General features: G+C 40.1%; 12 protein-coding genes across 13 annotated transcripts; 4 read left to right on the top strand and 8 right to left on the bottom strand.

Moving 5' to 3' along the window:
* The first annotated feature begins 4444 nt into the window (after positions 1–4444).
* On the top strand, positions 4445–13134 carry LOC139453147 (BBSome-interacting protein 1-like). The gene is made up of 2 exons (XM_071234774.1): positions 4445–4530; positions 12592–13134. Exon 2 carries the CDS (start codon positions 12657–12659, stop codon positions 12888–12890), a length of 234 nt encoding a protein of 77 aa, XP_071090875.1. The 5' UTR covers positions 4445–4530; positions 12592–12656; the 3' UTR covers positions 12891–13134.
* A 28878-nt stretch (positions 13135–42012) lies between these two features.
* LOC139451818 (uncharacterized) lies at positions 42013–60917 on the bottom strand. Its single transcript, XM_071233120.1, has 2 exons — positions 60712–60917; positions 42013–42901 (listed from the first exon to the last, which is right to left on the bottom strand). The coding sequence occupies exons 1-2, from the start codon at positions 60915–60917 to the stop codon at positions 42013–42015; spliced, it is 1095 nt and encodes a 364-aa protein (XP_071089221.1).
* On the top strand, positions 46388–47473 carry LOC139452919 (uncharacterized). Its single transcript, XM_071234542.1, has one exon. It carries the CDS (start codon positions 46388–46390, stop codon positions 47471–47473), a length of 1086 nt encoding a protein of 361 aa, XP_071090643.1.
* Positions 60918–67831: 6914 nt separating the features above from the next.
* On the bottom strand, positions 67832–68917 carry LOC139451817 (uncharacterized). Its single transcript, XM_071233119.1, has one exon. The coding sequence runs from the start codon at positions 68915–68917 to the stop codon at positions 67832–67834; it is 1086 nt and encodes a 361-aa protein (XP_071089220.1).
* Positions 68918–75110: 6193 nt separating this feature from the next.
* Positions 75111–76196, bottom strand: LOC139451816 (uncharacterized). The gene has a single exon (XM_071233118.1). It carries the CDS (start codon positions 76194–76196, stop codon positions 75111–75113), a length of 1086 nt encoding a protein of 361 aa, XP_071089219.1.
* A 1818-nt stretch (positions 76197–78014) lies between these two features.
* Positions 78015–78464, top strand: LOC139451815 (uncharacterized). Its single transcript, XM_071233116.1, has one exon. It carries the CDS (start codon positions 78015–78017, stop codon positions 78462–78464), a length of 450 nt encoding a protein of 149 aa, XP_071089217.1.
* A 4252-nt stretch (positions 78465–82716) lies between these two features.
* Positions 82717–83802, bottom strand: LOC139451814 (uncharacterized). The gene has a single exon (XM_071233115.1). The coding sequence runs from the start codon at positions 83800–83802 to the stop codon at positions 82717–82719; it is 1086 nt and encodes a 361-aa protein (XP_071089216.1).
* Positions 83803–88370: 4568 nt separating this feature from the next.
* On the bottom strand, positions 88371–95804 carry LOC139451813 (uncharacterized). Its single transcript, XM_071233114.1, has 2 exons — positions 94801–95804; positions 88371–89469 (listed from the first exon to the last, which is right to left on the bottom strand). Exons 1-2 carry the CDS (start codon positions 95802–95804, stop codon positions 88371–88373), a joined length of 2103 nt encoding a protein of 700 aa, XP_071089215.1.
* A 6431-nt stretch (positions 95805–102235) lies between these two features.
* LOC139451811 (uncharacterized) lies at positions 102236–103333 on the bottom strand. The gene has a single exon (XM_071233113.1). The coding sequence runs from the start codon at positions 103331–103333 to the stop codon at positions 102236–102238; it is 1098 nt and encodes a 365-aa protein (XP_071089214.1).
* A 2773-nt stretch (positions 103334–106106) lies between these two features.
* Positions 106107–107192, top strand: LOC139451810 (uncharacterized). Its single transcript, XM_071233112.1, has one exon. It carries the CDS (start codon positions 106107–106109, stop codon positions 107190–107192), a length of 1086 nt encoding a protein of 361 aa, XP_071089213.1.
* Positions 107193–115110: 7918 nt separating this feature from the next.
* LOC139451809 (uncharacterized) lies at positions 115111–116151 on the bottom strand. The gene has a single exon (XM_071233111.1). The coding sequence runs from the start codon at positions 116149–116151 to the stop codon at positions 115111–115113; it is 1041 nt and encodes a 346-aa protein (XP_071089212.1).
* Positions 116152–128837: 12686 nt separating this feature from the next.
* Positions 128838–142518, bottom strand: LOC139452565 (PRELI domain-containing protein 1, mitochondrial-like). Of its 2 annotated transcripts, none has more exons than XM_071234089.1 (4): positions 142441–142518; positions 141389–141498; positions 138347–138563; positions 128838–131921 (listed from the first exon to the last, which is right to left on the bottom strand). In XM_071234089.1, exons 2-4 carry the CDS (start codon positions 141478–141480, stop codon positions 131592–131594), a joined length of 639 nt encoding a protein of 212 aa, XP_071090190.1. In that variant the 5' UTR covers positions 141481–141498; positions 142441–142518; the 3' UTR covers positions 128838–131591. The 2 variants fall into 2 exon arrangements, with proteins under 2 accessions (XP_071090190.1, XP_071090189.1); XM_071234088.1 differs by having other exon boundaries at positions 142414–142514.
* Positions 142519–144179: the final 1661 nt, after the last annotated feature.

Raw genomic sequence — 144179 nt, 5'->3', positions numbered from 1 at the left:
CAGAACTCCCTGGTCTAATAAATCACGATGGCGCCATACAGAACACCCTGGTCTAATAAATCCCAATGGCTCCATACAGAACACCGTGGTGTAACAAATCACGATTGCGCCATACAGAACACCCTGGTCTAATAAATCCCAATGGCTCCATACAGAACACCGTGGTGTAACAAATCACGATGGCTCCATACAGAAAACCCTGGTCTGATAAATCACGATGGCGCCATTCAGAACTCCCTGGTCTAATAAATCACGATGGCGCCATACAGAACAGCCTGGTCTAATAAATCACGATGGCGCCATACAGAACACCCTGGTCTAATAAATCCCAATGGCTCCATACAGAACACCGTGGTGTAACAAATCACGATGGCTCCATACAGAAAACCCTGGTCTGATAAATCACGATGGCGCCATACAGAACACCCTGGTCTAATAAATCACGATGGCGCCATTCAGAACAGCCTGGTCTAAGCAATCACGATGGCTCCATACAGAACACCGTGGTCTAAGCAATCATGATGGCGAATGCTTTGGATGTAGAAATGAGCATATTATGAAGACAACTGGAAGGTGTCCACACTTACTTCAAGGCCCTAAATGTCCAGCAGTGTAATGTAAACAATGTCGGACAACCTGTGTACTTCCGTGATTTCCTGGATATCACGGCTGCATCAATTTGTTCCTGGTCAAATTTGGTCTTAGAATTGTGAAGCTTTATGATCAACAAAAGGGTGATATGATTATGTTGTGAAGGGTTTGCTTTTTGTTTTGTATTGATGAAAACCTGTTGGTTGGAGCTGCTCGTCACACACTGTAGCTAGACAGGACACAGCTTCGCCTGGAGCAGCAGCTGCACGCGACGGTTTTCACAGCTGCAATCCTCATCTATCACAGGTCCCGTTCCACAGACGGATCCTACTCTAAGCTCTGGGACCCTCGTAACCCCCATATTTTAACATACACTTACTAATTGTAGCGATACAATCGCTTTGTGAATACAAATTATTATTACTTTGACAATGCCACTTCGTCATTAATTAATTGATTAATCAATTTGGGGCATTTGTGGTGAGAGAGCCAAGTCCTCAGCTCATGGGGATTTTACGTGCGCATCGACCATAAAATGTGAATTTGGACATGAAAACATCGTCACTGCATATAAACATTCCTATCTTCCTCCAAATGACTTTAGTGATGCAGGTGTTGGTCGCTGAAAGTCTGATCTGTGCCAACAACATGAAAAGTCACACATTGATGTACTTGACCCGATGATGAAACACATACAGCTTTGTTGAATAAATAAGATGAACAGCCGATTTGCATATAGATATGATTTGAATTGTCAACAGAACACGATCTCAGTTATAAAATGATATTAGTGACTTCCCATTGTACACGACTAGACTAGACTAACATCTACTACAACCGGTTGATTTGTTAAATATGAATTCTATAATTCAAAACAATTACGTCCGTGTATCGTCAATATATTATAATATACATTTCACAGTAAGCCTAGTTCTTCAATTCCAGGCAACATGTACATAACTGCATGCAGATTTGAGGCGACACAAGTTGTTTTAGAAATATAAGAAGGTATTTAACAGGAAGAGCGTATGTATAGGTATTAATACGTAGCTTAGAGTTAAAAACGCTAGATAAGGTTGACTAATTCAAATTGTATTCGTTTTCTATCTTTTGCTCATTGAATATAAAACACTTTTTAAATTACTCCTGCCGAAATAATGTCCGAAAATACTCTTTTTACACACATAAAGTTAAGTGACTTTATTGTGTCTCTTGTCTCTTACAATTCTACATGTATTCGTACTTGAATGTGGTATTATGATGAATAATGATGTTGTCACAGCTGATATAAGAACTTGGGTAAACACACACATGGAGAGACACCTTAATCAGTATCACCACAAAGTTGATAACAATATGAAGCGCATTACTCCCACCAAGCTGATAATTTTAAATGCATATTCACTCACTGAAACAAAACGATGAATGACTAACAGTTTTAACAAAGGAGTATTAGGCTTAGAATGTTCAGTTCTGTGGCACAAACAACACAAATATAACGTGTATAACGCTCAAGCGAATTGTATAATGTTTGTATGTTGTTTACCGCTGCACACAGCGATATTCCAACTGTATGCCGGCCGTCTGTAAATATTCGAGTCTGGACCAGACAATCCAGTGATCGATCCACGTAACTTGGATACGATGAAATGCATCAACCAAGTTAGCGAGCCTGACCACCGGATCCCGTTAGTCGCTTCTTACGACAAGCATAGTCACTAATTGTATAATGATTAAGGTTCACTGTGTGTGTAAAATTTAAGTGTTAGTTTATGATAATTAATAAAGCAGGTTTGATTGTCCTGGCGCTTGGTATTACATACGGTGTAAACTAGAAGACTACATATAGTTATTTCACTCTTGTGACAAATCGAAACTTTCGCAATCTCCCGTTAACAGTTTTGAGAAAAATCCTTGAAGTCGTTTTATGCTTCAGTTATCACCACGTCCCTTATGCTCAACAATTCATGTTTCATGGTGTGGGAGCACGGTGTACACTAATCATATGTAACCGAGTGGAGGCATCATGTATCAGACGATAACAAGCTTCAACTACACTGGAGCTTTAGGAAGTTTTCTAATGGACAACCTTAGATACATTGAAGCTATGATATCATGTACGCAAACACGGGTAGCCTAACTACGAAAGGTGTACAGTACATCCTTAACAGGTTGCTTGTACTCAGTACACTTCTCGAAACAGTTAAAGAATCTATAACGTCTCCTCCTCCGAAGAAGGCAAGTTTGTTCTACCAGCGGACAAGGCGATGGCTTTGGTTTCCTGTGATCCCAAAAGAATCTTACTGGTGGACTACCTTGTTATGTGTTTTGCTGTTTCCCATTGTAACCAAGGACCCGGCTGGGTGGTAAGTACAGATAATACACCGTCGCCGTTGTGTGGGATTTTGCACCACTCATGGCGTAGCGGCACTGAAAGTTTACAATTTCTGAAGAATTTACCAAATAACTGTACATAATGACTCTAGTTTGAACTCTCTAATTCTTCTACGATAATCTTTCCATGCATATATGCAATACATGTACTACGAATACATAAATAAATCTCTCAAAAATGTAGAAAATGTTGCTCAGTAGTATTTCGAGTTTGCTTTGTTTACAGTTTCAAACAAGCAGTTTCCTGAGCCCAGCGTTCGTTGAATTTGTCATTTGATTCTAAAATGTATGCAAACTCAGGAAGTATGTATGCAACTGACAGCGAACTATTAGTGATGTAAATCGGCATCTAATAACAGGGTTACGCGAAACGGGATTTAGTCAACACTATTTGAGTATCCTTTATGGTGACAAAAACGCAAATAAAGGGTTTGACATAATCCGTATAGAGCCGCTAAAAGGAGGAAACTGATATGTGGTGCGTATTTTGAAAGTGACTTCGTAGGGCTTGTTATCTTTGACACCATGTTTTAATAAAATTCGGAAAGAGTGATGTAATATTAGTGGCGACACGCCCCGCATGGAAATAGCTACCACAGCTACAATAGTGCACACATCAAAACAGTACACTATTGTACATAGACCATACTATTTCATCCGCATGTAACAGCTGCCCAGATCCTGTGGTGTCCTAGCTCTCATCGTGCCTATAAGTCATTATGCCTACAGCCTCCAGACAACGTGTTCCTCCTGACCTCGGGAGTTGAGTCGGATGTCGGTTGTCGGCACAATGAGCGGTAATAATGAAGGAGAAGTACTTGTCGACTGAACGGTTGTGGCCTAGCTGTTCCAGGGGGATGAAACACCCTATTCTGGTAGTTGCTTATCTGCTACATACTAGGTTATATACAATCCTTCGATGATGTAGCTCCAATAATGCTCATTGTGGATCGAACAAGTTGAAACGAACAGAAGTAGATCTATATTCTGAGTTGGTACATTTGGTACAATCACCATGAGATTGTTCAAAGAGGAAGTGTAATAGGAAAATAACAAAGCCAACAACTTGAAGCATTGAGTTTCAGTATTTTAGGCGAAAATACAATGGATTATTGTATATTCATTTGTCCATAAAAATTGTAAATGTCCATACATTAAAGTTCACAGTTTAATATTCCATTACCCATATGTGTTTGACACTAAAGCTAGATCTACACCCGTCACCCAAAATCTGTCACGGAAAACTGTGTTCGCCAATAAGGCTTCACCTATTTCATATTATTTCCTAATGTTACTAGATAAATACTGATATTTTGAAAAATAACAGGTTCCAATACAACTGGAGTGGAAACAACTACGATGCATATACTATATTCCATGAAAGTTCAACGTTACCCTCGAATGCGGGAGATATCAGAGAGTGATCTCCCCTACATTGCTCTCCTGTCAAAAGAGGTAGTTTCAAACGTCGATCTGTTTTGTATTTGTTTTGTTTCCAGGCAAGGCATGCCTATGTAACAAGGTTTGGAATATGTGAAGAGTGAAGTAAGTATCTTTTATCAGGAAATGAAGGGATATACATTTGTAGACTCCTTCTGGTGACATTGTCAATTGGGCAATAGATCTAATCAGCCTTGTAGGTCGCCTCGTCGTTGTGGAAGTGCGTCTGGATAAAATTGTAAACTGGCTCGGCCATGTCATGTATTTCTTACACTAAGCAGTCTCTGTGATGGTGGTTGTAACAACTCGTAACAATGTTTCTTGAAATAACACGAACCTGGAAGGTGCCAGAAAGCATTTCGGACCCCGTAGTATTTGGCCCCCCATCCATAGGCCTACCTCTACGCGTCAGCTGTTGTTACCAATGATCTGATCCACCAGGAATTAGTTCTGTCGTGAACAAATATTGCCAGTGTAAATATATCTTGGAAATCATTTCCTGGTAAAATATATTCCATGGGAGTAGTCCCATTGAAGGAACAATTTCACTTTAGGAACAGATACTCCAGATACTCCAAGACATATAATATCGTAATGGGCACTAATCTCTGGCTTCTTCTCGGCTTTCTGACACTGGCTGCTGGGGCAGTGAGTCGATTTGCTCGCTAACAGAACTGAGTGTGACAAAAGATTGGGCTACCTTCTGCAAGGACAGCTGCATCTGGAGGCAATATTTGTTTCATGCATCTTTGAACACTGATTGGTTACCCGTGATCTATGACGATATCGACAAAAGGCGCATATTAATTAATTTCTACAGCCTAAACAAACAGATTAAAAGAGCGACAGAAGCTCATCGGATGTCGTTATTTGGAAATACCCCTGATTGTTATAGTTTGATAATAATCATTATTAAGTGAAAGCATTTTGGGAATTTGGATTGCGTGGATAATATGATTACTACTCCCTTGTTGTCATCCATATTTTCTAGTATAACCCTACACTTGTGTATTTGTCGTCATTCACTTGATGCACAGTAAATGAATTTATTACAGGTATAATTAGTGGTAGCACCACTCAGATTACCTGACAAAGGTTCCCATTTGGCATTTATTGTGTCTGGGGTAATTATTCAAACTAAATCCAGGTTTGAAGTGATTTGAAATGTGTGTTATGTAATATATGCTCGTGGCAGCCCAGCAAGAGATCAATGAACTTTTTTGTAAATCAACGGATCATTCCTAGCCATCAAAGGATCAACAGAAAATATGTTTATTGATTAATCACTGTTATCTTGTACTGTGGATATGTCAAAAGTAAGTGTTTACATGTCTAGGTTTACTAAAACAAAGGGAATACACTCAATGAAGTGCCGATGTCAAAACAACATACTTTGTTCAAGGGGTTAACCGATAATACGTTGATTGATTGCTCATTGTTATCTTACTCAATGGATTCTTTTAATGAACCGTGGACATTATGAAAATAGTTGTCACGTGGGCTTTCTCAGCTGACCTTTGAGACTTGACTCCTATGTGAAACAAGTGAAACACCTGAAACAAACTAAGTGATCAGTTGAGAAACGAACACAGGTTATAATATCCCGAAACGATATATATATATTTTAAAATATTTGATTGTTACAGAGATATGTGACATCAAATAAGTTTCTTTGTACAGATGCAGACTAGTGGGATATTGTTCCTGTATGAGGATATTCACGAATTCATTCCTCGAATGTGGAAGCAACCTAAAAGTATATATATAACTTATGATATTTGCAGTTTGTTTTCATTCATTTGATGTAGCATTGAATAGAATCATTCTTGTTCCTCTACTTCTTGGGGGCACGGGTGGCCCAGTCGTCTAAGGCGCCATGATTCGCTGAACGGAGTTGCGCCCCTTGGGCATGCCAGAAACCTATGATTTTGGGTTCGAATCCCGGTTTGCACCGATTATGTTTCTAGGTTTGTCAGCACCATACCCATGCTCATGGGTTTCACCAAAGTGGTAAAGGTCCGAGACCTACATCATTTCAGGCTTTCCTCCCACATTAAGCTGACATGCCATGATATAACTGGAATAATGTTAAAAGTGGTGTTAAAGCCAACGCACTCACTCCTCGAGGTCTTGGTTGGGAAGTTATTCAATGTGTGACAGATGTTGTTTTCGCAAGCCTTTTCCTTTGTAGGTGTGTTTTATGTTTCAGTCAATGTGTAAAATGTTATTCACTCAGGAAATTTATAAAATGTCTAAATATTTCAGTCTATTTACAAATTTACTGAAAAATCTGTCGATTTATTTAACAGACTGACTAAAAATTATTAAGACAGTCAATAGACAATATATTTATTATGCTAGGATTAGAAGCCAAACAATATAGAAATGTACTTTTAATCCTAACATTTTCAGTCACTTGGACATGTTATAAACGGGAACATAAAAACTCATTATCATAATAATACAGATGGACATATTTTCAGTCCATTTGTTAATAACTGAATATTTAAACGTTAAATAAATTTCTTAAGTGAAAATTTTGCACATTTTGACTGTAAAAATATAAACACGATAAAATAAGCAATGCTCAGGTGAAATATTTACTTTGTGTTTTTAGTCAAAATAGTGTAAGCAAAAATCGCACAATTACCAAGCAAGTGACTTATCAAAACTTCGTCACCATGCTACCCACTAAGATACCTACATTTCCTTATTATTTCCAAAACTGTATTTCATTCTGTTGATCGATGTGAGCATACACCCTTATACTATCAATAAAAGTGGAATTGCTTACGAGTGGCGCAGCACAGGTCGCGAACTTGTCTAGGTTTCTGCTATATCATCCGGGCGAAAAAACAAAAACAACAAAGGCAACAATCATCCAGTCCCGGGGAATTGCTTTAGATCAGTGCCCCTTTTACTAAAACAGCTGCTACTGCCTGGCGAAAACAGCAGCTTATCTTCTTTTTACCTTGGTACTGAAATAAATGAAATTAAACTTACATCATGTACATGGTCACTTGAAAACACAAATAACTGTGAAATGTTAAAACCAAGTTTACATTGGAAATTAGCCTCTACATCAATTTACTTGCCGACTCTAATTGGGAGGGGCAACTAATCATATTGCGAAAACATCACATGCTTTGAAGTTTTAAGTACCTTTACTCAAACTAACACAATGTCAAGCTGAAACTGTATCATAGAAGAGGTGATTGCTACATGAACTTTGATGTGAGTTTACGATCAGAAGAAAGAGTACCGGACACATCGGGGACATCAACATTTTGGCTTCAGCTATAGGCTTAGATAACCAAGATCACTGTGACAGGTAACTATGAGGAAATCTTCCACATCACAACAGGACAAGATATTCAACGTGTGGCAGGGATTTAAAGATGGTGACCTCTCCCTGGCACAGTTGCTAACACAGAGCCCTGTGGTTCATGGAGCAGTCTTGTGATATGCTATTAAACATTGTAGAGGAAGGATTGAAGATGACAATATTTGTGGACAAATAAAAGACTATACAATAATTGTGAATAACTGTGGAAGACAATGACAATGTAAATAAGGCATATATATATACTCCTACTTAAATCGTTTTTTTCCTTATAGTAATAGAGGTACAGTTTTCCTCCCGACAATTAGTAGCCGTTTTCGCCCGAGAAATCGGTGACGTTTTGCTGAGGTGCTGTTTTTAACCTGCACCTGTATCATGATGGACATAGAATTTGATCAGATATATAGTACTTAGACCCCTGTAGTGTACATGTATTTGGCCACTAACACATAATACTGATGTCAAGTTACACTTGCATTAGCATCGAGTACCCCATTTTCAGACAGACATATTGACAGTGAGTTGTAACAAGAGGTGTGATGTCATCAAAGCAGTCGACTAGAAGGTACACATATTGGCATGTCAACACTGGGTTCCTGTAAAGTAATATACATTAGTCCATCCTCTTTCAGAGTTTAGGTGCCCGTGTGATAATGAAGAGGAAGAGTGAAATAGTGTGAACATGGTGTACACTGTAATTCGACAAAAATTCATATTTTGTCAGTAGGTTTCAAAGTTTCAATGGGTTTTTGAAAAATAGGTTGATTAGGCTCAAAATGAAAGTCATGATCCACCGCCTCATGTGTATAGTTTGCTCCATTTATCTGGAAATTCACCTTCCTCATCTTGTCAGTCTTTGCGTGTGACCAAAGTTCTAAATAAATAGTAAATGGATTCATTTTTCTGGTCATCTCAAAGCCCATCTCTGTGTTAGGATGCTCAGGGTTTTACCTTGACATACAAAAGTGGGGGTCCCCTCCCCAAAGTTAGTTTTTGAGGGTCCGAGCTGTAGAAAACGAAATGGTGTAGTGTACGGTACATTTTCATAATTACTATAGAGCCTGGAATGAATTAATTATCCAGTGGACCATCGTCATGGTTCATGGATTGAATGACAGACACCCATAACTGCTCTTGATGCTTTGAAGGTACAATGGATATTATTGTGCACAGTGCATCCATGCTCAACATCTGTGCGTACTGGATGCACATTTGAGCATTGCCTAAAACCCTGAATGCTACTGTTTCAATAACACCTGTGATGTGCTTGATTAGAAAATTTACCTGTGCACTTGAATATGAAACATAAATTTATATGTATTTTTATACTCGACAATACTAAAAACACTACCTAGTAGTAGGGGAGGGATTTTTGTTTTTATAGCCAAATTAATTTGGTTGGCATTTACCCCTGAATTATCAGCCATTTGTAATATTTCATTTTGAGGATATTTTATATGCAATATTTTTATGTTTTCATGATAACTTGATTGTGCGTTTCATACCACATTGTTAATTGTCAAGTTAATCATGTAAATGCCAACCAAATTAATTTGGTTATAAAAACAAAAAGCCCTCTCCCTACTATTAGGTAGTGGTTTTACTGTGGTTGAGTATAAACATGGATAAAGTATACTTGTGCATGTATGTCTGTCAGGGGAGGTCTGGTGCTTTTTGTCATCTTTAAAAAAGTGCTGACATCACAAAGGCAAAATGACAAAAATATACTGATAAATGCCCCAGTTCACATAGCTTCTCATGATCTTTACAAAATGATGGAAGCAGAGTATCTGAGTTACACTAAACTGGAAAGGAAAGGAAGAAAAAACTGAGTGTCTGAAGTCTCTTGCAATGTCTAATTCCCTGTACTACAAACACAAGAATGTGTTTCACTCAACATGCTCAAGGAGGATAAACCTCTGCTGCATCTGATCTGAGTTATACAGCCTTTTCCCCAGATAAGCATTAATGTCCTCGGTCCTCCCACCATGATGAGCAAAGGTAATCTAGATGTACAACACACCAGTTCTACAATGCTAATGTCTGCACGACAGACAGACTGATGATAAAGATTTATCATCCACAGTAGAACCCTGTTTATCCAGATGGTTCCATATAAGAGGGAGGTTGTGATAAGATAATGCTTGCTACAAGATATGACTAGTATCTAAGTGGTTAGACAGTCTGTGTGGGCCATGTTCAGTAAAGGTTGGAGTTGATATGTACTTGATACCCACCTACTATTATTTGCTACACTTATTAAACCAGATTTGTTTTCCAGGACACAAGCTTGGGACGGAGACCTCCCATGTGTGTGACAGGCAGTTGTCAGTGAGGCTGTAACTACATTTCTGATTGTGTGCACATCAAATCCTCTGCCTATTACCTTCTGCTCACCCATGATAAGTCCCAGAGTGCAGCCTCTAGTAAGACATGACAAGTGTCTTATGCAGCTATTTTTTATTTTTTAAGTTATGTGAACTTGTTAACTTTATCTACGGATCAAACTTTCTGTGGGATAAATACCCGGGACCTTTTCTTACAGATGACACCAGGCTAGCAAGTAGCACTACATTTGGGTTGCAGAGTCTGTTATGAATAATGTATTGATATGCAAATAAGTGGCTGTTTACAGACATGTACAGTTATGACGTTCAATAATAGTCACAACGTAGTTGATGCAAGTAGTATTTACCCTGACTTCCCGACAAGGACAATGTTGTATATTCAGGAGAAACAAATATTTTAAATTGGAAATTGTTAAATTTCATTTCTCAAAAGAAAATCCAAGATCTCCCAAAGTCATCTAAATCCTAATGCTTGACTGAAGACTATTGGCATGAGTGGTTTAATGTCTGTTTAGTCTCATATTGATAACTGTTAGGGGTGACTGTTGGGGCTACTTGCGATAGTATTGTTGAACAACAACAAACTGTCATTGAGTTGTCCAGTTCTTTTTATAAAAACAAAAGTTTATCAACATGCTGCTATTTCAAGGCAGAACCATGTGCAGTAACAACTCGAACATTAATTGTGACTATTAAAATGATAGATTGTTAGACTGTTGCAGTCTGTGCCAAAAACATTAGTCTACCAGCCCCAACATGGCTCTAATCATCATGTTCAGGACAGTTTAATGTTATCATATGGACTATTATTTCATGAGTTTACTGGACCGAACAGAGTTTGACCAGTTCGGGTTCGAGATGGCTATTGACAATTTAAAATACTTGTCTATATAGTAATTTTATAGGACAAACAATTGCAATACATAGTTTGATTTATCATTTCACCCTAATAAATGTGTTCTTCTATTCCATGGTAAGTTAATAGATACAACTTGTACAACTATCTGTTCAAGCATTGTTATTAAGCTGCTTTAATATTAACTCTTGTGTAAATTAATCTTCAGGAAAGAAATATGATTCTCCTGTGGCTATTGTCTTAATGAGGTACTCCACTCACAAGTGGCTGTCCAACACAGGGGAGATAATCCTTGGTCAGGTGTCATAATTGGTGAACTCACATCATCTATTCATTGAAATTTAGTAAAATGGGGGCTCTGTCATTTTCGTGGATTACCCAAAATTACAATTTGAATCAAATCATGTATATTTAACTCATGTGTCTTTATGTGTACAATTTCTTGAAAATATTTTATGTACTTATAGTTTCCTGTTGTCAATGTGTTGAGGTGAAATTCATATAACATGTTTTATCTTCAATTAAACATATCTGACTTGTTTATTCAAGGTCAGCTACATTATTGACCATGTGGAGCAGGTTTCTTGTTTGAGACTGGTTCCCTCATTTCTACCAAGAGACAACAGTTCTGGTTCAGTGGGAGCATATTTTAGTTTCCTTTTTTTTATTTTGATATGCAGTGGAATCTGTCCAATTCGGACTCGGTTCAGACCAGTAATAAAGTCTGGTTTACGGCGAGGTCAGGATTACACAGAGTACAAAAAGTGTGACTGATGACGAAACAAAATGCAACTATCGTTGATCTTTATTTACTGCTGCTGCTCGTAGTCTTGGTTCCTCAATTAATGTAACAATGTTAGCAAGTTCGACACGCCTTTTCTTTGCCAGTTGCTCAGCCATTGCGATTGATGATGACAAGCTGTGTTTAACGTTATTTATTGTCACGCTCATGACTCGAGATACTCTAATTAAACCGAGTTTCTCATTAACAAGTGAGTAAATTCTGTTTAACCAAGCGGACAACAAAGTGTTCAGATCAGTAGGACTACTTGCCGAATTAGCAATGTTGTTTCAGCTGACAATGACTGAGCTTACTTCAAAGTGAGAGAACATGCAGTCTGGTCTGGTCCAGTCCGATTTAGACAGCTTCTTTTCAATAGTAAATTGGTTGTTGGGACTGTAATTTTAGTCCAAAGTCTGAAGTGGAAAAAGTCCAAATCAAAAAGTTGTAGGTCAGTTTCATTAATGATAATTTATTTATCTTAGTGAGAGGCCTGAAGGAAAAGTCTGATTTTCACCGAAATCCAAATTTGGACAATCAGATTTGGTCAGATTCCAGTGTATTTGATTTATTTGTTTGCGTCAAACATGTATCAGTTGAAAATTGATTGATCATCTCTTGTTTTCTTAAGATTGGTTTGTCTGTGTCCAAAAGTATTGTTCATACAGCATTTACAGATGAAGATTTTATTGTCCAAGGCTGTCGAGTAATTACATAATACTTACAAACATGGTTAATAGTTTATCCCACCCCAGGGTAGAACAAATCTAGGAAGTAGCATATCTTGTAGAGCACTTGTAGATCTTGTTTCACGGAACACTGTATGTTTGTGTTTCAGGTTTAGTTTCAACGTGCACTATAGTTGTCCCAAGGAGGTCTACACTGGAATAAAGACATAAAACAATGCCTGAGACTCCCCCAGGGGTGAAGGAGGTCCTACCCAAACAGGGCCTCTTGTATCAGGAAGACATGCCCACAGTGGTGCTGTGTAAACCAAAGTTGCTTCCTCTCAAGTCTGTCACTCTTGAGAAGATGGAGAAGATGCAGAAGGAGGCCCAGGACCTGGTGAAACAGCAAGACAAGGAGGCTGCGGTGATAGCCCAGATGGGGGGAGGGGGCTTCAGTGAGAGGTTCTAGTTGGGGAAGGGGCATCAGTAAGAGGTTCCAGATGGGGGAGGGGCATCAGTGAGAGGTTCTAGATTGGGGAGGGGCATCAGTGAGAAGTTCATGATGCGGGAGGGGCATCAGTGAGAGGTTCAAGTTGGGGGAGGCATCAGTGAAAGGTTCTAGGAGAGGGAGGGGCATCAATGAGAAGCTCTAGATGGGGACGGTCATCAGCAAAAGGTTCTAGATGGGGGAGGGGCATCAGTGAAAGGTTCTAGTTGGGGGGAGGCATCAGTGAGAGGTTCTAGATGGGGGAGGGGCATCAGTGAAAGGTTCTAGTTGGGGGAGGCATCAGTGAGAGGTTCTAGATGGGGGAGTGGCATCAGTGAGAGGTTCTAGGAGGGGCATCAGTGAGAGGTTCTAGATGGGGGAGGGGCTTCAGTGAGAGGTTCTAGGTGGGGGAGGGGCATCAATGAGAGGTTCTAGTTGGGGGAGTGGCATCAGTGAGAGGTTCTAGGAGGGGGAGGGGCATCAGTGAGAGGTTCTAGATGGGGGAGGGGCATCAGTGAGAGGTTCTAGATGGGAGAGGGGCATCAGTGAGAGGTTCTAGATGGGGGAGGGGCATCAGTGAGAGGTTCTAGGAGGGGGAGTGGCATCAGTGAGAGGTTGTAGGAGGGGGAGGGGCATCAGTGAGAGGTTCTAGATGGGGGAGGGGCAGCAGTGAGAGGTTCTAGATGGGGGAGGGGCAGCAGTGAGAGGTTCTATGAGAGGTTCTAGATGGGAGAGTGGCATCAGTGAGAGGTTCTAGATGGGGGAGGGGCATCAGTGAGAGGTTCTATGAGAGGTTCTAGATGGGAGAGTAGCATCAGTGAGAGGTTCTAGATGGGAGAGTGGCATCAGTGAGAGGTTCTAGATGGGAGAGTGGCATCAGTGAGAGGTTCTAGTTGTGTGGAGGGGATTAGTTGAGTGAGACAATCAAGTTGAAGGGGGTTTAGTGAGTGGTTCTTGATGGGGATTGGGAGTGTCTAGATGGGGATTAAGGGAGGGGGAGAACATTATAGAAAGGCAAGATCAGCTTCAACTGTGAATTCTGTCATGAGTAGGGAATGATTCTAATGATACTAGTTTCCAGCCTTTGCAAGAATTCCTTCAGAAAAACAATCTTTTGCAAAGGCAGCATTACCTGATATGTGATGGAGTTGTACAGGATGTACAGGACAGATTGTGTTATGCATGTTGTACATCTCAGAGCATGGAACACTGTCGTGTCTACTTGTACTGCATAATAGGAGTTCTGATAACTGTTCAAACTTAATAGAGTTGTTAAAGAAAACTAGTTTCACCTGGGACTAGAACAGTGTAGTACACTGTGACGTTTTTAATGCAGATTATATGTTATATATCAAAAGGCATTATTGAAAAATAGAGAATGCCCACTTGCCAGTCTTACTACTTCTAGGATGTAGAGGGAAGTGATGATGCTTGTACACCTTGGAGCACCTGTTGGAACCTGGTGCCTGGCACATCCACTCAACTCAAGGTGGCACACATTTCATGGAATGTGAAGAATCAGTTTGTCATGTCCAGGTCTTGTTACTTGCGACCTCATTCAGATCAGATGTGCATTGAAGAGGAAGAACACTTTACTGCTCATATTATATTTCACAATGTGTAAAGTTTGTGTGGCACAATGGATGAGTTAGACAAAAGTATAGCCATCAGCTGAATTCATAATTTATTATTATTTCAGATCCCTCGGCTCTCTTGGAACTGAAGTTGTTAAAAATCAATTCAACTAATGAAGTGGTGTACAGCCTCAAAATAAAATATACATGTTGAATCAAGCTTTACACCATTTTCTCAGCAGTGTAGGGGTACCAGACAGGAAGAGAAAATGTTGTGTGTGATACAGATGTGATAGATGCATCCTTTTTATGAATACTAGTAGGTTATCATTGTCACAGTCATGTCATTATCCTTAGTATTCACAGCCCAGAGACTGACCAGGAATTATCAGAGGAAATATTGCTCTACATTGTATCACACATCAACCCGATAATAATATCCATTAGGAAAAGTGGTAATTGTTCAATGCATAGCCACAGATTACCGGAGATAGTCTTAATGGTAACACACATTTTTGGAATTCCCTGTGACCATTGCAACTCCGTCCACATGTCCAGTCTATATTGATATGTCTTCAGTAGTCACTCATTAAACATATTTAGCAAGTAGTCTGTTGTCTGTTGTTGGTATCCATTGTGTCTCATCCAATACCAGGGTAGACAGGTAGCCAAGCAGTTGGGACCTTTTGGCTGTAGAGTCTGGGTTTGTTTCCCTGACATGGATGCCATATGTAAGGGTCCGTTGTTGATGTGCCCTGTCAGTGAGAGGTAGCTGGATTATTTTTTATAGCGGAGAACTCACTTCACTCAAACAATATAAAGAGCTAAAAACCGATTCTGCACTGGTATGGTGAATAGTTACCTCCCTTTTGCCATGAGCATGTATGGGAGGCTCAGAAAGTGTGTGGCACAGCTACTTCGTAAGCCAGCAAGGCGTTGACACGTCAAAACAACTGCAAGGAAGCTTTGCAAGGTAAGGTAACGTACTACAGCGCATGTCATAAAAACTCCAGCGGGATGTTTTTAAATGTTTACGTAGCTATGCATGGACTACTCAGAATTGTTATACATATTCTGTGTAGCCATGCAAACACTACGCAGAACTACTGTTGATTATCTGCGGACCTCCTTTAGGGTGCCCCCTGGAGTCGGACCAAACGTGTTGGATCACCTGTTATATCCCTTAGCGTTTTTACATGGCCTAGGATTTTTTATATTAGCTGCTGAATGTTTTTCGCTCTTCATATTTTAATCTTATTCATAATACCACCAAATTCCCCATTAAATCTTAGACATGAAACTTTAAAAGGACTTGAAATAATAAGTACAACAGATATTACTGGAACAAATAATAATTTACTTAAAGATTATACATTCACGTGTGAGTCAGTGTCCATGCTGCTTTTCCAAGTCATTGATTGTATTGTTTACATGTCCAAAGAATTATTTTGTGTGTCATGTTGCAGGTTTAGATTTGACACCGAATACGTGCTCATCCGATTTTGGTATGTTGGTTTGTTTGTTTGTTGTGTGTTGTTTAGCGCCGCACTCAGAAATATTCCAGCTTTATGACGGCGGTGTTTAAATAATCGCGTCTGGACCAGACAATGACATCATGAGCATCGATCTACCTAATTGGTATGACAAGCTTTAACCAAGCCTGACCACCCGACCCCCTTAGTCGCCCTTACGATAGGCGTGGGTTTCCGAAGACCTATTCTAACTGTATAAAGACCTTAGTTCTAACCCAGATCTTACGGGGGATATCGTTATGTGGAACTTTGATGAATATCGATCACAGTGTTCACGAAATATTACAAATAAAAAGACTCGAAGTAAAATTTATGCTATTTTAATAATAATATATTTTGAATAAAATCCCGAAATAAACAAAATTTTGTAGGGATGGCCAGGCCATGGGTTGTTGAAGACTTATTCTAACCCGGATACTGGTTGTTATTTGTTTTCTTTCAAACAGAAAGAGAGCAGTAAAATGTCTTCACCTAAAAGTCACATATATGACCTTCCAGAGCGCCATGAATCCGTGACTTCGCTCCTTGAACAATTAGAAGTCGTCCAGTATTAGCAAAGATTAGAGCGGGTGAAGGATGAATTAGTCAATATAACTAGTACGTATTCTGGTTTGTTTATGACTGTTTTGTAAAATATTAAATAATAATTTTTTTATGATTCCTTCAATTTAAACTGTCTTCGGAGATTGAATTCAATACCGGTATACTTGTGAAATCGAGTTGACTTAATGTCCACTAAAGCCGGTGTTCTTGTCAGCTGATGCTGTCGATGCCAAAACACGCACCGAGTATTCCAGGGGCTCCTTTGTTCCACCAGGAATAGACGGGAATTGTTAAGTAACAATTCTATTAAAGTGTATGGTTGTTATCAGGTTCGTTATATGTACCTATCTACCGCATATATATATGTAGCATTGTGAATGCAGGAAAATATCGACCTATATATTTTAGCTGTTGTTCTTGTATTTGTGATGCCATTGATCGATGTTAATGTAAACGATTTGTGTAACAATGCTACTACAAGACATTAGAAATCATCAGAGAAATGCGCTGAAAATTCTAAGGAACAGACGAATAAGTTGTTTTGTTTGTTTGTTGTTTAACGACGCACTCATCAATATCCCAGCTATATGACGGCGGTCAGTGAATAATCGAGTCTGGACCAGACAATCCACAGATTGGCATTGTGAACATCGATCCACTCAGTTGGGATATGATGGTCGCATTTTACGGCAAGCATGGGTTGCTGAAGACCTATTCTACTCTTCACGGGCCAGACGAATAAGGGGAAGTGACTGTCTACGAAATCCCGATATATCAATCAACTTCCAATCATCTGTCGAAGACACCCCAAGTAACTTGGAGTTGCCATGTTTAATTCATTACTATATGTCTACTATATTTGGAAGTATTTAGTAATATTGTTTTTCAGAGGAAAGGGCATACACACAAGTGAATAATTTTGTTTAAGTGTGTGAGTGCACGCAATGCTTGAAGCACGCCAACTGGGAGAAAAACATGAAGGAAACGATGTTGACAAGAGTGTGATATCTACATTCAATCCTAATCCTGAAAGATGCGTCGATGGTTCATATCTCCCTATTTAAAAACCAAGTACAGTGATACTGCAATAGTAAAACTAAAGGCTGTTCAGTCAACACAACAAATATCGTAAAAAAGACAAGGCAAAACTTCTACAGTACCGACACCTCTTATTGCAGTCGGTGAACATGCAGGTTCCTGTCGGTAGTGAAGACCAGTAGGTTCTCGCCGCCGGCGTCATTGTGTATGAACACGTCTCCAGCCCTCAGTGCAAGTCCGTTAACGCTTGTCTTTGGCAGTCGTAAGGTCTTATGTCGCTGGCGGTACATGACTGGGGAGGTATGCAGCCCAACAAGCCGTCAGGTACAACGTCAACGTACAACCCAACGAAACTGTAACAGTCTGCAAGAAATATGCATGTGATGTGCTAAACAACAACAAACGCTGGTGACAACACTATTGGTCCCAACTATCTAATCTCTGCACATAGACTTGGTACGAAATCAGGAAAATCACCAAAACCAATGATCATAAAGTTTATGGTACCAGAAGATAAAGTGTGGGCACTAGATGTCCGTCCAAATCTTAAAGAAAACCGATTTAGTATATCCAACGACCTAACGAAATAGCGAGATAAGCTACAGGATCTAAAAGAACAGAACAAGTTTGGCTGTTATAAGTATGGCAAACTGGTCATTGTTGACAGACGCGCATCTCAGTCCGTCAGTAGCCAAGGTAACACCAAAACGAGGGTTAATCTTATCAAGAAAAGGACAAACAACCGCTTTGGGAATAGGTCAATATTTAATTGACAATAAATTGTTAATGTGTTAAACAATGTAAAAATACCTCCCGAACTAAAATGTACAACATGAAACAATAATTAAAAACTAATGAGCCCTGGGAGGCAGGGTGGGAGTCTTACTTTCTCGCCTGCAGGGAGAAGACTGAGCGTCATGGGTGAGGCGCTGCGCCCTCACGGTAGCAGAAGCACGTGCGGATCGTGATCCGAGCAGAGGATCGGCTGCGTTGTGCTTACCGAGTCAAACCTAAATAAAGCTTCATTATTTACTACTTAACTCTTATCAAGAAAAAGACAAACAACCGCTTTGGGAATAGGTCAATATTTAATTGACAATAAATTGTTTATGTTTTAAAACAATGTAAAAATACCTCCAAATCCCCAAAACGGTTGTCATACCCTAGTCTATATTGCTTTTATTGTTTGTTTTTTACTTTAAGCTAGCTGCTACAACTAAAGCTTGTGCGAATTTACCATGCAAGTCCTTTTCAATTGTGATGTAACGCTCAAACGCGTTTGACTTCCAGTCACCGTGTAATTTAATCAGCACTTGTGGCATGCCGATATCAGTTTTCACTGATGCTATTCACCAGGCTGCGGACTTCATGAAGAAAAAGAAGAAAACTTATCCTGTAAAATTAGATCAACCATGATTTGACTCAGAATGTGATTTCAGTCGATCAGAAACGCTGAGGCTACTGAAATGTTTTAGAAGATCAAAGAATAGTGAATCACCACATTTATATATTACTCAACGCAATAAATATAACAACCTAATAAGGAGCAAAAAGAGACAATATAATACATCTGTCAGAGACATTTTACTAGGTAACATAAATATGCGATTCAACGATAGTCGTATTAAAATTAACATCAATATTAATTGATAATGAATAACATTGACTATAGCCCACGAGGATATTGGAAAGGTGTAGGAGAAATAAAAAAATTAGCCTTCGCGGCTAAGGTATCTAAAGATGTAGCCAAGGATTGGTTAAAGAAACAAGCATGTGGCAAATATACTTACCGGCACCGCGTTATATACCGAGGAAGAAGTTTGATATATTTACAACGAATGAAGTTCATCAGGCTGACCTCTTGTTTCTTCCCCACGATAAGGTAAAACGCAAAACGTATAAATACACTTTAACCGTAGTGGATGTGGCTAGTCGATACAAAGAGGCTGAGCCATTAACCTCGAAAGATTCAACAGAAGTAGCTAATGCACTGAGCCGCATATATAAACGCGGACCACTAAAATGGCCTAAGCTATTTCAAGTAGATCCCGGTCGCGAGTTTATGGGATCGATAACTAAACTGTTAACAAAGCACGATGTCGAAATCAGGCGTAGTGAAAGAGAGGCCCACCGTAGTCAAGCTATCCTCGAAAGATTTAACCGGACATTAGAAGAACGTTTGTTTGGCTATCAGTATGGGATCGAAATGAAATCCGAGCGATTGAGATCAACCGAATGGGTGACACGTTTATCAGCTGTTGTATCAGCGCTGAATAATGAAGTAACGAGATTAATAGGGAAGAAACCATCCGATGCGATTAAAATGAAATCCGTGACTTCCGAATCTTCATTGCCGAGGAGAGGCAAAGAACAAAAACTTCCGGATAGAGTAAGGGTAAGATATTTATACCAGCCCGGTGAACTCGAAGGAGGCCTACGTCGCGCAACCGATCCGATTTGGTCTCTTAAGACATATAACATTAGTCGATTGGTTATGAAAGAAGGAGAGCCTATTCTTTATTATCTTAAAGATGGACCGGGCAGGGCATTTGTACGAGAAGAGTTGTTCATAGTTCCCAACGGTACGGTTTTACCGCCCTAAATAACCATAAGCATAGGTAGTTACACCATCCTTATCAATCCATCTCTTTGTATCTAAGGGGGATAATGATGTCTTGTTCATTCTTAATCCATATATCCTATGATTGTAACTTCTTAAAGAGTTCATCTCGTGTTTGAACGTTCTACTGTTGAATAATGCTTCTTTATACTGTTTGTGTTTGATATGCTTTTTTACAACATGCTTCTTAACACCCTTAGCTTTTCTTATCTCTCCATTATCGGACTTCCTTATAGGATATACATCTTAGGTCTTAATCCGACATACTCCTCTATAGGAGTCCCAGCAGATTCATCCTTCATCTTACCTAATACCTTTTTATTTACTACGCTGTGCAGTGGATTATCTTTTGGGTAATCGCTCGTGTCGTACATATCTATTTTTTCTGCCATATCTTTATACACATCCTCGGTTTGTATTTCCATCAACAAAGAATCTGTGTCGGTATATAACACCTCGCATCTATCGCCGTATTGCTTCTTAAGTTCGTTGTAATAAAAGTCATACATTATTTTTTTTGACAAGTCGAGAATACTCTTACCGACGTACACCGGTCTGTTGAATTTTATATTACTCTTCTGCATATGCAACGCGGCTAAGTCGTTATCGAATATCTTGCTTCTGTTAAAAGCAGGACTGGCTATAAGTTTCCTGAGTCTTTCTTCCTCATTAGATCTGACTAATTTAACATCAACACGCTTCCTTAGATTCTCCATAGTTTTACCAAATACTGAGTTATTCATGAGCTTATATAGATTCTTTTCGAAATCGCTGGTGGCTAGCTTTCTTAAATCTGTGTTCAGCCTTATATAGGGCTCCATCCAAGGACTTTGATCGAACTTTAGAAATCTATGTAGTTTCTTAAGTTTCATACCTAACGATACATATAACTGGAGATTTCTGTAGTGAACTATATATTTTGTCTTATCCATCAAATTTGGTACGAGTTTTTCTACGTTAGCTAACCTTGTATTACCCATCAAGGAGTGTTGACATTCCCACATCCAATCTTTATTAACCATTAATCTTTCGGGAGCTAGCGGATAACTGTTATGGTCTTTATGTAACGAATTTGGATATTCCAAGTCAACTTCTAGTATGTACCCTTTATCAGAATCTGAGGGGATGTTATTCACTTCGATATCATCGACCCACTCAAAACCACCCGTGGGTAAAGGTTGACTCATAGCCCATCCGTACAAATTGTTGGCGTCGAGATATAATATGTGCGTGTCCGGTTTACTTGGATCATATCCTTCCACTGATTTATTATTAGTCTTAGAATACCTTTTCGCTACAATCGATATACCACTTCTTAATCCTTTCTCAATAAACATGTGCATATCATAATCTGTGAGTAGTTTTAGTTCTACACCGGTCTTCTTCATCCCACGATAGTCCGGGACTGGAATAGTACCATGCCGGGTCCAAGCCGTATTGTTTTAAACATGTCTTTCTAAATATCTCGAATATATCAGCGAGTAACAGTACATCGGTTTTTAAGTACAGATCATGATAATCGCCTAAATTCTTACAACCTTATTTATCCCACACCGTCAGAGCGTGTTCATAATCAGCATCGGTTATTTTAGATTATGTTAAGTTACTATAGAATGATTCAAGGGGTGGTAGTTTAGTTTCGTCGAATCTAGACCAATCATTCATATATTCGTAAGGATATTCACCTTTTCTCAGCAACAAATGACGAGTTATCTTATCGGTATATTGATTTGTTATTGCAAAGTCATCGGGATTGTTCGCATTAGCTAAATTGTCCAGGGAAGATAACAGAAACTGTACGGAGTCTATGAATCTAAGCCCATTACTTTGCTTTATTCTGGCTTTCCCATCCTTGTCGTATAATGTATAGTTTTAGTCAACGATATGTATTTTTCCATATTATTAGGAATGCACGTTAAACCGCCGTTGGTTTATGAGATAGCTTGCATGATGAGATGTGAATCGTATCCCCTAAGGTTATGAAACACAACGGGGATGGGTATTGTTTGAGAATTCATTTTTAGTTTCAAGTTACACTCGTTATGCGCGGCCCCCGATAATTACCCGTGACGTGGCAATGATCTCTTACGGAATCCCCATTCAGGGGTTTATTACAAACATGACAACTCGTTGACTTCTTATAGGCCCTCCAATTATCCCTCATCATACACATGGGTTTCTTATACGATAATTTTTCCCTGATTATTCTCTCTTCATTTTGTAGATATTCTAGGAACTTTCCCGCTGCATCGGGACCTCTGTAAATCACGGGCGTGTTTGTTTTCCCATCATACCTTACAACTATATATCCAAACCCACAAGGAATATGTTCTTGAGTTTTGAACGTAAAACTACTACCTTGATTATTGCGTTCAGTATTTTCTACAGGTTTGATAAGCGCTTCGAAGTTGGTGTAAATTACATACGGTATTGGCATTTGATTACAATAATGTTCAAATTTTAATATATATTTTTCCCTCTTTAGGCATAACGATCCTGATAGCGGTCTGTCCAACACCTCTACAGTCTTCTTTATGTGCTTCTAATAGATCTTGTCTGCTGTACCCATGCAGGCATCTTTCGCAGAAATATTTCTTTCTAGCTTGTTTTGTTTGATCGTATAATAGCCTGTTTAAACTCTTTATCCACGTATAATGATATTTTCCATCTTTTTCGATCAGAAATGAATTGATTCTGGGGATATGTTCTGGAGCGGAGCTTATCCTGTGTACAACAATTCCTTTAGAATGTCCGAAAACATTTATAGCTAAAATATTTTGCTTTTCCACCTTATCAATTTGTGATATTAGTGTAGGTTCGTCTATACCATCGAAGTTGAGTCCATCGTTTTGGGGATAGCTAGAAGGTCTATCCGGATTTTTGTCTACGGGGAACAATGCACATCTTATCATCATTCTTAAACACTCATCGGATTTCTTTTTTACATTAATTATGGCTTTTTTCTTCTTATAATACAGGGGTAAATCTATATAAGATGCACCTTTGAAGGGCATATAATTTGCTATATCTAAATATAAACTATCGATTTTATCAACACCCCAACCAGAACCTCTATTAGTCCAGCGTTTTAAAGTTTCCTGTATCCTCTGAAATGTTGTATCTAATGATGCGTTTATAGTATCGGACTCGGTTATAACTTCTTGATTGCTTCGGAAATATGGTTCGGTATATTCGGTGCTATTGTCTGCGCTACTTTACTCAATAACATTTTAATCGTCAGCTGGTATTTTATACTATGTAAATCATCTAACTCCTCGTTAATTTTGCTGGATATGATGGGCTTAACATCCTTAACATCCATGTTGGAATTAATATCCATCTTCCAACCTCTTAGATATTTACCAACGCCGGCGGATGTGGGTACAAATATTAATTCTTGTTGTTTTTTATCAACATCGTCAACTGATTTTTTATCATTATCTAGTAAAGCTATCAATTCAGCTCTTCTCATTCGAGAATAACCTCTCAGCCCACTGTTTTTTGCTTGAGCTTTGAGTTCTCTAACAGTCTGGGGTTTGTTGTATTCCAAACCGAGTAAATCGATCAATTCAGCTGTTCTCATTCAAGAATATCCACTTAGACAACGTTGTTTTGCCATAGCCTTCAACTCTCTGACAAAAACCATTGTGACCATGGTATATACAAAATGATTTATTTGTCTAAATGGATATTTTTCATATATAAATACGTATTCTCCCCAACCTATTCCTCTCATTGATGTAATCTCTCTTCCTAGCGTAAATAATATGCTTCCTGACCTTATCAGCACCATGACTCTTACATAAACTGTAACTACATTTGACTCCAATCCCACATACAGAACAAAAGTAATTTTTAAACCCCTTTCTTATGTTATAAGCGTGGGCGCCACAGTAAATACCAACGGATGGCTTCTGACATTTCCCCATGAGTGTATATTTACATAGATTCATGGTTATACACATCGTATCATTTGTCTAAAAGGTAAATCTCCACATCTCCACTGGTTATTTATTGATTAGCTGTCACTCTGACTAGATGCGTAGTTATTGTGTAGCTATAAATAGCCACAGAAGTCAACGCTATTTATTGATTAGCTGTCACTCTAGGTCATGGTTTATGCGTAGTTATTGTATAGCCGAAAATTGCAACAACTGATAACCCGATTATTATGACCTCGCGGTTCTTTTGTGCCTCTGACGGTGTATAAAACTGACTCATTGTTGGTCTCGGCATTGGGTCAAGTTTCTTTCCATAAACAAGGAAGTATTCGTGCATGGCAGATTCGACATCCTTAAACGTTTGAATTGAATGTCCTTTCTTACGTAGTTCTTCATGAATAAAATCTAATCTCTCCATTCTCTGCAGCGCCCATTGTGACTGAGCTTTTTCGAGTTGTTCTAAAGCTTTATTATGTCTTTTCTGCTCCGAACCTCTCATACTAGAAAATAAAAAATTACTCCCCGAAAAAGCTAGAGCATTAACAATAGCTCCACCGACCATCATCGCAATTGATGCCATATTATGTGAATATAAAATATTCAAATGTTTAATTACTTCATTATGTCTAACGGGATAAGCTCTTGTTTGATGAGCATATCCTTTGTAGCCATAGCCAATCCTATATGAAGAACGGACATACTGATATCATAACCATTAAAATCTAGCTTGGGAGGTGTGGCTTTAGTAATCATTTTAGCCATACGGGCATAGCCAATGGCCAAGCCGGTGACCACCGCTGAATGATGCGTTGCGTTTACCAACATTTTACCGTCTGTAACTGGAGAAGTCATGCTTCTTATAGCATTATATGGGGGCTAACCTCAAATTGAACTTGTTGTTGTGGCATCGGGGGTGACGTTTTCTCTTCTCCGGTCTTATAAAACAACCATACAGCCACTATAGCAGCAACTCCTACTAGTGCCCATGTTTTAATCGGATCAATATTTGAATTATTGTTTAGTTTCGCTTTGCGAGCAAGTCCTCCCATCCTGCCTGCAAAGATTTTGTTTTTGTTTTTCCTAGTAACTCTGGGTTGTTTTTGTGTTTGTGGTTGTGGTGCATTCACAATCTGTGGTTCCTCATTCACTATCTGTTGTGCAGTTGGAGTTATTATTTCCTCGTTCACAATCTGTGTCACCTGTTGAGTCTCCATTATTATTAAGTGGGTACTTATGTTTAAATTGACAATACCTAGCCGTTATTAAAGCTGTGGTGAGTGGAGCTAAGACAATTCCATATCTATGACAAAACTCACAGCTCACTGAGCTTATAGCGTGTTCGATGAATGGGTCTTTCTCGAGAGATTCACATGAATACATGCGATGTTCTGCCGGGATAGGGAGAAACGTACTAGCTACGACTGTGTATAGTTGTAATATAGCCGACCCTATCGTTTTAGTCATGGTAGCACCCAGTCTAGACTCGTAACGCGCGTACAGTTTTTTAATTTCTTTGTCGGTTATGTTATCAATTTTTTCGATGGTATAATTTTCCCCAAAAAATGGGAACATTTTCCACCGGCTACCAAAGCCGTGAGTTTTTCTCTATGTTTATCTAAAGATTTATCTGTCATAGGTTCTTCTGCATCAGATTCTTTGAGCATTTGTTCGATGAGTTCGTGGCATTCCATAATGTAATACCTAAGGAGATATTTAAGTCTAACATAATATAATATGGCATATCCAATACATCCCGTAATAATGAACTGTTGCGAAAGAATGAGGATTTCAAACCACATTATGTCATGTTAACCGCTAATGTTCAATTTATCGTATTTTTTCGCTATATTTGCTATAATTTTGCCACATTTTGCTACAATTTTGCTTAGCAGTTGCTATATTTGCTATAATTTTGCCACATTTTGCTATAATTTTGCTATAATTTTGCCACATTTTGCTACATTTTTGCTACATTTTGCAACATTTTTGCCACATTTTGTTAAGCGATTGCATAAGCAGCTGGTTGATCGTTTTTTAATAGAGTTTACAGTGCTTCGTTGCAGCTAACAGTTTTCTTACTTTATCTCGGTCGAGCTTGGTATAAATAACATCATTTTCGCGTAAACATTCCTTGAATGAATCTCGATCTTTGCAATGAAACAGTGCTACCCATTTGGTCTGCTCTCTGAGATCTTTCAGGACAGAGTTGTATTTCTGAGTAAGTACCCAAACGCTACGCTGAGTATGCCGACCGGAGAATGCTAAATACGAAAGCATATCTTTCTTTTTTGTTAGTTCTTTACTCGTGCTGCAGTCGTCTATTACGAAAAAGGGATGATTCTCCTTTGTATTTTTCGTGACATACTCGTAAACAGTCTTGTAAACGATCGCCCGGATCGACTCTGTGTACCCCGTTGTCATTCATTACCCAATCTCTCGATAGGTATGTTTTATTAACGCTTATAGTTGGGCACAGAATAATAACATGATCAAAAACGTCCCGATAGTGACTTTCTAAAATATCTAGAATAAAAGCTGTTTTTCCACAACCTGTTTGCCCGCATATGATAGCGCAGTGCAGTTCTTTAGGTAAAAGATTATTAATAGATTGCTTGCACAAATCATCCATTCTGTATATTAAGTTGCGCATCCATAATCACGTACAAATATATGTTTAATTTACCAGCTAATTCCTGAAGCTTTGTTATCTGTATAGTGACACCCCCGCTAGCATTTTCTATTCTCCTCCTACTGCCATGTAGTTGGTCATCGTCCATTGTTCGAATGTCGAGCCATAGTGTGTACTTCGTGGTGAGGTATTCACCCATTGATACACCCCCTAGAGACAGATCTTTCACGACCGCGTTAAGTTCTGGGCTTCGTTTTATAGAAGGGAGTTTTTTAATCTTATCCCACTGTTGATACGCTAGCACTCCTTGGGTATATAGTTGATTAGGAACGCCCTCGATAGTCAATTCTACTTTTGTAACCTTGGGATTGTAGAACTTCTCGGTATTTCTTTAAAATGCACCGGAGGGGTCCTCGAACAACATTAAAATACCCTTCAACGATCTCGTGGGGACGTTTTGATTGATATTCCACGTCGTATCTTTTTTGTTCCTGGTGATCTTTCGATGTCGAAGCACGCGATCATACAAAATGTCTAAACTTCTTGTATACTGGTTACGAATTTGTCTGGCTAATTCGGGATCTCTTATCATATCATACTCCAGTGAGATATTGTCAATGGAATAGCTAGCATCTTCAGCAGCTCTGATTACTCTACCGTAGTCATTAAAAGTGAGTTCGTATTCTAACCTATCGCCTAGGGATGCTTGATAAAAGGGCATGTGGGAATCTAGTAATTCAAAGTCTAGGGGAATATAGAATCTGTTACCTAATGCGTCGGCACCTGCCTGATCTTTTACGACAGTACCATCACCACTAGAAGCATCTACACGCAGTCTCAATGTGTTCCGATTACAAATACCTTGGTACTGTAAGTTTTCCCGCTCTTTATCCGTTCTATAGAGATCCATGTAACAATAGTATACATCGCTATCGTCGATACTCAAAACCTCATTACCGCTAATTTTAATCGCGATTTTCTTAACGATACCATGACCTATATTCTGAACGGGCTCCCTGTTAACGTCGGCAGAAGTCAAAATAATCGTAAATGCTAGTCGCACAGTTCCCAGAACTAACACATTGTGTGCGTCGTGATTAGGAAAGTGAACCAGAAGCATTTGATTCTGATCGATGGTACTAGGATTATTAGTTATAGTTACAGATTGACGAATTGCTTTGACCCCCTAATGGATCTTCAAGTCTACGTTGTGGGTTTAACTTGCGTCCGTATTGCGAAGACATTGTTATATTGAAATTATATAACCATATGTTTATTATAAAAATGGATGATTTTAATCTAGATGATTTTGATAACCCTAGTACAATCGAAGAGGGTACTGATGAAACCAGCTTTATGAATCTTAACGATGAACTTTTACAATCAACCGTCAATGATTATTACGATACCTTTAAAGATGTTAGTCCTATTGTTCGTGACTATTCAAAGTTTGAGATAGATAGTAAAGGAATATTGCGACTGCGTGGTGAACCCGGTATTGATCTTATGCATTCTCGTACTTGTAAGCCCCTAGCTTTGTCTACGATAGTCAGTAAACACGGCATCAGCACTGTTCGTGATAAATTAGGTTTTGTGGACTACTCTCGGGGAGCAAAACTTTCCGAAAAGACTACTAAGGTTCTTCGAACTGTGCGTACTGAACTCGGTAACATAGATAATTTGGAAGAAAGCTCGAAGGTGGCCTCGGACGGACTCGGAGAAATCTTGGATACCTAATACGATAATTCCATGTATTTGGAGTTCGGTATTAGGGAATTACGAGGTCTTGACAAGCCAATGCAAACAATGCGGGGAGAACTCATCAATAACATAGCCAAGCTATCCGAAATCGACAAGCATATAGCTTATGACAAAACAAAACTTGAACAGGCGGGCGATGATCTCAGTAGACACCGCGTAGCGGAAAGATTGCGTTACTTAGAAGTGGAAAGATCGGCCCGCCTCAGAGCGGCTTCCAGTAATAGAAAGGCACTTCGTTTACAAATCAGTAGAATTCGAGAAACTATCAATCAAGTCCTCAACGATGACACTACACAGGCCGATAAATTTAAAACATTGTTCAGAGAACAGGAATAACAATTGCCAGTATTTTAACCGCGTTGGGATTTATTATATCGACTTTGACTCTCGCGTTAACCGGTGGCAGTACAGGTGGTAGCGGATCACCGCCTACTGATAGGGATGGTATAAAAGAGTGGATAAAAAAGCATTTAAAAGCATTAGGTTCAGCACTGGGAAAGCTCCCTGAGAAAGCCGCGGCTGCACTTCCCGGTTTAATAGGGAGTATTGTTTCCTGGCTCTTGAATTTATTAGCTAAGACCACCACTTGGCTTAGTCAAAACTTGTGGGCATGGATCGTACCAATTGCGCGGCTGTTGTACGTATCCGCTAAAGACTATTTAACCAAATCATAAGTAAACCAGCCGCGACTTCACCTAATACAAGTGCCGTTTTTCATCGATATGTTGTTGATTTTTAGCCGCAATATGCGGTGGCACTTGTGGTTGTGCGTCAGTAGGAGCGATAGTAGATAACTGTGGCTTGACTATTCCCGTTTCGCCTGTGTTTGTTTGCGTTATTAAATCGACATTAATATCTGAATTTATACCTGGTTTTTGTTGATCGGTAGCAATAACGATTTTATTATTATAGCCTATCACTTGACCGATCTTAAGTTCCATATTACTCAGAGACATGTATAGTCCGGGTGCATAAACGCAGTCCACTTTGGATTGAGCGTACTGTAATACATCTTGATAACGCTTTATAGACGATGGTATGTCAATTAATGGCGAATTAATGGCGTCCTCCACGTTTGCGACAAACTGTTTTTGCGCATCGAGCGCCGTCCCAGAACCGATAATGGACGTTCGTGTTTGCAACTGTGCACTGAGAATTGCCCATACATAAGTTATTATTGATTCATAAACTCTTACAACTCCTGGGTTAGTAAAATTATTTTCCGTTTTATCATTAAGAAATTCATTCCAAGCGTTTGCTGTATCGTTCATTTGTATAAATTTTGTAACAATATAAGCCAAACCACCCTTAAAACTCATAAGAGAACCTCTCCAATCGTTACTCGAAAGTTCCCAGCCATGATAAAGATTATGCATTCTTACAAAAAGATTGTTTTTCTGTAACAACTTAAATGGATCGAATGGTTGATGAGTTTTTTTAACTAAATCATCGCTTCTTTAACAGTTCTTTGTCCGCTGTACGGAACACCTAGACCATGGTTAATTCCTTTTATACGCCAATCTTTACTCTTAGAAATATTAAATTCCTGACAAATAAGCTCATACGCGAACCTATTGTACGGATTATTTGATGCATTCCATGCTCGATCCTGAGGTAATGGAGCACTAATTTCTTTAAGTATACGTCTAATCTGATAGTATACGTGAAATGATATAACAGACTTATTTAGTTCAAATCCTGGGGAATAAAGAGATAAGCCACATCCCGTTGTGGCACACCATATGGCAAAGTTTAACTGATTCTGCCAAAATTGCATCGGATTGTGAAACCAATCGTGCACCATTTTATCGCTAGTTGCCGTGACTCTGTATTTTTCAAAGATATCAGGGAATTTAACGATAAAATCATAACCAGAGGCAGTTACTATAATCAATTGATTAGTAATGTATCTCGATTCCATATTTAAGTTATGATATAGTATCATTGTATATTTAATATGTATGTTACACTCCCGGGAATAACAAATGGTCAGTCTATTCAACTGCTTCACACCTTCGATAACTCGGATGGTCAACTCGAAGTTGCCCTATGCGATGTAACGTATTACCCGTGATGGACCAATATAAATGCTGCAAGAGGTAAGAGACCCAGTACCGATGGCAAGTTATACAAGATAATGTATACAAGTGGAAAGAAGTTACATTCACGGGTATTCTAGAAGATTTAAGTGATGTCAACGTTAGTAGACTACATAAAAACACTTTGTACAATATTATTCTCAACGGCGATAATAAATGGACTATGGTCGAAGCAAACATCGAGTGGCTACTAAATATCGTCATTACCCCACCTTATGTGATGACGGGTAAGGCACATAATTTAACTAAGATAATAAATAGCATCATACTCGCGGCTTATATACCGTTAAAACGAAAAAGTGTGTTAGTCACCCCCCTACCAGAAGACCCAGGTCATATGTTATATAGTCGTCCGGCCGTAAAAAATGTTAGTTTAAATTTGGTTACTGAATTTAATGATATTAAAGTTAACTTGAGTGCAATACCTAATATTTCTACGCTTATTATTGAAGTCTTGTTCGGAGATGCACCTGAAGATGCCTTCAAAATATTACCAGGTCTATCGATTAAATGGCTCAAGAAACACGAGCGTCGACGTTGCATTATTATTCATATTGGAGCATCACCCGTTGCAACCCTCGAGGGGGTTCAAATTAATAAAAGTGGTAGTATTTCTCTTACTAACATATTCTTGCCGTATAATATTAATTTGATAAGGTTCATGTATACTCTCAAAACATTTAAGCAAGACCAATTAAAGACTATTGTATGACCGTAATATACACTATGAGTTTATATCCGGCGCTTGATGAGGCATTTGAAAAGATCGATACTGTTGATGGATTTCGATTACATCAAATAAGCGACATAAAACATCGAATAGAGGAGGATAGGGAGTTGAGACTTGGATTGTATAAAAAGTAACGCAGAGCCGTGAATGCTCTGGACGGAGTTGACACAGTTCTTGTAGCAGCTGGCATGGGACTCGGTGTAGCAGGTGTTGGTTTATTATCAACTATAATCGCTGCGCCTATCGTGCTCGGTATGGAAATAGCCGCTGGAGTCTCGGGACTGGCAGGAATAATGATAAAATTCATTTCTCGTAGGTTGCAAAAGAAAGCATTGAAACACGATACTATTCGGATACTCGCCGAAGCAAAGTTGAACAGCATTGAGGATCATATTTCGACAGCAATGGCTGATTGTAAGATATCCGAGGAGGAGTTTCGTTTAGTGTTGTCAGAACTCACCAAATACAACGTACTGAAGCAGGAGATTCGATCAAAATCTCGTAAGACCAGTGGTATTAGCGAAGACGAGAAATAAAAGTTCATAGAACAGGGGAGGCAACAAGCGCGTCAATTATTCCGTGCCAAAACCAAAGAACTGGTTGGAGATTAAAAATAGATTGCTTACTATCATTAGATCACATTTAAACAAATGTTTACATAAGTATATAATAATGGAGAATTACAAACCAACAAAGGAAGAACTCGAAAAAGCTATTGAAACATTTATGCTCAGGGACAAAACTTTCAAATGGAGAGAATTACCACAAGGTATATATTTTATTTGTGATGTTAAACCAACCAAATACGGTCATCAATTGTTTCTTTCCAATTATCAAGAAGAATAAGTAGTATGGTCTCCTAGTAAAATGAACGAAGAACCTAGTAAAAAGGTTGAATATCACTTCGTTAAAAATGGTATACGTATTAGTTAAAATAATAGAGAATACTTTCATTACAATTTAGTTTAATCGTCGTTTTGGCATATATAATGCCACCTGTAGTAAGTATATAAATCCGGCTCCAGTCGTTGCGGCAAAACCCCTATTACATATAAAAATTTATATCATTGACTCCAGGTGGTGGTCAATTTAACTTAATCTCATGACGATCGTTGATTCGCATAGTCATTTTGGCATAAAAAAATCCCCCTGTAGTATAGGTATAGGTATATAAATCCGGCTCCAGTGGAAGTGAGCCAGAACCATCATTACCTATACTACTTTGCTAAAGAAATATACAACCAAGTCGTCAAAAAAGGACAATGTAAATATATCCGAATGGTTTTCGTATTTCAAGAACGTATTTGAAGAATGTGACGCTAATTTGCCAGAACAGACTGAAAACTCTGATACTGACTATAATGCTGATGATACGGCCTCCTGTGTTCTGGATTCTGCGATCACTCAAGAAGAGATACAAGAACCAATCTATAAGCTAAAAAATTCTAAATATCCATGGGAAAATAACCGTATCTAAAAAAAATTCAAATCCTCCTCCGATATATTGTTGCCATACATGGAAATGTTGTTTAATGTCATTTTTTAATCATCCTATTTCCCTGAATCATGGAGTACAGGTATCATAGTCCCTTTGTATAAGACAGGTGATAAATCTGATCCTAATAATTATAGAGGTATTTCCCTTCTTTAAGTAAACTTTATACATCAGTTCTTAATGCAAGATTAGTATTTTGGGCAAATTCGTACGACCAAATTAGCGAGTCGCAAGCAGAATTTCGAAAAGGATATAGCACAATAGATAATATTTTCATTTTACAAACTTATTCAACACTACCTTTCAAAAAAGCGTGGTAAGTTTTATGCGCTTTTTGTGGACCTCAAAAAAGCTTTCGACTTTGTTAACAGATCTAAATTATGCATGTATGGTTTATATTAAAATACAGGGGAGTTTCACCCAATATGTTATATGCACTTGAATCTATCTATGGTTGTGTGAAGGGATGTGTTAAATCAAACAACACCTCATCGGAAAATTTTGATTTCCCTTCGGGCCTCAGGCAAGGCTACGTGTTAAGCCCCTTCTTATTTTCTATTTTTATAAATGAGCTTGCTGAACAAATATAATCTTCATGTGCGCCAGGGGTGCAACTGCATCCTGATATCATACAGGTATTTTTGCTGTTATTTGCATGACAATGATATCGTCCTTTTTGCTGATACTGTCTATGGGCTACAAAAACGAATAAATGTTTTAAGTTGTTTTTGTGTTAAATACCACCTGTCTGTTAACTCTGTTAAAATCGTTGATTTTAAAAATGGTGGAAATTTATCAAGAGTCAAAAAGTTGTATTTCAACGAGCACCAGCTTCAATGTGTTTCATGTTACATATACTTGGGATTATTATTCTCTAGATCCCCACTGTGGTCTGCTCATGTTAATGGTGCATCAACTCAGGTAAAAAAGGTTCTGTGTTGAATTATTATATCATTATATATGTTAAATCCATTACCTCATGATCTATTTTTTAAAATCTTTGATTCCAAAATCAGCCCAATTCTATTGTATGGCTCTGAAGTTTCGGGTGTTCATAATTACGAAGAAATAGAAGTTGTACAAATGTTTGCCTGTAAGAGATTTTTATGTATTAAGCAGTCATCCACAAATCACGTTGTTAGAGGAGAATGCGGAAGATACCCAATGTACATATTTGCATTGGAACGTGTTGTTAAGTATTGGTGGAAAATAATTAATATGCCTGAATCACGTTAAGAAATGTTATAACTTATTATTGTTAGACTGTAGTAATGGTAAAACTAACTGGGCATCAAAAGTAAAACACATACTATTCTCTAATGGTTTTGGTAACATATGGGACCGACAATTTATAAGAAATATCTCCAGCTTTCTGTCGGAATTTATATTCCGTCTAAAATTATCTTATGAACAAAATTGGCACGCAGCTGTTTCATCAAGCTCAAAATCAACTCTTTACAGTTTATTCAGAACAAATTTCGTCTTAGAAACATATTTAAAAGAATTATAAATTTTTAAATATAGGCGTGCCCTTGCGCAATTTAGATGCTGTTCCCGCCAGCTGCAAATTGATGCTGGTAGGTATAAAAAAGAGTTAAAATCTGAAAGGTTGTGTCTGGCTTGCAATCAAAATCAAATTGAAGATGAATTTCATTTTATAATAATTTGTGATCGATATGTACATTTAAGACGAAAATATACACCCAAAAAGTTTTACCTGTACGCCTCCATACATACGTTTTATATTTTAATGGCATCAAATAATGTAATAATCATTCAAAATCTATCCGTATTCATTTACAAAGCAATGAAACCATGTCTTGTGTAAATACCTAAAATTTGGTATTATAATGTTTCACTCTCACTGTATACTCTGTAATGTATAATGGGCCTGTGGCCTACAATACATAATGAATAAAGACTTTATACATACAACGTCTTAGTGACGACGCAGGTTTGAAGTTTCGTCTTCATAGACCCTGGGGATTGGCGTGGTCTCGATCTTGACTCTGTACCCCAGCTTCGCCGCGAACATCAGGGAACCTTCCACCCAGCTACAGCACAACTCCAGTATATTCTTATTCCGACGATACATATATTTGTCATAATACATGAACGCCCTATGCCATATGGCCTGATGAGGCCCGAACGTGTTACAGTAGCTTAAAGCTCTTGGCAACAAGCGGCTGTCTCTTGTACTTCAAGTCATCTATTTCTTCGTTGTATTGTGCCTGAGAGTTTTGAGCTTTACTGTGTGTTCTGAAATATAAATTGCAAATAATTATATTCAATAGCCATTCCCCAAATACCCCAAACATTAGTTGAACTCCGTCGTCCTTATTGTGATTGTATGGAACATTCAGAAGAGTGGGTTATTATGTAAGTGTGACTCTATTGGCACTTTACAAAGTCAAATCCCCGAGCTGCTCGATCAGGGACATAGCCCGTTTATGTGGGTATCCGTGGCATGAAAACTAGGGGGGTATTCCATTTACAACCGTTGGACTTTGGTTTTGAATCAGGAAGATTTTCAACTTAACCTACTGCCCGAAAAGCAATCTAAGAAACGTCTGTGCAACGTTAGCACTCCCATCTGTCGAAAGCCACCAGGCACATGTCAATCAGAATAAATAGTCATGGTGACGTCGCAGTGATATTTGCGAAACTTCCACAGAAATGTTCCGAATGTATCTACCGTCTGTAAATCCGATACCTTCGGTCAAACGCTTTGTTTGCTACCGGCAAAGTTGAATATCGGTGCGTCTGAAATTCATTCAGAACGTCCTTAAAATGTTTCTAGAAATCAAAGAAATATTCTCGAGGATTATTTACCGATCAGAAAACCAGTAATTAAGAATATGAACATCCCAAAAGATTTCCGTTTATGTAGTTATATAAGTAGTTATATTAGTAGTTATATTAGTAGTTATATTAGTAGTTATATTATATTAGTAGTTATATCTGTAGTTATATTAGTAGTTACATCAGTAGTTATATCAGTAGTTATATCAGTAGTAATATTAGTAGTTATATTAGTAGTTATATTAGTAGTTATATTATATTAGTAGTTATATTAGTAGTTATATTAGTAGTTATATTAGTTGTTATATTAGTAGTTATATCAGTAGTTATATCAGTAGTTATATCAGTAGTTATATTAGTAGTTATATCAGTAGTAATATTAGTAGTTATATCAGTAGTTATATCAGTAGTTATATTAGTAGTTATATCAGTAGTTATGTTAGTAGTTATATCAGTAGTTATATCAGTAGTTATATCAGTAGTTATATTAGTAGTTATATCAGTAGTTATGTTAGTAGTTATATTATATTAGTAGTTATATTAGTAGTTATATTAGTAGTTATATTAGTTGTTATATTAGTAGTTATATCAGTAGTTATATCAGTAGTTATATCAGTAGTAATATTAGTAGTTATATTAGTAGTTATATTAGTAGTTATATTATATTAGTAGTTATATTAGTTGTTATATTAGTAGTTATATCAGTAGTTATATCAGTAGTAATATCAGTAGTTATATTAGTAGTTATATCAGTAGTAATATTAGTAGTTATATCAGTAGTTATATCAGTAGTTATATTAGTAGTTATATCAGTAGTTATGTTAGTAGTTATATCAGTAGTTATATCAGTAGTTATATAAGTAGTTATATTAGTAGTTATATCAGTAGTTATATTAGTAGTTATATCAGTAGTTATATCTGTAGTTATATCAGTAATTATATAAATAGTTATAATAGTAGTTATATTAGTAGTTATATCAGTAGTTATATCAGTAGTAATATTAGTAGTTATATCAGTAGTTATATCAGTAGTTATATCAGTAGTTATATCAGTAGTTATATTAGTAGTTATATCAGTAGTTATATTAGTAGTTATATCAGTAGTTATATCTGTAGTTATATCAGTAATTATATAAATAGTTATAATAGTAGTTATATTAGTAGTTATATTATATCTGTACTTATATTAGTAGTTATATTAGTAGTTTTATTAGTAGTTATATTAGTAGTTATATTATATTAGTAGTTATATTAGTAGTTATATTAGTAGTTATATCAGTAGTTATATCAGTAGTTATATTAGTAGTTATATCAGTAGTTATATTAGTAGTTAACTTAGTACTTATGTTAGTAGTTATATTATCAGTAGTTATATTAGTAGTTATATCAGTAGTTATATTAGTAGTTATATCAGTAGTTGTATTAGTAGTTATATCAGTAGTTATATTAGTAGTTATATCAGTAGTTATATTAGTAGTTGTATCAGTAGTTATAATAGTAGTTATATCAGAAGTTATATTAGTATTTATATTAGTATTTATATTATTAGTTATATTATTAGTTATATCAGTAGTTATTTTAGTAGTTATATTAGTAGTTATATCAGTAGTTATATCAGTAGTTATATTAGTAGTTATATCAGTAGTTATATCAGTAGTTATATCAGTAGTTATGTCAGTAGTGATATTAGTAGTTATATCAGTAGTTATATCAGTAGTTATATTAGTTTGTAGGGTTGAAATGATCACCCTACTCCCTTGACCTAGGAGATCCGTCATATGGCTCATATGCACATAGTGTATCTAAAATTCTAATTCGTCTTATCAATGATTGAATTATTGATAAAATAAAACGTGGAAGCTATTTTAAAAGAGCGCATTATAAAGTCGCAGCTGTGAAATAACCTGAAGACTGAAACACGAGAAGAGAGTGAAAGTATATTTCATTCTGGTGTTGTGTTAACATTCCGCAATGTTTAGAGTGTTTAGTAGTGCACGTCAGCAGTGAGCGACGAAACATTCCTGCAGTCAAACCTGTGTAATCTGTCAAGTAGGACATAGTGTTGACCAGTTGACACCTAGGCCTGGATTCAGGCTAATACCTCACCGCCTTGTACATGTTACGTTTCGCTTGAGTTATGAATTATGTGGCAAAGAACGAAAATTAGGGAAAACAAACAACTCAAGTGTTATCAATATAAAAACATATTTCTTATTTTTCCAAAATGGTCAGATGTAAATCACGAAATACATTTCAGCATTCAAATACATATCCAAATATATAAACACAAATGACAAGTCAAGTCAAAATATAAATCTATAGACCAGATCAACACCGTCAAAGCTATATCTCGTTAGATGCACAACCTGCTAAAATTAATATTGAATCCACTTATCCTTAAAAATAGCCAACATGTAGGCGTGAGTTTCTCTTTGTATGTAGGAACCAGCCTCGGGGCAGTCCTAGCCAGCTTCAATGCAAGTCATTAAAACACTCAAATATATGGAGTATTATAAGAGAAATTCTCGCGATCTCGACCTTTGGAAACGAGCTAAATGTGCCAAAAACACGAGAATGCACGAGAACGCGGGATTTGACAAAAATCTCGCGTTCTCGCGATCTAGCATTCTCGCGTTTTCCGAATGGTACCTCTAAATAAAGCCTATTCATACAATAACCGTGCGTATGAATACATCGATTGCCTCCATATCGATGCATTCAAAAACTGGACATATATGCTGCATGCGTTTGATATCGGAACATTTTGGGATGTTTTTGACGTCTTAGACGTTGACCCTGACTGGCTTGATGATGACAACGGGTAAATCGTTTGCATAAAGGATAACTTTTATAAAACGTATAGGGGCATGTTCGGTAAATTTCTCATTGAAACAAACGATAATAAAATTAAAATGAAACTTTAGAAAAGTTTAAAAGTAGTCTTCATTCATGACTGTACATTGTTAACAGCCCTCATTTTGTGATCGACATTCATGTCCGTAAATCTCCAGGAGGGGATTTGAAAGTCAACTTGAACGCCAGTGGTGTAACTCCTGCGTTGGACACAAAAATAAAAAATAAAAAATTCAAGCCATGTTGTATGGGGTGAATGCGGTAGGTATCCATTATTTACATATACCCATAAAGTACCGTAAAATACTGGAGCCGCATAATTAATTTAACCGATTGACGCTAAATTACTAAAAGGCTATCAAATGTTGTTACTAGGTGCTAACAACGGTAATGTAAAAAAGGTATCTAGGATAAAGCATAATTTATTTTCTTATGGCTTTGGATATCAATCGTTTGGTAATATGAAACATATTCACTTCGGATTGCATATTATGACCTAAACCCACCCTATGAGCAAAATTGGCTTGACGACCCTTATATGTAAAACCTTCCAATATTTCAAAATTTAGGTGCTGTTTAGCAAGGGTCAGATGCAGTTTGCACCAACTAAGAATAGAAACAGGGAGATACAAGCAAGAGCCATAAAATGAAAGATTGTCTTTCTTCCCTGACTTCACACTCATTTCTTTGAACGGTTATTGTGATTTTGTCAGAATAAAAGTATTCTAATCTTGAGCTTGAGTGATAGTTGCTATATTGATAACTGCCTGTAACGTCTCTTGGGAGTGTTCTGAGAACGCTGACCCATGTACCGTATGTACATGTAACTACGCATTCCAAACGGCACCCGCTGTAAAGGTTCTTAACGCCGTGGTAGAATGGAGACGTGTTTTGAAATTAAAATAAGCGTTATCGATTCTACAACGAGACGACCTCAATTTCAATTGATCTCATAAATGATGAGAGATGTGTGATGACATGACATATTGATTGCCATCATGAAGTTGCCCACGAGCGCTGAGAGATGCTTTTGACGATGTGGTGTCGTTTTCGCAGTGTCGTGCAAGGATCACTCCCAGCCAGTTAGATGCCGCGTTTCCTTGGTGTCGTCCTAGCTATGACTAGTTGTGTCATATTAAGTGACTTTCGGGGCACATCTCCCCAGCCACTAATGACGCCGCTGTGAATGGCGTGCTCCCGTCTCCGAACGCGTCAACAACTGCAGATCTTCCAATTAAACCCAAGGTTCATAGAAACATTCAACAAAACTATCTGAAGTTTAAGAATATCTTCAACATTATCTGCTCTACAAAATATAGCCCTCCCCGGCCGCGTCATACCAAAAGACGTTAAAATATGGTACTTGTTGTTACCCTATCTGGCGCTCGGCATTAAGGGGCTAAAACAAGGATTGGTCGGCTCGGAGTCAGTATACTGTGTCTGAGTGGGTTATTCATGTTCAACTGCGGCATGGTATCTCAGTGCGCTAGCACTATAAATCGGCATCAGTCCGGACTAGTACAAGCAGCCACACACACAATACATATATGTGCAATAATCTTGGACGCGACGTTAAACCCAAATTCACCTCACCTGACGAGATACATTTACAGTAGATATGACAGTAGTCAAACATGATTTTGTAGGTGTTGTTTATTTCGTATGAATGTAGGCCATCGGCCCAAATTGACAGCATACACTTTTTGCAACTGTGCAAAGTAAAAACGTGATGTTGGGAACAAATTTAAGAAAAACAGAACATAGTTTGGTTATATCCTAAGATTATTGGCATAATAAATGTACATCACAAGGTTTATTATGATATTTACACTAAACGTAGATATTAACGAATTACATTTAAACAGCGTTGGATGAATAACGAATAAGTTAGAAACAGATCTATCTCGTAACGTATTGTAATCAGAACAAATCAATATAAAATGGTATTCATCCTCCACAACATTAGTATTGCAGTACAGGCAAACCCTTTCACGTCTTGGATTAGTATGATACCGCCCCGTTGCAAATGCGGAGATTATGGGAACTGTAACGAAAATGGGACAAAATTATTCTACATTCTGCAATGGTAATTTATTTCAAACATAGTTCAACATTAAGAAGTGGTTTGAAGGAGGAATACATTTGTGTTTTGGAATTGTTTGACAATGAGAAATGTCAGTCCTGTTGAAAAGAGCATTTAAGACTCAGGACAAATTCTGAAATAACCGATTCTTCTAGTTAATCATTCGGAGCTTCCCATACATAGCCAATTCAAAGCGATATAACAAAGACTTATGTTTGGAAGCCCAGTTAATCTTACCATGGCTTGCCCTTTGAATTAACATATTGTTTTTTCTAGGGTATCTGGTATCTGGCATTGCTAATAATTTAAACCAGTATATTATTATACGTTCAGCTGCTAATATCTAAAGGGCGAAGCGACCACATAAGGACAACATAATTTGGAGTAGTTTTCTTTTCGCCCAAAAAACCCTTACATGCGATTATCTGTACAGATTCCAAATGTTTTAATTTGCCTACACAACCTCGGCGAACACCAATGTTACATTCAAACAAGTCTGAATAAAGGTTATTATGTTATTATATTTTACACATGAGCGGACTTTAGAAGAAATAGCCTTGATACAGTTTGACATTTTGGATGAAACACACCGTCTCTCTAGTACATTCCACAATTTTGTTCCATTGACTAAATCGAATGCTTTGGAAAAATCGATGAACAAAACATTCATTTTACCTCGCCTTTTTTAAAAATAAAAACTGTTCAATAACAGATTGTAGTGTAAATATATTATCAGCCGTAGAGTATCCACTACGAAAACCTGCTTGCCAATTCACGATTTTTTTCATATAGATCAGCCCAAAACGTTAAACGAGAATTCAGAATTAAAAGATATATCTTACTAAATACGATTTATATGGCAATTTTCCAATAGTTATTGGGAGAATTTACTTCCCCGTTCTTATTAAGTGACCTGACCACATATCTGGAAAATATTCTTCATGAAAAAAATTGTTAAAAAGAATTTCTAAACAATGCTGCTATTACTTTATCATTTCCTGCTGGTTTTGTTACATTTCAGACCCGTCAAGACCCGTCATCATCATCATCATCATCATCATCATCCCTATCAATATCACATGAAGTAACATCGGTTGCAACATCTGTAGACAACATACCACTCAATTATTCATGCCATTGTTCAACAGATATAATAGATCGTGAGGATGACTTTGTAATGACACAATGTAGACAATAAGGAACAAAATGTGAACTTTACTTTCAAATTTCAATACAGACATACACACAAAACATTATACATACCACACTCAGTCCACGTCAGCCACGTTTGACGGGCATCGTTAAGTCATTGTAGGTATTCACATAATCCCAAACATTTAACAATTGAGTTAAAGCAAAAAGAGAACCGGATATATATTAACAGAAAATGATTGTACGTGGTGTTCAAACAGCCATATTAAACAGATACACAACAACAGAAAGAAACACGACGTTAACAGCTACTGTTGCTGAGGAAGCGGAGGAAGGTCTAAGGTCCTTCTTGAAGTTCCCTTGGTGACAGACCTTGTCAATGGTCTGTTTGTGACTTGCCCCACAGTTGTCTGGAAGAAGACCACACTCCAACTCCGTTCTCAAACCAATGACGGCTTCCGAACAAGACTTGTGGTTCTTTTTGCTCCAGGCTTCCAGATCACAGCTGACGTGCTCCAGACGGACGTCACAGAATCTGTTGAAGAACTGGTCTTCTTTGAGGTTCTGTTGTTCTGCCGTCATCATCAACTCCATGGTCTTCTGGTTCATTGTCTGCTGGCACGACACAACAGCGTCCGTGGGCTCGGCGAAACAGTCGATACCGGTGAGGTACACGTCAATGTGTCTGCATAGAACACTTACTCCTGTCTCCAGAGACTCAATGTCAAGGCCGATGGCGCGGAGAACTAAAGGGGATTCAGGACAGTCGTCTCGCTTCTGTTTCATGCATGCCACGAGAGAGTCTTTGTTTTTACAGAAAGTGTCGGCCTGATCCGCTGTGGTCCCGATGACAGCGCCGCGGCCCATGGTGGAGTTGGAGAGGAAGAGGGTGGGGTCAAGGTTGGCGTCAACATAACACTGTTGAAACTCGTCAGGGAGTGTACGGCGACATGGGTGTGCGCACATCTCGTCTAGCGATCCCAAGAGAGAACGGAACTGTCTGTCAATGAGTGGTCTCTGATCCTGTTGTGTTTGAGTTGGTGCACACATCGTAGAGTTGATCAATGTCCTCATGAACTCCACACCGCACTGAAGCAATGCCTCCTGCTTGCTACACGCATCCCTTTTCATCGTGTCAGGACTGTCGGGAGCCTGTCCGTTTGTTCCATTGGTTACAACCCACAAGAAATTATCGAAATTCAGTTGAATGTTTTGAACACAGGTATTGATATTCTGAACAAAGTTACTCTGGCACGGAGACATGCCTTGTTGGCCTTGAGACGTGACGAGCGTGACCGTCGCCATAGAAACACAGCATAGCGTAACCATTCGGAAATACATATTTCTGTCTGAAAGCAAGAGTTACTGCAGCAATCGCAAATAGTCACTCCGGCCGGGGAAGTGGTCAATCGTACAGTGAAGAAGTGGAAGTTGGACTGGGTGGTCAAGGCGTTTGTATATATAGGGGAGGTTTGATGATAATTAATGATGATGTCTTTCCAGTCAAACACAAGCCAATGAAGACATCCGTTACATGTTGCTATGTGACGTCACATAGTCCGACAGGTTCTGAGATGATGGACGGCGACCAGGTGATGGAGTTATTTGTGGTGTACAGTAACTGTACTAATTTCCTCAATGTTGAACAGAAACATAATTATCACACATACCTCATCGCACAGGCACGCATACACTTTCTACGTCTATCTTAGGAATGGTATGCATGTCCATGTCTGTTGTACCACAATAAAATCATTGTTTATGATTGATCTTTATTATAAACGATCTTCCTCAACATTAAACTGGGACATGTGGTAATTTTCACAATCAAGATGGATGTATTTAGGGTATTCTCAGTATTGTGGGGCGGTGGGGTAGCCTAGTAGTTAGAGCGTTCGCGCGTCACGCACAATGTGTGAAGCCTATGTCTGGTGTCCCCGCCGCGATATTGCGGGGATATTGATGTAACCGGCGTAAAACAATACTCACTCACACACTCAGTATTGCCATAGCAAAAAGCAACGTTGCACAACTTTTCCAACAAAGGTACAACTGTTCTAATATTTCTTTAGGGTATAACTTGTATCTTTATATTCCAATAATGCAGACGACTTTGTATTATTTAACACGATGACAAACACCGACACACACACCATGGTTGGGGTTGGTTGATCTTTGGCGTTGGTGGTTTATATTTGGTCTCCCAGGAATTAGGGAGGCGACTCAGAATTAAGACAGATATTAAAATCTATAAACATATTCCGAATGAGTACCCACATGTTTTTTCGAACAAAGTGTTAAATCGGGTTATGGGTACTTTTGAGACATCGGCAGTTGCATCAATCGCCGCACACCCTGCCTGGATCCTTCTGGGATATGTGCATGTTTAGGAAATACGCTTACCTTACTTAAACTACTGAATTATCAACAAGAAACAGGACCTAACTAAAAGTTACCCGTTTCGTTGCTTTTTTATACATACATTAGGCATGTTTGACTCTGGCGGACATGTCGAACCATGCATGGTATGGACGACTGCTCAGGTGCACTGAGAATGAAGGTACAAGTCCTTCACCTTCTGACGTCACATGCCCGGGGTGAGCCTGTGGGCACGACACATGTGTCACCATGTCTATATACTTATATAAGCCCACGCGGGTGAGGCTGAAGTAAACACGTCAATGGGAATGTTGATCTGAGTAATCAAGTCTGACGATCGTTGATCATGAGATTTGATGAATGTGGTATAAGAGATACCATGACGTGTCACGTGATCATTTAACAGGAAGACATTTTAGTGTCGTTCTGTTCCTTTGATGAACATCGGTTGTTCGAAAGTGTAAACTTTCAAAATTATTTATATCATTAAATGTTATAAATAAGTAATGTGTGTATTAATAACATATTTGGAGCACGCTTTCGGCACAAATAAGAATCAAATTAAGCATGACCAGTTGTCATGTCACTGACAAATGCAAACTGCATAAAGAAATGTTATGTTAAAATATGCATACGATCAGTTACTCAAGTAACATTGCTGATATGTATACATCTATAAATACATAAACTCAAGACAACATACACGTCTCTACATATCTTAGATTGTACACTCATGTACACACACACACACACACACACACACACACACACACACACACACACACACACACACACACACACACACACACACACACACACACACACACGTGTGACGTGTCTGTATATCTTGGACTTTATGTACATGATCAACATCTACATACACTGAAGTACGCACATTGAAGAAAGGGTGTAAAACAGGCCTACTTAAATAAAGCTTGGGATACATGAGGGTCACGTCGCCTGAGTTCACCTCACTGAAATATCTCCTACTGGTACAGAAACAATGCCCGGTTGACATGAGACAAAGGTCATCTGTCACACATCTCGCCGTGACTGCCGAATAAGGGCGAGAAGATCGGTCACTCATCGTGTATGTTTATTTATTGGTGTCACAAGAAAGAGATGGGATGATATATGAATCCCTTGCCTGCAACACGTTTCAATATTAATCTGAATATGATTGAGAGTAAATTCGGGAATCAATGATATATTTGTGTGTTCAGTCATGTTTCGAAGATGTCGAGATGGTTGCTTTAACAAGCTAAGTGGCGGTAGTGCATGAAACAAATTAACTGTGGTCAGATGAGGAAGACATTTCTAGAGAACATGTCATTCATTCGTTTCAGGGCAAATCCACGGGACCTAAATTACATTGCTGTCCGTAACAGCAGTTTACAGCCCAAACCCAAGATTGCGTCGTTGTTTTTAGTATTGTCCAACATGTTTTAAATAAAAATGACATGTTATTGGTTACTGATTCTTTTGCTGTCTTGTGTTGACAAGAATGTACATGATATCAAGACATAAAGCTTGTACACATGCTCTAGACACAAAAAGCTAAAATACTGCCTCCTGCCAATGTGACATTTAAACTCACGCACTTCAGGGCAAATGACAATTTTGATTGCAGTCTTATTTGTCATAATCTGTTTCTAAAGTGTTTCTAAACGGGTGTTTATATTGTTTCTAAGTTCCATTTCCGAACAGGTAACACTTTAAAGAAATATGTGTTAGTTACAAATATATATTTTCGGTCGTTTATATTAATATGCACGTTGCAATAAAGTTTGTTTCTTATAAATTGACACAGCTGCGGTTCTGCTGTTTCTCCTACTCGTTGCATTGGTGCATATTCTTTTCATTGGTGACATTTATTCTGTCATTATACGATTATGATTAAAGCGTAATGATTTAGTAGATCAAACAATGATTGGCCGGTGTTTTAATATCTCATTATCTCCGGGGCAGTCGCGGCCAACCCAGTGTGACGTAACAATCAGGGAAATTCACACGGCCCTTTACAATCTCACATTCAGTTGAGGAAGTGATTGTGATAAATTCAGTAACTCATATGTTACCTTTATCAATAGAATGTCAGCATCCATTGTGACATAATCTGTCTCCTGCCCCTTGATTGGAGGAAGAGTCACACCCTCGTAATAACAAATATTCGAGTTCAAGTATATATAGTACCCTGGTCATTATCAACCATCACTTGTCTTTCACATTTCTCAATCAGTTAATCAACATGTTTGGAAGAACATTGTCCTGTTGTCTTGCCACCGTGCTTGTTTCCATGGCAACGGGTCAAGGTCAACAAGGGATGTCCCCGTGTCAAAATAACTTTGTTCAAAACCTCAACACCTGTGTTCAAAATAGTCAGATGGCCTTCAATAACTTTTTATACTTGTTGACAAACGGAACAAACGGACAAGCGCCCGACAGTCCCGACGCGTTCAGACAAGATGCTTGTAGCAAGCAGGAGGCGTTGCTTCAGTGCGGTGTTGAGTTCATGAGGACATTGATCAACTCTACGATGTGTGCCCCGAGCCAAACACAACAGGATCAGAGACCCCTCATCGACAGACAGTTCCGTTCCCTCTTCGGATCTCTGGACGCAATGTGCGCACACCCATGTCGCCGTACACTCACGGAGGATCTACGTCAGTGTTATGTTGACGCCAACCTTGACCCCACCCTCTTCCTCTCCAACTCCACCATGGGCCGCGGTGCCATCATCGGGACCACAGCGGATCAGGCTGACACTTTCTGTAAGAACAAAGACTCTCTCGTGACATGCATGAAACAGAAGAGAGACGACTGTCCTGAATCTCCCATGATTCTCCGCGCCATCGGCCTTGACATTGAATCTATGGACAAAGGTGTTGGAGTTTTGTGCGTTCACCCTGACGTGTACCTCAACGGCATCGACTGTTTTGCGGAACCCACAGACGTTGTTGTGTCGTGCCAGCAGACGATGAACCAGAAGACCATGGAGTTGATGATGACGGCAGAACAACAGAACCTCAAAGAGGACCAGTTCTTCAACAGATTCTGTGACGTCCGTCTGGAGCACGTCAGCTGTGATCTGGAAGCCTGGAGCAAAAAGAACCACAAGTCTTGTGCGGATGCCGTCATTGGTTTGAGGACGGAGTTGGAGTGTGGTCTTCTTCCAGACAACTGTGGTACAACTCATAAACAGACCATTGACAAGGTCTGTCACCATGAAAACTTTAAGAAGGACACAAGACCTTTTAATTGCGCTCCCACAGTTTCAGCAACAGTAAGAACAATGTCAAGTTTGACACTACTCCTTCTGTTCCATTTTCTGTGACTCAAAGCTTCACCCAAATGTAAATATTCATTGTACATTTGCATTATATTTATTTATCTTACGCATTTAGCTGTTTTTAGCGTCTTTTTGTTGTACAAGATGAGAAATTTAATAAATTAGGCTTAACATTCGTCAATATTTGCCATCTATGGAGTTTACACACAGTAAACAGGAGAAACCCGGAGGTCAAAGTAGGCGCGTATATCAATATATCAATAATTGACATGTTTGTGCAAAACATAGCAGTGAGTAACCACCTCCCCATCTCCTGTCAGTTAAGATATCAGTTTTTGGCCAATGTTATGTTGGGTATTTCAACAACAGAAGATGGAAATAAGATTACTATGACCGGATACCCATGGAATGATGCAGGGTAACAAATCTTGTACTGACAATAGTCTAACGCTGATCATGTTCAAGTAATTTTTCAGCAATGTATGAACTGGTAAATGAAAATGTAAGTGCTGCTGCTGTGAAATTATCGGAGTTGTTCCATTTTGCTTGATCGCATTTTGAAAGACCGAAAAAACAAAAAAATAATAATTGCAATTTTGATAAAAACAGCCTATATGGTTGGACAACGAAGGCACAGAATTAAGAGGGGTGAGCATCCGAGTAATATCAGAACTATTCACGAGTTTCATAAAATTGGTATTTTACGGGAGCGACTTTAGTATTTTATTTACAGAATCTACAGCATAATCCATTTGAGTTTAACATATTAATAGTTCAAACAGGTCAAACGATTATACTTATTAATTTCATATTTTACCCCGGCCCACCTTTTGAAAAGAGGGGTCCCTTTCCCTAAAGCTATCTTAGTACTAAAGTTTATCCATAACTGCCATATACATAGACGCGCGAGAGTCGTTGCGTTACGATCGCAATGGGGCCTTTCACCACGAAGTTTACAATCACGTCACAATACCCCATGACGTAATTTGTGGAATTTTGTTGGAAGATAACTGGCGAAACTCTGAGGTCATCAAGTGCGCATAAGCCCCTCTCAGTGATCTATCATCTCGACACGCAATTTCGTTTAAGATGCCCAGAGATGTTGAGAGTTTTTCAAAATTTGTACGTGAATGTAATATGTGTAATATAGATGTATGATTATTAAACGAGTGATCTCTTCACGGGCAAGTAATACAAAATCTTACATCATTCTCCTCCAAAGTCAAGGAATAACCAAACTCTGAACGTTTACATTGAAGTCAAATACATTTAAGGAAGAAATGTAGGGAAAAGAATTGTTTTTAACAAAGATGCTATTGAGAACGTCAACTTGGCTATTACTTCGAGAGATTGTAAGACATTTTCGAAGTCGTTACTGCAGAGTAAACGTAGTGAAATGGCTATTTCACCTTGAACATGAACAACATATTTTAAGGACTTGCAATGTACTGATATCCATGGCTGTGTTTAACAGACAGAATTGTGTCCGAGAGTTCTCCAAATGACCTGCATGTGCTTGTGTCTGTACACATCATCCGTAGTATCATCATAAAGTCCACAACAAATACAGTAGACTTGTGAGAGGGAGGCAGATTGTCAACAGCATGATCCTTTTCCATCCAGGTCACTGTCGTGGCTTTTGTAGCAATGCGCATGGTTCCATGAAGGTTAAATAAGGACAGAGGAACGGGTGTCAGCTCATATTGCAGAATATCCATGATATCAATGTCTCTTGATTGTTTCAACACTTTTTAGTTTGCTGAATATCTGTCGATCAATGTTCACTTTCTGCTTTTTTTTGCTACAACAGGCTTGTTCAGACTTGAGAAAGTATGAACTTTGGGCCTTTTCATCTCAGCAAAGAAATCTGTCTGTGAGGAATGAAGTCTTGATGGGAGGAATCTGTCCATTCCTTCAACACCTTCACCTCTGATGTTGCACAAATGGAAAGACATGTCTCCAGGTACCACAGTCGAAGTAGCAATATTCACAAGCGGACAGGTTCCACAGTAAATGAATTGACCATTTTTTTCATTCACTGTTCTGATAGCCTCTTGAATGGCAGCTTCATCTATATCCATCCCCGATAAGCTTCCTTCGTTGTGAATAACGGACTTGTGGTGTTCTTGGCTACAACCGCCTCTTCCTTTGCTCTGATGCTGATGCTGTGATGTTGACTGATCACTCGTGAAACCGATTCACTTGGATATGTCTGAGAGGGTGCTTTGATCCAGCCATCTTTCCAGTCATGTTTGGGCACTACAGTATTTTAGCAGCTTTGAAATCTTTGTTGATAGTCCTAAATCTTACACTCTTTCTATCCTGCAGAATTGCACCAAATGAACCTTGGTTCTGAGAATGGGTTTGATATAACACCATATTTTCAACATCATGATGTATCCAGTCAAGAGATTCTGTGGCTCGATTGTAGTTGTTTCCAGCACCAGGTGGCACGTTCCCTTCAACCATATTGGCTAGTACAAAGATATCTTGAGACATTTGGATTTTCGCCCATTTAGTGTTGATTCTTTGGATCTCATCATAGCTGATCCCCAAACCATGCTTGTTGGCATGCAGGACGACCTCCTTGGATTGAGATTGACATTTCCCTTAAGAAGCCATGCACATGATATCTTTTACATTTTTCGTAGTGAACTTTCTCAAGTGCAGGTGAAGTTGGCTTGGTGGCCAGCAGGCAGTGGAGAAAAGCATACATCTCAATTGGAATCATGTCCTCACAATTCTTCTCTGATATGTCGTAGGGATATAGAGGCTGGTGATTAATGCCATCATTTGTCTTCCCTAGTGACCGAAGGATTAGTGCTGAATGATGCAATGCCAACTCTTGGACACTGCCTTGAGATAAAATATCTTGTTTGATCTGATTTTCCCTTAAGGTTGACTGTAGACGTGTAGACTTTATGACGTCTTGCAGTTGCAGTGACTTACTGAAGATGTTTGCACAAAGCAAGAGAACTGACCCATTTTCCTTTAATTTCAATTTGAGTTTATGCTTTGTGAAAGAGGTTGTAGCATCTCCAAGCAAGTATTTCCAAAGCAATCCTTTGTACCATTCCAACAGCTGGTACATGTCTAGTACCCTGCCTGCATGAAGTTCTGGTAATATAACATCCATTAGCTGCTCGAGGGCTAACTAAAAAGGACCCTCTGAGGACTTGCTTCCTTTCCCACAAACCAACTATCGACTGTGAAATCCTTTGTGGTACCAAGCTTCCAGACTGATCAGTTTTGAGAAATCTCTAACATGAACATGATCCCTCTTTTCCCTTGCTCTACACTCTAATGTGTGGCAGAATCCAAACGTAGAAACACATATCAGTTTGCAATCTGTATTATTTGATACTGTCCACAAAACAAGCAAATATATTTCCATTCAAAAGAAACTCTTCTCTCTCTGGTTTGGGCAATCACTCACTTTTATTTGACAGCCTGGACTTTAACCATTGTAGATGTGTGCTGCTTGTGAATGTTGAGAAGAAACTCTTGTGCCACAAAATGTCATTTTCAACTTTACCTTGAAAAGATGGTTGTTCTGTGTCCTTTTTGAGTATTTCCAGGATACGATATATTATCCCCAAATTTGCAACGTTCTTGCATGGCAGTTAAAAATGAAGATTTGTCTTCCTGCATAGGTTATCTCAAACATTCTGTGGTATTCTTCTGCAACAAAAGACAGTTTTTCAGAATAAGAGATGAGGTTTTACAGTAAGTTTGGTAGGGCTTGAATCCATCTAAAATACGAGGAAATCACAACTCATAAAACAGCTTTGAGTAAATATGTTTTTAAACATAGGTCTAAATCTAGCAGAATAATTAAACTCAGTCAAAATGTAATAAAACACGTTAAGTTTGGATAATAACTAAAACATTTAAATAAGAAATACTATTTCTAAAAATTCCATTACCCAAAAATATATCAAGGGCAATTTGACAGGAATCAATATATTTTAGTAACAAACATGTCATATACAATTTATTCATACTTTTTATTATAAATCAATATTTATCTATAAAACATTTTGAAATTAAAAATGTATTTTACTTGTTTTGTTATGAAATAATGACCCTAATTTGTTATATGAAGAAAACTTTTGATGTCACACCTTACTGTAAGTAGTTGATGGTAAATAGTATGTGCTTACATGGCAGTGTTACTGAAAGGGGCCTGTACAGGTGTATAAAACAGGTCATAAGTACAGGTGAATAAAGAAAGCTATACATGATGATATGAATAGCACACATTACTTGATGACCATTTGATAAAAACAAATTAATAAAGAATGAACGGATTTGAATAAGATTTTTCCCAAACGTAGCATTTTGAACACCTAGTACATCCTAAAGGGGCCCAGCTATGTTTATCCGTTGCCAGTTCGTTACTTTTTATGACTCAAATTTTACATTGAGATAACGTGTAAAACTGCCAAAAACAGGTGCAATATATGTTCTTTCTGTCATTTATGTTGCAAGATGTGCATGAACAACCACATTCTTTCATATGTGAAACTATTCAGTAAGACATAGGTCTACTGGGACTGAAGGGGTCGTTGTCGACACAGGTACTACAGAAACGTACCCTAACCAAAATCAAGATACAGCAGCGTACCCTAGGGTGAGTCCATTCCGCCGCAGGGCTGCAAGGCCGCAAGGCGAAATGCGCGTAATCGGTTCTTTAGGCATTCGTCACGTCCTGTATGCCAAACAGCGGTTACATTCAACATAGCACATAACACTACGCGTTTAACAGGCAGAACTTATCTTATGAAGTTGAATGCCTTTGACAAGGCTTTTATTTCACGCAAGGGTGGGGGGCTGTTGGCAAGAGGTCGTGCAGAAGTAGCACGCATGCACTCGTAATCATGCGAACATGAACCGGTTTCGGTTTCGGGTTGAGGAATATGGACTCGTCTGCCGTTTAGAGTACCAGGTACGTTTCTGTATTCTAATTTTGGCTAGGGTACATTTCTGTATACAGAAACGTGATTCGGGTACATTTCTGTAGTACCTGTGCCAACAACGATCCCTTTAGCTCTACCGGAACAGTGACCAAACTTCACCAAAGAGATTTGCTGAAGTAATGATATTTCACCAGTGTGGTCTAATCTCATTGAATATGATGATTATGGCTGAGAAATGTACATGTCATCAGTTTTCTTGTGTTGTGACCATCGTTGACCTCTGTTTTAAACAGGACAAACTGAACAAGCTGTCCTTGGACTTGTCAACACAACAGCTAAGGTCAATTCACCAAGGGGAGATTACTCTTATCGACAACGTTGACTGACAACTTATTTTATTTATAACTACTGAATGAGGGCTTCTGATACCAAACTTGTGGAAGGCATAAGAGTTTATTGCACTCTTTTAAAATCATACATCCCATTATTCCTGTATACATTATGGTTGTAGAAGCTAATTACACAAGCAAACTTTTTCTAACTGATGGGGTGAGGTTTTTTTCATATATCCGAGTCTGGCTGCTAGACTACAATCCGGAAACTGGACAAAGTAATGAAGTTGATATTAATGTATATACCTTTCGCTGTTATCATGATTGTTTGCACTGTGTTCAATGTAATAATACCGATATGCTATCAGTTGAGATACAGACGATGAAATTAGAAAATCTTAAATCTGGCAAATCATCCGTAAGTGATGGCTTACCTCCTGAGTTTCTTAAGCATTCAATAAACTTTATTCCATATCTAAACATATGATGTAATACAGTCTTTGAACAATGTCATTTTCCCGTGGAATATTGGTTGTATTATACCCAATCTCATTAAAATCAGATCTTAGTTCCCGCTGCCGCTAAACAAAGATCTGAGGACATCCCATTACGGGGCACGTCAGAACGACCTTTCGCGAACTTTGACCGACCACTGAAATGACAAACATCAGCCAATTAGAAGGCAGTTTTCTCGAGCTTTACGGTACTTGTTTCAACCTGGCGACTTCCATTTCAGACTACACTTGAAAAATATGTTGACACAGTTCTCAATTAAAATTTTGAACACTGAACAAACGAACATTCCGGAATGTCTAATATATGGTTGAGATTGTGTGACAGTACTTCCCATGCAACGTCTCCTCCGTTCAAATGTGTATCCCACGGAAGCGAGAGATAAACGATAATTTTGACGGAATCAGTCGTACGGCCGTAACTGTCGTTCGGAATACCCCGTGTTAACGTTTTCGAGGTTGCTTGATGAGAAAACACATTCCGACTGTCATTTTCATGATCTGGTAAGCGACGCTTTGATTGGTTGGATGAAAGGTCGTTCTGACATGACCCGTAATGGTATGTCCTCAGATCTTTGTTTAGCGTTAGCGAGAACTAACATCTGATTTTAATGAGATCATTGTATTATACGCATATACAAATCTGGTGACCTCACTCTTCCAAATATGTATGGGGCTTCTAAAAGGTATGAGAAAAATATTCACATCCATTATTGAAGAAAGATCGATAAACGAGTTGTTATCTGAATCGCTAGCAGGCTGTCAACAGACTCAACAGTACACAATGGATTGGTGCTACATGACTTCTGTCATGCATATATACTTGCGAAAACCTAAACATCGTTATTATGCTGCCTTCACAGATGTTGATAATGCTTTTGACAATGCCAATAGAAAAAAAACTCTTATATACTCTGTTTCAAAAGGGCCTTCGCGGAAAGACGTTTAATTTAATTCAAAACATTCTTGAAAATGTTCGGACTAGTGTGAAATTAGAAAACTTCAGAACAGATATTTCTTCTAGTGGCGTTCTGCAGGGGTGTATGTTAAGTCCGTTACTGTTTGTCCTCTTCATAAATCAATCACACACAGAAATAGAGGCAAGTGAAACTCATTGAATACTTTTATGTGAAGTTATTGAAACATTATGCTTCTGTTATTTGAAGATGATGTTGTCTTAGTTGCAGACTCTGTGGTAGATTTACAAAGAAAACTGGATATATGCTCAGACGATATTGTAAAAATAGGGTATGAAAGTCAACATGGACATATCAAATATTGTCGTTTTACGAAATGGCGGGTACTTAAAGAAAGTTGAGAAATAGTTTTATAATGAAAAAGTAATAACAGTTACTTCACACTAAAAGTATTTAGGAATTATATTGGCATCGAAGTTAAGTTGGTCAAAGAGGTGTCAAACTCTGGCTATACAGACAAGAAAAACATGTTTCCCTATCTTCAAATTATTGAAGCATTATCCGAATATATCTTTAGAAACGGCTGTTGTTTGATTTAAAAATTGCACCGATTTTGTATTTCGGTAGTGAAGTTTGGTGATACACTTTTAGAGAGTCTATTGAAAAGGTTCAAAGCATATATTTTAAAACATTTATTAAAGTAAGCAAATATTGTTACACACATTCCGTTCTTTGAGAAGTGGGCAGGCATTATTTATGTGCGCACTATTTTACTAAAGGTATACGCTATTGCTGTAGAATATTTCGTATGCACCCAAAAAGGTATCCACTTGCTTGTTACACAATGCTTAAAACGCATGATGATAACGATGGTATAAATTGGGTTTCCCATGTTACAGCTTTGCGATATGACACAGTCTGTTTGTATGTTTAAACAACGATGTATAGATATTGAAATGCAAAACTTGGTATCAGATTATTGGTAGTTCATCATTTCTGTCTCATTTTAATTCCTATAAGTACGTGCTTGTTCCAGAAATGTATCTTACATAACCTTGGATGGGAATAGATTTGGCACATAGTCTAAGCAAATTTTTCATTCTTTCCTATAATCTAAACAATGCGTTAAAGTAAAGTTGATGTAGACCTAAATATATTATATGTCAGATCGAAGATGAGTACCATTTATTCTGGTTTGCCCTCACTATACAGAACGTAGAAATACGTTTATCCGAAATTATTACAACTATCCTTTCCGCAAAAAAACTTAATGTCCTCAACGAAAATAAACATATGGGAAGGTATTACCTTGTACTTAAAAGAAACTAACATAAATAGTAATGTGTGCTTTATTATTATTATTGTTGATAAAACATTATCCACTCACTGTAAATTCCTTTTATATATATTGTAAGCTTGACCATGTGAAATAAAAGAGAAGCAACTTTTAAAAACAGTTTGTTGTACACAGGCACCAATGATCAGAGTTTCGAAGCCCAGATTCTCCCTGATTATAGTTTGTAAACGTATCATTTCTAAGACCTGCATGGCTTAATTTTTTTTACAGAAATGTTTTGAAGACTGTATGTCGAGCACACCCCTCGGCCACATTGATGAAGCCAGATCTCAGGCCAGAAAAAATGTCATTGGTATTCACAATAGGGTTTCATCTTAGATTCAGGATTCTGCCTTTATCAAAGGGAAATAATCCCATAGGCAATTACCTCTAATTGTTTGTGAGTAAGAGCATATCCTGTCTACTGGAAACTGTCCTGCGCAAAAAAAATGGGAGCGGGTTTAGCGAATTGTAGTGTGTCATGGTATGTAAGCCAATACTGAACCATGTTTGTGACAGGTGTGTCCAGTATTTTTGTATTGATGAACATACACTCTTAGCGGGGTTTTGGGGTCATTTGAATTACTTCCTCGGTTTAAACAAGATATGGTTATACTTACCTTCGAATGACAACACGGTCCGTGCTAAGAATCGTTGTCCGCCGAAACTGAACTGATTATGACACTAACATTGGACAAATGAGTTGAAGAAAGATGTTGAACCTTTTATTCATTCATGCGCTGTGTAAACTGAAGATGACACAATTATACCAACCCCTTTTGTAAAGAATTGTATATATATTTAGGAGATAAACATACTGTGTTTTCAATGTAGAGCTAGGTTACCTGTAGATTTAACCCCGCTAAATTGAATTTGGAACCGAACGCGCAGCGTGAGGTTTCAAATGTTTAATTTAGCGCGGTTAAATCTACAGGTAACCTAGCTCTACATTGAAAACACAGTATGTTTATCTCCATTCTACCATGACTAAATAAAATGCGAACTCTTTGGTGTTAGCAAATATACTGAGTGAAGCGGCCTGGGTTGAGTCTAGTGTTCTTAGTGGGTTATCGATCTGAATGACGGAATCACCGAACAAAATATGGTGCTGTATATACTCAAGCAGTTTGTTTACACGGTAATACTTCACTCGAACATATGACAGGCATTGAAAGCATATAAGCACGGCAACTTGGTAAGCTAATATGAGGTGGGCATCCCTAAAGAAAACAAAGCAAGCTTTGCGAGGCTTTTGCTCTACAGCGCGCGTCCACCATTATGACGTCATATCGCTCATTGTGACGCAAAAAATATGACGTCACAGTCGTATATAGAAGAGCGCCAAAATTCCAAGCTCTCTGTTGTCTCCAAAACGTAAACACATTCCCTTTGTTGATTTCTGTCGTGTTTTTCTGCATGAAATATATTGCCACACATCCTTTTAATAGTGTAGTAACCGCATCTGTGCAATTTGTAACCTGTTATTGTAGATATAATTATTTAAATATGCCTACCGACAATTACTGAAAATAGTACTATTCTATGAATATTAGCTTCCGCGGTAATGCGGCCGTCAAACCAGCTGTTTCAATCAGAGGGGGTTTATTGTGATTTAATAGCCTCTGATTGACCAATCAGAATCGAGTGAATTCCAAATTCATGGTAGAATTGTGAATAACCATCACACTATGCATTAGACAGAGACTGTCTATAAACTATAACTCTTATCTCAAACCCTTTCATTCTACCATCTTATCGGCCGGATCGGTGGGGTAGCTGTTATGTTGAAGCATTGTTTCGTCATAAATCCCCACTTGAATAATGTCTGTTATTTGCAAATCATGACCTCCGCCCTGGAACACTGCTACAACCTGCGTAAGACAATACTCCCTCACTCACTCGATACAGATCTTAATACTCACTTTATTCACAACTGTATTTAAAGCGGTTCCTGTGACTTCATGTTTACACTGACAGCCAAACAACAACCAGCTGTATTGTGGAATAAAATAGTTCCTCAAAAAAGAGGTGACGTATGTATGCCCAACTTGCTTTACATCTGTTGTAGTTTGTTTGCAAAACATACATAGGGGATATTATATTCGTGTTCATGCTATACTATGTTTACGACACGAGTGTCTATATTCCGGAATTTAGGCACGAGTGTCGTAAACATAGTATGACATGAACATGAATATAATGTTCTATTTATTACCGAAGATGATGTCTACCTACAGAGACGTATTTTTAGTGTTTATCTAGAAAGCCCCAGTTACACTATCAAAAACTTTGATAAAAAAATGGTCAAAGAAACTTTTGATCAAGTTTCCTTGGTCCAAGATGGACTGTTTACACTCATCAAAACTTTTGACAGGCCGTCAAAGTTTTGGTGGGAATTATCTTGCCCAGGTAAATGCTACTGACGAAGAATTGTTTGCTGTTGTCATATGTATTTTGTTTATTGCCATGTTGAGGATGCGGCGTCATGATAGGCGAAGGCTTATTTGGTCCCGAGGATGGCTGCTCGTTGTTGAAACAAATCAATTGATTCTTCCAACATCTCGTCAGTCCAAAATAGTTGACTCATTTTGACTTGACACTATTCACTTCCGGTTTAAAAGGGGTAAATGTTCCTTGCAGTCTGATTGGCTAAATTAAATCAAAGTCATCAAACTTTGATCAAAGTTGTACGAGAAATAGGATCGTCCCGATCTGAAAAAAGCCCCGAAATAGAAAAAGCCCCGTCAAAAACTTTGTTAGAGTTTTTGACGGCATGTTACACTTTAAAAAACTTGGTCAAAATGGACTTTGACCAAGTTTTTCATCAAAGTTTTTGATAGTGTAACGGGGGCTAAGGTTAGCAAGTCGCAACAGCAGCGGAACCACAATATGTCTCATGACGTCAACAGCTATGACTTCGTTTCTAGTGTGACGTCATTCCGACCTCACGTAACAATAGGATTCGGATGACGTCAACAATGCCGTCCGGATGACGGAAACACTACACTGTTGTCTCGTGACGTTTTATAATAAAATTCTCGTTGTGTTCATTGAATTTCTGCATTCTGATCAGCTGAATTGGTCACATGTTATTGCTTTCATTTAGGAGATCAACATACAGTGTTTTCAATGAAGAGCTAGGTTACCTGTACATTTAACCGCGCTAAATTGAATTTGGAACCGAACGCGCAGCGAGTTTTCAAATGTTAAATTGAAGAGTTCTGAGTGTAGAACATTGTTAAAAAATGTCACGGTTTATAGTTTGGGATCACTTACAGATCTGTTCGTGTGTATGTTCATATATAAGTTTTTTTGTATCTGAATAAAACCCTAGTTTTTACACTTTGTTCTCAATACTTGAAATACATTAATAGAGCGTATATATTGTTTAACAATCCTTATGGGCTGTTCATAACACCTGGGTGAAGGTGATCCAACACTTTTTACAAGAAGGTATACATTTGTAATGTTAAGTTGACACGATATACGACTTTTCCATTCAACGAGAGTTAGGTCACAAGACCGCGAAATTGAGGTTCGTAAGAGACTGTATTCTTGAAATGACCCGTACACTGACGGATACTTCCACATTCCCGGGGGATCCCCTCGGAATTCCCTAGCACGAATACAGAAGCGTTGTCGCTGATCATTTAGACCCTTTAATTTTAAGGATGAAGCCAATTTCTGGTGTCCCCCGCCGTGATATTGCTGGAATTTTGATAAAAGCGGCGTAAAGCCTTACTCACTCAAATTTAATTTTGAACTCAGCGGTTTAGAATACATCCAAAAATGTCAGAGAGCTTGACTGCATGATCGTTTACGAATATCCTCACTACGACCCATCCCAGTGAATAAATCGAAGAAATGAACATCCAAACTATCGTTGTATCGACTCGTTCCGTGCACGTGTCTGGGCTGACAGTGACAGAATACAGCAATTTATGAATTTACTTAAGTATTAATTTGACACACCTATATAAACACCTATCAATGATCAGCCAATTGAACAATGATGATTAACACATGTAACCGCCACAGATCCTTCGAAATTCTCTCCCTTTTTCATCTAATGGTGATATTATTTGAGTTTATTATCTACGAGGGCAAACATATCGGGGTTCATATAAGGATCGACTGTATATTATTTTCGGTTCATTTTGGTATGAATCGAAAACCCGTAAAAGTTTGCACATTAGTTTTTCGAGTCATATCTCAATGAACCGAACAAAATACACAGTCAATGCTTATAATTACATTCGACAACGAAAACATGTTTTATCTACAATAGTTTAACCAAAAACAGTTGTATATATCAAAGCAGGCAAACATGACGATATTGATAAACATTCCAGGTGTAGGAATACATACTGTAGCGTGACATGAATCAGGTGATTGTTTAATTTATGCTCATAACTTGACACGCCTACAAAGTCAGTAGCCAATCAACGGAGAGTATGAAAAAAACAAAGTTCATAGGACCTGTCAATCAAGGACAGAGGCGAGAAGAACTGCATCAAACTGTAACAAACCGGAACAAATATGTTCGGGAGAAGGCGGCGGTTCCAAATGACATGGTCAGTTACCGCAAGATTCAAACATTAGTTCCCTGAGAACGGGAAAATGCAAGTTACAAATGAAATCCGAAGACATGAAAGTTGTGGAACCGAGGCGAGCGGGAAAAAGAGCAGAGCGAGCCTGCACGTTTGCTGTTTCATTCCTTCTCGGCCTTCGGTCTCAAAGGGTTGTTTGGACAATTAATATGCATGATTTTTGCTTAATGTTCTGTGCATGACGAATGAATGAAAAAAGAACATGAAAGAACAAACATGACACTGTCCCCATTGTGGCTGAAAGTATGGTGCCACTGTTAAACGGTCTCATGTCCTTCTTAAAGTTTTCATGGTAACAGACCTTGTCAATGGTCTGTTTATGCGTTGTACCACAGTTCTCTCAAAAACAGTAAAAGAAAAAACTTGATCCTTCAGTAAAGACGGATGACAAAAATGACATGATAGCCATATATAAGTGTTAATAAATATATTTCATAAAACATTTTACTCAATAATCATTATATTTAAACACATGAAGTCTATGAGTAAATTATGGATTTGCTTTCTAAAAGCAAAGGATTCATCTTAAGTCACCATGATGTCAGTGAAATGGGATCACGTTTGGAATTATCCAAATTAGAAATGTACCAATTGTAGTTGAACTCCACACCGCACTGAAGCAACGCCTCCTGCTTGCCACAAGCATCTTGTCTGAACGCGTCGGGACTGTCGGGCGCTTGTCCGTTTGTCCCGTTTGTCAACAAGTATAAAAAGTTATTAAAGTCCATCTGACTATTTTGAACACATGTGTTGAGGTTTTGAACAAAGTTATTTTGACACGGGGACATCCCTTGTTGACCTTGACCCGTTGTCATGGAAACAAGCACCATGGCAACACAACAAGACAAGGTTCTTCCAAACATGTTGATGTACTTACTGGAAGAGGAATGTGTAAAACAACTGATGGCTCTGATCAACAGAGACTATTTATCATAAGCGGGCCAAAGGTGTGACTCTTCCACCAACCGGAGAACACTACGCTAATGAAGTCAAAGATTTTATGTGCTGTCGATAACATTTCGCAATCACTTCCTCAACTGCATGTGAGACTGTGACGCGTCGTGTGAACTTCCCTGATTGTTACGTGTACCCCGGGGGTACTCCGGCCTAAGCCTTGTGTTGTTGTTACCCGTCATATGTTTTAAACACCCTTAATTGATGGACCATTATACAATCCGATCATTGAAGGAGTTACCAAATATCAACAGATTATATTGATGTGTATGCTGCAGGCTGTTATACCTATTTGTCGTGATGCAGTTTCCTACAGTATGTATACTTTAACATCTACAATCTGCACATATTCAAAGTAGAAGGACAATTTGGGTTGACAGGAACTATGGAAACATAACAGTAAAGGTTAAGGTCACAGACTCGCAGGCTGTGATCATGCTTCTTGTCAACAACACTGACAGAAAGAGTTTGTAAAGTTTTCTAACTAAGTTACTGACCCATCAGACACTAACATGTTAGTAGATTTTACTGATCAGTAGCCTATGGTCACTAACTAAAAAAGGTTAAGTTGTAATCAGATGTACTTTCATCATCAGCTGCCTGTATGAGAGAAATACTATTTGGCATACAGCAATAACACATTGATGAATTCAAAGATTTCAGATGGAATTCGCACCTGCAACCTCTAGATTTGTATTTTTCTCACACTACGCCCTGTTCTACGGAGACTGTTTTCGTCACTAGTTGTAATTTTACTAGTCACTATAAGCTTAGTTTGCTTGTACATTTTTATTGTTAATATTGTTACCAAGTCCTTATGGTGTATATGTTATGCAAGTGTCTGTGAATCAGATTTGCACATCTAATTTCAATATATATATTATTATACATCACATTCATATTTGACTCATAGCCTGATGACGTACACTTTTTTAACATATTTACATTCTAAACATGTTTAAGCGTGAATAAATGGTACATGTTTATGATTATGGGGATGCTGTGTTTAGGTGGCGTTTATATGCTATAAGGAGATAACTCATTTCATGTGTTTAGACCCTAAACATGTTCAGATAGAACACACCAAATGTGCATTCCGTTTAGGATAGAAACACAAAAATAACAGTGTTTTCATTTTTAAGGTATTATACTTATTGAATAAGTGATATTACCAATCTTCAGCATCTTCCTGAAATCTACCAGGATAGTAAATTCGCTGTTTACTAACCTTCTGGCCGCTGTTACTAATTATTAGTTCCAACTTCTCGTATCCCCATACTTTTTCACCTGAGTTGCCTGAGTTAACTAATCAGACTTGACACCTATCTGAAAAACATGAAACTAACTAACTATTGAAAATAAAAGTGCTTTCATAAACTAGCTTATGCACCCTCGATGACCCCTGACGCCACAGGGCATTGTTTCGACGGTGTGACTGGCAACAAAATACTACAAATTACGTCACAGGTTACTGTGACGTGTTTGATAAGTTTGTGGTACTGTATTCTAAAGGTAGGCCAAACAGAAAAGTGACGTGACGAGATGAGAAAGTACGCGAGTCATAATATATTATATTTATATTGTTTTAAATAATAGGTATCTGTAAAGATACGTGATATCGTCTTTGCGTGGCTGTAGATGTCTGGGCTAGTGTTCATTTCTGCTGACACTCACGGATATATTCCTCGAACAAAGACCATACTCACTCACTCACTGCTTGTGATTGCGATTGAGATAGGCCTCGTTATGGGGATAGTGATGGGGCTTGTGATGGGGATTGTGATGGGGATTGTGACGGGGATTATGATGGGCCTTGTTATGGGGATTGTGATGGAGATTGTGATGGGGCTTGTGATGGGCCTTGTTATGGGGATTGTGATGGGGCTTGTGATGGAAGATTGTGATGGGCCTTGTTATGGGGCTTGTGATGGGCCTTGTTATGGGGATCGTGATGGAGATTGTGATGGGGATTGGGATGGGCCTTGTGATGAGGATTGTGATTGGAATTGAGTTACGGATTGTGGTGGGGCTTGTGATGGGGATTATGATGGGGATTATGATGGGGCTTGTGATAGGCCTTGTTATTGGGATTTTGATGAGAGATTGTGATGGGGATTATGGGTTTGGGATTATGATGGGGCTTGTGATAGGCCTTGTTATAGGGATTGTTATGGGGATTGTGATAGGGCTTGTGATAGGCCTTGTTATGGGGATTGTGATGAGAGATTGTGATAGGGATTATGATGGGGATTATGATGGGGCTTGTGATGAGCCTTGATATGGGGATTGTGATGGGGCTTGTGATGGGCCTCGTGATGGGCCTTGTTATGGGGATTGTGATGGGGGTTGTGATGAGAGATTGTGATGGGGATTATGTTTGGCCTTGTGATGAGGATTGTGCTGAGAATTGAGCTGCGGATTGTGGTGGGGCTTGTGATGGAGATTGTGATGGTTGAGTACAAAACAGGCATTGATTAGTGAACGAATCAGCTGTTATGTTTTGACTGGACAGAATTATCATTAGCACCACTTTCTTGCTAATGGGAATTATATATGCCTGGTAGCTGCATTGTATTAAGCTTAAATGTAGTCATATAACTGAAATACAGTTCAACACTCACTCTCCCACTCACTCACCCACTCACTCACTCAATGTGAGCATTTGACAGAAATACTAGTGCAACCAAAACAGTAAATATGTCATGTTGAAAGGTAATGCCTGCGCCATGACGACGCAAAAACGGTAGAAAAACAGTGCCGATGATCTCGTCGCGGTAGCGCTGTCCAATGACATTGGGATTGTGATGGGGCTTGTGATGGGGATTGTGATGGGGCTTGTGATGGGCCTTGTGATGGGGCTTGTGATGGGGATTGTGATGTGCCTTGTGATGGGGCTTGTGATGGGGGTTGTGATGGGGCTTGTGATGGGGCTTGTGATGTGCCTTGTCATGGGGATTGTGATGGGCCTTGTAATGGGGCTTGTGATGGAGATTGTGATGGGCCTTGTTATGGGCCTTGTGATGGGGCTTGTGATGGGGATTGTGATGTGCCTTGTTATGGGGATTTTGATGGAGCTTGTGATGGGAGATTGTGATGGGGCTTGTGATGGGGCTTGTGATAGGGATTGTGATGGCCTTGTGATGGTGATTGTGTTGGGCCTTGTTATTGGGATTGTAATGGGACTTGTGATGGGAGATTGTGATGGGCCTTGTTATGGGGATTATGATGGGCCTTGTTATGGGGATTGTGATGGAGATTGTGATGGGGCTTGTGATGGGCCTTGTTATTGGGATTGTGATGGGGCTTGTGATGGAAGATTGTGATGGGCCTTGTTATGGGGATTATGATGGGCCTTGTTATGGGGATTGTGATGGAGATTGTTATGGGGCTTGTGATGGGCCTTGTTATTGGGATTGTGATGGGGCTTGTGATGGAAGATTGTGATAGGCCTTGTTATGGGGATTGTGATGGGCCTTGTTACGGGGATTGTGATGGAGATTGTGATGGGGATTGAGATGGGCCTTGTGATGAGGATTGTGATTGGAATTGAGTTACGGATTGTGGTGGGGCTTGTGATGGGGATTATGATGGGGATTATGATGGGGCTTGTGATAGGCCTTGTTATGGGGATTTTGATGAGAGATTGTGATTGGGATTATGATGGGGATTATGATGGGGCTTGTGATAGGCCTTGTTATAGGGATTGTTATGGGGATTGTGATGGGGCTTGTGATAGGCCTTGTTATGGGGATTTTGATGAGAGATTGTGATAGGGATTATGATGGGGATTATGATGGGGCTTGTGATGGGCCTTGATATGGGGATTGTGATGGGGCTTGTTATGAGAGATTGTGATGGGGATTATGATTGGCCTTGTGATGAGGATTGTGCTGGGAATTGAGTTGCGGATTGTGGTGGGGCTTGTGATGGAGATTGTGATGGTTGAGTACAAAACAGGCATTGATTAGTGAACGAATCAGCTGTTATGTTTTGACTGGACAGAATTATCATTAGCACCACTTTCTTGCTAATGGGAATTATATATGCCTGGTAGCTGCATTGTATTAAGCTTAAATGTAGTCATATAACTGAAATACAGTTCAACACTCACTCTCCCACTCACTCACCCACTCACTCACTCAATGTGAGCATTTGACAGAAATACTAGTGCAACCAAAACAGTAAATATGTCATGTTGAAAGGTAATGCCTGCGCCATGACGACGCAAAAACGGTAGAAAAACAGTGCCGATGATCTCGTCGCGGTAGCGCTGTTCATTGAGATTTCCCTCTACCACTATCAAACGGGTCCTCTGTTTTGCTGTAATCCCACCCCATACCATAACCCTGCCGCCCCCGAACGGATCTTCTTCCATGACACAACCATTGACGTAACGTTCACCTCGACTTCGGTACACTCGATTTCGTCCATCGCTGTGGCTGAGGTGAAAACGAGACTCGTCAGTGAATAGAACTTGTCCCCACTGCATGGCCGTTCAGCGTAGAAGCTGTCTGCACCAGAGTAGACGTGCTGCTTAACGGTGGTTTCCTGTCAAAATGGAACGTCAGGCGGGTCTTCTGGCGACAATCCCTGCACATCTGAGGCGAAGACGTACGGTTTGTGAAGATATTCGTCGAAGGCCAGGGGTGTTTCTTGCAGTAACTGTTGCTGGCAGAATCGATTTCGTAGGTGTGTTGTTCGAATCCAGTTGTCTTTTCGAATATTGGTTACGCTTGGCCTGCCACTCCGAGGATGGTCTCTGACTGCATTCGTCTGTTGCCAACGTTGCCATAAACACCAAATGGTGTTTCTGTGGACGTTAAATTGTCTTGCAACATCACGTCGGCTCGATCCTGCGATGCTAAACAATGCATATGGATTCCTGTTAACGCACATGTTTTTATACCCATTCTTGGGTAGTGAAATGCATGGGGCTTGCATAAAAGTCAACTTTTGCATGGAATGCATGCTTTTCTGTAGCAGTTGCGTTTGTGTGACTTGATTCCATACATGTACTACAATATTGAAAACCGAACTTTACTTGTTTGAAAAATACACTAAAATATTGGTGTCACAGGAACTTTTGTTGTTGAGTATAGTTTGCCAAGTTCGTGAATGCTCCTGGTGTAAATATATTGCGTGTGATCAAATCAAACTGCAGGGCAAAAGTACCTATACATGCATATGGTAAACGTTACTGAAAGTCGATTCTTGTCATTTTTTATATCACTATTTTTTACATCGAAGGGTGTAGTGCTAGATCTATACACAACTGTATTTAAAGTGGTTCCTGTGACTTCATGTTTACACTGACAGCCAAACAACAACCAGCTGTATTGTGGAATAAAATAGTTCCTCAAAAAGAGAGGAGACGTATGTATGCCCAACTTGCTTTATATCTGTTTGTTACATTTTTACATAGTTTGTTTACTACAAATATATATAGAGTATATTATATTCGTGTTCACGACATACTATGCGTACGACACGAGTGTCTAAATTCCGGAATTTAGACCCGAGTGTCGTAAACATAGTATGACATGAACACGAATATAATGTTCTAATTATTACCGAAGATTATGTCTACATACAGAAACGCATTTTAGTGTTTACTTATAAGGAGAGCGAGTCGCAACAGCGGCGGAACCACAATTTGTTGAATGACGTCAACAGCTATGACTTCGTTTCTAGTTTGACGTCACGTCACGATAAGATTCGAATGACGTCAACAATGCCGCCCGGATAACGGAAACACTACACTGTTGTCTCGTGACGTTTTAGAATTAAATTTTTGTTGTGTTCATTGAAATGCCTTCATTCTGATCAGCTGAATTGGTCACGTGTTATTCATTTCCCAATGAATGTAAAATATTAAGCCACGCCCACCGAAGCGGACTAGAATTTTTTGTAAGAATTCGCTACCCGGAAAACCCGTAAAAATACACAGTCAATCCTTTTATGACCTCTCGTAGGTAATAAATTCAAATTATAACACCATTAGATGAAAAAAGTATGTTAGGAACTACCTCAGTAAATCAGTCGCAATGATAGCGCGTCGTAATACATTTACATCACGTACAAGACGTCAAAATGGCAGACATGATAATCGTGAAGGAAGAGATTTCCGAAGAATCTGTGGCGGTTACATGTGTCAATCATCATTGTTCAATTGGCCGATCATTGAAAGGTGATTATAAAGGTATGTCAAATTGATATTAAAGTAAATGCATGGATTGCTGTAGACTGTCACTGTCAGCCCAGACAGGGATCAAGTCGATACTACGATAGTTTGGATGTTCATTTCTTCGATTTATTCACTGGGATGGGTCGTAGTGAGGATATTCGTAAACGATCATGCAGTCAAGCTCTCTGACATTTTTGGATGTATTCTAAACCGCTGAGTTCAAACTTAAATTTCAGTGAGTATGGTTTTCCGCCGCTTTTAGCAATATTCCAGCAATATCACGGCGGGGGACACCAGAAATGGGCTTCATCCTTAAAATTAAAGGGTCTAAATGATCAGCGACAACGCTTCTGTATTCGTGCTAGGGTTCCCCCGGGAATGTGGAAGTATCCGTCAGTGTACGGGTCATTTCAAGAATACAGTCTCTTACAAACCTCACCTCACCAGGTGTTCTGAACAGCCCATAAGGATTGTTAAACAATATATACGCTCTATTAATGTATTTCAAGTATTAAGAACAAAGTGTAAAAAGTAGGGTTTTATTCAGATACAAAAAACTTATATATGAATATACACACGAACAGATCTGTAAGTGATCACAAACTATGAACCATGACATTATTTAACAATGTTCTACACTCAGTGAAATGAAGAAAGAACATGAAAGAACAAACATGACACTGTCCCCATTGTGGCTGAAAGTATGGTGCCACTGTTAAAAGGTCTCATGTCCTTCTTATAGTTTTCATGGTGACAGACCTTGTCAATGGTCTGTTTATGAGTTGTACCACAGTTGTCTGGAAGAAGACCACACTCCAACTCCGTCCTCAAACCAATGACGGCATCCGCACAAGACTTGTGGTTCTTTTTGCTCCAGGCTTCCAGATCACAGCTGACGTGCTCCAGACGGACGTCACAGAATCTGTTGAAGAACTGATCCTCTTGGAGGTTCTGTTGTTCTGCCGTCATCATCAACTCCATGGTCTTCTGGTTCATTGTCTGCTGGCACGACACAACAGCGTCTGTGGGTTCCGCAAAACAGTCGATGCCGTTGAGGTACACGTCAGGGTGAGCGCACAGTACTCCAACACCTTTGTCCATAGATTCAATGTCAAGGCCGATGGCGCGGAGAATCATTGGAGATTCAGGACAGTCGTCTCTCTTCTGTTTCATGCATGTCACGAGAGAGTCTTTGTTCTTACAGAAAATGTCAGCCTGATCCGCTGTGGTCCCGATGATGGCACCGCGGCCCATGGTGGAGTTGGAGAGGAAGAGGGTGGGGTCAAGGTTGGCGTCAACATAACACTGACGTAGATCCTCGGTGAGAGTTCGGCGACATGGGTGTGCGCACATCTCATCCAGAGATCCGAAGAGGGAACGGAACTGTCTGTCGATGAGGGGTCTCTGATCCTGTTGTGTTTGGCTCGGGGCACACATCGTAGAGTTGATCAATGTCCTCATGAACTCCACACCGCACTGAAGCAACGCCTCCTGCTTGCCACAAGCATCTTGTCTGAACGCGTCGGGACTGTCGGGCGCTTGTCCATTTGTCCCGTTTGTCAACAAGTATAAAAAGTTATTAAAGTCCATCTGACTATTTTGAACACATGTGTTGAGGTTTTGAACAAAGTTATTTTGACACGGGGACATCCCTTGTTGACCTTGACCCGTTGTCATGGAAACAAGCACCATGGCAACACAACAAGACAAGGTTCTTCCAAACATGTTGATGTACTTACTGGAAGAGGAATGTGTAAAACAACTGATGGCTCTGATCAACAGAGACTATTTATCATAAGCGGGCCAAAGGTGTGACTCTTCCACCAATCGGAGAACACTACGCTAATGAAGTCAAAGATTTTATGTGCTGTCGATAACATTTCGCAATCACTTCCTCAACTGCATGTGAGACTGTGACGCGTCGTGTGAACTTCCCTGATTGTTACGTGTACCCCGGGGGTACTCCGGCCTAAGCCTTGTGTTGTTGTTACCCGTCATATGTTTTAAACACCCTTAATTGATGGACCATTATACAATCCGATCATTGAAGGAGTTACCAAATATCAACAGATTATATTGATGTGTATGCTGCAGGCTGTTATACCTATTTGTCGTGATGCAGTTTCCTACAGTATGTATACTTTAACATCTACAATCTGCACATATTCAAAGTAGAAGGACAATTTGGGTTGACAGGAACTATGGAAACATAACAGTAAAGGTTAAGGTCACAGACTCGCGGGCTGTGATCATGCTTCTTGTCAACAACACTGACAGAAAGAGTTTGTAAAGTTTTCTAACTAAGTTACTGACCCATCAGACACTAACATGTTAGTAGATTTTACTGATCAGTAGCCTATGGTCACTAACTAAAAAAGGTTAAGTTGTAATCAGATGTACTTTCATCATCAGCTGCCTGTATGAGAGAAATACTATTTGGCATACAGCAATAACACATTGATGAATTCAAAGATTTCAGATGGAATTCGCACCTGCAACCTCTAGATTTGTATTTTTCTCACACTACGCCCTGTTCTACGGAGACTGTTTTCGTCACTAGTTGTAATTTTACTAGTCACTATAAGCTTAGTTTGCTTGTACATTTTTATTGTTAATATTGTTACCAAGTCCTTATGGTGTATATGTTATGCAAGTGTCTGTGAATCAGATTTGCACATCTAATTTCAATATATATATTATTATACATCACATTCATATTTGACTCATAGCCTGATGACGTACACTTTTTTAACATATTTACATTCTAAACATGTTTAAGCGTGAATAAATGGTACATGTTTATGATTATGGGGATGCTGTGTTTAGGTGGCGTTTATATGCTATAAGGCGATAACTCATTTCATGTGTTTAGACCCTAAACATGTTCAGATAGAACACACCAAATGTGCATTCCGTTTAGGATAGAAACACAAAAATAACAGTGTTTTCATTTTTAAGGTATTATACTTATTGAATAAGTGATATTACCAATCTTCAGCATCTTCCTGAAATCTACCAGGATAGTAAATTCGCTGTTTACTAACCTTCTGGCCGCTGTTACTAATTATTAGTTCCAACTTCTCGTATCCCCATACTTTTCACGTGAGTTGCCTCAGTTAACTAATCAGACTTGACACCTATCTGAAAAACATGAAACCAACTAACTATTGAAAATAAAAGTGCTTTCATAAACTAGCTTATGCACCCTCGATGACCCCTGACGCCACAGGGCATTGTTTCGACGGTGTGACTGGCAACAAAATACTACGAATTACGTCACAGGTTACTGTGACGTGTTTGAAAAGTTTGTAGTACTGTATTCTAAAGGTAGACCAAACAGAAAAGTGACGTGACGAGATGAGAAAGTACGCGAGTCATAATATAGTATATTTATATTGTTTTAAATAATAGGTATCTGTAAAGATACTTGATATCGTCTTTGCGTGGCTGTAGATGTATAGGCTAGTGTTCATTTCTGCTGACACTCACGGATATATTCCTCGAACAAAGACCATACTCACTCACTCACTGCTTGTGATTGCGATTGAGATAGGCCTCGTTATGGGGATAGTGATGGGGCTTGTGATGGGGAATGTGATGGGGCTTGTGATGGGCCTCGTTATGGGGCTTGTGATGGGGATTGTGATGTGCCTTGTTATGGGGCTTGTTATGGGCCTTGTGATGGGGCTTGTGGTGGGGATTGTGATGTGCCTTGTTATCGGGCTTGTGATGGGGCTTGTGATGGGGATTGTGATGGGGATTGTGATGGGGATCGTGATGGGCCTTGTTATGGGGATTGTGATGGAGCTTGTGATGGGAGATTGTGATGGAGCTTGTGATGGGGCTTGTGATGGGGATTGTGATGGGGCTTGTGATGGGGATTGTAATGGGGATCGTGATGGGCCTTGTTATGGGGATTGTGATGGAGCTTGTGATGGGAGATTGTGATGGGGCTTGTGATGGGGATTGTGATGGGGCCTTGTGATGGTGATTGTGATGGGCCTTGTTATTGGGATTGTGATGGGGCTTGTGATGGGGATTGTGATGGGGCTTGTGATGGGCCTTGTGATGGGGCTTGTGATGGGGATTGTGATGTGCCTTGTGATGGGGCTTGTGATGGGGGTTGTGATGGGGCTTGTGATGGGGCTTGTGATGTGCCTTGTCATGGGGATTGTGATGTGCCTTGTAATGGGGCTTGTGATGGAGATTGTGATGGGCCTTGTTATGGGCCTTTTGATGGGGCTTGTGATGGGGATTGTGATGGGCCTTGTAATGGGGATTTTGATGGAGCTTGTGATGGGAGATTGTGATGGGGCTTGTGATGGGGCTTGTGATAGGGATTGTGATGGCCTTGTGATGGTGATTGTGATGGGCCTTGTTATTGGGATTGTAATGGGACTTGTGATGGGAGATTGTGATGGGCCTTGTTATGGGGATTATGATGGGCCTTGTTATGGGGATTGTGATGGAGATTGTGATGGGGCTTGTGATGGGCCTTGTTATTGGGATTGTGATGGGGCTTGTGATGGAAGATTGTGATGGGCCTTGTTATGGGGATTGTGATGGGCCTTGTTACGGGGATTGTGATGGAGATTGTGATGGGGATTGAGATGGGCCTTGTGATGAGGATTGTGATTGGAATTGAGTTACGGATTGTGGTGGGGCTTGTGATGGGGATTATGATGGGGATTATGATGGGGCTTGTGATAGGCCTTGTTATGGGGATTTTGATGAGAGATTGTGATTGGGATTATGATGGGGATTATGATGGGGCTTGTGATAGGCCTTGTTATAGGGATTGTTATGGGGATTGTGATAGGGCTTGTGATAGGCCTTGTTATGGGGATTTTGATGAGAGATTGTGATAGGGATTATGATGGGGATTATGATGGGGCTTGTGATGGGCCTTGATATGGGGATTGTGATGGGGCTTGTTATGAGAGATTGTGATGGGGATTATGATTGGCCTTGTGATGAGGATTGTGATGGGAATTGAGTTGCGGATTGTGGTGGGGCTTGTGATGGAGATTGTGATGGTTGAGTACAAAACAGGCATTGATTAGTGAACGAATCAGCTGTTATGTTTTGACTGGACAGAATTATCATTAGCACCACTTTCTTGCTAATGGGAATTATATATGCCTGGTAGCTGCATTGTATTAAGCTTAAATGTAGTCATATAACTGAAATACAGTTCAACACTCACTCTCCCACTCACTCACCCACTCACTCACTCAATGTGAGCATTTGACAGAAATACTAGTGCAACCAAAACAGTAAATATGTCATGTTGAAAGGTAATGCCTGCGCCATGACGACGCAAAAACGGTAGAAAAACAGTGCCGATGATCTCGTCGCGGTAGCGCTGTTCATTGAGATTTCCCTCTACCACTATCAAACGGGTCCTCTGTTTTGCTGTAATCCCACCCCATACCATAACGCTGCCGCCCCCGAACGGATCTTCTTCCATGACACAACCATTGACGTAACGTTCACCTCGACTTCGGTACACTCGATTTCGTCCATCGCTGTGGCTGAGGTGAAAACGAGACTCGTCAGTGAATAGAACTTGTCCCCACTGCATGGCCGTTCAGCGTAGAAGCTGTCTGCACCAGAGTAGACGTGCTGCTTAACGGTGGTTTCCTGTCAAAATGGGACGTCAGGCGGGTCTTCTGGCGACAATCCCTGCACATCTGAGGCGAAGACGTACGGTTTGTGCAGATATTCGTCGAAGGCCAGGGGTGCTTCTTGCAGTAACTGTTGCTGGCAGAATCGATTTCGTAGGTGTGTTGTTCGAATCCAGTTGTCTTATCGAATATTGGTTACGCTTGGCCTGCCACTCCGAGGATGGTCTCTGACTGCATTCGTCTGTTGCCAACGTTGCCATAAACACCAAATGGTGATTCTGTGGACGTTAAATTGTCTTGCAACATCACGTTGGCTCGATCCTGCGATGCTAAACAATGCATATGGATTCCTGTTAACGCACATGTTTTTATACCCATTCTTGGGTAGTGAAATGCATGGGGCTTGCATAAAAGTCAACTTTTGCATGGAATGCATGCTTTTCTGTAGCAGTTGCGTTTGTGTGACTTGATTCCATACATGTACTACAATATTGAAAACCGAACTTTACTTGTTTGAAAAATACACTAAAATATTGGTGTCACAGGAACTTTTGTTGTTGAGTATAGTTTGCCAAGTTCGTGAATGCTCCTGGTGTAAATATATTGCGTGTGATCAAATCAAACTGCAGGGCAAAAGTACCTATACATGCATATGGTAAACGTTACTGAAAGTCGATTCTTGTCATTTTTTATATCACTATTTTTTACATCGAAGGGTGTAGTGCTAGATCTATACACAACTGTATTTAAAGTGGTTCCTGTGACTTCATGTTTACACTGACAGCCAAACAACAACCAGCTGTATTGTGGAATAAAATAGTTCCTCAAAAAGAGAGGAGACGTATGTATGCCCAACTTGCTTTATATCTGTTTGTTACATTTTTACATAGTTTGTTCACTACAAATATATATAGAGTATATTATATTCGTGTTCACGACATACTATGCGTACGACACGAGTGTCTAAATTCCGGAATTTAGACCCGAGTGTCGTAAACATAGTATGACATGAACACGAATATAATGTTCTAATTATTACCGAAGATTATGTCTACATACAGAAACGCATTTTAGTGTTTACTTATAAGGAGAGCAAGTCGCAACAGCGGCGGAACCACAATTTGTCGAATGACGTCAACAGCTATGACTTCGTTTCTAGTGTGACGTCACGTCACGATAAGATTCGAATGACGTCAACAATGCCGCCCGGATAACGGAAACACTACACTGTTGTCTTGTGACGTTTTAGAATTAAATTTTTGTTGTGTTCATTGAAATGCCTTCATTCTGATCAGCTGAATTGGTCACGTGTTATTCATTTCCCAATGAATGTAAAATATTAAGCCACGCCCACCGAAGCGGACTAGAATTTTTTGTAAGAATTCGCTACCCGGAAAACCCGTAAAAATACACAGTCAATCCTTTTATGACCTCTCGTAGGTAATAAATTCAAATTATAACACCATTAGATGAAAAAAGTATGTTAGGAACTACCTCAGTAAATCAGTCGCAATGATAGCGCGTCGTAATACATTTACATCACGTACAAGTCGTCAAAATGGCAGACATGATAATCGTGAAGGAAGAGATTTCCGAAGAATCTGTGGCGGTTACATGTGTCAATCATCATTGTTCAATTGGCCGATCATTGAAAGGTGATTATAAAGGTATGTCAAATTGATATTAAAGTAAATGCATGGATTGCTGTAGACTTTCACTGTCAGCCCAGACAGGGATCGAGTCGATACTACGATAGTTTGGATGTTCATTTCTTCGATTTATTCACTGGGATGGGTCGCAGTGAGGATATTCGTAAACGATCATGCAGTCAAGCTCTCTGACATTTTTGGATGTATTCTAAACCGCTGAGTTCAAACTTAAATTTGAGTGAGTATGGTTTTCCGACGCTTTTAGCAATATTCCAGCAATATCACGGCGGGGGACTCCAGAAATGGTCTTCATCCTTAAAATTAAAGGGTCTAAATGATCAGCGACAACGCTTCTGTATTCGTGCTAGGGTTCCCCCGGGAATGTGGAAGTATCCGTCAGTGTACGGGTCATTTCAAGAATACAGTCTCTTACGAACCTCACCTCACCAGGTGTTCTGAACAGCCCATAAGGATTGTTAAACAATATATACGCTCTATTAATGTATTTCAAGTATAAAGAACAAAGTGTAAAAAGTAGGGTTTTATTCAGATACAAAAAACTTATATATGAATATACACACGAACAGATCTGTAAGTGATCACAAACTATGAACCATGACATTATTTAACAATGTTCTACACTCAGTGAAATGAAGAAAGAACATGAAAGAACAAACATGACACTGTCCCCATTGTGGCTGAAAGTATGGTGCCACTGTTAAAAGGTCTCATGTCCTTCTTATAGTTTTCATGGTGACAGACCTTGTCAATGGTCTGTTTATGAGTTGTACCACAGTTGTCTGGAAGAAGACCACACTCCAACTCCGTTCTCAAACCAATGACGGCATCCGCACAAGACTTGTGGTTCTTTTTGCTCCAGGCTTCCAGATCACAGCTGACGTGCTCCAGACGGACGTCACAGAATCTGTTGAAGAACTGGTCCTCTTGGAGGTTCTGTTGTTCTGCCGTCATCATCAACTCCATGGTCTTCTGGTTCATTGTCTGCTGGCACGACACAACAGCGTCTGTGGGTTCCGCAAAACAGTCGATGCCGTTGAGGTACACGTCAGGGTGAGCGCACAGAACTCCAACACCTTTGTCCATAGATTCAATGTCAAGGCCGATGGCGCGGAGAATCATTGGAGATTCAGGACAGTCGTCTCTCTTCTGTTTCATGCATGTCACGAGAGAGTCTTTGTTCTTACAGAAAATGTCAGCCTGATCCGCTGTGGTCCCGATGATGGCACCGCGGCCCATGGTGGAGTTGGAGAGGAAGAGGGTGGGGTCAAGGTTGGCGTCAACATAACACTGACGTAGATCCTCGGTGAGAGTTCGGCGACATGGGTGTGCGCACATCTCATCCAGAGATCCGAAGAGGGAACGGAACTGTCTGTCGATGAGGGGTCTCTGATCCTGTTGTGTTTGGCTCGGGGCACACATCGTAGAGTTGATCAATGTCCTCATGAACTCCACACCGCACTGAAGCAACGCCTCCTGCTTGCCACAAGCATCTTGTCTGAACGCGTCGGGACTGTCGGGCGCTTGTCCATTTGTCCCGTTTGTCAACAAGTATAAAAAGTTATTGAAGACCATCTGACTATTTTGAACACATGTGTTGAGGTTTTGAACAAAGTTATTTTGACACGGGGACATCCCTTGTTGACCTTGACCCGTTGTCATGGAAACAAGCACCATGGCAACACAACAAGACAAGGTTCTTCCAAACATGTTGATGTACTTACTGGAAGAGGAATGTGTAAAACAACTGATGGCTCTGATCAACAGAGACTATTTATCATAAGCGGGCCAAAGGTGTGACTCTTCCACCAATCGGAGAACACTACGCTAATGAAGTCAAAGATTTTATGTGCTGTCGATAACATTTCGCAATCACTTCCTCAACTGCATGTGAGACTGTGACGCGTCGTGTGAACTTCCCTGATTGTTACGTGTACCCCGGGGGTACTCCGGCCTAAGCCTTGTGTTGTTGTTACCCGTCATATGTTTTATACACCCTTAATTGATGGACCATTATTCAATCCGATCATTGAAGGAGTTACAAAATATCAACAGATTATATTGATGTGTATGCTGCAGGCTGTTATACCTATTTGTCGTGATGCAGTGTCCTACAGTATGTATACTTTAACATCTACAATCTGCACATATTCAAAGTAGAAGGACAATTTGGGTTGACAGGAACTATGGAAACATAACAGTAAAGGTTAAGGTCACAGACTCGCGGGCTGTGATCATGCTTCTTGTCAACAACACTGACAGAAAGAGTTTGTAAAGTTTTCTAACTAAGTTACTGACCCATCAGACACTAACATGTTAGTAGATTTTACTGATCAGTAGCCTATGGTCACTAACTAAAAAAGGTTAAGTTGTAATCAGATGTACTTTCATCATCAGCTGCCTGTATGAGAGAAATACTATTTGGCATACAGCAATAACACATTGATGAATTCAAAGATTTCATATGGAATTCGCACCTGCAACCTCTAGATTTGTATTTTTCTCACACTACGCCCTGTTCTACGGAGACTGTTTTCGTCACTAGTTGTAATTTTACTAGTCACTATAAGCTTAGTTTGCTTGTACATTTTTATTGTTAATATTGTTACCAAGTCCTTATGGTGTATATGTTATGCAAGTGTCTGTGAATCAGATTTGCACATCTAATTTCAATATATATATTATTATACATCACATTCATATTTGACTCATAGCCTGATGACGTACACTTTTTTAACATATTTACATTCTAAACATGTTTAAACGTGAATAAATGGTACATGTTTATGATTATGGGGATGCTGTGTTTAGGTGGCGTTTATATGCTATAAGGCGATAACTCATTTCATGTGTTTAGACCCTAAACATGTTCAGATAGAACACACCAAATGTGCATTCCGTTTAGGATAGAAACACAAAAATAACAGTGTTTTCATTTTTAAGGCATTATACTTATTGAATAAGTGATATTACCAATCTTCAGCATCTTCCTGAAATCTACCAGGATAGTAAATTCGCTGTTTACTAACCTTCTGGCCGCTGTTACTAATTATTAGTTCCAACTTCTCGTATCCCCATACTTTTCACGTGAGTTGCCTCAGTTAACTAATCAGACTTGACACCTATCTGAAAAACATGAAACTAACTAACTATTGAAAATAAAAGTGCTTTCATAAACTAGCTTATGCACCCTCGATGACCCCTGACGCCACAGGGCATTGTTTCGACGGTGTGACTGGCAACAAAATACTACGAATTACGTCACAGGTTACTGTGACGTGTTTGATAAGTTTGTGGTACTGTATTCTAAAGGTAGGCCAAACAGAAAAGTGACGTGACGAGATGAGAAAGTACGCGAGTCATAATATATTATATTTATATTGTTTTTAATAATAGGTATCTGTAAAGATACTTGATATCGTCTTTGCGTGGCTGTAGATGTCTGGGCTAGTGTTCATTTCTGCTGACACTCACGGATATATTCCTCGAACAAAGACCATACTCACTCACTCACTGCTTGTGATTGCGATGGAGATAGGCCTCGTTATGGGGATAGTGATGGGGCTTGTGATGGGGATTGTGATGGGGCTTGTGATCAGGATTGTGATGTGCCTTGTTATGGGGATTGTGATGGGCCTTGTGATGGGGCTTGTGATGGGCCTTGTTATGGGGCTTGTGATGGGGATTGTGATGTGCCTTGTTATGGGGCTTGTAATGGGGGTTGTGATGGGGCTTGTGATGGGGATTGTGATGTGCCTTGTTATGGGGATTGTGATGGGGCTTGTGATCAGGATTGTGATGGGCCTTGTTATGGGGCTTGTGATGGGCCTTGTGATGGGGCTTGTGATGGGGATTGTGATGGGCCTTGTTATGTGGCTTGTGATGGGGGTTGTGATGTGCCTTGTAATGGGTATTGTGATGGGGCTTGTGATGGGCCTTGTTATGGGGCTTGTGATGGGTTACTGTGGGTTACTGTGACGTGTTTGATAAGTTTGTGGTACTGTATTCTAAAGGTAGGCCAAACAGAAAAGTGACGTGACGAGATGAGAAAGTACGCGAGTCATAATATATTATATTTATATTGTTTTAAATAATAGGTATCTGTAAAGATACGTGATATCGTCTTTGCGTGGCTGTAGATGTCTGGGCTAGTGTTCATTTCTGCTGACACTCACGGATATATTCCTCGAACAAAGACTGTGATTGCGATTGAGATGGGCCTTGTTATGGGGATAGTGATGGGGCTTGTGATGAAGATTGTGATGGGGCTTGTGATGGGGATTGTGATGGCGATTGTGATGGGCCTTGTTATGGGGCTTGTTATGGGCCTTGTTATGGGGCTTGTGATCGGGATTGTGATGGGCCTTGTTATGGGCCTTGTTATGGGGATTGTGATGGGCCTTGTTATGGGGATTGTGATGGAGCTTGTGATGGGAGATTGTGATGGGGCTTGTGATGGGGATTGTGATGGTGATTGTGATGAGCCTTGTGATGGGGCTTGTGATGGGGCTTGTGATGGGCCTTTTGATGGGGCTTGTGATGGGGATCGTGATGGGCCTTGTTATGGGGATTGTGATGGAGCTTGTGATTGGAGATTGTGATGGGGCTTGTGATGGGGATTGTGATGGGGATTGTGATGGCCTTGTGATGGTGATTGTGATGGGCCTTGTTATTGGGATTGTGATGGGGCTTGTGATGGGAGATTGTGATGGGCCTTGTTATGGGGATTGTGATGGAGATTGTGATAGGGCTTGTGATGGGAGATTGTGATGGGCCTTGTTATTGGGATTGTGATGGTGCTTGTGATGGGAGATTGTGATGGTGCTTGTGATGGGAGATTGTGATGGGCCTTGTTATGGGGATTGTGATGGAGATTGTGATGGGGATTGAGATGGGCCTTGCGATGAGGATTGTGATGGGAATTGAGTTACGGATTGTGGTGGGGATTGTGATGGGGATTATGATGGGGATTATGATGGGGCTTGTGATAGGCCTTGTTATGGGGATTTTTATGGGGATTGTGATGGGGCTTGTGATGGGCCTTGTTATGGGGATTTTGATGAGAGATTGTGATAGGGATTATGATGGGGATTATGATGGGGCTTGTGATGGGCCTTGATATGGGGACTGTGATGGGGCTTGTGATGGGCCTCGTGATGGGCCTTGTTATGGGGATTGTGATGGGGGTTGTGATGAGAGATTGTGATGGGGATTATGATGGAGATTGTGATGGGGATTATGATTGGCCTTGTGATGAGGATTGTGATTGGCCTTGTGGTGGGAGATTGTGATGGCCTTGTGATGGGGATTGTGATAGGGGTTGTGATGAGAGATTGTGATTGGGATTATGATGGAGATTGTGATTGGGATTATGATTGGCCTTGTGATGAGGATTGTGATTGGCCTTGTGATTGGAGATTGTGATGGCCTTGTGATGGGGATTGTGATGGGCCTTGTTATGGGGATTGTGATGAGAGATTGTGATGGGGATTATGATTGGCCTTGTGATTAGGATTGTGATGGGAATTGAGTTGCGGATTGTGGTGGGGCTTGTGATGGAGATTGTGATGGTTGAGTACAAAACAGGCATAGATTAGTGAACGAATCAGCTGTTATGTTTTGACTGGACAGAATTATCATTAGCACCACTTTCTTGCTAATGGGAATTATATATGCCTGGTAGCTGCATTGTATTAAGCTTAAATGTAGTCATATAACTGAAATACAGTTCAACACTCACTCACTCACTCACACACCCACTCACTCACTCAATGTGAGCATTTGACAGAAATACTAGTGCAACCAAAACAGTAAATATGTCATGTTGAAAGGTAATGCCTGCGCCATGACGACGCAAAAACGGTAGAAAAACAGTGCCGATGATCTCGTCGCGGTAGCGCTGTTCATTGAGATTTCCCTCTACCACTATCAAACGGGTCCTCTGTTTTGCTGTAATCCCACCCCATACCATAACGCTGCCGCCCCCGAACGGATCTTCTTCCATGACACAACCATTGACGTAACGTTCACCTCGACTTCGGTACACTCGATTTCGTCCATCGCTGTGGCTGAGGTGAAAACGAGACTCAGTGAATAGAACTTGTCCCCACTGCATGGCCGTTCAGCGTAGAAGCTGTCTGCACCAGAGTAGACGTGATGCTTAACGTTGGTTTCCTGTCAAAATGGGACGTCAGGCGGGTCTTCTGGCGACAATCCCTGCACATCTGAGGCGAAGACGTACGGTTTGTGAAGATATTCGTCGAAGGCCAGGGGTGCTTCTTGCAGTAACTGTTGCTGGCAGAATCGATTTCGTAGGTGTGTTGTTCGAATCCAGTTGTCTTCTCGAATATTGGTTACGCTTGGCCTGCCACTCCGAGGATGGTCTCTGACTGAATTCGTCTGTTGCCAACGTTGCCATAAACACCAAATGGTGTTTCTGTGGACGTTAAATTGTCTTGCAACATCACGTCGGCTCGATCCTGCGATGCTAAACAATGCATATGGATTCCTGTTAACGCACATGTTTTTATACCCATTCTTGGGTAGTGAAATGCATGGGGCTTGCATAAAAGTCAACTTTTGCATGGAATGCATGCTTTTCTGTAGCAGTTGCGTTTGTGTGACTTGATTCCATACATGTACTACAATATTGAAAACCGAACTTTACTTGTTTGAAAAATACACTAAAATATTGGTGTCACAGGAACTTTTGTTGTTGAGTATAGTTTGCCAAGTTCGTGAATGCTCCTGGTGTAAATATATTGCGTGTGATCAAATAAAACTGCAGGGCAAAAGTACCTATACATGCATATGGTAAACGTTACTGAAAGTCGATTCTTGTCATTTTTTATATCACTATTTTTTACATCGAAGGGTGTAGTGCTAGATCTATACACAACTGTATTTAAAGTGGTTCCTGTGACTTCATGTTTACACTGACAGCCAAACAACAACCAGCTGTATTGTGGAATAAAATAGTTCCTCAAAAAGAGAGGAGACGTATGTATGCCCAACTTGCTTTATATCTGTTTGTTACATTTTTACATAGTTTGTTCACTACAAATATATATAGAGTATATTATATTCGTGTTCATGCCATACTATGCGTACGACACGAGTGTCTAAATTCCGGAATTTAGACCCGAGTGTCGTAAACATAGTATGACATGAACTCGAATATAATATTCTAATTATTACCGAAGATTATGTCTACATACAGAAACGCATTTTAGTGTTTACTTATAAGGACAGCAAGTCGCAACAGCGGCGGAACCACAATTTGTCGAATGACGTCAACAGCTATGACTTCGTTTCTAGTGTGACGTCACGTCACGATAAGATTCGAATGACGTCAACAATGCCGCCCGGATGACGGAAACACTACACTGTAGTCTCGTGACGTTTTAGAATTAAATTTTTGTTGTGTTCATTGAAATGCCTTCATTCTGATCAGCTGAATTGGTCACGTGTTATTCATTTCCCAATGAATGTAAAATATTAAGCCACGCCCACCGAAGCGGACTAGAATTTTTTGTAAGAATTCGCTACCCGGAAAACCCGTAAAAATACACAGTCAATCCTTTTATGACCTTTCGTAGGTAATAAATTCAAATTATAACACCATTAGATGAAAAAAGTATGTTAGGAACTACCTCAGTAAATCAGTCGCAATGATAGCGCGTTGTAATACATTTACATCACGTACAAGACGTCAAAATGGCAGACATGATAATCGTGAAGGAAGAGATTTCCGAAGAATCTGTGGCGGTTACATGTGTCAATCATCATTGTTCAATTGGCCGATCATTGAAAGGTGATTATAAAGGTATGTCAAATTGATATTAAAGTAAATGCATGGATTGCTGTAGACTGTCACTGTCAGCCCCAGACAGGGATCGAGTCGATACTACGATAGTTTGGATGTTCATTTCTTCGATTTATTCACTGGGATGGGTCGCAGTGAGGATATTCGTAAACGATCATGCAGTCAAGCTCTCTGACATTTTTGGATGTATTCTAAACCGGTGAGTTCACCCAGGTGTTCTGAACAGCCCATAAGGATTGTTAAACAATATATACGCTCTATTAATGTATTTCAAGTATTGAGAACAAAGTGTAAAAAGTAGGGTTTTATTCAGATACAAAAAACTTATATATGAATATACACACGTACAGATCTGTAAGTGATCACAAACTATGAGCCATGACATTCTTTAACAATGTTCTACACTCAGTGAAATGAAGAAAGAACATGAAAGAACAAACATGACACTGTCCCCATTGTGGCTGAAAGTATGGTGCCACTGTTAAACGGTCTCATGTCCGTTTTATAGTTTTCATGGTGACAGACCTTGTCAATGGTCTGTTTATGAGTTGTACCACAGTTGTCTGGAAGAAGACCACACTCCAACTCCGTCCTCAAACCAATGACGGCATCCGCACAAGACTTGTGGTTCTTTTTGCTCCAGGCTACCAGATCACAGCTGACGTGCTCCAGACGGACGTCACAGAATCTGTTGAAGAACTGGTCCTCTTGGAGGTTCTGTTGTTCTGCCGTCATCATCAACTCCATGGTCTTCTGGTTCATTATCTGCTGGCACGACACAACAGCGTCTGTGGGTTCCGCAAAACAGTCGATGCCGTTGAGGTACACGTCAGGGTGAGCGCACAGTACTCCAACACCTTTGTCCATAGATTCAATGTCAAGGCCGATGGCGCGGAGAATCATGGGAGATTCAGGACAGTCGTCTCTCTTCTGTTTCATGCATGTCACGAGAGAGTCTTTGTTCTTACAGAAAATGTCAGCCTGATCCGCTGTGGTCCCGATGATGGCACCGCGGCCCATGGTGGAGTTGGAGAGGAAGAGGGTGGGGTCAAGGTTGGCGTCAACATAACACTGACGTAGATCCTCGGTGAGAGTTCGGCGACATGGGTGTGCGCACATTGCGTCCAGAGATCCGAAGAGGGAACGGAACTGTCTGTCGACGAGGGGTCTCTGATCCTGTTGTGTTTGGCTCGGGGCACACATCGTAGAGTTGATCAATGTCCTCATGAACTCCACACCGCACTGAAGCAACGCCTCCTGCTTGCCACAAGCATCTTGTCTGAACGCGTCGGGACTGTCGGGCGCTTGTCCGTTTGTCCCGTTTGTCAACAAGTATAAAAAGTTATTAAAGTCCATCTGACTATTTTGAACACATGTGTTGAGGTTTTGAACAAAGTTATTTTGACACGGGGACATCCCTTGTTGATCTTGACCCGTTGTCATGGAAACAAGCACCATGGCAACACAACAAGACAAGGTTCTTCCAAACATGTTGATGTACTTACTGGAAGAGGAATGTGAAAAACAACTGATGGCTCTGATCAACAGAGACTATTTATCATAAGCGGGCCAAAGGTGTGACTCTTCCACCAATCGGAGAACACTACGCTAATGAAGTCAAAGATTTTATGTGCTGTCGATAACATTTCGCAATCACTTCCTCAACTGCATGTGAGACTGTGACGCGTCGTGTGAACTTCCCTGATTGTTACGTGTACCCCGGGGGTACTCCGGCCTAAGCCTTGTGTTGTTGTTACCCGTCATATGTTTTATACACCCTTAATTGATGGACCATTATTCAATCCGATCATTGAAGGAGTTACAAAATATCAACAGATTATATTGATGTGTATGCTGCAGGCTGTTATACCTATTTGTCGTGATGCAGTGTCCTACAGTATGTATACTTTAACATCTACAATCTGCACATATTCAAAGTAGAAGGACAATTTGGGTTGACAGGAACTATGGAAACATAACAGTAAAGGTTAAGGTCACAGACTCGCGGGCTGTGATCATGCTTCTTGTCAACAACACTGACAGAAAGAGTTTGTAAAGTTTTCTAACTAAGTTACTGACCCATCAGACACTAACATGTTAGTAGATTTTACTGATCAGTTTGTATTTTGTTACCATGTAGCATATGGTCACTAACTAAAAAAGGTTAAGTTGTAATCAGATGTACTTTCATCGTCAGCTGCCTGTATGAGAGAAATATTATTTGGCATACAGCAATAACACATTGATGAATTCAAAGATTTTTAAACTTTCGATGGAATTCGCACCTGCAACCTCTAGATTTGTATTTTCTCACGCTACGCCGTTCTACGGAGACTGTTTTCGTCACTAGTTGTAATTTTACTAGTCACTATAAGCTTGGTTTGCTTGTACATTTTTATTGTTAATATTGTTACCAAGTCCTTATGGTATATATGTTATGCAAGTGTCTGTGAATCAGATTTGCACATCTAATTTCAATATATATATTATTATACATCACATTCATATTTGACTTATAGCCTGATGACGTAAACTTTTTTAAAATATTTACATTCTAAACATGTTTAAGCGTGATTAAAATGGTACATGTTTATGATTATGGGGATGCTGTGTTTAGGTGGCGTTTATATGCTATAAGGCGATAACTCATTTCATGTGTTTAGACCCTAAACATGTTCAGATAGAACACACCAAATGTGCATTCCGTTTAGGATAGAAACACAAAAATAACAGTGTTTTCATTTTTAAGGCATTATACTTATTGAAAAACTGATATTACCAATCTTCAGCATCTTCCTGAAATCTACCAGGATAGTAAATTCGCTGTTTACTAACCTTCTGGCCGCTGTTACTAATTCTTAGTTCCAACTTCTCGTATCCCCATACTTTTCACGTGAGTTGCCTCAGTTAACTAATCAGACTTGACACCTATCTGAAAAACATGAAACTAACTAACTATTGAAAATAAAAGTGCTTTCATAAACTAGCTTATGCACCCTCGATGACCCCTGACGCCACAGGGCATTGTTTCGACGGTGTGACTGGCAACAAAATACTACAAATTACGTCACAGGTTACTGTGACGTGTTTGATAAGTTTGTGGTACTGTATTCTAAAGGTAGGCCAAACAGAAAAGTGACGTGACCAGATGAGAAAGTACGTGAGTCATAATATATTATATTTATATTGTTTTAAATGATAGGTATCTGTAAAGATACGTGATATCGTCTTTGCGTGGCTGTAGATGTCTGGGCTAGTGTTCATTTCTGCTGACACTCACGGATATATTCCTCGAACAAAGACCATACTCACTCACTCACTGCTTGTGATTGGGATTGAGTTTGGCCTTATTATGGAGATTGTGACGGGGCTTGTGATGGGGATTGTGATGTGCCTTGTTATGAGGATTGTGATGGGAGATTGTGATGGGTCTTGTGATTGGGATTGAGATTGGGATTGAGATTGACCTTGTTATAGGGATTGTGATGGGGATTGTGATGGGAATTGTGATGGAGGTTGTGATGGGCCTTGTGATGGGGATTGTGATGGGGCTTGTAATGGGTGATTGTGATGGGGCTTGTGATTGGGAATGAGATGGGCCTTGTTATGGGGATTGTGATGGGAGATTGTGATGGGCCTTGTTTTGGGGACTGTGATGGGCCTTGTAATTGGGATTGTGATGGGGCTTGTGATTGGAGATTGTGATGGGCCTTGTGATTGGGATTGTGATGGGCCTTGTTATGGGGATTGTGATGGGGATTGTGATGAGAGATTGTGATGGGCCTTGTTATTGTGATTGTGATGGGGCTTGTGATGGGAGATTGTGACGGGCCTTGTTACGGGGCTTGTGATGGGCCTTGTGATTGGGATTGTGATGGGCCTTGTTATGGGGATTGTGATGGAGATTGTGATGGGGATTATGTTTGGCCTTGTGATGAGGATTGTGATGGGAATTGAGTTGCGGATTGTGGTGGGGCTTCTGATGGAGATTGTGATGGTTGAGTACAAAACAGGCATAGATTAGTGAACGAATCAGCTGTTATGTTTTGACTGGACAGAATTATCATTAGCACCACTTTTTTGCTAATGGGAATTATATATGCCTGGTAGCTGCATTGTATTAAGCTTAAATGTAGTCATATAACTGAAATACAGTTCAACACTCACTCTCTCACTCACGCACCCTCTCACTCACTCAATGTGAGCATTTGACAGAAATACTAGTGCAACCAAAACAGTAAATATGTCATGTTGAAAGGTAATGCCTGCGCCATGACGACGCAAAAACGGTAGAAAAACAGTGCCGATGATCTCGTCGCGGTAGCGCTGTCCAATGACATTTCCCTCTACCACTATCAAACGGGTCCTCTGTTTTGCTGTAATCCCACCCCATACCATAACGCTGCCGCCCCCGAACGGATCTTCTTCCATGACACAATCATTGACGTAACGTTCACCTCGACGTCGGTACCCTCGAATCCGTCCATCGCTGTGGCTGGGGTGAAAACGAGACTCGTCAGTGAATAGAACTTGTCCACACTGCATGGCCGTTCAGTGTAGAAGTTCGTGAATGCTCCTGGTGTAAATATATTGCGTGTGATCAAATAAAACTGGAGGGCAAAAGAACCTATACATGCATATGGTAAACGTTACTGAAAGTCGATTCTTGTAATTTTTATATCACTATTTTTTTACATCGAAGGGTGTAGTGCTAGATCTATACACAACTGTATTTAAAGTGGTTCCTGTGACTTCATGTTTACACTGACAGCCAAACAACAACCAGCTGTATTGTGGAATAAAATAGTTCCTCAAAAAGAGAGGAGACGTATGTATGCCCAACTTGCTTTATATCTGTTTGTTACATTTTTACATAGTTTGTTTACTACAAATATATATAGAGTATATTATATTCGTGTTCATGCCATACTATGCGTACGACACGAGTGTCTAAATTCCGGAATTTAGACCCGAGTGTCGTAAACATAGTATGACATGAACACGAATATAATGTTCTAATTATTACCGAAGATTATGTCTACATACAGAAACGCATTTTAGTGTTTACTTATAAGGAGAGCGAGTCGCAACAGCGGCGGAACCACAATTTGTCGAATGACGTCAACAGCTATGACTTCGTTTCTAGTGTGACGTCACGTCACGATAAGATTCGAATGACGTCAACAATGCCGCCCGGATAACGGAAACACTACACAGTTGTCTCGTGACGTTTTAGAATTAAATTTTTGTTGTGTTCATTGAAATGCCTTCATTCTGATCAGCTGAATTGGTCACGTGTTATTCATTTCCCAATGAATGTAAAATATTAAGCCACGCCCACCGAAGCGGACTAGAATTTTTTGTTAGAATTCGCTACCCGGAAAACCCGTAAAAATACACAGTCAATCCTTTTATGACCTCTCGTAGGTAATAAATTCAAATTATAACACCATTAGATGAAAAAAGTATGTTAGGAACTACCTCAGTAAATCAGTCGCAATGATAGCGCGTCTTAATACATTTACATCACGTACAAGACGTCAAAATGGCAGACATGATAATCGTGAAGGAAGAGATTTCCGAAGAATCTGTGGCGGTTACATGTGTCAATCATCATTGTTCAATTGGCCGATCATTGAAAGTTGATTATAAAGGTATGTCAAATTGATATTAAAGTAAATGCATGGATTGCTGTAGACTGTCACTGTCAGCCCCAGACAGGGATCGAGTCGATACTACGATAGTTTGGATGTTCATTTCTTCGATTTATTCACTGGGATGGGTCGTAGTGAGGATATTCGTAAACGATCATGCAGTCAAGCTCTCTGACATTTTGTGATGTATTCTAAACCGCTGAGTTCACCCAGGTGTTCTGAACAGCCCATAAGGATTGTTAAACAATATATACGCTCTATTAATGTATTTCAAGTATTGAGAACAAAGTGTAAAAAGTAGGGTTTTATTCAGATACAAAAAACTTGTATATGAATATACACACGAACAGATCTGTAAGTGATCACAAACTATGAACCATGACATTCTTTAACAATGTTCTACACTCAGTGAAATGAAGAAAGAACATGAAAGAACAAACATGACACTGTCCCCATTGTGGCTGAAAGTATGGTGCCACTGTTAAACGGTCTCATGTCCTTCTTATAGTTTTCATGGTGACAGACCTTGTCAATGGTCTGTTTATGAGTTGTACCACAGTTGTCTGGAAGAAGACCACACTCCAACTCCGTCCTCAAACCAATGACGGCATCCGCACAAGACTTGTGGTTCTTTTTGCTCCAGGCTTCCAGATCACAGCTGACGTGCTCCAGACGGACGTCACAGAATCTGTTGAAGAACTGGTCCTCTTGGAGGTTCTGTTGTTCTGCCGTCATCATCAACTCCATGGTCTTCTGGTTCATTATCTGCTGGCACGACACAACAGCGTCTGTGGGTTCCGCAAAACAGTCGATGCCGTTGAGGTATACGTCAGGGTGAGCGCACAGTACTCCAACACCTTTGTCCATAGATTCAATGTCAAGGCCGATGGCGCGGAGAATCATGGGAGATTCAGGACAGTCGTCTCTCTTCTGTTTCATGCATGTCACGAGAGAGTCTTTGTTCTTACAGAAAATGTCAGCCTGATCCGCTGTGGTTCCGATGATGGCACCGCGGCCCATGGTGGAGTTGGAGAGGAAGAGGGTGGGGTCAAGGTTGGCGTCAACATAACACTGACGTAGATCCTCGGTGAGAGTTCGGCGACATGGGTGTGCGCACATTGCGTCCAGAGATCCGAAGAGGGAACGGAACTGTCTGTCGACGAGGGGTCTCTGATCCTGTTGTGTTTGGCTCGGGGCACACATCGTAGAGTTGATCAATGTCCTCATGAACTCCACACCGCACTGAAGCAACGCCTCCTGCTTGCTACAAGCATCTTGTCTGAACGTGTCCGGACTGTCGGGCGCTTGTCCATTTGTCCCGTTTGTCAACAAGTATAAAAAGTTATTAAAGTCCATCTGACTATTTTGAACACATGTGTTGAGGTTTTGAACAAAGTTATTTTGACACGGGGACATCCCTTGTTGATCTTGACCCGTTGTCATGGAAACAAGCACCATGGCAACACAACAAGACAAGGTTCTTCCAAACATGTTGATGTGCTTACTGGAAGAGGAATGTGTAAAACAACTGATGGCTCTGATCAACAGAGACTATTTATCATAAGCGGGCCAAAGGTGTGACTCTTCCACCAATCGGAGAACACTACGCTAATGAAGTCAAAGATTTTATGTGCTGTCGATAACATTTCGCAATCACTTCCTCAACTGCATGTGAGACTGTGACGCGTCGTGTGAACTTCCCTGATTGTTACGTGTACCCCGGGGGTACTCCGGCCTAAGCCTTGTGTTGTTGTTACCCGTCATATGTTTTATACACCCTTAATTGATGGACCATTATACAATCCGATCATTGAAGGAGTTACCAAATATCAACAGATTATATTGATGTGTATGCTGCAGGCTGTTATACCTATTTGTCGTGATGCAGTGTCCTACAGTATACTTTAACATCTACAATCTGCACATATTCAAAGTAGAAGGACAATTTGGGTTGACAGGAACTATGGAAACATAACAGTAAAGGTTAAGGTCACAGACTCGCGGGCTGTGATCATGCTTCTTGTCAACAACACTGACAGAAAGAGTTTGTAAAGTTTTCTAACTAAGTTACTGACCCATCAGACACTAACATATTAGTACATTTTACTGATCTGAAAGGTTAAGTTGTAATCAGATGTACTTTCATCGTCAGCTGCCTGTATGAGAGAAATATTATTTGGCATACAGCAATAACACATTGGTGAACTGAAAGAATTTTAAACTTTCGATGGAATTCGCACCTGCAACCTCTAGATTTGTATTTTCTCACGCTATGCCCTGTTCTACGGAGACTGTTTTCGTCACTAGTTGTAATTTTACTAGTCACTATTAGCTTAGTTTGCTTGTACATTTTTATTGTTAATATTGTTACCAAGTCCTTATGGTATATATGTTATGCAAGTGCCTGTGAATCAGATTTGCACATCTAATTTCAATATATATATTATTATACATCACATTCATATTTGACTTATAGCCTGATGACGTACACTTTTTTAACATATTTACATTCTAAACATGTATAAGCGTGATTAAATGGTACATGTTTGGATTATGGGGATGCTGTGTTTAGGTGGCGTTTATATGCTATAAGGCGATAACTCATTTCATGTGTTTAGACCCTAAACATGTTCAGATAGAACACACCAAATGTGCATTCCGTTTAGGATAGAAACACAAAAATAACAGTGTTTTCATTTTTAAGGTATTATACTTATTGAATAAGTGATATTACCAATCTTCAGCATCTTCCTGAAATCTACCAGGATAGTAAATTCGCTGTTTACTAACCTTCTGGCCGCTGTTACTAATTATTAGTTCCAACTTCTCGTATCCCCATACTTTTTCACCTGAGTTGCCTGAGTTAACTAATCAGACTTGACACCTATCTGAAAAACATGAAACTAACTAACTATTGAAAATAAAAGTGCTTTCATAAACTAGCTTATGCACCCTCGATGACCCCTGACGCCACAGGGCATTGTTTCGACGGTGTGACTGGCAACAAAATACTACAAATTACGTCACAGGTTACTGTGACGTGTTTGATAAGTTTGTGGTACTGTATTCTAAAGGTAGGCCAAACAGAAAAGTGACGTGACCAGATGAGAAAGTACGCGAGTCATAATATATTATTTTTATATTGTTTTAAATAATAGGTATCTGTAAAGATACGTGATATCAGCTTTGCGTGGCTGTAGATGTCTAGGCTAGTGTTCATTTCTGCTGACACTCACGGATATATTCCTCGAACAAAGACCATACTCACTCACTCACTGCTTGTGATTGGGATTGAGTTTGGCCTTGTTATGGAGATTGTGACGGGGCTTGTGATGGGGCTTGTGATGGGGATTGTGACGGGGATTGTTATGGGGATTGTGATGGGAGATTGTGATGGGGCTTGTGATTGGGATTGAGATTGGGATTGAGATTGGCCTTGTTATAGGGATTGTGATGGGGATTGTGATGGAGATTGTGATGGGCCTTGTTAGGGGGATTGAGATGGGCCTTGTTATGGGGATTGTGATGGGGCTTGTAATGGGGATTGTGATGGGGATTGTGATGAGAGATTGTGATGGGCCTTGTTATTGTGATTGCGATGGGGCTTGTGATGGGAGATTGTGATGGGCCTTGTTATGGGGATTGTGATGGGGCTTGTTATGGGGATTATGATTGGCCTTGTTATGGGGATTGTGATGGGGATTGTGATGGGAGATTGTGATGGCCTTGTAATGGGGATTGTGATAGGCCTTGTTATCGGGATTGTGATGGGGCTTGTTATGGGAATTGTGATGGAGATTGTGATGGGGATTGAGATGGGCCTTGCTATGAGGATTGTGATGGGAATTGAGTTACTGATTGTGTTTGGGATTGTGATGGGGATTATGATGGGGATTATGATGGGGCTTGTGATAGGCCTTGTTATGGGGATTGTGATGGGGATTGTTATGGGGATTGTAATGGGGCTTTTGATGGGAGATTGTGGTTGGGCTTGTGATTGGGATTGAGATTGGCCTTGTTATAGGGATTGTGATGAGGCTTGTGATGGAGATTGTGATGGGCCTTGTTATGGGGATTGTGATGGGGCTTGTGATGGGTGATTGTGATAGGGCTTGTGATTGGGATTGAGATGGGCCTTATTATGGGGATTGTGATCGGGATTGTGATGGAGATTGTGATGGGCCTTGTTATGGGGATTGTGATGGAGATTGTGATGGGGATTGAGATGGTCCTTGCTATGAGGATTGTGATAGGAATTGAGTTACAGATTGTGTTTGGGGTTGTAATGGGGATTATGATGGGAATTGTGATAAGCCTTGTTATGGGGAATGTGATGGGGATTGTTATGGGTCTTGTGATGGGCCTTGTTATTGGGATTGTGATGGGGCTTGTGATGGGAGATTGTGATTGGGCTTATGATTGGGATTGAGATTAGCCTTGTTATAGGGTTGTAATGGGGATTGTGATGGGGCTTGTGATGGAGATTGTGATGGGCCTTGTTATGGGGATTGTGATTGTGATTGTGATGGGAGATTGTGATGGGGCTTGTGATTGGGATTGAAATGGGCCTTGTTATGGGGATTGTGATGGGGATTGTGATGGAGATTGTGATGGGCTTTGTAATTGGGATTGTGATGGGGTTGTGATGGAGATTGTGATGGACCTTGTTATTGGGATTGTGATGGGCCTTGTTATGGGGATTGTGATGGGGATTGTGATGGAGATTGTGATGGGGATTATGATTGGCCTTGTGATGAGGATTGTGCTGGGAATTGAGTTGCGGATTGTGGTGGGGCTTCTGATGGAGATTGTGATGGTTGAGTACAAAACAGGCATAGATTAGTGAACGAATCAGCTGTTATGTTTTGACTGGACAGAATTATCATTAGCACCACTTTCTTGCTAATGGGAATTATATATGCCTGGTAGCTGCATTGTATTAAGCTTAAATGTAGTCATATAACTGAAATACAGTTCAACACTCACTCACTCACTCACTCACTCACCCTCTCACTCACTCAATGTGAGCATTTGGCAGAAATACTATTTTTACATCGAAGGGTGTAGTGCTAGATCTATACACAACTGTATTTAAAGTGGTTCCTGTGACTTCATGTTTACACTGACAGCCAAACAACAACCAGCTGTATTGTGGAATAAAATAGTTCCTCAAAAAGAGAGGAGACGTATGTATGCCCAACTTGCTTTATATCTGTTTGTTACATTTTTACATAGTTTGTTCACTACAAATATATATAGAGTATATTATATTCGTGTTCATGCCATACTATGCGTACGACACGAGTGTCTAAATTCCGGAATTTAGACCCGAGTGTCGTAAACATAGTATGACATGAACTCGAATATAATGTTCTAATTATTACCGAAGATTATGTCTACATACAGAAACGCATTTTAGTGTTTACTTATAAGGAGAGCGAGTCGCAACAGCGGCGGAACCACAATTTGTCGAATGACGTCAACAGCTATGACTTCGTTTCTAGTGTGACGTCACGTCACGATAAGATTCGAATGACGTCAACAATGCCGCCCGGATAACGGAAACACTACACAGTTGTCTCGTGACGTTTTAGAATTAAATTTTTGTTGTGTTCATTGAAATGCCTTCATTCTGATCAGCTGAATTGGTCACGTGTTATTCATTTCCCAATGAATGTAAAATATTAAGCCACGCCCACCGAAGCGGACTAGAATTTTTTGTAAGAATTCGCTACCCGGAAAACCCGTAAAAATACACAGTCAATCCTTTTATGACCTCTCGTAGGTAATAAATTCAAATTATAACACCATTAGATGAAAAAAGTATGTTAGGAACTACCTCAGTAAATCAGTCGCAATGATAGCGCGTCTTAATACATTTACATCACGTACAAGACGTCAAAATGGCAGACATGATAATCGTGAAGGAAGAGATTTCCGAAGAATCTGTGGCGGTTACATGTGTCAATCATCATTGTTCAATTGGCCGATCATTGAAAGTTGATTATAAAGGTATGTCAAATTGATATTAAAGTAAATGCATGGATTGCTGTAGACTGTCACTGTCAGCCCCAGACAGGGATCGAGTCGATACTACGATAGTTTGGATGTTCATTTCTTCGATTTATTCACTGGGATGGGTCGTAGTGAGGATATTCGTAAACGATCATGCAGTTAAGCTCTCTGACATTTTTGGATGTATTCTAAACCGCTGAGTTCAAAATTAAATTTGAGTGAGTATGGTTTTCCGCCGCTTTTAGCAATATTCCAGCAATATTACGGCGGGGGACACCAGAAATGGGCTTCATCCTTAAAATTAAAGGGTCTAAATAATCAGCGATAACGCTTCTGTATTCGTGCTAGGGAATTCCCAGGGGTTCCCCCGGGAATGTGGAAGTATCCGTCAGTGTACGGGTCATTTCAAGAATACAGTCTCTTACGAACCTCAATTTCGCGGTCTTGTGACCTAACTCTCGTTGAATGGAAAAGTCGTATATCGTGTCAACTTAACATTACAAATGTATACCTTCTTGTAAAAAGTGTTCGCATCACCTTCACCCAGGTGTTCTGAACAGCCCATAAGGATTGTTAAACAATATATACGCTCTATTAATGTATTTCAAGTATTGAGAACAAAGTGTAAAAGTAGGGTTTTATTCAGATACAAAAAACTTATATATGAATATACACACGTACAGATCTGTAAGTGATCACAAACTATGAACCATGACATTCTTTAACAATGTTCTACACTCAGTGAAATGAAGAAAGAACATGAAAGAACAAACATGACACTGTCCCCATTGTGGCTGAAAGTATGGTGCCACTGTTAAACGGTCTCATGTCCTTCTTATAGTTTTCATGGTGACAGACCTTGTCAATGGTCTGTTTATGAGTTGTACCACAGTTGTCTGGAAGAAGACCACACTCCAACTCCGTCCTCAAACCAATGACGGCATCCGCACAAGACTTGTGGTTCTTTTTGCTCCAGGCTTCCAGATCACAGCTGACGTGCTCCAGACGGACATCACAGAATCTGTTGAAGAACTGGTCCTCTTTGAGGTTCTGTTGTTCTGCCGTCATCATCAACTCCATGGTCTTCTGGTTCATTGTCTGCTGGCACGACACAACAGCGTCTGTGGGTTCCGCAAAACAGTCGATGCCGTTGAGGTACACGTCAGGGTGAGCGCACAGTACTCCAACACCTTTGTCCATAGATTCAATGTCAAGGCCGATGGCGCGGAGAATCATGGGAGATTCAGGACAGTCGTCTCTCTTCTGTTTCATGCATGTCACGAGAGAGTCTTTGTTTTTACAGAAAATGTCAGCCTGATCCGCTGTGGTCCCGATGATGGCACCGCGGCCCATGGTAGAGTTGGAGAGGAAGAGGGTGGGGTCAAGGTTGGCGTCAACATAACACTGACGTAGATCCTCGGTGAGAGTTCGGCGACATGGGTGTGCGCACATCGCGTCCAGAGATCCGAAGAGGGAACGGAACTGTCTGTCGATGAGGGGTCTCTGATCCTGTTGTGTTTGGCTCGGGGCACACATCGTAGAGTTGATCAATGTCCTCATGAACTCCACACCGCACTGAAGCAACGCCTCCTGCTTGCTACAAGCATCTTGTCTGAACGTGTCCGGACTGTCGGGCGCTTGTCCATTTGTCCCGTTTGTCAACAAGTATAAAAAGTTATTAAAGTCCATCTGACTATTTTGAACACATGTGTTGAGGTTTTGAACAAAGTTATTTTGACACGGGGACATCCCTTGTTGACCTTGACCCGTTGTCATGGAAACAAGCACCATGGCAACACAACAAGACAAGGTTCTTCCAAACATGTTGATGTACTTACTGGAAGAGGAATGTGAAAAACAACTGATGGCTCTGATCAACAGAGACTATTTATCATAAGCGGGCCGAAGGTGTGACTCTTCCACCAATCGGAGAACACTACGCTAATGAAGTCAAAGATTTTATGTGCTGTCGATAACATTTCGCAATCACTTCCTCAACTGCATGTGAGACTGTGACGCGTCGTGTGAACTTCCCTGATTGTTACGTGTACCCCGGGGGTACTCCGGCCTAAGCCTTGTGTTGTTGTTACCCGTCATATGTTTTATACACCCTTAATTGATGGACCATTATTCAATCCGATCATTGAAGGAGTTACAAAATATCAAAAGATTATATTGATGTATATGCTGCAGGCTGTTATACCTATTTGTCGTGATGCAGTGTCCTACAGTATACTTTAACATCTACAATCTGCAGATATTCAAAGTAGAAGGACAATTTGGGTTGACAGGAATTATGGAAGTTAACTAAGTTACTGACCCATCAGACACTAACATGTTAGTAGATTTTACTGATCAGTTTGTATTTTGTTACCATGTAGCCTATGGTCACTAACTAAAAAAGGTTAAGTAGTAATCAGGTGTACTTTCATCGTCAGCTGCCTGTATGAGAGAAATATTATTTGGCATACAGCAATAACACATTGGTGAACTGAAAGAATTTTAAACTTTCGATGGAATTCGCACCTGCAACCTCTAGATTTGTATTTTCTCACGCTACGCCCTGTTCTACGGAGACTGTTTTCGTCACTAGTTGTAATTTTACTAGTCACTATTAGCTTAGTTTGCTTGTACATTTTAATAGTTAATATTGTTACCAAGTCCTTATGGTATATATGTTACGCAAGTGCCTGTGAATCACATCTGATTTCAATATATATATATATATTTGACTTATAGCCTGATGACGTACACTTTATTAAACATATTTACGTTCTAAACATGTTTAAGGGTGATTAAATGGTATATGTTTGGATTATGGGGATGCTGTGTTTAGGTGGCGTTTATATGCTATATGCTATATATGCTATGCTATAAGGCGATAACTCATTTCATGTGTTTAGACCCTAAACATCAGATAGAACACACCAAATGTTAATTCTATTTAGGACAGAAACACAATAATAACAGTGTTAACATTTTTAAGGCGTTATACTAATTAAATAAGTGATGGTGAGAACTAACTGCAGCCCCTAATGTATATGTGTGTATTCCCCTGTGCGCTGACTATTATGCTGTTATTAAATCACATGTATGACTGATTAGTTGCTACTGGTAAAGGTACTTTTTGTTTCTTCTGATGATTAGATGCCATAATGAAGATGTGTGTGATGTGGGTGTGACATGTGTACATAGGTATATCTCATTCCTTACACAATGTGTTGTAGTTCTTTACACTATGGTCAGGAAGATTGAAGTATGACATAAACCTAATCTAGGTGTTTCAATTAGTTTTTTATTTAACCGAGGGGCTCAGCAACATTGGTGTTCCCATCATAAGGCAACCACACCCAATTTAAAATGTACAAATGCATTGATCAAATGATAAGTCGGTAATGCGTTGATTATCACTGTTATCAGCACAGTGGATTTGTCGAAAGTAATTGTTTTTATATGCAGTTTTACTAGAGCAGACAGGGTACGCCCATTTCCTGGCGTGAAGTGCATATGCAGTGTTCAAATTTTTGGCAAATGATACATTAATTGACTGACTGTTGTTATATAATTCGATTTTTGTAAAGAAAGGTGGACATCAAGAAAATAGTTTGTCATTTTTCAATTCAATTCTTTTACTCTCAAATCAACACCGACGTTGGTACATATATTTATAGCGATCACAAAAAGTAACATGTTCGCATTTGCCGTTTCGTTTGACATTTAGTTCTTAAGTACGATGTACAATTGCAAAAATTTACACGGTTTTATAACATTGAAACATCTCCAGTACACAAGCGTTTCTTGTATGTATACACGTTCGGCCACTAATAATACATGTTGTTGGATGGAAAGTATCTAGAGCTTACGAAGGCGTTACATTTGAATCGAAAGTGGAATTAGTCAGCAAAAGTTGACAAACCACAGATAGGACAAGTCCTTTCTGCATGTGGTATACCACTCCAATAGCCAACCTCTACAGGTAGATAGTGATCAGCGGTTTGCAATGCTAAAAATGGATATAATAAGGAACTGAAAGCAAAAGGTATTCCTCACAAGAGGGTATGTTTTCGAAACTTTATAGTATATATCTTTTAAATTATATCGCTGTACCAGGATTTAATAGATTGATTTATAAGTATTTTTTCTACTGTAGAGATATAAGCCTTATCTTTTGTAACTTGGTGCATAGTTATTCACATATGATAAGACACAGTAGTCAAGAATTTTGTCAAGAAAATATCGCCCAATTATAATGAATATAATTAACATCAGAGTACACTTTTACAGACGTGTAGGTGGCTTTGAACAACTCAGTTGGGTTATCATTGCATTCTAGTTTCTAACAGAAATCACTTTTCATTATTGTTATGCTCAGATGACATCTCCCAAGTTCACCATACATCATATATTTTGTTGTTGAGGTAATGGATTGTCTTCTATTAATTTCACATCTTCTCGTATCCCCATACTTGTCACGTGAGTTGCCTCAGTTAACTAATCAAACTTGACACCTATCTGAAAAACATGAAACTAACTAACTATTGAAAATAAAAGTGCTTTCATAAACAAGCTTATGCACCCTCGATGTCCCCTGACGTCACAGGGCATTGTTTCGCCGGTGTGGCAAATACTACAAATTACGTCACAGGTTACTGTGACGTGTTTGAAAAGTTTGTGGTACTGTATTCTAAAGGTAGGCCAAACTGACAAGTGACGTGACCAGATGAGAAAGTACGCGCGTCATAATATATTATATTTATATTGTTTTAAATAATAGGTATTTGTAAAGATACGTGATATCGTCTTTGCGTGGATGTAAATGTATGGGCTAGTGTTCATTTCTGCTGACACTCACGGATATATTCCTCGAACAAAACATGTACGTAATATTTTACATGTAACATTTATCGGTTTTAATAACGATGTTTGCATTTCAGTCATTCGCTCTAGCATTGCACACAATCATTCTCATTTCCACTATCTCTGGGAATTTCCTGTGGTCGACATTTATACTCTACATCATTGTTTTCACAGGTCTTTCAGTTTGTAGTGTATGATAAGCAATGCTCACGTGAATTGATTAGTATGTGTTAAACAAGTGTATACAAAAATCGCAGAATGCCCAGCAAATGGCTTATTAAAACGGCAACATTACCAATGCCATCCGTTAAGATGTACACATTTCGTACTTATATCCAAAACAATATTTAATGTATGTTGATCAGCAAAGCAATTTATGTCACCTCGATGGAATAGGGACTGAATACCACAGATTGTACCATTACAGTTAGCATAGGATATTGTACATAACAAGCCAAATATTTATATATTTAGTAATCGGTTTAATAGTGGAAAGGCGAGCATTTTAAGAAAGCTTTGTGATTTCTTTTCAAACAAAAAATCTGTTTAACTCTACCTTTATATGTGTACGTTCTTTCATTTTCTGTCATGTTATTAAATTATGTTGTCCTTCATATGCCGTTACACGCGGCCTGAAACGCAATAAGGTTTTGTTCTGTTCTGTTCTGTTCTGTTCTGTTCTGTTCTGTTCTGTTGCAGCATGTTTATGACATCGGGTGCGCGCCACTCATCACAAAAAATCTAGTCACGATTGATAAAACATTGATCACAAGAAATTACGTCATCTTTTATACTTGAGACAATGAGAAGACACATTGAGACAACGGCTTAAATAATGTAGAAAGTAATGCAATGTTGAAAAACGAACAAAAAAATATATGAAAATTCTTGTGTTCTCTTGCCTCACAGTATTCGCAATAATTACTTTAGTTATTACAAATCTTTCGTGAAAAAAGGTTGCCGAATACAGCTCTGTTTGTTTTAAATGCCCAAACTGTAAGAACAAACACTGTGACAAAGAGTGAGTAAGGTTGGCACTCTTCGTTAATTCACATAATAATTGGTTCAGGTAGTTCCTCATTGTATGTTCAATTAAAGGTGCGAGGAACTATATGAGCATAGGGCTGAAGGCCACCCCAAGGGCAGGCACGGAGATCAGGAGATGACAATAATGGAAGTTGACACGCCCATAAACAATCTTAGATTCAGTGCAGGAAGTAACTATACCTATAGCCTCCATCACGCTAAAACTCTGTACCATCATAGGTGAAGGTGTCACACCCTCTGTACAATAGATTCCAGATTCAAGTATAAATAGTAACTTGAAGTTTTGCCAGCCATCCACTTCCCTCCAGTGAATGAACATATCTCAACATGGTTTGGAGAATTGTGTCATGATGTACTGCAATGGCTCTTGTTTCCATGACAACGCTCAATATCACGAGCAAGTATTAATCACTATTAAATAGTGATGATACAAGGTGTTCGCGAAAAGGTGAGCGTATGTTGCCCCACCTGTGGCATCCGTCACAAACACATGCAAAGGCAAGTCAATTGCTCACCTGAAAAAAATACGGGTACATATATACCAGTCAAATTGGGGGATTTTGTTTCTTATGTTCCAGAGTGACTTCAGCCGTTTTGGGAAATATTCCATTTATTTTCTTGGCGTGTCAACTAACGGGAGAAATTAATGAAGCGATGCAGGCCTAACACATCAGACGTCCATCGCTTTAATTGGTTAAACCCACGACACTGAGAATAAAGTCAAGTGAATTCTACTAACTTAATTAGTAACAGCGGTCAGAATGTTAGTAGAGAGCAAATTTCTGTCCTGCTTGGAAGACTGCACGCGGCAGCCAATTGCTGTTTGTCGTATTGTGTAACTAAACTTAAACCATGGCTTCTTTGTCTTCGAACGGGCATTAACTGACTGAATTGTCAGTTAAACACCACTTGGCAATGACGGAACTTCTTATCATACAACTTGATGACAGAACAATTTCCAGGAACCGATAGAAAAGAAATTTCTCTTATCCTGATCAGTGGTATGAGTGGTGCTCATGAGTCAGTCAACAAGGGCTATGAATGTTTAGGTGAATGACAAATATGCTCAGATTGGTTCTGTATGAATTGTACACTTGCCCCGGGACACCCGAGTGGCCACAAAGCGAGGTGCACGTGCAAAGATTCGGGGAACAAATTTCACGTGCGTCACGCATGCCCTACTCACACAGTGTTCTGACAGATGAGTGTAGAATTCCTAAGCGGGTGAGTGGATATTGTTTTACGCCGCCTTTAGCACTATCACGGGAATGGGCTTCACACATTGTGGGGAATCGATGTGGATCGATGTAGGTCTTCGGCAGCATGACGAGCGAACGTTTTTACTACTAGGCTACCCCACCGCCTTATATTGTTCTTGAATATTACGTTTGTTTGTTTGTTGTTAACGCCGCACTTAGCAATATTCCGACTATATGACGGCGGTCTGTCAATAATCAAGACTGGACCATACAATCCAGTGATTGACATCATGAGCATCGATCCGCGCAATTGGTATACGATGACATGGATCAACTGATTCAGCGAGCCTGACCGCCTGATCCCGTAAGTCGCCTCTTTCGACAAGTACAGTCGCATTTTAAGGCAAGCATGGGTTGCTGAAGACCTATTCTAACACGGGTGTTCACGGGTGTGATTACGTTTTTAAATAAGGTTATCAAAACCATGTCTTTTGGAACATTTAGATGCTAGGGTTCACTGAATGTTAACCGTGGTTTAGATACTTAGGACCTTTTCGGCGCTCCAAGCCTAGGGGTTAAACTGACCATGTCAACGGTAAAACATCGGATCCGAACGGTTCAGCTTTAAAATTATTGCCACTGTAAATTATCATATGTTATCTTTCACAAGTATTGTTTATGCATTGTTATTTGCTCGTTTTTTGCAAATAGTATTTAAACAGCTGTCAACAGAGAGCGCAAAATGACCAAGAAACGAGCATTTACAAAAGTGTAGTGAAACTTACTACAAGTTTAGTAAATACACCATTGCCTTAGTAAATTTCTTTGAAAGATGGATAGTAATCTCCACTAACTGATTAATAAATTGTACTAGTCTAAGATTGGCCGCCTATAGCTTGCCTGAGACGACTTGACTTGACTTGACGATCCCACGCCTGTGGACTATCAAATGTCGTTTAAAGAAAGAAAGTAAAGTTAACTATTATAAAATATTGCTTTACTTGAAAAATCGCATATACCGATACATATCAATACATTGCCTGGCGGCAAGTATTCAAAACAATGGGAATACATGAGAAGGTGGGAAATATATATGTTATATAAAACAACTAAATGCGTCAGATAAATAATTACAGTCCAAGCATACAATTTCTAGATGTGTATGAAGTTTAAAGAGTAAGTGAGAACAGAGCGTAACATAAAACATGACATTGTCCCAATTGAAAATGTTGTGGCACTGTTAAAAGGTCTCATGTCCTTCTTAAAGTTTTCATGGTGACAGACTTGGTCAATTGTCTGTTTGTGTGTAGCACCACAGTTGTCTGGAAGAAGACCACACTCCAACTCCGTCCTCAATCCAATGACGGCATCCGCACAAGACTTGTGGTTCTTTTTGCTCCAGGCTTCCAGATCACAGCTGACGTGCTCCAGACGGACATCACAGAATCTGTTGAAGAACTGGTCCTCTTTGAGGTTCTGTTGTTCTGCCGTCATCATCAACTCCATGGTCTTCTGGTTCATTGTCTGCTGGCACGACACAACAGCGTCTGTGGGTTCCGCAAAACAGTCGATGCCGTTGAGGTACACGTCAGGGTGAGCGCACAGAACTCCAACACCTTTGTCCATAGATTCAATGTCAAGGCCGATGGCGCGGAGAATCATGGGAGATTCAGGACAGTCGTCTCTCTTCTGTTTCATGCATGTCACGAGAGAGTCTTTGTTCTTACAGAAAATGTCAGCCTGATCCGCTGTGGTCCCGATGATGGCGCCGCGGCCCATGGTGGAGTTGGACAGGAAGAGGGTGGGGTCAAGGTTGGCGTCAACATAACACTGACGTAGATCCTCGGTGAGAGTTCGGCGACATGGGTGTGCGCACATCGCGTCCAGAGATCCGAAGAGGGAACGGAACTGTCTGTCGATGAGGGGTCTCTGATCCTGTTGTGTTTGGCTCGGGGCACACATCGTAGAGTTGATCAATGTCCTCATGAACTCAACACCGCACAGAAGCAACGCCTCCTGCTTGCTACAAGCATCTTGTCTGAACGTGTCCGGACTGTCGGGCGCTTGTCCGTTTGTCCCGTTTGTCAACAAGTATAAGAAGTTATTGAAGACCATCTGACTATTTTGAACACATGTGTTGAGGTTTTGAACAAAGTTATTTTGACACGGGGTCATTCCTTGTTGACTTTGAGCCGTTGCCATGGAAACAAGCACCATGGCAATACAACCTGACATTGTCTTCCCAAACATGTTGATGTACTGGTTGAGGAATGTGTAAAACAACTGATTGTTGACAGTCTTCTGTGTACTATTTATACTTGAATCATTGTTATTTCGAGGTCATGACTCTTCCTCCAATCAGAACGGGGTATGACATCACTTAAATTATGCGTCCTTGATTCACTTCCTCAACTGAATCTGAGATTGTGAAGCGTCGTGTGATCTTCCCTCGATGTTACGTCATACATTGGTGGCCGCGACTGCCCAGGGGTCCTCCGGTCGGTGTGGTTACACGTCACATGTTTTACACACCCTTAATTGATTGACCATTATACCACCCGAATATTCAAAGACTTGGTTAAATCAACAGATTATATTGATGTGTATGCCGCAGGCTGTTATACTTATTTGTCGTGATGCAGTGTCCTCAAGTATATTTTTACATCTACAATCTGCACATATTCAAAGTAGAAGGACAGTGGGTTGACAGGAACTATGGAAACATAACAGTAAAGGTTAAGGTCACAGACTCGCAGGCTGTGATCATGCTTCTTGTCAACAGGTCCTAGTTAAGTGTGTAACACATTAACCTGTGGAGAGAAATTGTCTTGATGCATTTTCGTACTGTACATATTAAGATGTGTATTTGGGAACTGACCTTGAAGCAGCGGAACAGTAGTGATGCCAGGTTGAAATTGAATTAAAACATAAGAATAAAATTGTTCATCCAGTATGCTGACTTCATTTCTATATACATTTACTGTAATACTCTGTACTTGTCTCGATAAGTACACATAACTGCTCCTTGTATGATGCCGGCTTCAGTGGAACGCATTGCATACAGCGTTGGAGTTCACACAATATTAATGTTTTATCTCTTGCAAACCATTTGTATCAGTGGGTGTGTTACCAAAAACATTTGCTTCTACAGGGATACCTAATTACATACACAACAGATGCCATAATGGTATAAACAATATACGATGTACTTAGTTATGAACAAATCTACATTGTGTTTACTGTTGTTGAAACTTGAGTTGAAGTGAACTTTTCATTTAGTTGTATTCATACAAGGAAACTCCATACTTATCAACTTTATCCAAACAAGTCATAAAGAGAAGGCCTGCATACACACAATACTATGTGTCCGTCGCAATTACCATTGAAGAAATGTACTTCAATCTCAATGAATTTGTATGTTAATTTGTATAAATGCAGACAATGGAATCTGCCGACACCGGACCTTGTTGGGACGACCGCAACACTGAGGAAAGTGTGTTCAGATTCTAAACATAAATCTCAGCATGTTCCTTGTCCCTCTAGTGGCCCACAAATGTTTTTTTCGTGAATATTCTAAGAATTGTGTTTCAATATATGAATATTAAAATAGAAAAATATGTTCGAAGTATTTAGATCGTCTTGAATTTCAACGAACTTATCTGGTATAGTGTCTCTATAAAATAGATGCATTTCATCAGGACAACGTGAAGACTAAGGGCTAAATTGAGTGAGTAAGTTTGGCTTAACGCCGTATTCCAGTTAAATCACCGTGTGTCAGATTAATGTGGGAGGAAAACCCGAAGTGACATAAGTCTCACTTTGGTGAAACCCACGAGCAGGGGTATGGTGCTGACAAACCAGGAAACATAATGGGGGCGAACCGGGATTCCTACTTGAATCATAGGTTAGTGGCGTGCCCAAGGGACGCAACCCTGCAGATCGAATTGCTGTGCCTTAACACTTCAGTTCAAATAAGTACATTTTTGAAAATCATTGACTCTCGCATGCTGCTGTATTTATAAAAGCAAACTTACCTATTCACTATTCAGATGATATTGAAGTAGTTGATGTGAATATACGTTTGTGAATGTAAGGATATTATTGAAATGTGTTTGTGTGAACAATGATGGTCAACATATCTCTCCTGACTAACTAGTGAACAACTTTGAGTCCAACAAACATTGCGATTGTTAAACACCATTCTAAACATGTATGGGCTTTAAACACGTAGAATAGGTGATTTTGTGGGTATGTAGTGCGGTACTGTACCAGGCAAACCACTGATTGATATCATGAGCATCGGCGTACGTAATGCGGATGCGACGACATACATTAACCACACATTGATCGCACGATCCGTTTTCCGACTCTTACGACAAGCATGGGTTGGTGAAGAGAAATTCTAACACGTATCTTTAAGTTGGGAGGTACCATTACCTGTTTAGATTAGATGTTTCTAAAAGGGTGTTTATATTGTTTCTAGGTTTCATTTCCGAACAGGTAACACTTTAAAGAAATATGTTTTAGTTACAAATATATATTTTCGAACGTTTATATTAATATACACGTTGAAATAAAGTTTGTTTCTTATAAATTGACACAACTGCGGTTCTGCTGTTTCTCCTGTTTGGTGCATATTCTTTTTGTTGGTGACTTTGAGTCTGTCATTATACGTTTATCATTAAAGCGTAATGATTTAGTAGATCAAACAATGATTGGCCGGTGTTATAATATCTCATTATCTCCGGGGCAGTCGCGGCCAACCCAGTGTGACGTAACAATCAGGGAAGTTCACACGGCCCTTTACAATCTCACATTCAGTTGAGGAAGTGATTGTGATAAATTCAGTAACTAATATGGTACCTTCATCAACAGAATGTCAGCATCCATTGTGACATAATCTGTCTCCTGCCCCTTGATTGGAGGAAAAGTCACACCCCCGTAATAACAAATATTCGAGTTCAAGTATATAAAGTACCCTGGACTTCACTTGTTTTTCACATTTCTCAATCGGTACATCAGCATGTTTGGAAAAACATTGTCTTGTTGTGTTGCCATGGTTCTTGTTTCCATGACAATGGCTCAAAGTCAACAAGGGATGACCCCGTGTCAAAATAACTTTGTTCAAAACCTCAACACCTGTGTTCAAAATAGTCAGATGAACTTTAATAACTTCTTATACTTATTGTCAAACGGAACAAACGGACAAGCGCCCGACAGTCCCGACGCGTTCAGACAAGATGCTTGTAGCAAGCAGGAGGCGTTGCTTCAGTGCGGTGTGGAGTTCATGAGGACATTGATCAACTCTACGATGTGTGCCCCGAGCCAAACACAACAGGATCAGAGACCCCTCATCGACAGACAGTTCCGTTCTCTCTTCGGATCTCTGGATGAGATGTGCGCACACCCATGTCGACGAACACTCACCGAGGATCTACGTCAGTGTTATGTTGACGCCAACCTTGACCCCACCCTCTTCCTGTCCAACTCCACCATGGGCCGCGGTGCCATCATCGGCACAACAGTGGATCAGGCTGACATTTTCTGTAAGAACAAAGACTCTCTCGTGACATGCATGAAACAGAAGAGAGACGACTGTCCTGAATCTCCCATGATTCTCCGCGCCATCGGCCTTGACATTGAATCTATGGACAAAGGTGTTGGAGTTCTGTGCGCTCACCCTGACGTGTACCTCAACGGCATCGACTGTTTTGCGGAACCCACAGACGCTGTTGTGTCGTGCCAGCAGATAATGAACCAGAAGACCATGGAGTTGATGATGACGGCAGAACAACAGAACCTCAAAGAGGACCAGTTCTTCAACAGATTCTGTGACGTCCGCCTGGAGCACGTCAGCTGTGATCTGGAAGCCTGGAGCAAAAAGAACCACAAGTCTTGTGCGGATGCCGTCATTGGTTTGAGGACGGAGTTGGAGTGTGGTCTTCTTCCAGACAACTGTGGTTCAACGCATAAACAGACCATTGACAAGGTCTGTCACCATGAAAACTTTAAGAAGGACACAAGACCTTTTAACAGTGGCACCACAGCTTCAGCTACAATTGGTACATTTCTAATTTGGATAATTCCAAATGTGATCCCTTTTCACTGACATCATGGTGACTTGAGATGAATCCTTTGCTTTTAGAAAGCAAATCCATAATTTACTCATAGACTTCATGTGTTTAAATATAATGATTATTTAGTAAATTGTTTTATGAAATATATTTTTTAACACTTATAATGGCTATCATGTCATTTTTGTCATCCGTCTTTACTGTTTTTGAGAGACTATCATACAAACGATTATGGACTCTAGTTTTGTATAAGCAAGCAAGGTTAAAGTGTAGTATTGTAAGTTAAATGACCTGAATTTTGAAAACAAGATGAACGAATGACAAACCGACAAAAGACAACAGAGGTGGATAAAGAAACACAGATATTCATTTCAACATGTTTTGAAGAACTAATGTTTTTTTATGTTTCAAGTGGAGTTTAGCCTATTTGTACTGTTCTGGGCAAACAAAAGTGGCAAGCTGTTACTTGGAGCCGTAAGATCGACCTTTTGGGAAACAATACCGAGTTTTGTTGCGTTCGCATCCCTATTCGTTCAGATTAGTATCCTAGGGGTTTTCCATGACAGTGCTCGTGGGTCTCATACATATTGTAACGTCCACGACAAGGGTCATTTCGGGAATTCCCCCCGCATTAATCTGGTACGTCACGATAGAACTTGAGTACAGGTGAAGTCGACGTTAAACCCAACACACTCACTATCTGCAATCCCTCCTTGGTATGCCTTGATAATAGTACCTGGGGATAGCCTTGCACAGAACAGATTCGCTCACTCCATCCACGACTCACGCGTCGTACCTGATGATGCATGTGCACGGGTAAGCGGCTCCGTCTGAAACCGCGTATGGTCTACTTAAGAAATAAACGACGAGTGGAAATTGTTTATCGTACAATGTAGTGGTTTATCTCCCCTGCAGTGTTTTATTTCGTATATGAGACATCAGCATTATGTATAGTCTATTCAAGGATGTTAAACTATGCACAAGGTTTGAAACTGTTTACCCGTATTTAAATAATGATGTCTCCCTGAATAAAATTGGATCTCGGCGATGTCGGAGTTTCACGTTTCAAGTTTCACGTCGATTATCTGTACCTATTTGTCCCTATACCGAATGTCATATCTCGCCCACTTTGGGATGCGATCATTCGGCCATTGCATTTATCTACGTTGCTCAGCTACATCTAAGGGAAACAACACAGTAGACACTTCCCTCTCAAAACAACTTCGTTCAATTTAAAACGTCAAGTTGCGAGCGAATGTTCGAATCTCCAGAAAGTACGTCATGATAGAACAGTGAAATAAACCACGCTTCGTTTTTCATTGTTCTTTGCGATCTACCTCGTACATACCTCATAGCTCTACATGTGATATATATATTCCTGTTTGTTGTGTACAAACACGATTGTCCAATGTTTCATGAGGCCTTTTGAGGACGGAAGAAGTTGCATGTGGATATAAAGTCCATGTCCTAAACTAATTGATTGAGTGAGTGAGTTAGTGAGTATGGTTTAACGCCGCTTTCAGGTTATCCCAATCCTGATCAGGGACGTTTACTCTTAAACCCTGGAGGGGATATTCGACATGACTCATGGTTACAGAAATACAACGAGGTATCGAGTGGTGGTGGTGACTGATGGATAACGAATAGGAGGGACCAGGTGTAACATGAAAATCAACAAGACAGTCCCGACAGGGTGGGTAATCTTAAATAAACGTTTGATCAACAATGGGTCATGCCCCCTCAATTGGTCAAACATTTGTTTATAGGGCGTGGCATGGGAGTGGTGGCAGCTTCCGGACAGTCGCCTCTCATCTGTTTCCTACATGTCAAGGCAGTGTTCTTCTACTTACATTAACAGTTGGAATAGTCAATCTCCCAATGACAACTCGAGGGAGCCTTGTCCACACCTCTTGCAGCGCATCGCCCAGTTCGAACATTTTGTGTCCACAGAGACCTATTCCAAAGTCTGCAAATCACAGACTGGGAAACATGGAATATAAAGGCAAGCTCTCGCTTTGAAGCAAGTCAATGGCACTCAGGCCTTCATCACATTGTAGACGAACCGTTCCAATCTGATCACATATACTGCATTTACGTGTAAGATAAAGCACGTCCGAGGGTTTTTATGATATTTAAAACCGAGGGACGTAAGCCCCGAATAGCAAGGATAAGAGTTTCAAATATCATTAAAAATAACAGGAGAATTGTTTTATCTAACTTATAAACCGAACAAAATGAAACTTAAAACAGCGTTTATTAACATTTTTTATGTTTCAAACATACTTTCCATGCGCCCAGAACCATACGGTTCTTGACAAAGGCACTGCGATTTATCAGCGCCTCCGTAGCCTAGTGGTACACTCATTTGTAATTCGATTTTACATTTCATTACATGTTACAATCTGAACGGAAGTTTTAGTTATAAAACGACCGGGATATTATTAGACATTACATAGCAAACAGGCCTGGAGTATCCTAAATATTCCCGGGTACATTACAACATCCCCGTTTTGGAGATTTAACTCGACAAGATAACAATAGGACGAGGTCAGTGGAAGTTTTACATATTGTTTCGCATATTTATATATAGATATGCTACTACAACTGCAACAGTGAGTTGCATGACAATATATATACTCACAAGAAAAAAAGCACGCAAGTCGAGTATGCAATATACATGTTATTTATTTTCAACAGTAAAGACAAGAAATACTAATAGGGCAAAATTGCCAAAAAATTTGACTGAAGACAGTTTAATGGATTTAAAGGCGGATGACATAATTGTTTTTTTTCAAATGTTAAGGGCTTACACAGTTTCGGGTCAATACCCAAAATGTCAGTCAATACCTGGTGTGACCACCATTAGCATTGATCACTGCCACACATCTCATGTACATTGAATGGATCAGACGATTTGTGAAGGCCCTAGGGATCCTCCTGCACACATCCAGAGCAGCTGTGCGTAGTTCATCGGCAGTTGTAGGGACTGAGCGCATTGTGCAGACGCCTTTGAACCTCATCCCACAAGTGTTCGATGGGGTTCAGATCACGGCTGAGGGCTGGCCACGGTAGAACACGGATGTTGCGTTGTTGCAAAAAGGCCATGGTAGCTCGAGGACGAGAGTTGTCCTGCTGGAAAATGTGTTGTTGATGTTGTGCAAACAATGGAACAACGTGGGGTCTCATCACTTGGTCGATATACCGCTGAGCAGTGACGCCGTGTCCCCGACCTTGACCAACATTCAGAAAGCACATGGGTCCAAGTCTGACATTAAGACCAATCCCTGCCCATATCATGACGCTAGGTCCACCCCATGGATCCCTTTCCACAACGTTTCTGTCAGCGAAACGATCACCTCGACGCCGCCAAATTCTGACTCTTCCGTCTGCATGGGAGACACAAAAGCGACTTTCATCAGAGAAGATGACACGCCTTCACTCACGATGACGCCAAATCGTGCTTGTCGATGCCGTGGTTGGAGAGCAGGACGACGTGCTGGTCGGCGACATCTGAGGTTGTTGGAATCGTAGACGTCGGATAACAGTGTCCCGGCTAATATGTCGATTATGTGTTCCTATGGTCTGTCGAGCACTTTCACTTGCAGTTAGGAACGGATGTCGACGGGTGTTGACGGGTAATCTGCCGATCTTGTCGAGATGTGGTGACCCTAGGACGACCGCTCCGAGGAAGGTCATCTGTGGTCTGTGTAGCATTGTATTGATGCAGGTGACGGTAAATTGTGGTTATGTTGAAATGACGGGCAACATCTTGGACAGAGTCTCCATCTTCCAAACGTCCGATAGCCTGGTTTCTCTGAATTTGAGTTAGGCGTGGCATTGTTGACCAAGGAGTGGTAGGTCTAAGAATCGGCCACAGTTTTATACCCACTACAGTTCGTGACAGTTAGTGCATTTTCGATTTCGCGAGAAATGGGTGCATGATACCCACATATTCATTGAAATGGTGCGTTTTGTCGATTCGTTTTTTATGTTGCGTTTTTACTCGGGGCTTCCAAAATGCAGCCAAAAATATTGATAACACCATCAGGCTTCACTACATGCTAAAACTCGTATCAATTTATGGTTCCGTGTTTGTTACCTATTTGCTGAAAACCACTTGCGTTTATTTTTCGTGTGAGTATATGTATATACCAAAGTGACCGTATCGCTAGCTCTCCGTTGGGCTTCGATGACAGCACGTGGATCCGTACAACCAATGTAAACAAAGGATAACTACGCAAAAACAAGTAGATTTTCACAAATAAGGAATACTTTCTTAATCAACCGTAACCATTCTTTGACATTTGTTTATGAAAATGTGTAGACTTGTCAAGTATGACATAACATCAAGTACGATTCTTGGTTCCTCTGTACGTAATTCATTAGGTTAAATAAACTGTATAAAGCACAATTGCTTAGCTTTAACTTCATTGCGACCCAAGCCAGCTGTCACAAAGTTAAAATGGCGGAAATTGAGCTGCCAAGGCATTGTGAACTGTTTGTTTAAGAACGAAAGTATGATTTATCTATAACTGATACTGAGTATGCTTAGAACGATGAATTCTTCAAAAGTTGCGGTCATTGGAAAACTCTTGAAAAGTAAATAAGATCGATTGACAGGCACGTTATCGACATCGACGCCTATGAGGTACTGACATATCCTGATCAATATGCGTAACATGGTGGCATTGATATATAATTATTTTACGAGATATCAGTATGCTATGAAGCTCTATAACTGCATGCTATGATCACCTGATAGATTTCTGACCAAAACGAATTTTAAAACATTGAATTACGTGAAAACGAGGTTGGCAATAATATACTATAGTAAACTACGGTTATAACGAACTCGAAGGGACCACTTATTTTGATAGTTTTGTATGTACCTGCAAAACTAATTACAGTTTACAGGATAATTATCATATAATTCGTGCACTGTCATATAAGCATAAAAAATACAACAGGGAAATATTTATGAAATATGTCTTGCTTTCTAAATATTTACAACCTGTCATAACTATAAATTTTACAATTTAGATACATTAATAAATATACATTCTTCGTGATGGCCATCACAATATTGAATGTAATCCTTAAGAACGACTTAATTAAATTAAATTTAATCTAATTAAAATACCACTTACAAAACTATCTGGGCCCGGGAAAAGTTTGGTCTAGCAAATCCGAATTAGTCCTGCAAACCAGAATATATTTGGCCCCTTAGGCCAGATTGGCCTTACAACGGAATTCTATCGTGCATGTATAAGACCCAAAGCATAAATGTACGGCGCACGTAATAGCCCCATAGCTCCAGTGAAAGGCACACGTGTCGGCCCAAAAGCTTTAGCGTCAGGCGCACGTATTGGCCCCATCTCTACTGTAAGGCGCACGTATTGGCCCCATAGCCCTACTGTCAGGCGCACGTATTGGCCCCATAGCTGTACTGTCTGGCGCAGGTATTGGCCCCATAGTTCTACTGTAAGGCACACGTATAGGCCCCATAGCTCTACTGTCAGACGCACGTATCGGCCTCATAGCTCTACTGTAAGGCACACGTATTGGCCCCATAGCTCTACTGTAAGGCGCGCACTTATTGGCCCCATAGCTCTACTGTCAGGAGCACGTATTGGCCCCATAGCTCTACTGTCAGACGCACGTATTGGCCCCATAGCTCTACTGTCAGATGCACGTATTGGCCCCATAGCTCTACTAAAAGACGCACGTATTGGCCCCATACCTCTACTGTAAGGCGCACGTATTGGCCCCATAGCTCTACTGTCAGGCAAACGTGTTGGCCCCAAAGCTCTACTGTCAGACGCACGTATTGGCCCCATAGCTCTACTGTAAGGCACACGTATTGGCCCCATAGCTCTACTGTCTGACGCACGTATTGGCCCCATAGCTCTACTGTCTGACGCACGTATTGGCCCCATAGCTCTACTGTCAGACGCACGTATTGGCCCCATAGCTCTACTGTCAGACGCACGTATTGGCCCCATAGCTCTACTGTCAGACGCACGTATTGGCCCCATAGCTCTACTGTCAGACGCACGTATTGGCCCCATAGCTCTACTGTCAGACGCACGTATTGGCCCCATAGCTCTACTGTCAGACGCACGTATTGGCCCCATAGCTCTACTGTCAGACGCACGTATTGGCCCCGTAGCTCTACTGTCAGGAGCACGTATTGGCCCCACAGCTCTACTGTCAGGAGCACGTATTGGCCCCATAGCTCTACTGTCAGGCGCACGTATTGGCCCCACAGCTCTACTGTCAGACGCACGTATTGGCCCCATAGCTGTACTGTCAGACGCACGTATTGGCCCCATAGCTCTACTGGAAGGCACACGTATTGGCCCCATAGCTCTACTGTAAGGCGCAACTATTGGCCCCATAGGTCTACTGTAAGGCACACGTATTGGAGCCATAGCTCTACTGTCAGACGCACGTATTGGCCCCATAGCTCTACTGTAAGGCACACGTATTGGTCCCATAGCTGTACTGTAAGGCGCACGTATTGGCCCCATAGCTCTACTGTCAGGCGCAGGTATTGGCCCCATAGTTCTACTGTAAGGCACACGTATTGGCCCCATAGCTCTACTGTCAGACGCACGTATCGGCCTCATAGCTCTACTGTAAGGCACACTTATTGGCCCCATAGCTCTACTGTCAGGAGCACGTATTGGAGCCATAGCTCTACTGTCAGGCACACGTATTGGCCCCACAGCTCTACTGTCAGACGCACGTATCGGCCCCATAGCTCTACTGTAAGGCACACGTATTGGCCCCATAGCTCTACTGTAAGGCGCGCACTTATTGGCCCCATAGCTCTACTGTCAGGAGCACGTATTGGCCCCATAGCTCTACTGTCAGACGCACGTATTGGCCCCATAGCTCTACTGTCAGACGCACGTATTGGCCCCATAGCTCTACTAACAGACGCACGTATAGGCCCCATAGCTCTACTGTCAGGCGCACGTATTGGCCCCATAGCTCTACTGTAAGGCACACGTATAGGCCCAATAGCTCTACTGTCAGGCGCACGTATTGGCCCCATTTCTCTACTGTAAGGCGCGCACGTATTGGCCCCACAGCTCTACTTTAAGACGCACGTATTGGCCCCATACCTCTACTGTAAGGCGCACGTATTGGCCCCATAGCTCTACTGTCTGACGCACGTATTGGCCCCATAGCTCTACTGTCTGACGCACGTATTGGCCCCATAGCTCTACTGTCAGACGCACGTATTGGCCCCATAGCTCTACTGTCAGACGCACGTATTGGCCCAATAGCTCTACTGTCAGACGCACGTATTGGCCCCATAGCTCTACTGAAAGACGCACGTATTGGTCCCATAGCTCTACTGTAAGACACACGTATTGGCCCCATAGCTCTACTGAAAGACGCACGTATTGGTCCCATAGCTCTACTGTAAGACACACGTATTGGCCCCATAGCTCTACTGAAAGACGCACGTATTGGTCCCATAGCTCTACTGTAAGACACACGTATTGGCCCCATAGCTCTACTGAAAGACGCACGTATTGGTCCCATAGCTCTACTGTACGGTGTACATTTTATTATACATATATGTATGCCCATACCTAAATTAATTGTGTTATAGGTCCAGATGAAAAGTCACTGCTTTTCACTATTTCCAAGCGGGGAGATTATTCCATCTGCCCAAGGTGTCAGTCCTTCCGAAATACAGTTAAAAGTAAAAAAATAAAAGAATCTCGAGTTCTTAGAAATTTAATGATAACTAACATATAACTTGTTCATATATACAGTTGTTATCTTTACGCATGCCAGCTCTAGTGCACTCCACTGTCCCGAAACATAAAGCAAAGGGTCCCTTTCTCCGTCAAGGTAAAGACATCATCGGGACATGTGAGAAAGCCTTCTGCTTCCCCGGTATTCAGAATATACACCGATTAGAATGTCTTGTTCTCAGTGCAGTGACGTCACCAAAACCGACACAAGCAGAACTGTCAGTGTTGCCGAGGCGGAGCTAGCTCCACTGGGTCTCAGGTCCGTCTCGAAGTTACCAGGATGACAGACCTCGTCAATGGTCTGTTTGTGAGTAGCACCGCAGTTGTCTGGAAGAAGACCACACTCCAACTCCGTCCTTAAACCAATGACGGCTTTCGAGCAAGACTTGTTGTTCTTTTTGATCCAGGCTTCCAGATCACAGCTGATGTGTTCCAGACGGACGTCACAGAATCTGTTGAAGAAATCATCCTCACTGAGTTTCTCTTGTTGGGCCGTCATCATCAACTCCATGGTCTTCTTGTTCATTGTCTGCTGACATGACACAACAGCGTCTGTGGGCTCGGCGAAACAGTCGATGCCGTTGAGGTACACGTCAGGGTGAGCGCACAGAACTCCAACACCTTTGTCCATAGATTCAATGTCAAGGCCGATGGCGCGGAGAATCATGGGAGATTCAGGACAGTCGTCTCTCTTCTGTTTCATGCATGTAACGAGAGAGTCTTTGTTCTTACAATAAGTGTCAGCCTGATCCGCTGTGGTGCCGATGATGGCACCGCGGCCCATGGTGGAGTTGGAGAGGAAGAGGGTGGGGTCAAGGTTGGCGTCAACATAACACTGACGTAGATCCTCCGTGAGTGTTCGTCGACATGGGTGTGCGCACATCTCATCCAGAGATCCGAAGAGGGAACGGAACTGTCTGTCGATGAGGGGTCTCTGATCCTGTTGTGTTTGAGTTGCTGCACACGAAGTAGAGTTGATCAATGTCCTCATGAACTCCACACCGCACTGAACCAATGGTTCTTGCTTTGCGCAGGCATTAGTCTTCATCGTGTCGGCGTTGTCGGGAGCTTGTCCGTTTGTTCCATTTGTAAAAAGCCACACAAAATTGTCGAAAAGTAGCTGACTGTTCTGAAAGCAAGTATTAATGCTTTGTAAAAAGGAGGTCTGGCATGGAGTCATGCCTTGTTGCTGCGCTGTTACCGTGGATACCATCACCATGGCTCCCAATAAGATAACAATATTTCTTATCATATTGGCTGAACGTTAAGGACTCTAAGGAGGCAACTTCGAATGTACATTGTACTATTAAGCCGATATTTATAGGAAACATACGTGACCAGTCCTTTACTCTGTCATCCAATCAAAGGACCGGTCTTGATGACGTCATATCACCCCTATGCCAAGGGAGACATCTTGACATATGATTAATCAAATTGATAACTTCGACGTCTTCAATTGACTCGTTAAGTGCTAAAATTTACACTCGGGGGCAAGTCATTAATATGTTTCTCAGCATCTGGAGCTGTTGCAGTCCGTTACAACCCCGGATGTTTTAACCAAACGTGCACTTGTGTAATGTGTCAGAGTATCTCTACTTTAAAATATATTGTTTTATGTGTAAATAAAATATTATTACGGCATTGGAAGCGATTTTTAATTTTGCAAGATGCACAAATATTCAAATCAACATATAATACAATATTCTTAAGGCTCATAACCGAAATCACTGATGATTCTCTAAGCATTTGATATTCCGGGCGGGGGTTGATGGGATGTTGTATGACGACTGGATATTTTTTTCAGCTACATGTGCAAAACCGGATATTCTTTCAATGAAAAAATGTTTGCTGGTGGGGTTATATAAATTAGGAAACGTCTTTCCGCTTAGGTTTTCGAATTAATTTACAGACAGGTCAAACGTCAAGATACAACTAAACATAATTCTGCTCGGTTTCAAACATTTTAAGTACTTCTGATTTTATGTATATGATACATTCGTTCAGGTTTAAGCCTGAAGGACATCTAGAGTGGAGTGAATCACGGAGCAGTGGCATCCCTCAGGGTGCGCCAGCACGCTATCCTGCCCTGGGGAGACGTCCACGCCCATGATGAGCTCCTCCTCTACACTCCTCTTCCTGATTACAGAGAGGGGATGTTGTGCGTCAGTGTCATGACCGAGGTCGAGGAAAACACCACGTGTTGGGCGGGATAAACGTCGCTTCGAACATTTTTGCAGGTATATGACGGCGTATCAGCTCATTTTGGGAGAAAAGACAACCATGGTTTTACGCCGCTTTTAGCAATATTCCAGCAACATCACGGCGGGGGTCACCAGAAATGGGCTTCACACATTGTACCAATGTCGGGATTCGAAACCGGGTCTTTGGCGTGACGACCGAACGCTTTAACCACTAGGCTATCCGAGCACCCCGTAACTCACATGAATTATCCGGGAACATTATACTAGATCAGAAAGGGCATACATGAGAAAGAAGGATAAGTAAACTAAAAAACGAAAATACTTGAAAATGATAAGTTTGCCTTAAACCAAACAATTATGTCCTGAAGAGAAAGAGTGTTCTGAGACATAGTTCAGCTACTCCATTTAGAGTGAGTGAGTGAGTGAGTGAGTGAGTGAGTTGGAATTACTCCGCTTTTAACAGTATTCCAGTTATATCACGGCGTGTCAGCTTAATGTGGAAGGAAAGCTTGAAGTGATGCAGGTCTCAGATGTTTACCGCGTCGCTGAAACGATCACGGGTATGGTGCTGACAAACCTAGAAACATAATCGGGGCGGACTGGGATTCATAGGTTTCTGGCGTGCCAAAGGGACGCAACTCTGCATAGTGGATTGCAGCGCCTTAGACTAGGTTACTCGAGCCCCCTCCTTTCAGAGAAAAAGGCAAGTTTTGATGCAGTGAAACAATATCTCAAACAAAAAACACAGACTCTCCCCAAGAATATTGAACTAGTCGGTGCCTTACACAATGACATATGCATAACAATGACACACGCCTAAAATTGGCAGTAATAGCGGTACAATAAGGTTTAAGGTTATGTTACGACAAATATCACTTAAGCCATAACATAATAAAAATAATTGCTGTATATCAAATTTCATTATGAAACAAGCAGAAGTGATTGTTTTGGGTGAGTATAATACGATTTTCATATTTAAAGTCGGATCAGAAATATAGACACATTCAGACAGACTGTATTCGTGTATGGCGCCATAAGGCCTTCAGTACACTGTATGTGCAACAAACGTTCACAATGTCAGTGAGCACCATTTATTCTGAGCTTGAAAACTTCATCGATATTCAGAGATAAATTCAACTATATATTTTGTTGTTTGTGGCACTTAAATTACAAATTTTCGTTGATTTGTAAAAATACAATGATAGCGTGATATACTGGTATGTTTTAACCTTAAATGCACATATTGTATAACGATAAACAACATATGATATTCATCTTCAAGACATTCACCACACTATTCACAGAAATTATCAAGTGAATTTAATTCTTCAGAACGTCTGTACTGTTTATTTCACGATCATTGTAACCTGCTCTATACGTTGCCAAACTTCTACGTAATGATGGAGTTTTGATGCAGTTGAAGTATAATTCCGGTTGGAAAAGGTCTTTAATGTTACAATATGTTTCTCTGAATTTTGCAATCAAAGATTGTTTAAGGCAGTCTCCATAGGCATGTCTGGAAAACGTATAACAAATTGCTTTACCCCAGAAAGGGCCTTTTCTGAATACTTTGCCAAAGTGTAAGAAAAAGTGTGTAGCTAAATAATTATCATACGACACAGCGGCCTGTTTACCATCGACAACCATACTTCATATTTTGACAGTTTGTCACCATTTTTTGAAAACCATCACTCTCTTCCTGTCTATGTTTAAAACCCATGTCTTAACCTATTTACATAAAACGATTGTGGTAAACGGTAAATGTACAAAACTTAAAATTGAAAATAACAAAATTATTTTCAAAAATATTATCACGTTCTCAGACGTAGAAAAATTATGATCATGTAAATACTTCCTTGCGTGCTCATCAAAGTCGGCGTTATGGTCGTGTCGGTGTGGCGGTCATTTCCACAGAACTTTTGACAGTTGTTATCTTTAGCTGCATTAGATACCTCACCAATAACCTTATTTTCATAATCCATCTTCTTAGAACTGCAAAGTTCCTTCAATTCTCTCTTTGTACAGACATAATCCCCGTGATGACACTGATTTTCGGAATTTATTCAGTATATCATGTTTCTCTCTTTGCTCTCTCAGACTTTCGATCGAAACATGGAGGTTGTTTTCGAGGTTAAGTTCCATCTAGTTCTAGTTATACCATTCAAGGATTTGTAAAGCATATCATGTAACAATCCCAGCACATCATTTATGTCTCCTTGCAGTAATTCGGTGAATGTTTTCTGTCCCACTTTCCTGTAACGACAGAGGGAACATTTCACGCTTGCTTGGGTTCAATGAACTGGTCGATATCGTGCACATGGAGCCTCAATCTGGGGTAGGTGTTGTCGATTTCGTTATGTAGGTCAAACATCGCATCTGACATACTGAATACGCTTGATGACACAATTGCAGAGTCTATGACACTTCTTCCCTGACTAGCTATGATAGTGAATTTACCCTGTACCCCCATTTACAATATGCATATTGAAATTTAGACGCAAAACAATTAACTAATAATATCTTTTTATTATTATTTTCAGTCCTTTTGATATTCGAAATTGACTAAAAGTATCGATGGCATAATAGTCATCATCAAGAGGTAAGCGTTTACTGCAGTCATTGATAACGAAATCCTGCTCCTCTCCGTTCGGTGAGTTAAAGTGGCCGCTGAAGTATACAACCTGGGTATTCATTTAACAGTGTAATACATACTGTTCTAGCTCTTCAGTGGTACAGAGTCCATCGGGAGAGCGGAAGGTCGGGGTTCGCTTCCCGACCGCACCACACCAAAAGATGTTAAAAGATGGTTCTTGTTACCCTGCCAGGCGCTCGGTATTAAACCACATTTCGCCTCACCTCACCTCTGAGCCTCACATAGAAGGGATTGCGTAATAGTGAAATTGTATGATGTGGACATTGCATGATGTCACAGAGGTATATCCATTAAAAACTTGAGTCAAATGAGCAAATGATTTCGCTGTGCCAAGTCAGTAAAATAAGCAGGGAGTCTTTGGAAAAGAGACAAAGCAGTGATCAAATAACAAGCTCTTCGGGATTTGCAGAGTAAGTGTAGCATTCTGGTCGGATATAAACAAACACTAACACAACATTTATCAGATCACTCGTCCTGAAGAAAACACAATGTTCCCATCCCCTTGGTCCACGTGTAAAAATGAACATATATATTTGATAAATACTGCTTTGTCATCCGAATCGTTGTGTGGACACAGTTCAGCCGTCAGCTTCGTTCCGGCCTCGGCTACCTCCCTACAATCTCTTGCCCTGTCGCTTCTTGTGTGTCGTCTGCTCTGGTGAGGGTGTCATGACGCCTGCTTGTATCACTATACTGGCGCTGACCAATTTGACCAGTTTTCGATTTGACCAGTTATAAGCATACAATCAGTCAGTTTTTCATATGATAAGTAGCAATCTTCACCTTTGTCTCGTTAGTAGTGACGAAGTTATCCTCTCATGTTTCTAACATCTTCAGTATAGTCGTCCCCTACCCTGAAGCTTCTATTACTTCCCAATATGTCACAATGTCTTCACTTGACCCCTTTAGTTATAGAATGAGAACTGCACTATCAGAGGTCTAGGACTCCGCTTTGTGTTTAGTCTATAACCTCTTCAAAACTAAACGTGTCTGCTTTATCTATCTTCAGTTTAGTTGAATTTACCTCATTTTCACAAGATGGGTGGCTAAATTTTCGTCACTTTCTTCCTCTAATTCCGAAGAAATCAGAGCATTTGAGCATTTGAGCTTCATTCCAGTCCACAGTTTCTCAAGAAGTTTGTTTTATCTAATCTTTTATCTTTTTTTATCTGTCATTTTCTTCCCACAGTTGACCCTGTTCAGCTTTCACATCACTGAGGACAGCTGTGAAAGTTCAGTCATTATGGATTTTCTCCAATTTTCCTCTGGAAATCGCACAGTATAGATTTAACATCTAGATTTAGATCTCATGGACTATTTTCAAAAATTAAAAAAATGTAAAATGGTTTATGAACACCTTGCAACATAAATGATAGAGCATGTATATTGCACCTGTTTTTGACAGTTTTATATGTTATCTCAATGTAAAGTTTGAATCATAACAAGTTAGACAGGCAATGGACATAGCTGGGACCTTAAGGGTGCAAAATTATACCCAAATTGTGTAAAATTACATTTTTTCTTTCGGATTTCTTTTTAAATTCCTGCCATACTGGTGTGTCACAGAATTTTTAGAATTATTTTAGAATGATTTTTTTTTTAATATTCAAATTCAAGAGTTATTTTCCAAACTTCAAATACTTAATTCCATTTTGACTCAATTTAATTATTTTACAACATTTCCATCAGTAAAATTATTTTGTGAAAGGGCCATTAACCTATCTATTGTGCCAAAATAATACAACTAAATGTTTGAGAAATCATATGCAGGAAGGCAAAGCTTCATTTTAAATTGCTATGCAAGATAGTTGCAAATCTAGGGATAATATGATTGATCTTAAATAACCATGGACTTCGTAACAAGGACACAGAACTGCCATCTCTTCAAGTTAAATTTGAAAACATCATTTTTGTGGCACAAGAGATGTTTTCCACATTCACAAGCAGCACACATCTACAATGGACAAAGGCCAGGCCCATATGTTGGTTGGTTGGTTGGTTGTTTAACGCAGGGGGTAAACCAAACTGGACTTTGTTCCAGGGTGACTATTCCTGTCTAGGCCTGGGTACCATATGTAAGATTGAGGCATAATCTGAATGTTAATTCCTGTAACCATTGACTTCCACATTGAACATCATAGCATCAAAGTTAAACAAACAATGGCATGTTTAATGAAGACATAAATAAACTTGGTTAGGAATAACTGTCTTGGGCCTTGTCTTCCATTAATAAGTTACTTCCCTTCTGACATGGACTTATTTTGAAGGTATTTCATTACTGAATTTACTTTGAAAAGTCAATGGGATAAACCTACTGGCCTCAAAATTGCATTATTATATATAGTTTTGTAATGTGTTGGGAAGGCTTATCTGTAAATCAGCTAATTAAAAGTATAACGCTTTACCGTTATCAGTATATGTTTGTGATTGTGCTAGTGTTAAAACCTTCAAATCTTGTATCTCAAAACAACATTCTTTTGCGCCATCCTATATTTGGTAAAGACTTTTTCACACTAAGTTACATTATACCACAAGTTCACTTAATTTTGATTTATATAAAACAGGCATAAAACTGACCCAAACTGCACCTGCGGCAACTTCTTAGAAAACTCTTTCCATTATTTGTTAAAATGTCCATTATATACTAGTCAAAGAGGAAAACTTATATTAACATTAAAGCCCCATCTGCGGTAGAAACTACCGCACTCTAGTGGCCAGAGCTTATACAAGTGATTTGACAGGTCAATTTGACGTCATGATAACATATACATTTCATTGGTTAATGCGTAAACGGGTGACGTCATGTAAAGGACGTAAGTTTTAATGGTAATAAATAGAGGTTATCACGCGAGTGTGTTTGGGGATGGTAAATATCCTGCATTAGGAATAAACATTGTATTTAGCGAGCCTTAGCGAGCAAAATACATAGTGTTTATTCCTAATACAGGATATTTACCATCCCCAAACACACAAGCGTGATAACCTCTTTATCATATAATGTCATTCTTTAATTCTGTGCTTTAAAATCGCTTTCCCTCTCTCACAAACAATACCGAAATATAGTTTTCCTGGAATGGGCGCATTAATATTTTTTACGTCACAGTGTAAGTGATGTGTCAGTCGGACAGTGACAGTAGCCAATATAGTTCCAACTGAAATCTGTTTCTTATACAGTGGTGAACAACATATAAGCAAAACAACAGTTGTTTTTAATTGCCTTTCGCGGCAATCCATCGGTCTGTCCGCTAGAGTAACTGCCCTTTGTCAAAGGGAAGCTACTCTAACCTTAGTCTATGAAACGTCACGGCCACGGTCAGACGTTGTTGACAGTCGGTCTGTCCTGTTATAACGTTAAGAAGTGTAGTCAGATGTACACACAGCGACTAAACGAAACAAGGTAACAATTCAAACATATTTCGGCAAAATCCAACTACTTTAATTTGTGGAGAAAGTTTTAAGTCGCAGAGGTCTACAAGCCCAGATATGGCTACTGATCCCGCTTGGCTAGGCCTCGTGCCCTCGCAAAATTGTTTCGAAATTTATATCTCCAAAGTTGCCAAAACTTATAAAATGCCTTAGCTACGTCACAGTTAGACACTGATTTTCAGTATATTAGAGTGTTCATTTGATAATGATAGGAATTATCCCTGTAGTTTATCCAGATTCCCGATGGTTAATTCTGACTCGATCGCTGAATGACGAGGGCGACGCCATGTTTGTTTATAAACAGCGAAAGTAGTCCTACTTGACCTTTGATATTTGCATCTCTATCCGCATATGACCCCAACAGATATCGTTTTTATCCGTTGGCTTTATCCTGCCGAGAAACCTACCCATTATATGATAAAAATATCTACCAAACGATTCCAAGACTTTTCAACAAACGCGTACATCTTTGGTTTCAAAACCTACCTGCCATGTCGTCTTCACATCTTCTTAAAATGATACCGTGGAATGTCCACGATTTATCCAACACAGTCCAACACACAAATTATAGTTCTAAATCTCTGGACGAGAACGAAATACGTTTGTTTGTCGTGATGCATATGAGCAGTGTAAATGAACAAGAAACATAATATGTGTTGGGGCACCAATCGTTATACTGTGGTGTACGGTATATCTGCAGTTTATAAATAGTATTTCTCACAATATATACGGCAATCGGTGCATGATTTCAACAATGTTTTTCTTCGTTGTGTTCGTCTTGCCTCATCTGGAATCTGGATGACAACGATTGTGTAAAAAACCTGGTAATGGTCAAACATATTTTCAAGTGATCAAAGTAGTTTCTTGTCGTTTTTTCATTGCCCAGTAGCAAATTATTTTGGCAAAGTCTCACTTGTCCGATGAAGCTCCTCATGCCGAAGTAACTCGATCCGTGAAACTTGGCGGGTCCCAGTGACCCAGATCCCTGTTGATTGGCATGCCAAGTGTCATTTGCATAAGGCCATCCATATTTTTTGTATGTGTTTCTCCCCTCAAGCCTCAACTAATCAGAGAGCGGGCGGACGAAATAAAATATATGACTTATCCAAAAATGTCTTTCAATAATTGTGTAAGTTATTTTGTGACATTTTAAAAAAGGTTCAACACTTGGTACTAGAATCTAGTCTATGAATTAATTTATGATGTAGATCGATTCGCTTTTTTTTCGGAAACGAATTTTTCATGAACATGGGAACAAAGATAAAGTTGACCTGGTTCTTTTATGACGGCGCAATTGTAGATCTAGTAGTATTTCTTTTATTAGATCGGTGCGCAATTTTCCACAGCGGCAGCAAAATTGTGACACTCAAACAATATATTATTTCACGTCGGAATGGAGATAAAAATATTCAAATACGGACAACCTCATAGACTTCGAAACGATGTTCAGATAAATATTTGTTCACATTAATTCTGTCATGTGCGTGAAAATGGGTTTCAACATTACTTTCATCAAGCTTACATTCAGGTCGCTGGCTACTTCGGCAGTAGTGTTTTGTCTCGAAGCTCAAAGCAACAATGTTTCTCTCAGATACATTTTTCTCTCCATCCATGACGAACATCTGTCATAATGTCAATGCCTCAACAATCTTCATGGGCAGTTGAATTCAACAATGTAATATACACACGGCCTCATTCACGGCGTCATCGCAAAGATTCCTTCCAAATACCCACCACGTGATCAGGGTTACGACCTTGGGATAAATTAATAAATTATATTGCATTTTAAGAAAATATTTTTTTCGTGAATATTATTATTAAAAAAAATATCCTGTACATGGTACTTTTTCATTGCACTGGGTATTTCTTTTATTACTTTCTAAAACTTTTTATTTTCGCCTTTCTGAACACGCGATCTGCTAGCAACCACGCCCCATGAGCGCGTCGAGTTGCTGCTTACAATTGTCAAGAACTTTGCAATTTCTCTTGTCTTCAATATGAGCAACAGAACATTTTCATGTGAAGCCTAATTTGACGAAGAATTGTTCGAGATAATCAGGGAGCTTTAGGTCATTTCGATTGTGACATTGGTGACTTTATCGTGGAGAAAGTTCCAGTTCAAGATGACATCATTCCGATTCACAACTCGAATCGACAAGATGGCGCCTCCCTTCCCTTACAAGTGCAACAGAAACTTTGATAAATTCAGTGCCGATTCTTGGGATTAGTGAATCAGTGTCACAGCTAGATTTCATTTTAGAACCAGGTGAAGCCGAATATGTATGTTCACACTTCTTTTGTCAACCATGCGTGACACGGTAAAGCAATCGCAGTTAGGGAATGGTGCGGCCACCATGTTGCAGAAATTCGTCGATTCGAACACATTGTTTCTGGACTGAGCTAAATAAACGAAGTGTTTGGAGAGATCGTAGATACTTGGACTTGAAGAAACGGAATTAAATGTTGCAGCAAATGAAGGATTGGTGTGGACAAAACAGGAAAGGGATCCCAGATTATATTTTAAAACTTGTGCGCGAATTATCCAAATACCCCGAACAAAAAGTACATGGGACAAGTGTGGATCTAATGATCAAACTCAGTTTTGCGTGTGAAAATTCTGTGAAAGGAAAGGAAATTCATAATTAAAGTTGTCTTGGAATATGTGTATTGGAGTTTTCGTTTATCGTAATGTCAAGGTGCATGTTGACGGGGAATTAGCTCTTGGGGGAATAAAGGACAAAATCGACATCACTGTCCCGGAACGCTTTATGCACAACATGTAAACAATAAACAACAATTGCACAATGAGCGGAATACCTGCTCTGACAACACAAACACAGCAATGAGCAGACTTTCCAGCTCAGGCGTACAAGAGGTGAACGGAGCTCCAGCTCACCTCAGGGCGTTTCCTACGAGCAGCATATCCTGCTCGAGGTCGTCCCTATGCCAGCACTCGGAATACCAAGCCTGACTAACACCCTAGTAACTGTGTAATGGTAGCACATATATAGTAATGAACAACAATGGACAGACAAAGAGACAACGACGTTGCTTTGGACATATGGGCGTGATTAACAAACACAGTTCATGGGATGAACAATTAGGGCAATAAATGCCATACTATAAAAAGCAGTAGTTAAAGGGAAGTGATATGGTAGTCCAGGCTGACTGACAGTCAAAATACAATGAAATGTTGGTGAGGATTAACAACGGGGATTAGCGCCTAAAACGTAATGACAATTAAGTTATGGAGACATGGCTACAGGGTAAATTTGCCCTTGAAGTCAAATGTACTGCAGACAATGGTAGTCATAAATCAGTCGCTATGACAGTAAGTACAATATTATCCGGATACGCCTTCTGTAGGCCAAAACATCAAGTATATTCACTTAGTTATTTACCAGTTGCTTATGTGCATTGTTATGTTGATACACGTAACATATTCATCTATTGTAGTAATGATTGTGGGTTCGAATCCCGGTTCGCCCCGATTATGTTTCTAGGTTTGTCAGCACCATACCCGTGCTCGTGGGTTTCACCGAAGTGGTAAACGTCTAAGACCTGCATCACTTCGGGCTTTCCTCCCACATTAAGCTGACACGCCGTGATATGACTGGAATAATGTTAAAAGCGGCGTTAAACCAGACTCACTCACTCACTCACTCTATTGTAGTCAAGCTGAGAAATATTGGCGCAACTTCTGGTGCTTCAAATTATGCCCCTTCCTAAACACTAGTTGAAAAATCTCTGTAATAATTTACGTTTTATGAATATAAACTGATTATTGTGTGGCACAAATCTAACTGTTGAATGCAAATGACCAAAACTAAACAAATATCTGTAATTTTCGGATTGAACTGAAAGAATCGCGTCGTCAATTTCGTCTTTAAGTATCGTTACTGCTACATTAACTGAAACTGATGTTCTGCCGTAAAAATATACAACACAATACACTTTGACCACAAATGCATTGAGTGTGTCACATGTATACATGACCACGTGCTTTGCTATTTATAGCGCAACCGTAAATAAGCTCCGCCCACTGTGAATGATGCAGACGCCAAACACGATCGATTCGATTTTTTATGATAAAACTACAGAAAATTTATTGACTTATATCTTGATATGGATCCATTTGTTCTATCCATGGTTTGTCATTCAAGTTGATACGAAGTTTGACGGTCAATGGTGATCTGGTTCTCGCATGGTTTAAAAAAAACTTCTCCCGACACTCGGTTGTGTTTTCATTGTCAGTCATTGTTCGAAACTGAAACACCGCTGACTGACTGACTGATATAGAAGATTTAACGTGCGCTTTTCGACTGCAGCGTATTTCGCACACGGGCCTGGCCGGACCATTTAGTGTATTCCGAGAAGGGCGAAAGTGGTGTGTGCAACCCAAGAGGGGGCTTTAAGGGGTTGCTTATATTGATTTTTTGAAATTTTTAAATTTGGAATAAATGCCGAGGTGGGTGGAGGAGGGAACTAAGGGAGCCGGGTGAGGTGGGTGTTTGTATGTTTATTGGATTTTGGATTGGTAGATTAATTAATTTTTAGATGCGCTTAATTAGGTCTGTTTTGATTAGGAATACGCCTAGGGCCTTGAAGTTTTCTAGTTTATTTTGAGGGTTTAGTATTTCATCTAGAGTAGGAACCTTATTTAGATTGAGGGTGGTTTGTAGTGTGGTTCTGTGTGTTTGCATGATAGTGGGTGCAGTGAATGAGTGCGTGTTCTGTGGTTTCGGGTTGTTTGCAGTGGGGGCAGTTGCCTGTGGTGTGTCTTTTAAGTTGTTTTAGGTGGTTATTTAGGTTAGTGTGTCCTGTTTGGAGTTTTGTAATTAATCTGTCATTTTTTTAGAGGGGTGTAGGATTTAAGGTTTGGCTAGTGGCTTGAGGGCTATTTATAGTCAGGGTGGGGCTTAAGACGCATACTTACAAGAAACACAAGCGTACCAACCAATGTGAAACTTTTATTAAGGGGAAGTGCAGAACAAGTCATAATATATGTATTTAAGACAATCTTACATCAGTCAGATAAACGCTTTGTCCATTTTCTCTCTTTTCTTCTATATTTGTTCTTCCTATTCTCATCATCCCTCATTGTACTTGTCATCCTACATCATCTTTTGTGCATACGTATATAGTGTATGTAGATACCAAGGAGAGGGTGTCCTATGTTGGATAACTTGTTCCTAATCCTTTTCCATTAGTGAATAACATATGTTTAAACTAAACCAATACTGGGGAACAAAGACCCACTTTGTTCCAATAAAGGCTGTAATATCTGAGGATTGGATGGCACAGCTGACAGTCCTTAATCGTCAAGCGATCTTTTCCATTTGTACAAATAATTTGAATTCACAGTTTATCAAGCTTTAGTCATCACCTTGGAGTGTCCAGTGCATGTTAGGAAGACCCTAGTTAACCTGGCACTAGGCACTAGGCACTAGGCAAATTTTACTTTATCAACTATCAAAATCAAGCATAGATCTACTTAGAATTATAATAGGATACAAGTAACAGTACTAGACTGTGGACAAGAGGTGGACATCAAGTCTGAAGAGTTTATCTCCCTTCCTTGGCTCTCCAACAGCAGTGAAATAACAAAAATAACGATAACTTGTCTTCACATTTATTCATCATATAAATGTCTACATATACATAATCTAATTTACATTCTTTCATAATTCTTTACCAAAAATAAGTAGTGGTATCGAATGAAGGGTGTATTGTTTCTATAAGAAAGTAGTCATGAGGAAAACTGTATGGGATGTGTAAGAGATTAGAAGTAAAGAAACACTGTGTTTTACAAGGAGAATCTTGGTTACCTGGATATAATTAACAACACTTTCACCTGACTGCCTAATTATTTCTGATCATATATATACATTGTATTACATTGTGTAGTAGATACACACACTCTACACAGTAAAGTGTATATAGCAACATAGTTAAATGTATGTAAATTGTAAACTATACATTCCAAGGAGTGTTCTGATATTCATGTCATTGACATACAATGTACTGATGTGGACATGTTGATTACACAGCTGCAGATGGGGTAGGCTTGAAAGCCAATGTGACACCGCCATCTAGGCAGGGGTAGTGACAACTCCTCATCTCATCCTGCCAATGAAATCGTACAGAAATCGTGTAAATGACATATATCAGTCATAAATCTTAACACTAACAATATCATACAACTACATCATACAATTCAAGAGTACCAAATCCTGGAATAACAAAAGGCATACACTGAAAGTTACGCTTTTGAACAAAGATTCCAAGAAGTGTTTTATGTAGTACTGTGTTGTATACATGTATTTCTTGGAAGTGTTGCTGACATAACACAAGAGGACACACACCTTCAAATCCCTGGATATATACACAATGTTATCACATATAAGTGGACATATTAAAGTCTGTGTGAATGATATGATTCACTTCTCTTGAAAATGAGTGAGTGAGTGAGTATGGTTGAACGCCGCTTTTAGCAATATTCCAGCAATATCACGGCGAGGGACACCAGAAATGGGCTTCACACATTGTACCCATGTCAGGAATCGAACCCAGGTGTTAGGCGTGACGATCGAACGCTCTAACCACTAGGCTACCCGACCGCCCCTCTTGAAAATGACATTACTCATACTTGTTTTCATAGTCACCTAAACTTTGGGATCTTTGGTGTACAGTTTTATCCAATCTGATCAACAAGACTGTGGTGAAAGTCCTGCAGTCTAATGAGTGTCACCTGTCTGTGGCTCCTGACTCTAAACATGCAACAGCCAGCAATTGAAAAGAGGTGTAGAGAGCAGAACAATAAAGTTAATTAAAACCTTCAGCATTTGTGTGGCAAAACTAAATAACACGACTGTAATGGTGTATCTACAATGTCTCAGAGCTCCAGATAACTTATGTATTTGCACCAAAAACCACACAATAACACACCATAAACAAATCAATTTGAGTTGCTTAAAATATGCATGATTTTGTGTTTAAAACCACAAATGTATAACTCTATACTGCAGAGAACAAAGCAAAAACAAGTGCTACGTGTCACTCATTGTAACTTAGACATGTATCACTGTTGTGATGAACTTATGCAATATGCGACACACTTGGGCCATCACATGGACAGAAGCAAACAAGAAGTCACCTGGAAAAGCATTTTAATTAGAATTATGTTCTAAGAAGGTTGACTCATTGGTTTAAAACTATCCAATAGACTGGTCACTGGACCCACGGAAGTAAAAGTATCTTGAATAGCCACAGAAAACTATCCAATAGACTGGACCCACGGGAGTAAAAGTATTTTGAAAAGCCACAGAAAACTATCCAATAGGCTGGACCCACTGGAGTAAAAGTATTTTGAATATCCACAGAAAACTATCCAATAGACTGGACCCAAGGGAGTAAAAGTATTTTGAATATCCACAGAAAACTATCCATCCCCAAATTGAATAACACGTGAGTAAATAATCAAGGGCTAAAGAAATCATGTGGAGCCCAAAACAACATTAACCCTGATTTTGTCATTGATGGTGTGTTTGTAGGAATGTAAGCTTCATTGAATAATGCAACTTATCAACAGTGTTGACTGTTGTCGGAGGTAAAGTCATACACTGCTCTTGTGATCCTCATGAATCCCTGGGGTAGGTGGGTTTTATGTCACAACACGTGTATCATATCAAACAAAATAGGTTCTTCTCTTTCCCTACTTGTAACAATGCCATCACACCATGTTTCAAACAAAATAGGTTCTTCTCTTTCCCTACTTGTAACAATGCCATCACACCATGTTTCAAACAAAATGTCACATTTTTAGTATATGTGGATAAAATTACCATACCTGACTTAAATGCTGTTCATGGAAATTTAATTAAGGGAATAGATTACACACTGTTTCATTAAGTAGAGGATCCTAACTATATCTTGAATATGTGACAAAAAAGTCATTACATTTAGTTTCCAACAGAAACTAAAGGCGTAAGATGCAAGAAGAATATTGCATACAAACACAGGCAGAGGTAAATCATGGTAGAAGATGTGCATCAGTTCAAATGGTCTTCAGATTACATCACTTGTCCCCAGCTTATCATCGTTCCCACAGAATTGCATACAAACACAGGCAGAGGTAAATCATGGTAGAAGATGTGCATCAGTTCAAATGGTCTTCAGATTACATCACTTGTCCCCAGCTTATCATCGTTCCCACAGAAACTGGCATAACAAAAATCATGCACAAAATTTGAATCTGTATCCGAAACTTTTCAGGCACACCTTCAACGTTCCTTCACTGCAACTCCAACCAATCCACTCACACCTGTGTGAAGGATCTACTCTATGCTAGGTCAGTGGTGGATGATGCTCCTGCCAACTTCATGAAATGGGTCTGGGATTGGACAGAATAGGCCGAGCCTTTGCTGCTGCTACTTCCGCAGCCTTCCTGGCAGTGTCCTTAATCTTGTCCTTGCTGGACAGTGTGTGGTCTTGTACAGCAGTCTGTGCCTCTACACTGAACAGTTTGTCTAGTATATAATCATAGCCCTTACAGCTCTTGGTGATGTTTTTCTTGAATCGTTCCACCCCAAACTTCTGTATAGCATAGCCCAAACCAAAGACCGAGGACGTGATCCAGGCAGACCGCTCACACAATGTCTGCTTGCCATTGTCAGGGTTCACCTTGTACACACATTTCTCCTCAATGCTCTGCAATAAAATAACATGCTTAAAATCATTACCAGTTATCTTGACGGGCCGACAATCTAAAGCAGTTAAAACTTGTTAAAAGTTTTATTCCTTGCCATTAAGAGAACCAGCTAAATGTTACCCACTTTCAAGATAAATGAGAAATCTTAAATTTAGTGAAATCTAAATACTTTATACATTTGTATACTTATCCTGCATTACTCCTTAATGCATTCACTGCTTACCTTACTGTCAAGAAATACAGTTGTTGTTCTGAAGTCCCACTATTACTGACCACCGCCGCTGTCCTGTGACCTTGATGACACCTAAGGTCACCTTCTTCACATCACTGCCTGTCGCCCAAGCTCTTAGAAAAACATACTTTTGAGGTTTCTGAAGCCAAAGTTGGGAGGCAAGTCAAGTGTCTTTGGGTACGCAAATGAAGGAGGTATTCCGCAAGGAATTGTTGTGATGCAATCGTAGGGTCTTGATTCTTTTGCCTTGCAAAAAGTCTCAAATGATCCCCCCTTGTCATCGTATAGTCCTCTGGTAGAGCGACGATGAGGTAAAGCTATAGCTTTTGCTGCCCACGCCGAATAGCCCTTCATAATTAATGCCTTTTAAAGACAAACCAAGCGTACAGACGTAAACTGTCTTGCGTTGGGTGAGGCAATTAGCTGTGAGGGTGGATGAGTAGGCTGGACCACTGTGGAAGGGGTAGTGGATCGTCTTCTGCAAGATTTTTCTGAGCTGGACGAACCACCCTCTTGCCAGCCACCAGGAGAACAAGATTCCTTGCCTCCTTGATACCTTGTATCACCTTGGGAAGTAAAACTGGTAGCTGATAAACATACGCTTTTAGCCCTTCCCAAGGGATACTGAATGCATCCACCGCCCAAGCCTACAGATCCAGTAACGGGGAGAAATACGTCATGAGTTGGTGGTTTAGGCAAGCAGCAAACAAGTTGATGTTTGGTTGCCTGAACTTCTGAAGCAGTAACTGGAATGCTTCTGTGTGAAGTTTCACTCTGTGAAGGCCACCCTGTCTGGACACAATAAGGCATCGGCCAGTAAGTTCCGACATCCGAGGATGTGCTAAACTATGAACTCTAGTTCCTGATGATCCACTTGATGGAAACACCTGAATGTCTGTTGAAGCAGGGAGTGGGAGTGCATTGTTCCCTGATTCCGCAGGCTACACACCCCAGTGCTGTTGTCTGTGGATATTGCTGGTTGGGCAGACTGTAGCTGATTCTGCCAATGGTATGTGACCAGAATTAAACCCAAGTTGTTTATGTGCCACTTTCAATGAGCGCCGGAACATAGCTCTGAGGCTGTCTGGTCTTGCAGGTGAGCACCCCACCTCTGAAGGGAGGCGTCTACGAAGAGGTGTAGACTTGTGGATATCCTGGATAAAGAGGCATTCAACTCTACCATCCACCATTGAGGTAAGGTCTCAGTTGAGCTGGTAGAGTGATGGCCTTGAGTGGATCCTGACGCCTGATGTAAGGGTTCTGGAATTGTTGAATTGGGCGCAGTTGTAAGCGGCCTAAGCTGTTTAAGTCAACTCTACCATCCACCATTGAGGTAAGGTCTCAGTTGAGCTGGTAGAGTGATGGCCTAGAGTGGATCCTGACGCCTGATGTAAGGGTTCTGGAATTGTTGAATTGGGCGCAGTTGTAAGCAGCCTAAGCTGTTTAAGTCCTGTCCCAAGGTGAGTAACCCTGGCAATACTTGGCATTGGCGAAGCATGCATTGTTGATGTAGCGCAGGTGACAAGAGGCGTAGAATCTTGTGCCATCTGTTCCTCGGTACTGATAGGAGATCCTGGTCTGTCTGGAACAGGCCTCCTATGAACTGTATAGCCGATAGGATGGAGTTAACTCAGACTTCGCCTTGTGGATTATCCATCCCAGTTGATATAGTAGCCGTCTGATGAATTCCCGGTGGCGTACGAACGTTGGCGTGTGTTGATGACATAGGAGACAGTCCTCTATGTACAACTCGAACCAAGTGAGTGAGTGAGTGAGTGAGTATGGTTTTACGCTGCTTTTAGCAATATTCCAGCAATATCACGGCGGGGGACACCACAAATGGGCTTCACACATTGTACCCATGTCGGGAATCGAACCTGGGTCTTCGGTGTGACGAGCGAACGCTTTAACCACTAGGCTACCCGACCGCCCCTCGAACCAAGTGTTCCTCAGGTGTAGATATGCAGTTATTGGCTTCTTTATTCCTATGAATAGCCATGTGGTCACTGAAATGCCAAATGGAAACACTACACATTGGTAGTGAACCCCAATGAACTTGAACCTGAGGAGTCTGCGGTCGGAGGGATGGATTTTCAAGACTGAGTGATCAAGGATCGAACGCATTGATGCTGGTTCTGAGTACTCTTAATGTGGTGAGGCGCCAATAAGGTGGACCCAAGGAAGTAAAAGTATCTTGAATAGCCACAGAAAACTATAACGATCGTTGATCACGGAGAGATTGTAGATCATACTCATCTTGTCTGAGTCCTTCATGGGTACCAGGCAGATGTGAGGATAAAACCCTGATGTTAAGTCTGAGGTGTGAGTCATCTCTACAGCTCTTTTCACCAGCAGTATGTTCTATGTTGGATAGATTATAGACTTTGCCGTGCGTCTGCAATCTGTTCATTGAACAGGGAAGTAGATGACCAAGGTCGACGTAGCAGCCTGCGCTTGAACTCAAGAGTCCCAGTTGGAAAGAACTAAATAAACAAGTCTGAGTGTGACGGTAATCTCTGCCTGAGAGGCCCTAAGATGAATTCTCATGTGGTCAATCTGAAGGTGTAGGAAAATCACCATGGTTTGGAAATGATCTAATCTAAACACTTGGTTCGAGCACCACTGACACAAGACGGTCTGCTACCCAATCTGGTACTTGCGCTAGGTTGAGATGCCTATTCCATTCCACAGAGGAATCGCCATCCTCGCCATTTGAACAGTCCAACGAGTCACAACAATGTTGACGCACTCGCTTAGACGGCAATCATCTTCTGCTCCGATGCATAGTGCCTCCTCAATGAGAAGGCTTTGCTGACCCGCCTGGATAAGGAGTCATGTGCTGATGTCCCCATACGCGCTGGTGTACCAGCGCTGCCATGCGATGTATGCTTACCTGAAAGCACATTAGGCATTTGGTATACATTAGGCGCTGGTGTAGGCGCTAACACTTCTGCCAAAGTTGTAGCTGGCACAGGTGTCTGGTTACAGGTGTGCCACAAAGTGCTTCCTTCTGGACTGCATAAATTTTGTATCCAATTAGTGTTCTAGAATGGTGCTGACACTTAAGCGTACATCGGCTGTGCTGGATAGTCGTTGGAACAGCGCTGAGCTGATCATGTGTCCGTTGCGTAACCGGGTACACTGTAAGCCCTTGGGTTGATGTCATTGTACAGGCCTTTGAGTGGTAGGCAGATGCTGTGCACGGCACAGGTCTATGAGACACAATGCTCATCGGTGATGACTGGATCACTGTAGAGACACTTGGACCATTGTCCAATTAGTGTTTGGGAACGTTGTTGATGCCTGAGCATGCATCTGCTGCACTGGATATGTTGCCTGCGTAACATGGTACACTGATGTCATTGTAGAGGCGCTTGGGTAGTAGTCAGGCAATGCACCCAGCGCAGGTATCTGAGACACAATGCTCATTGGTATGGACTGGATCATTGCTTGCATCTGCGCTACCCCCCATCAAACGCTGGCGCCAGAGTCGCAGATCTAGCAGATCTGAATGTCTCAGGCAGCTGAAAACTAGGAGCAGTTACGATACTCACAAAATCCTCCGGTATTGTTGATTTCTTCTCGTCTCACAACAGGGTTGCTGTAAAAAAAATTTGTGAGTATCCTACCTATATATTGTAAAACTCGATGGAGAGAGATTTACACAAGTTTGGTGAGTACATCTGCGTGCATGCAGAACAACACTGATAAGGATCTTTGAACGATTACAATAAGTACAACACGCAAGCATGAGTTAATTGTTAAAGACAATAATTGTTAATGCAACAGTACTGGAAGAATGCAGTAGAATTGAACAATAATCTATCGGCGAAAATACGAGTTGAAAGTGTATACAATATTTTTATATACGCAACTCAATGTAACTGAGCACATCTGCGTGCAAGCCAACAAACGTGGATGAGAATCTTTAAGATTTTTTTCCACGACAATTAGTTCAACGTGCAAGCATTAGATATGCAAATAAAGAATTTTTGATGAAGCAGGACTGGAAGAAGGACGTAGAATTGATAATAATCTATCGGCAAAAATATTTTTAATGAGTTGAAAGTGTATAGAATAATTCATATATACGCAACTCACTGTAACGCCAAAGCTAGTAGTATTTATATGCCTAACTAATTCACATGAAACTACTAAACATGATGAAAATAATATGAACAGAATACATCACCCATTGCAGATCAATTTTAGAATTGTAGAAGAAAACTGAAGGTCTAAATCAATCCAAACAGGTAGCTCGGCTGGGACACGTCCTTGCTGTAGCGCGACAAGCAGTGATGTGAAGAAGGTGACTTTCAAGGTCACAGGACAGCGGCGGTGGTCAGTAAAAGTGGGACTTCAGAGCAACAAATTTATTTCTTCACCCCGGACCATCGCTGTTGCGCTGCCCTTCTTTTGTCGTATTTAAGGTAAGCAGTGGATGCATTAAGGAGTAATGCAAGATAATTAAAAGATTGTAGTTTTTTCTCATTTTCAATCAAATTGTCACAAGATGGGGTTCCAGGCTTAATATAGTCTAATGAAGTGAACTCAGATTGCCATCAGTTGTTTTATTGAGGACTCTAGTAAGTACCTGAACAACTAAAGTACTCACGGAAATGAAAAAAACCTGTTTTTTCGACCTCAGATCTTAAATAAGTGCAGTTTATATACAAAATATGTAAATATTCAAACAACTAAATTAGTACTAATTGGGCCGTGGCACAAATACAGCGTATCAAATGTTTTTATGCCTTTTTACACGTAAAAGTGTGTAAAAATGTGAATAAAACAGACTATTGTGAAACAGGGCATAACCAGGTGTAAGTAGATCAAGGTGACCTATGACACCTTGACGACAGGTGAGAACAGGTGCATAATGCCTATGGTCTGTTTCTGCTATGTCAATTTGGACTTGGTTTTATTTTTGAATGTTGAAAGTTCCAACAAATTACCTCCTGTAAAGTACATTTTGTATTGTTCACTGAGATCAAACTAGCAAATCCAGACTAGTACTTTTCGAGTTGTTTTGTTCTTTCGTATTTACAGCTACGTAACACTTTGTGTCGATTTTTAAATTGAGAAAAACAGATTATTTTCATTTCCGTGAGTACTTTACCAACATTTGCATTGTGAGGTGAGGGGTGAAATGGGGTTTAACGTCGCGTTCAAGATTATTGGACTTATATAGCGACATGCATGCCAAGGGTGCTTGTGTGTGACTGCTGGTATGAGTCAAGACTAATGCTGAATATATAGTGCTAGCTCACTGAGATACCATGCCGCAGTTTAACATGAATACCCAACTCAGACACAGACTTCCATCTTATTGTTTTAGTCCCTTAATGCTGAGCGCCAGGCAGGGCAACATGTACCATCTTTTAACGTCTTTTGGTATGACATAGCCGGGGATCGAAATCCAAACCATCCGTTCTCTGGGCAGACACTCTTCCACTAGCCCACAGAGGTAGTTCATTTGCATTGTAAAAAGTGGAGATTACATTGTTACTAAGACTACATTATGATGGGCCTGGGGGCCATTCTGAAATAACTCTGGAGTTAAATGATGGTTGGTTGGTTTGTTGTTTAATGCCGCACTCAGCTATATTCCAGCTATATGACAGTGGTCTGTATATAATCGAGTCTGGACCAGACAATCCAGTGATTAATATCATGAGCTTCGATCCATGCAATTGGGATCAATGACATGCATCAACCAAGTCAGCGTGTCTGACCACACGAACTCATTAGTCACTGGAGTTACATGTGCTTGATTAAAAGAACACATAGTATATATTGTTATGGGATGTAATAACATATTACAAGATTTTCCTACTTGTCACTGACCACTTGAGCAAAGCGGACAAGGTCTAGTTAAGCATGTTGAGTAACAGAGTTCAAACACAATGCAGTCACTTGTTCCTCAGGAGACTTATGATGATGTCAAAAACATGTTCACTTTTTTCACATCTGTATATCACAATTGTTCCGACAGATTTTTCTTCCATATTCTTAAGCATAATACATGGCCTACAGGTGATAAGGAAGCTGGCCTTTCATATTGTGCCAGTTTCAATACCTCAGTTTAAATATGACAGGACCTGAGTAACACTGAGTAGCACTTGTTTTATAGTCTAGGGGACTTGCATGCGTGTTTGTTGATTCCCAAGCAGATAGAAATAATATACAAACCATGAGTTTCTGCATTCCGATGTTCCGAGAATAAGTGGTAATAATCTTCTTTTCAGGGTCAACAATGGATTCCTCTACAATGCAGACCTGGCGTGGTCCAGGAACAAACCTCTCCCCCCATTTAGGCACTGGGTTAGTCTTGGTCAGCAGTCGTGTAGTATGAAGCCCATCCTGGCGCATCTCTCGGTTAACAACATCCTCTGTCAGGACATGCTTGCTACAACAACATACACACAAATGCATCTCCTGTCAGGACATGCTTGCTGTAACAACATACACACAACTACATCTCCTGTCAGGACAGGATTGCTACAACTACATACACACAACTACATCTCGTGTCAGGACATGCTTGCTGCAACATCATACACACACCTACATCTCCTGTCAGGACATGCTTGCTGAAACATCATACACACACAACTACATCTCCTGTTAGGACATGCTTGCTGCAACATCATACACACACCTACATCTCGTGTCAGGACATGCTTGCTGAAACATCATACACACAAAACTACATCTCCTGTTAGGACATGCTTGCTACAACTACATCATACACACACCTACATCTCCTGTCAGGACATGCTTGCTGAAACATCATACACACACAACTACATCTCCTGTTAGGACATGCTTGCTACAACTACATCATACACACAACTACATCTCCTGTCAGGACATGCTTGCTACAACTACATCATACACACAACTACATCTCCTGTCAGTGCATGCTTGCTGCAACAACATCATACACACAACTACATCTTCTGTCAGTACATGCTTGCTGCAACAACATCATACACACAACTACATCTCCTGTCAGGACATGCTTGCTACAACATCATACACACAACTACATCTCCTGTCAGGACATGCTTGCAACAACATCATACACACAACTACATCTCCTGTCAGGACATGCTTGCTGCAACAACATCATACACACAACTACATCTCCTGTCAGTACATGCTTGCAACAACATCATACACACAACTACATCTCCTGCCAGGACATGCTTGCTGCAACAACATCATACACACAACTACATCTCCTGTTAGGACATGCTTGCTGCAACAACATCATACACACAACTACATCTCCTGTCAGGACATGCTTGCAACAACATCATACACACAACTACATCTCCTGTCAGTGCATGCTTGCTGCAACAACATCATACACACAACTACATCTTCTGTCAGTACATGCTTGCAACAACATCATACACACAACTACATCTCCTGTCAGGACATGCTTGCAACAACATCATACACACAACTACATCTCCTGTCAGGACATGCTTGCTGCAACAACATCATACACACAACTACATCTTCTGTCAGTACATGCTTGCAACAACATCATACACACAACTACATCTCCTGTCAGTACATGCTTGCTGCAACAACATCATACACACAACTACATCTCCTGTCAGGACATGCTTGCTACAACAACATCATACACACAACTACATCTCCTGTCAGGACATGCTTGCAACAACATCATACACACAACTACATCTCCTGTCAGGACATGCTTGCTGCAACAACATCATACACACAACTACATCTCCTGTCAGTACATGCTTGCAACAACATCATACACACAACTACATCTCCTGTCAGTACATGCTTGCTGCAACAACATCATACACATAACTACATCTCCTGTCAGGACATGCTTGCTGCAACAACATCATACACACAACTACATCTCCTGTCAGGACATGCTTGCTGCAACTACATCATACACACAACTACATCTCCTGTCAGGACATGCTTGCTGCAACAACATCATACACACAACTACATCTTCTGTCAGTACATGCTTGCAACAACATCATACACACAACTACATCTCCTGTCAGTACATGCTTGCTGCAACAACATCATACACACAACTACATCTCCTGTCAGGACATGCTTGCTACAACATCATACACACAACTACATCTCCTGTCAGGATATGCTTGATACAACAAAATCATACACACAACTACATCTTCTGTCAGTACATGCTTGCTGCAACAACATCATACACACAACTACATCTCCTGTCAGGACATGCTTGCTACAACATCATACACACAACTACATCTTCTGTCAGTACATGCTTGCTGCAACAACATCATACACACAACTACATCTCCTGTCAGTACATGCTTGCAACAACATCATACACACAACTACATCTCCTGTCAGGACATGCTTGCAACAACATCGTACACACAACTACGTCTCCTGTCAGGACATGCTTGCTGCGACAACATCATACACACAACTACATCTCCTGTCAGTACATGCTTGCAACAACATCATACACACAACTACATCTCCTGTCAGGACATGCTTGCTGCAACAACATCGTACACACAACTACATCTCCTGTCAGGACATGCTTGCTGCAACAACATCACACACTCAACTACATCTTCTGTCAGTACATGCTTGCAACAACATCATACACACAACTACATCTCCTGTCAGGACATGCTTGCTGCAACAACATCATACACACAACTACATCTCCTGTCAGGACATGCTTGCTGCAACAAAATCATACACACAACTACATCTCCTGTCAGGATATGCTTGATACAACAAAATCATACACACAACTACATCTTCTGTCAGTACATGCTTGCTGCAACAACATCATACACACAACTACATCTCCTGTCAGGACATGCTTGCTGCAACAACATCATACACACAACTACATCTCCTGTCAGGACATGCTTGCTGCAACAACATCATACACACAACTACATCATAAGCTTCATAAAACTCTCCAATTTAAACGTCAAGCATTTATTTCTGAAGAAAACAGTTCTTACAAAACCATTTTGTTTAACATAAAACATGACACATGCAGCTACGTTAGCATGGTAATAGCTAAAATGGAACTGGACAGTTTGATTGAAATAGCAGTGAATCCAGGCCTTTTGAACAATGGACTCTTTGGGTGTCGTTAGGACAACCCTTTGCACAACAAAGAACAACAAATATCAATTTTGACATAAATTGTTGACATACCTGAAAGGATTGGGGTACCTCTGCCAGAAGGCACATGCAACTTGGTCCCAGGAGTATTTGAACACAGAAGATGTAGTATGAAACTTGACCATTGTCACCTTGCAAGACAGCTACAGACAGAAAAAAGGAGCACCTTTTGAATAAGTTTGTGAGAATTTGTTGGAAGTTACCTTGCGACCTTTGGCTTGTTAGCTATACAGCTAACCGACTGAGCTACATCCACGCTGTTAAAGTGTATATTTATCTAGTCATGCCTAAGACATTACGGAAAAATAGGTCACAGACCTTCATGAAGGTTACAGGTAGGTGTTGTGTCTTGTGACTAGTCTAGGGACACTTATGAGTGATACCGATGCCATTTGGCACACTTGTCCCATTCCTTAATTGGCAAAAAAACTGACTGGGGAAGGAGCCAATATGATGTGAACTGAAAGTGACTCCAGGCATCAGACATCAATTATATCGCTATACAAAGAGCTGTACTGTGATACATATTATAATACGTATTGGGGCCCAAATTATATATTTGTGCTATTCAAATGGTACGTCTTCATTCAATAATCCTGCCCTAGATCTACTACTAACCTGCTATAGTTGCTTTGCAACATGACAGTGAGATGGTATGTTGTTTATTAAACTGTAAAACATGCATGATCATACGGTGCAAGGACAGACAAAATATAAAACTGATACGTTTATATTTTTATATGATTCAGGGTTAGAAACTAACAGTTTTTGTCCACTAGTCCTTATAATGATAACATATAGCAAAACCCTTAAAATGGGCCAATTTCTACTAGTCCTTAGGATACCTTTACTATTGGACAGTTTGGTAAGGACTACAGGACTAGTGCCAATTTCTAACGCTGTGATTCTGATATAAAGCAAACTAGCACGTGCACATAGATGTTCAACTTCAAACCTGCCCTACAAAAATAATCTAGTTCTGAATAGCACAGACGTTATAAAACCACGTTAAAACTTTTAAAATCTCATATTATGTATAGTGATACACTATAATTAACCTTTTAATCCTAAAAAAAATTACAGACAGGCAATATCCAAGATCCATTTCTCAAAACAGTTTTCACTTTCCTCTTCGACAATCATACGTCGCCATGTTGTCTGCTTGTGACGTCATAACACCAGAGTTACCCCCCCTTCCTTACAAGCTCCTTCCCAGCGCGTGACACCTTCGTTACACTCTCATTATAGTATTAGAGACCTCCGCGAACGGGCTATCGCTGTGAGGAACTTGATGCGTTGACAAGCTCCTTCCCGGCTCCTTCCCAGCACCTCGCACCTCCCCGGTATCATCGATGCCGCTATGCCCCGTCTCTTGATATCACCAAAGACGTATATACGTCCGTGATATCAAGTTTACAACGCACAAAACCGGCGAACAACCTTACCAGTGTTGCAAGAGCCCTTAACAAGAATCTTTAATTTGTCTCTCAGAACCAAAATTGAGTCTATACTGGTACCCCCGTTTAAAGTGCATTATCATATTGAAGTTTTAAATCTATGCAGTTTTGCTTTACTGTATTGTACATGTTCCTTTTGAAAAATCACAATATCTACTTAATATACTGTAAATCTTGAAATTAACTCGAGCGTAAATAAATGCGAGTCGCATTGATTTTGAGTCGTAGGCCTTACTTTTGGCTAGGGGTCAGCAGTCGTATTATTTGGAGACGCATTAATTTCCAGATTTACAGTATCAATTAAACATATGGTGAATTTGTTTAGCAGTTATAGCCTGCAACCTCGTGTATTGAACGCGGTACTTGACATGTACACTAAATCACAAATGCCGCGATACCATGAATGCCGCGGTACTACGGGATACCAGTATAGACTCAATTTTAGGACGAAAAGGGCCCATCGCGGTGTTTAAAGAATGACAATTATTGTCAAGCAATTTGTTTATTAAATATAATTGAAACTCAAAGTATCCAAAGATTATAGTAACTGCCAATAAAGTTAAACACTATAATTATAGAAGACTGTGATTCTGCACAATGGAATTTGATAAATCATTGAGTATGCAAAACTTGTAAAAAATATAACACATAATATCAACTGCTGCAAAGTATCAAGAACATGAAAGTAACAGCCAATCAATTGATTAATTCTCATTCAGGAAATATTTCTGTATTAAGGAGGTTGATAACTCAGTAGTAAGCCTAAACTTCAACCATAATGTCAACTGCTGCAAAGTATCAAGAACATGAAAGTTTAACGCCCAACCCAGCAATTGACAACAACTCCCCACTATGGAACGTAGCATATTACCTTGCAAAAAATACAAACCATGAAACGTGGCAATAACTGCCAAACAGCTTTAAAAGTTCTGCAATCTTGTAAGATATTTAGCGCGAACCTCTTCTAGAATCATCAAGAGAAAATGAAAAAATAGTGCAAGGCGGGGTATACAGTGTCCAAAGTACAGTAGACGTTGGCAATTCTGTATTTGATCCCAGCTATCCAGTAAGTTTAGGTGGCAAACCTTTGGCCAACATGGTTCCTGGTCAGTCTGTTTAACTGACAGATAGGTGTTCTAATTTCAATAAGAAACTAATGTTTTGTAATTCAATGTCTTTTAGGTTCTAAGAGCGTGTCCCCCATAATGAGTCCCATTTTGTTTGGCATACACGCGAGAAATGGCAATGATGTACGTAGTGAAGCACTAAGATTTAAGTACACCGTGTCTTTTGCACCGGAAGGCTATCTACATCAATAACAGCAAACTGGAAAGAGGTATAACCTATATTCAATAATACCTGACATT

This window comes from Haliotis cracherodii, unplaced genomic scaffold (genome assembly GCF_022045235.1).
Source record: "Haliotis cracherodii isolate W230 unplaced genomic scaffold, xgHalCrac1.p SCAF_9, whole genome shotgun sequence".
NCBI classification, from domain to species: domain Eukaryota; kingdom Metazoa; phylum Mollusca; class Gastropoda; order Lepetellida; family Haliotidae; genus Haliotis; species Haliotis cracherodii.
This window is presented reverse-complemented; position numbering and strand designations above follow the sequence as displayed.

Excerpts from the sequence above, each read along its gene's own strand:
- LOC139451813 (XM_071233114.1), bottom strand. The coding sequence starts at position 95,804 with ATGTTTGGAAGAACCTTGTCTTGTTGTGTTGCCATGGTGCTTGTTTCC. Across the intron at positions 89,470-94,800 it reads TATAAGAAGGACATGAGACC|TAAGCACATCAACATGTTTG; the intron begins GTTTAACAGTGG and ends TTCCTCTTCCAG.
- LOC139451818 (XM_071233120.1), bottom strand. The coding sequence starts at position 60,917 with ATGTTTGGAAGAACCTTGTCTTGTTGTGTTGCCATGGTGCTTGTTTCC. Across the intron at positions 42,902-60,711 it reads GCGCCCGACAGTCCCGACGC|TCCTGACACGATGAAAAGGG; the intron begins GTTCAGACAAGA and ends GGCTCCCGACAG.
- LOC139451817 (XM_071233119.1), bottom strand. The coding sequence starts at position 68,917 with ATGTTTGGAAGAACCTTGTCTTGTTGTGTTGCCATGGTGCTTGTTTCC.
- LOC139451815 (XM_071233116.1), top strand. The coding sequence starts at position 78,015 with ATGGAGATAGGCCTCGTTATGGGGATAGTGATGGGGCTTGTGATGGGG.
- LOC139451809 (XM_071233111.1), bottom strand. The coding sequence starts at position 116,151 with ATGGTGATGGTATCCACGGTAACAGCGCAGCAACAAGGCATGACTCCA.
- LOC139451816 (XM_071233118.1), bottom strand. The coding sequence starts at position 76,196 with ATGTTTGGAAGAACCTTGTCTTGTTGTGTTGCCATGGTGCTTGTTTCC.
- LOC139451814 (XM_071233115.1), bottom strand. The coding sequence starts at position 83,802 with ATGTTTGGAAGAACCTTGTCTTGTTGTGTTGCCATGGTGCTTGTTTCC.
- LOC139452919 (XM_071234542.1), top strand. The coding sequence starts at position 46,388 with ATGTTTGGAAGAACATTGTCCTGTTGTCTTGCCACCGTGCTTGTTTCC.
- LOC139453147 (XM_071234774.1), top strand. The coding sequence starts at position 12,657 with ATGCCTGAGACTCCCCCAGGGGTGAAGGAGGTCCTACCCAAACAGGGC.
- LOC139451811 (XM_071233113.1), bottom strand. The coding sequence starts at position 103,333 with ATGTTTGGGAAGACAATGTCAGGTTGTATTGCCATGGTGCTTGTTTCC.
- LOC139451810 (XM_071233112.1), top strand. The coding sequence starts at position 106,107 with ATGTTTGGAAAAACATTGTCTTGTTGTGTTGCCATGGTTCTTGTTTCC.
- LOC139452565 (XM_071234089.1), bottom strand. The coding sequence starts at position 141,480 with ATGGTCAAGTTTCATACTACATCTTCTGTGTTCAAATACTCCTGGGAC. Across the intron at positions 138,564-141,388 it reads AGGTACCCCAATCCTTTCAG|CAAGCATGTCCTGACAGAGG; the intron begins GTATGTCAACAA and ends ATGTTGTTGTAG. Across the intron at positions 131,922-138,346 it reads TCGGAATGCAGAAACTCATG|AGCATTGAGGAGAAATGTGT; the intron begins GTTTGTATATTA and ends ATTTTATTGCAG.